Here is a 141822-nt window from a genome sequence, read left to right as displayed (position 1 = left end):
CCCTCGTATTAATTAATTAATTAAATTATTGACATGAAATTGACCATTAAACTCAGTTAAAGTGTCAGTTCTAAGTGATCCAGGCCACTGAACGTCTTTTTAGTTCCAGAAAAAATTTCTGTCATCCAAAAGGATTTACAGCATCTGATGGGGAAAACAAAGACTAAAGGCCTTTACAAACTGAACATGTAAAATCCATGCAAACATTTTGTGCATTAAAACATTTTTCGAAATCACTCATTCTTAATGTAGATGTTCACGGCGACCTTTTGTTGGACAAATTTGCAGCTTTTATTTTATTTTAAATCAAGCTCAATATCTTGGGCGTAAATACAAAGATGTAACAAACAGTTGTTTTTTGAATACAAATGTTCTGCAAAAAACACATTCCTTTTTTATAATGCGCTCCCTATATAATGGCCTTAAGAGTGAAACAAAGTTTGAAACAAAGAGTGGGTCAAGGTGTTATTCCTGTAAGAGTCACTAGCCCACCAGCTATCATGTGAGCTAAGGCAGCGGTCCCCAACCTTTCTTGCGCCACGGACCAGTTAATGTGTGACAATATTTTCACGGACCGGCCTTTAAGGTGTCGCGGATGAAAAGAACAAAGTAAACAAAGTAGTCCAACATCCCAAGATTAGCTGGATTTAAGCAGACTTCAAAGAATTATAATAAGAATAAGTGATCAGCTGTTGTATTTCCAGCTCTCTATGTCCACCATGGAGCACAGTAAAAGGCTTTAATGTTTAAGTAATCATTTTATTTCTCTTCCGCCACCAGAAAGAAAATTACTATTGGATATTAATGTATGGCTAATTGTACTACCAGTCAAAGACTAATGCAGTAGTAACAAAAAGCAATTAAAAAAAGAGCTCAAAATACACAATTCTTAACTTAGAATGACAGCTTGTGTCTGAGATCAAAGTTGTCCAGAAGTGGATCAAGAATATTATCAGAAATTGTTTTCTTCCCTGCAAAAAACCTCCACGAGATGGTAGAATGAAAAAATTGGTTGTTGGATTTCCCCATACAATGTGCTAATTGGAATAAGTCATTCATCATTTAAATATGTTTTCCAAAATGTTCTCTTCCACAGTTAGGGTTTGACATCAACTGTGGCACTGACAACAAATGTGTTGATAACCTTAAAGTGGATTTTACGTTCACCAGGTGAGGCTCATGTATAGAGCTTTGTTTTGCTTGTGCTTGTATTCCTTTTCCTTTATTCTCATCCTCCTTAATACTCTGACAGATCCTCAGAGGTTAAAGTGGGCATTGATGAGCTTTTGGATGTCACAGTCACAGTGGAGAACAGAGGAGAAAACTCCTACAACAGTCGTGTTATTCTCACGTACCCAGCTGGACTCTCCTACAGGAAGTTCACCATTCAGCAGGTAAGGCATCAGGATCAAGTCTGTATAAGTTCATCACTGATCTGCTGCTCTTCCAATACATCCAGCAGTAATTTTATTTTTATAACAAAGGGAAGAATTGGGTGCAACTCTTTGGACAGTGAAGATGGTTTATCACGAGGAAGGACAGACTGCACTATCCACAAACCAATTTTCAAGAACAAAACTAAGGTGTTTTTGCTTAGAATATCTTTCTCTCACTTCTTTATAGTTTTGTTTACAGCAAAAAGAGATGACGCAATTTGATATGTCTCCTCCATTCAATTAAGGCTTCCTTCATTGTCTCCTATGGGATTGACACCAACAGTCAGCTTGAGAGGAAGCTCTTTGTCACTGCAAATGCCACCAGGTACTGTTCCTTTGGTATATTTTTGTATAGTCCCACAGATAAAATATGAATCATTTCACTTCTTCATTTCAGTGGAAATCAGGAGCATGCCACTACAAATGAACTCTATAAAAATAAATCGATTGATGTGAGATATAGCATTTTTATGACATTTGAAAGGTATGGGTTCTTCCACTTGAAATAAAAAGCATCGTTTAGAAATTAACAAATGTTGTATTACATGGTATTTATTTAATTTTTTAAATATGTCTGTTTAGCTCTCTCAGCTACAACAATTTCACATTTGGGAGGAGTGATTTGCAGAAACCAGTCCAGCAATCAATTAAGGTCAAAATATAAGTTCTGTATAAATCTATATATGTGTATTTATATGTTCTGTATAATCTAAATCTAATTGTATTGCTTGGTTGTCCTTTTCTTTATCAGATTACAAATGATATCAGAGCACTTAATTTCACTGTGGTGATCAGGGTTCCAGTGAAGCTTGGTAAAAAAGACATTTGGGTGAATTTGATCAGTCTACAGGTATTGTGCAAAAGTCTTGAGTCACCCATCATTTCTAAATGGATGAATGGATGTGGTATAATTGGGACAAAACCAAGCATACCTGAATTAAATGTATTTCAGATTGCAGACTGTCAGAGAGGAATTGACGAAGAACCACCTGTCAAAACTTTTGTTTCTCAGATCAGAAAAAATAAGGTGGTTGTAAGTATACCTCTGCACTTGAGCTTTTGAAATTCAACCTCTTTTAGATTTTAACATTCACCTCACCTATCTCAAATTCAGCTATCACAGTTTTTGTTGGATTCAGTCTTGTTTAAATCATTCTCAGAACTGCTCTGTAGCCAAGTGCAGAGTGTTCAAGTGCAACACTTTCATGGGAATACGGGAGAGTAGGATGTATGAAATCTCTGCCAACCTCAGTTCAGGATGGATAGAGCAGGTAATGGATGGGTAGTTTATGTTAAATTAATGTGTTTTGGATTGTTTGCTAAATGTTTAGATACATAACTATTTACCTGTTAAATCAAACAGTATCTAATTTAGGGTCAACTCGCGATGTATTTTTTTCCCTTAGATTGGGCTTCAGTCTGCCAAATTCCTCTTGACCAGCACTGCCAGTCTGGAGTATGACAAAAACCAGTACATCTACTTTTCAGCAGGGTCTGACAACAATCCTCCTGTTCACAAGGTGATTATACAATATTTTCTTTTGTTTGGCATATTAAGAGCTTTAATTTTATTCACATTCTGTCACTTCATCTGTCAGATTGAGGCAGAAGTAGAAGTGTATCCTAAGCTGAATTTCACCAAAGCGATCATTGGAGGATCCCTGGGAGGGTTGGCTTTTCTAGCTTTACTCACCGCTAGCCTGTATAAGGTGAAAGACTCTTTTTATACTTTTTTCAATTAAAAGTTTACAAGTTTTTTTTTCTCATTTTTTGTCAGCTTGGTTACATTTTTATTGGAACTCTAATATATGATTGCTGTATTTTATGTGCTTTTTCATTCACTTCTAGGCTGGATTTTTCAAGAGTAAATACAAACAGATGATAATTGAAATGACAGAAGATGATCCAGGGACGGCTGCAGGTGCACCCTCAGCAGAGTAACAAAGATGACATTTGTAGCTGTACATCTAATCTGAATGACAGATGTAGACCATCCTGATAATTTCAGGGGTGAACATGGTGTGTAGAAATGTCCATGCTACCACATTTGATTAATTAAATAGACAACAGCTTGCTGTGTCTCAAATCACTCCCTTGCCTAGTCATTTGCTATGATCTGTAACAAAGGTTCCTACCTGGTCGTCAGGATCCTCAAGACTCGGGACCATAAAACTGGAGCACCTATTGTAAATAAGAAACCACCACTAGATATTTGTCTTAAGAGGATATATTTATGTAGATTTTCAAGCCTGTAAGTCCAGCAAGAAAGATTGGGCCTTTAAAATCAAATCTAACCTTTATTTTAATGGTCTGTGTATTTTATTTATATCTTTGTTATTAGTTAATTAATGAGCTGACAATGAAATGTCTTTCCACATCTAAATGAATCCAGTGTACTGGATAAGATGTCATCTCAGACATAAAGCAGTATTCATTTTATATCATGCAAAACAAAGAGGAGCAGATTCTTTAGCAGCCTGAACTTCAAGATGTGGAAAAAGACAATCTCCTTTTTCCAGCTTTACCCTACTTAAAGCACCACCTGTCCTCGCCGGTGTCTACTTTCACAGTATTAGTTAACTCTTTGAAATCTTCTATGTATCTCCATGATTTTGACTGTAAACATAATTTAACTTTATGTAATTTCTAAAGACTGGTAAGTCAAACAGAACTATGACACTCTGGCATGTATTTTTAGCACTATTTCAATATTTAGTGAGAGGGCAAAAGCAGATAAAACTTTAGAGGTAAAAATGAAAGACAGGTTTTTCCAGTCAGTGTGATGTAAGAGTGTTCCCTGCTTTGATTTGTAGGGAAACTTATTAATTAATCAGAAATTTAAAGAAATACAAATGTTTAAAAGTAACATGACCGTGTGACCTTTGAATACGAGAGTGACTATTTAAAACAATGACTTTTTAATCTGACCTCAAACTTGTTTATTGTATGTATGTATCTGTCTGTATCGGATGAGGATTTTGTCATCATTTCAAATCCAAGACTATATTTTTTAGCTCTTTCATCAGAAATGTTGGTAGCATTTTAAGGATGAAAGACTCCACTTTCTCTACAACAAGACAGTTCATAATGTTTTAATGGTGCGTTCACACCGAACGCAATAGACGCGACCAAAAAGCGCCAGAGGCCCCTAGCTGGTCGCGTGCACATTCGCACCTCGAAGCGGGTCCAAAGCGAACTAGTGGCGCTTTAAAATGTGCAATTTTCACGCCTGTGAAGCGGAAATGTGGGAGGAAGTAGTGCCAGACGGTATGTTTGCAAGATGGCAGCTGTCGATCTAGCATTTGAAGAGAGCGTCTCTAGAGCAGCAGTGTAAACTTAAGGACGCTTTACACATAAGTCATTACAAAAATTTATTTGAAATAAAATTAAGATACTCAAACAGAAAAACATTAAACATAAATATAAAAGGACCCAGCTTAAATTGGAAAAGCTTCAGGGAGAATGAGGAGAAAAATAAGAACATTGTTTCTGCCCTGAAGAGCCTGCCTCATCAGAAAACTACTGATTGATAGAATGAATGGCTTCGGCTGGACCTGCCTCTTTGAAATAGGTCAGAGCATCACATCACCAGGCTCCTGATTGGATGTTGCAGGCTGGAGTTCAGATTTTTCCAACTCCAGCGGTAGACGCGATAAGCGCAAATGCACAAAATGCACCACATAAACTGCAGCACGTATTTTACTTCAAGCTTCAAACTTGTCAGTCGCACTACTTGGTTGCGCGAATCAGGCAGAAAAGCGTTTTCGCGATGCAAATGTGCTTCTGAAGTTTCGCGCGACCCCCAGTCGTGCTTCATTGCGCTCCTCCATTGACTTCACATGTAAACCTGAAGCTCTGGTAGCGTCTATCGTCTCTCCATGTCCTGATAGTCCTATATCATCCACTATAATCCAGAGCCATACACTATCACTGCATTCTACACTACAGCTCAAAAGTTTGAAGTGAATTAGAAACATCTTATTTTCTAAAAATGCTGAAATTTATTTCATATTTTTAAAATTAATCAGAAATATGAATGTTTAAAAGTAACATTTATCATAAATGATGAATGAGTTTCAAAGGAATATCTGCAGAGACCCATTTTCAGCAATAATATTTGCTGTGTTTCAGTGGTACATTGTGTTAAGTAACTGTCAGTTTGTAAACTTAAATCCCAACTAGTCATGCAAGTCATGCACACATTTTTACATTTTTCCACATTATCGTATTATCACAAATAAATGTTCAGTGATAGACTCACAAATGAACCATTTTATATGATTAATTTACATTGGCATTTTGGTCTTTTTCCCAGTTATTACAGAGAGCCAGGTCTTAGCTGTCTTATATGTATATTATATGTATTTTTCATCTATTGTATTTACCAACATCAAGTAATCACAGGCAAAGAAAGACCGCACCATGGCATGTTTAAATAAGGAAAGTTTATTGATCAAATTTATTTTTAAACAAATACATATGATAATTTTTTCACCGCCCAAAAATACATGTTCAAAGCAACACAACGGTGGCCCACAAAATTGTGAACTCTGCAGAGTGGGCAAGCATAATGAAGCGGTTCATTTTATTTGTGGATTCAAGCTGCACTTCATATTTTTGGCCACCAGATGTCACCATGTACCTGCTTCCATTGTGGACCACTACTACTTCCATTGCAAAGACACACCTTTAATCACAGAAAATGAACGTAAATCTATGAAATTCAGTATATATGCTTAAAAGCATTTAACTTGTGGAAAAAGCTGTAATTTGTTAAAACTGTCACTGATAGTTAGTGATGTGTGATACCACTGATTTCCTTTCCGATCCGATACCAAGTAAAATTCAGGGTGGTATCGACGATACTGATCCGATACTTTGTGCAAAAACTTATTTTATTTATTGTATCTCAAATTATAGCATCATAATGATTACAGGACAACAGATTACTTGTTCTTATCACTTAATAATGCAGAGTTCATCATATAGAAATAAAAAAACTGAAGTTGTGCGCTATTTGAACACCTTGCCTGCCTGCAGCACTAAAGGACTCAGTGAGAGGCGTCTGTCTCGCCCTAGCAGCACCTGTCCCTCAACATACGCTCATCATATTCTGTGATATGATTTACTCTGAGGTGTTTGACAATGTTAGTGGTGTGGCTACAACACCTCCCTTTTTTGCCACATGTATCGCAAACCATCTCAGCTGTTTGTGGAGGTAAAATACGTGCGCACATGACTCCAATTACGCTCAGCCATTGTTGTGAGTGCGCACGCCAAGGGGCTGCGAGACATTTATGCAGCCGTATTTCGCACATGACTATGAAAGGCGGAAGAGGAAGTAGTTCCTTCGAATGTAGACAATCTGAATGATATAGTTACTTTCCACTGTGTTCATGTTAATGGTAAACTACAAATTTACCCTAAATTACTAAAATATCGATATTTTAATGTGAGAATCGATTCTAGAACATAAATGACTGGTATCGGAGGAATCGATCCGCACATCACTACTGATAATGTGAATGGCTTTGCTCACAAATAAACAAAATATGCAATATTTAGCCCTGAGTTATCTAAAACAACAACAACAAAAAAATAACATTATTTTATCATTTTTTGGCAGCACGGTGGCACGGTGGTTAGCACTGTTGCCGCACAACAGTGTTTGCGTGGGTTCCCTCCGGGTACTCCGGCTTCCTCCCACCGTCTGAAGACATGCATCTTGTGGGGATAGGTTAATTGGATAATCCAAATTGTCACTAGGTGTGAATGTGCAAATGAAAGTGAGTGCGAATGGTTGTCTGTCCCTGTGTGTTGGCCCTGCGACAGACTGGCGACCTGTTTAGGGTGTACCCCACCTCTCGCCCTATGACAGCTGGGATAGGCTCCAGCGCCCCCCGCCACCCTGAAAAGGATAAGCGGAAGCGAATGGATGGATGGATTATCAATGTTTATTATAATAAGTATGTAATTAGAATTACATTTCAATTTTGCTCTTACACGATTTATACAATTTTTAAGTAGACAACAGCTTCAGAATGCACAAATTATACATATTCCTGTATAATTTGTTTAGAGAAACATACCATCACACTCCAATATATATAAAAAAAAAGATTTTTAAACTTCATTAGAAATATTCACATGAATAATTTTCTTCATATCGACCTGAGCATCATAACTACATTAAGTAAATATGAATGGGTGTTAATAAAGATTTTTGGCATCTGTTGGTAATTTGTAATAATGAACTACACCAACCACCCACAAGAGCAAATCATGACAACAGGAACAAGGAGATAATGAGGACAGCAAAAAAAATCAATAAGGAAACTGAGAAATCAGGTGAACTTCCTGTTAAAAGTGTTGCAACAGATGGTGTTTCATCAATAATCTCCTTTAAGAATGACCCAAATCTTGAGATTTTGGTAAAGACATCAACATCTCCATGGCTCAGTCTACTTTCACAGACTGTTACAACAGCAACCTGGAACCATGATGACTCTGACTTGCACAGCAATGGGCTGCCCTGACCTCCCTGTGGATATAAAACAGGATTCATGATCAGTGATCAACAAACACCAAGCCTGAAAGTATCAGTCCAAGCACATTTAGGATACAATTATAAATATTGTTTTTACCTCTTGAAGGTCCATGGTGTGAGTACAAATTTGATCTGAATCAAAAAGATTGCCACAACTTGCAACTTGAGTTTTCATGTTTTGAAGAACAGCACCTGTAGGTCATATTTGCAAATGCAACCAAAGATATTCAGACACTGCAATTATTTAAAACAGCAAACCCTTACCTCTGCTGTTGTTCTTGTTTTCCCAGCCTGTCACCAAACACTGACTACCAATGGGGAAAGACTTTGAATCACTAATGTCCAAACACACAGGCTGGATATAATTGTTGAAACTGACTGATTCAAACAGCTCCAATAGTGCAATATTGGAGCCAGTCATTTTGCTCACTGTAATGTTCAAAACACCCAAAGATGTCTCAAACTCTTCAGAACCATTTATGAGTCTAAGACCAAGAAACACATTCCATTCACTGGCATTTGGACTGGTGCTGTCAGGAGGATTGAAGACACAATTAAAAGACAAATCTCAAACAGCTCATATTTTAAAATTAAAAATTATAAATGCTGTTTGTGTACTTACGTAGAGAAGCATTGTGCAGTTGTGAGTATAACGTTGTCAGATATTAAGCTTCCTCCACATTTGTGTACTCCATTTTGGTGAAGACTTACCATCCAGGGCCAAGTTCCTTCGGGTACAGTGCTCTTGTCTCCTCCTGTGTGACTGTTCACGAGGGTGTTGCCACAAACTGACACTGAAAGAAGAAACAAAAAATGAAAAAAGCAAATGCTTTAGGTTCAAGGCTGGACTACTGTAATTCATTGTGATCAGGATGTCCAAAAAATCTCGGAAAAGCCTTCAGTTAATCCAAAATGCTGCAACAAGAGTACTGACAGGGATTAGAGACAGAGCATATTTCTCCTATATTTGCTTCCCTTCATTGGCTCCACCGTTAAATCCAGAATTGAATTCAAAATCCTTCTCCTCACATGTAAGGTGTTGAATAATCAGGCGCTATCTTGTCTTAATGACCTTATGGTACTGTATCACAGCATTAGAGTGCTTCGTGCAGGCTTACTTGTCGTTCCTAGCCTATTTTAAAGTAGAATGAGAAGCACAGCTCTCAGCTGTGAGGCCCCTCTTCTGTTGAACCAGCTTCCAATTTGGATTTGGGAGACAGACACTATCTCTACTTTTAAGATTAGGCTTAAAACTTTTCTTTTGATAAAGCAAACACTTAGGGCTGGATCAGATGACCCTCCTCCCCTCACCCCAACCGGTCGTGTTCCTCCCTGAGTCTGTTTCTGCTCCAGGTTTCTTCCTGTTAAAAGGGAGTTTTTCCTTCCCACTGACCACAGGTCTTGCTCATAGGGGGTCATATGATTGTTGGGGTTTTCTCTATTTTCTATTATTGTAAGGTCTTCACCTTACAATATAGAGCACCTTGAAGCACCTGTTGTTGTGATTTGGTGCTGTATAATAACACTGAATTGAATTACACATACAGAAAATTTGAAAACATTATATACTTATCCATATTCATTTATTGGTACTGAAAAACTGGAACCTGAGACTTACTTGAGGGTCTTGTTAGAAGACCAGGACAGGTGTAGCTGCTGTCAGGGTCCAGCCCGCTGGAGATGAACTGCACAAATCCTGGCCTATTAGAGCGAATGCGGGACTTGATCCAGGACTGGTAACGGGACACTCTGGAGTAGACTCCTGGCAGATTGGGCTGAGCACAACCAAAACCAAAACTTACAATTCCAGACTGGACCCAAACAGAGCCCTGTTTACTCACCATTGGACCTCCGGAGTCTCCCTGTAGAGATAAAGAGGACACATCTGAGAATCTTTGAAACACCTGATTATGTAACCAAATGAGCTGATGAAGCCTACCTGACATGAGTCTTTGCCTCCTGCCAGAACACCAGCACAGATCATGTTGTCTGTGACTGTGCCCACTCCATTCAGGCAGTTACACTGTCTGTTTCCCACAACTGGCACCTCCACTTCTTGCAGCGTTTGAGGGAAGGGTAAGGCCACTGATGGGAAGAAAGATGAGGAGCTGTTTACACACAAACCAATGAACCACAGAACACATGAACACTGAAACACCAACAACAGCCTCACCTCCCTCCTTGACTGCACCCCAGCCAGTCACCCAGCTATCAGTGCCATTGTTGAACACACTGCCACTCGCTGCCAGGCACACAGGTCTGATGTAGTCAGTGAATCTGACTGGTGAGGAGAGTCTGAGCAGAGCGATGTCGTTGTTGTTGGTCATACTGTCATAGTTTGGGTGCAAAATGATTTTGACAACATTTCTGGACACCTTATTTGGATTTGCACCCCGCAGGCTCTGAAGACCAAGAGAAACCGTCCACCCAGAAGGACTTGAACTAAAGTTATAGAAATGAAAAGAAAATATAGAAGTTTTGATGAAAAAACAAAACAAAACATTGAACTGTAAACATTTGTATTTATGCATGAGCCAGTATTTTAACATTTATGTTGATGAAATGTTTCAGGAATGTTGGCAGTTTCGGTATTCCCATTCTGACATTTGCCTTCCTTGACAAATATTAGTCAAAGCCCAGTGTTCTGCGATACTGCAGATTTGGTATCAATCTGATATCAAATAAATACAGGGCCAATACCGATGTCAGTACGTTTAACCTATATAGGCAGCTTTCTTAGATTCAAGTTTCTTGGTGTGCACATCTCAGAAGATCTCTCCTGCTCAAAGAACACAGCATCACTGGTCAGTAAAGCCTAACAACAACAACTCTACTTCCCCACATACTGAGGAGTGCAAGAGCTTCAACCCCCATTATGAGCGCCTTCAACAAAGGCACTGTTAAGAGTATCCTCACCAGTTGCATTACTGTATCTAATGGCTCCTGATTGGGTCCTGCCAGAAAAAGCTATATTGAGTAGTGAGAGTAATAGAGAGGATTGTGAGTGATTCGTTTCCCTCCCTCCAGGACATCTATTGCACTCACCTCACCCAAAAACTCCTCTGCATTACAGATAACTGGTAAATGGCCTGCATTTGTATAGCGCTTTTCTAGTCCATAGGACCCCAAAGCGCTTTACACTACATTCAGTCATCCACCCATTCACACACAGGCGATAGCAAGCTACATTGTAGCCACAGCTGCCCTGGGGCGCACTGACAGAGGCGAGGCTGCCGGACACAGGCGCCACCGGGCCCTCTGACCACCACCAGTAGGCAAACACGGGGTTAGTATCTTGCACAAGGATATTTGGCATGCAGCCAGGATGCAGCCTGGGATCGAACCACCGACCGTCTGATTAGTGGCTGACCTGCTCTGCCACCTGAGCTACAGCCACCCCACCCCATAACTCCACTCATCTGTCAAACAGCTTTTCCAGTTTTCTGCTATCGGGAAGGGGACTAATGAGCCTCTGCCCTGGAACCAGCAGGCTGAAAGACATCACCTTTGCTATTCACTGATTCCCCCACCCCACCTGCACTTGAACTTGTGCCCACAAACACAAAGTATCGATCGCATCGCGTTAGTATCGATTTGATATCAATGTCAGAGTTGATATCAGTACTATTGATATTTGGATCGATCTGCACACCTCTACCCTGTTCTAGCTGGATCAGTTTAGGCATAAAGATTAAACAGACGTTTGTGTTACACACCGAAAGAAGCAGTGAGCAGCAGACATCACCCACTCTTTGTTGATGAGGGAACCGCCACAAAAATGTTTACCAAATATCTGCATGCTGACCTGCCACGGCCAGTATCCAGGTGGAGCATCTTCACCTCCTACTATCCTGCTGCTGTGTGGAGCAGTGCCACATACTGAAACAAAGATCAGCAGGATCAAACTTCAGAAGCAACATAAATCATTGTGAAATATGGAAAACATTTTTTTCCTTGTTTGTAGTTGTATCGCTGATGAAATGAATTGTAATGTCAAAAACATAGATAATTAAATGAAAAATATAACTTTTATGAATTTTGTTTTTTTTTTTTTTACTCAGAGAAACTCTTATTTTTACCTACCATCAAGCTGAGCATTTGATTCTGGAAAGAAACACAACAGGATCAGTGATGTTCAAGAGAGGAAATCCTGACTTTATATTTGCATACAGTTATGTTACATGCAAATGTTGGTCTGACTTACCTGCAGACAGGAGGCTCACCAAAGCCAATAAATGAATCCACTTCCTTAACACCATTGTGTAACTGCACAGTTCTCGCGTGTCCCTCTTTTTATACTTGTGAGCCAGCTGTCAGTGAGTGGCAAATATATAAACCGTGTGTCACGTTTATATTTGCTCCTCCCACGTGCACACCCCACAGCCAGAACACTGAAACATTTCCTTCTTCCTTTAATTTCTGGCACAAAGACTACAGAACTCCAGTGATTTTTTTAATGTCCAGAGCTTAAAGACCAGAGTGCACTTTAAAAAAAAATTATGTGATTTTTTTTATGTCATTTTCCATGACAGACTTCTGCCCTTTTCACAGTTCAGTCATTCTTGCTACATTAATATTAATTTCAAAGTCAATGAAAAACCTACCCGTGGACTTCTCACTTTTAAGATTGGGATGAAAGGCAGCATGGTGGCACGGTGGTTAGCACTGTTGCCGTACAGCAAGAAGGTCCTGAGTTCAATTCCAACACCAGGCCGGGGTCTTTCTGTGTGGAGTTTGCATGTTCTCCCCGTGTTTGCGTGGGTTCCCTCCGGGTACTCCGGCTTCCTCCCACTGTCCAAAGACATGCAGCTTGTGGGGATAGGTTAATTGGAAAATCCAAATTGTCACTAGGTGTGAATGTGCGAATGAATGTGAGTGCGAATGGTTGTCTGTCCCTGTGTGTTGGCCCTGCGACAGACTGGCGACCTGTCCAGGGTGTACCCTGCCTCTCGCCCTATGACAGCTGGGATAGGCTCCAGCGCCCCCCGCGACCCTGAAAAGGATAAGCGGAAGCGAATGGATGGATGGATGAAATTCTGTACACGTGCCAGTTGTCATTGATGTGTCAGTTGTGTGTTTCGGCACCATGATTTACTATTTAGACATAAAATTATATTTTAATTACAAAATAGTTACTGGTGCTGTCAAGTGTCTTAATGACTAGCTAGTATCATGTTGCCATGATTTGACAACTATTCGCACTGTATTCGGAAACCATTATGACTCATTCCCTTTACACCCTAAAACTAAAATTGTTTATTGTCAATTTTTTTTCCTTGTCATGAATCATTCCATACTTCATGGGTAAAAAACAGGAACATGTAATCTTTAAATGTTTGTAAAGTATTCAGACTATTTAAAAAATCACCTTAAATTAAGTCACTGATATACTAAAACTACCTGAAATCAAAGATTTATACAGATGAAGTCATGTTAATTTATTTTGTAAGATAACCAAGCCACATGGAGGTGAAGAACAAATTACAAACCATGAGACCAAAGCTGCTGTCTGCAGAGCTCTGTAGACAGCAATAATAAAACAAACTTTTCTGATGAGGAATGCAATTAAATAACTGCACAGTTTACTTAAAATTTAATTTAGAACTTGTAAATAGCAAAACTTCACAGAATTATTAATTATGTATTTAATGTCATTTAAAGAAACTATACTATTATCATTATTGCATATTTTATAAAACAAAAATCTAGACATTTCTGTGATACAACTTGAAACTTTTATCCTGAGTAAACTGATTTACAATGTCAGTAAAACACTTGCAAAAACATCCCTCTGGGTTCTGTATGGAGGCCTGTCTGTAGGTTGCAGGTTAAGCAATTCAACTGAATATCTATAAGAAATTTTAGAACGATGTGTTAGATGAGAGAATATCTTTTGGAATACATGTCATCACTGCAGTAGAGCTTTAGAGAATTGGAAAATTAGTACTTTTAGTAAACTCTCTAATTAAACATGTTGACATATGTCATTGATAGAAATAAATAAGGATTAATATTAATATCTTTAGAGTACAACTCATCACTAATATGTTATCTGACAAAGATGGCATGCACAATAAACAAAACTACACATTCATCCAAGAGTTCATGTTGCACCTATTACTTTTATTATTGAATAAAACGAATAATATCTTCTGTCTGCATGTCCAGATATGCTTTTTGACTTTTTCATGACATTTTAGAACAACTGAGCATACTGTTTACTTTGTTAATATTTTTCTAGCTGGTTCTTGTTTAACTTCTGTTAACATTCCTGCTTGGAGAATAAGTAAAGTAGTTTGGTATTCATTCAGGTCAAAGCTGACTGACTCCACGGTCAATCGAGCTATCTAGTCAGCTGTTATAAACTGCCATCTTTTGAAACCTGGCCTAGGATGACACGGCAACATTATTTTAAATGACAATTTAAAGAGACAGTGATTTAAATTCTATAAAATTTAACACACTGAAAAGATATGCAGACAGTAAATGTTTAATATGAAGCTTTGGCTTACAGTAAGTTGGAGAAGAAAGATCTGTGTTCTCATATCTGACAGCATAATAATGTGTTTTATCAGTTCTCAGCTAAATCAAGAAACAGAAACAATTAAATGTCAGAAACTGAGGTGTTTGTTTCATAATTATTCCATTCAATAACAGTAAAATTATCGGTAGATTTTCACAGTTTACCATATTAATTTCCTTTGATTGTGTGCAAGTGATGTGTTGTATGAGGGAGGTGAGGGGAGGGAGGGCTGGTACATGTAAGAGTGGAAAGTAGAGGACTGCTCCCTGAAGCAGAGAACAAGCAAACAACTGGCTCTTTAGGCACTCCCATTCAGTAGTAGTGTTCATCTGCACACTTTTCACACCTTGGCTCATGTGATTAGGTAGAGGATCACCAGCGGGTCCTTTTGTCCCTCTTTGGGGGGAAACTCCCACTGGGTTTAAATCTGGGACTCTCCACCATTTGACCCTTAGAACTGAAGAAGCTTCTCGGATGAGAGGCGATTCACAGAAGTATATCACAGATCACAGAACTACATCAGGGTGTCTCATGCAGCACTTTCAGTGGGGTTGCATAGTTTATTTGACTCCTGATACCTGGCATCTTTTAGCTTTCACCAGCTCATCAATATCAGGCTTCACATCCTGAGCGGCAGCTAACTTCAGGATGTGATTCAAGTGCCTGTGCGTGAGCCTTGAGCGCAGTTTTGTTTTATTTATGCTCATTACAGAGAAAACTTGCTCACAAAGATACGTGGTTCCGAATATGCACAACAGTTTTGCAGCGAGGGCTGTCAAGTTGGGGTAACCTGGCAAGAGATTCTGATAGAATGTGTTCAAGCCAGCTGCGGCAAATTTGCCCTTCAAATCCGAGTCACACTGCAAGTCTATTATTTCAAGTTGGATACTGACGGGGATTCACGGTGAATGGTGAGCAAAAAACTTTGAAGTCTTTCTCCAGTTCACCAAAAATCTGAAATCGTTGCTCAAACTCTACTAACAGTCCCATTACTTTATCTTTAAACCGCTTCATATCTGCCACACTTTGGATCGTGCACACATTTTTCAGACAGGGGAAGTGGGCTGCATCACCACCAGTGAGCTGCATCTCCCACAATAACAGCTTCAACTTGAAAGAACGTATGCTGTCATAATACTGCGTGACAACTTTGTTGCCTCCTTGCAGCTGTTTGTTCAAGTTATTCAGGTGCTCTGTAACATCCACCATAAATGCAAGGTCCTGCATCCATTCTGCGGAATGAAATTCTAACAGTGGTTTGCCCTTTTCTTCCATAAACTGTTCAATTTCTTCTCGTAAATCAAAGAAACGCCTCAGCACAGCACCTCGGCTCAACCATCTTACCTCAGTGTGGTATGGCAGGCCATAGATGTGGTCTTTCTCTCTGAGAAGACTGTCAAACTGACGGTGATTGAGGCTTCTGGATCGGATGAAATTAACAGTTTGGATGACCACCTTCATGACGTTATCCATTTTCAGTGACTTGCAACACAAAGCCTCCTGGTGCAAAATACAGTGAAAAGTCCAAAAATCACGTCCTCCATTTGCAGATTGCACTTTATCTCTGAACTTTTTTACAACGCCTGCTTTCTTCCCGATCATTGAGGGCGCACCATCTGTAGCCAGGCTGACAGCGCGGGATCAGTCCACTCCGACCCTGTCCAGCGCGCCGATGAGTGCGGTGAAAATATCAGCTGTATCTGTACCAACTCCACGAACTCCTCGGTGACAGTCAATGTGTCATCAACTCTGCGGATGAAAATTGCCAGTTGTGCAACATCTGTAATGTCCGTGCCTTCATCAATTGCAACTGAAAACACAATAAATGACTTCAACTGGCTGTCCAAATCCGCTGAAAGATCAGAAATCCTGTCGGCAACTGTGTTTCTTGTCAGGCTGATATTTGCAAAGGCCTGGCGCTTTTCAGGGCACACAATCTCTAATGCCTTCATCATACATGTTTATATACAGGAGAAGTGTATCCTGAACCAAATTTCACCAAGGAAATCATTGGTGGAGAGTTTGCTTTTCTGGTTTTACTCACAACATGCCTACATAAGGTGAAATAGTCTGCATATATACAGTTGTGAAAAAGTGTTCACCCCTTTCTTGATTTCCTGTTTTTGTATGTTTGCCACACTTAAATGTTTCAGATCATCAAACAAATTTAAATATTAGACAAAGATAACACATATAAACACAAATTGCAGTTTATAAATGAAGGCGTTTATTATTAAAGGGAAAAAATCCAAACCTATATTGCCCTGTGTGTTAAACTGACCTGAAAGACTTGCTGTGGTAAATGAACTAAGTTTCTTGAAAAAGAATGTCTGGTTATCTGTTTTGGACCTCAAGCTGAAGCAGATTTGAGTTCTGCAGCAGGACAATGATTCAAAACACGCCAACAAGTTGACGTCTTAATGGCTTAAGAGAAACAAAAAGGACTTTGGAGTGGCCTAGTCAAAGTCCACCAAAGGGAATTGGATTTAATCTGAGGAAATTTTCTGAAGAAGTTTTTCAATCTGAGTTAAGATTGGCTAAGGTTGGCCAATAATCTAGGTCCTGAGCTGTGGTGCATGTGAGCCATGGCCAAGCATTGCAAGAGCAAGGGAACCTTTTAGCTGTTGTAACATAAAGGAACTTAAATGAAATTAAGGTTGTTCGTGAATCACAAATGTGTTTATAATTCCAGGGACATGTTAACTGTCTACTTTTGGCATATTAAACACAATGAAGCTCTGGTGGCTTGTTGAGTTTTGTGGGTTTTGTTGTAGCGGTGTATTACTTCCAAGTACAGTCATTTCTTTCTGGTTTAATGATTCAATATGTAAATCTTTAACTGGTTTAATGATCTTTAACTGGTTTAATGATTCAATATGTAAATCTGTCTGGCTTTTTGTAGCTAACTGAGTTTAGTTCTTGAGTGTATCTTGCATTTGGTTTATTTATTCAGTCTTTGTCTCCATGTTCAGTGTTTTTCTGTTGCTTCCTGTTTTACTTCATGTTTAACAGTGCTCAACAGAATAATTTATATTGGACCTTTTTAAAAAAAATAAATCTTGATGAAACCATAAAGAGCTGCATTTGATTAAATTTCCTTCTCTTAGATATGCCATTTAACACACACACACACACGCACACACATGCACACACACAGAAAGACTTACAAAAAACTGATGTGAAACTGGATGTGGTTATTATTATTGGGTGTTATGCTGGGTTGACAAGTTCATTTTTATCAGTGGTGCACACATGCAAAAGAAGTGACTTCCTGAAAAGCAGTTTGAACTAATAAGCAGAGGTGGGACCAAGTCATTGTTTTGCAAGTCTCAAGTAAGTCTCAAGTCTTTATCCTCAAGTCTCAAGTCAAGTCTCAAGTAATGTCAGGCAAGTCAGAGTCGAGTCTCAAGTCACTGGTGTAAAAGTCCGAGTCAAGTCACAAGTCTGAAACTTTGAATTTCAAGTCCTTTCGAGTCTTTAAAAAAGAAAAAAAAGAAAAAATAATATTGCAGTTATATGCTAAATGTAAATATTAGACCATGTAATTTTAAAATCTGTGTTTTTCTCAACACATGACAAAATAGTGAACTTAGAAAATATACACAAATTGTGAAATTGCACCTCTTTAAAATGCAGCTCAATTAAACCTAGCTCCAAGAATAATTTTCACCGACAGTTCTGAGATAAGCTGCATGTTATTCTTGGATGCGGTTGTAGGACCAGCTTTAAAATCGCATGACAAAAATATCATACACATTAAAAAAAACTGTATCACCAACGTAGCCTGTACAACATTTGCTAGTTAGATGAAGTCAGCTATCTCATCGTAGCATATTTATATGCATATTTATAATCATACGGTTCTTGGAGTGAGTGCATACACTCATGAAGTTTAGTAACTTCAGGTCACTGCAACAAGCCCAGGTACAGTTTACCGACGGATGGGTGCAGGACCTTGAAATGCACCGTGTAGAACGAAAGACCATCGTACGTATCATAAGTTTACCAGTCTCACAAATTGTCGTCATAAATACACATTCCTTAACCGTTTATTAATAGGACCTTTGAGCTCAACGGTAATTAATTAGTAGTGGAAATAATTTCTGGTACCCATCACAGAAATGGAGCAGTGACAATAATACTGTATGCTGTAATCGTACTGGGCAATTGGTGATACAAAAAACCTGTTTTATCCTGTGAATAAAAGTATATGTTTTTGTCAATGTACCATAATAACAGAAGCGAAACGCAATATTGTGTCAGGACAATTCACTATTTATGCACAATAAATAAAGGAGCATAGCGCGACAATTTCTGTTCAGCGCCAGACTTGCTTGTAACCTACATCAACAATTATGTTATGATAAAATACGTAATAACTACAACAGCAGACTGACCTTCGTGTAAATGCTTGGAGCAGACTAACCTGTGAGCTGGAGTGTTCTGGGACGTTATATTTGATCTTTGAATGGCTGCAATCCAGGCCATCCGTCGCGTCTTTGTTACTTCGGAAACATGGCTCGAACAATTTCTCTTCAACGACGTAATCCGATAACAACCGATCTCTTTACCCGTCGGCTTCCCGTGGCTGTCATGCGACCGGCTATTGCAGTTAATAATACAACGGCTTCTTGACATTTTTGTGTTTCTTTTTATCGCTGTGTAACTGATTTCAATTGAAAGCCTGCGTGCGCTAGTACCGCTTGCCACGAGTTCCCAGAATCCTTTGCGGTTCTACCCGTGAATGACGTCACATTTTCAATCTCTATATAATATGCATGTTAAATTTTATATTTGGGGTAAAATATCAAGTCTTTTCAAATAAACCGGTTCAAGTCCAATTCAAGTCCCAAGTCAATGGTGTAAAAGTCCAAGTCAAGTCACAAGTCTTAGAACATTTTTTCAAGTCAAGTCTAATGTCATAAAATTAATGACTCGAGTCTGACTCGAGTCCAAGTCATGTGACTCGAGTCCACACCTCTGCTAATAAGCATGCAGAGATGTAATAAGGCTTCAAAAGAACTAGAGCTGGCTGGTTAGTTATCCACCAGCCAGGCAGCATTCAGAGATAAACTGAAGATGTTTTTCTTAATAAAGGAAAGAATTTGCAATCATCCACTTAGAGCAGGGTAGAATGGAAATTTATTGTTTCTGTACATGTACAACAAATTGTTGTACTCTGGTCTTTTAGGCTTGTTGGTGTTGCTGAGCATTGATATGCACACTGATGCCTGATAGAAATGACAAAGTACACACATCACTTGAGCAAAACAACAGATACTTGTGTTTTAAAAAGTCACGTAAAAGGTTTTTATTGAAACAAAAGTGAAAAAAAGCAAGTAGCTCTGAAATGTCATAAAGTAAAAATTAAAAAGTAACTGTATGGATGTTGCTTGGACATTTACCATTTTTTGTGCAAAGTTAACTGAATGTCTTTATTAATATTATAATAAAATAATATCTCCTACTACAGACTTTTTCATCATAAATTATAATGAGCGTAAACGGGCAGAGAAAAACAATGGCAATAAAAAAATCGATCTATTTGCTGTTGCCTACATTGCAGATGTTACTGCTCTAGCCAAATCTGACGTGTGTCGTCTGGTAGGGTGTGAATAAGTTTCATGTAGCAGTGTGACTTGTGAACCAGTGTTAGAAATGCATGTAATCAGAGCAAAGAGAAAGCCACACAATTTCTCTATGGTTGTTCTTACCAGAGGTCACTTTGTGTATGAATTGTGTTTTTATCATTCAATTGTGGACTCATCTTTTGTAGCTTTAAAAATCTGGATGACAACATGTTAAAAGTATTGAAGAATCACACTTTTTTCACCATAACAAGTTTGAAATTACTTCACTTCCCTCCTGTGAAATGTTAGATGGTTTGATATACACTACAGTCAGTAGTCAGTAGCATCCACATTTACACAGGAAAATCAGGCTACATTCACACTGCAGGTCTTAATGCTCAATTCTGATTTTTTGATCAAATCCAATTTTTTTGTCTGGTTGTTCACACTGCAAATAAAATGAGACAGCAAACGCGCTCTAGTGTGAGCGGTTTATGACCCTCAAAGCGGCCCGCATGCGCAAAAGAAGACGTCACACACAACACGCTCTGTTTACGGAAGTAAAAATGGCTAGAGCTAGTAGGTGTTGTTGCAGCAGTCTATCAATTTCTGCACACTCATAACCGACAGAATTTTGACAAATTAATTAGAGAAAGAAGGACACTGTGAAAAAAAGAGACCCTGTGCTTTAACAATGGCTTTGTTTGGAGCAGTGGCTGCTACCTCCGCGCAGCTTGAATAGAATTGTCTCCCCATATGCTAATCAAGTCCAAAACCTCAGTTTCTGTCCATACCCATATGGAAAAGATATATATAAATCTTATAAAGTTTTATCTGTCTTGTATGAAACGTGTATGAAAAGCATACACGATTGAAAACAGATATAAGATCCCTTGAAAAATCATATAAATGAAACTTGGATGTTTTGGATACTTACTAAAACAATATATGAAAGTAATGAGAAAGTGGCCACTTTCATGAGTAAATCATATAAGCCTTATATGATTCACTACATGAAGTAGGCCACATCTTATGCAAGTCTTTTATAAGTTTTTACTATTTCTTTTCCATATGGGTTGACTCGCTCCGTCTCCAGTTTCCGCCACCATGATTTCTCGTTTGTCTACTCCAGCACTGATAATTGGCTTCCGTCTTGTGTCAGTGATGTAAAAGAAGGATTTAATGCGACATGACCATTCAAACAGCAGTCGCTTTTTAAAACATCAGATATGTATCGGATTCAGTACCACATACAAAAGTGACCTAGGTCGGATTTGAAAATATCGGACTTGTGCTGTTCAAACTGTCATACCATGATCGGATATGGGTCGCATGCAGTGTGAACGCAGCCTTAGTTAAACTCACCAGGTGTGTGTGAACAGTATGGTTGTAATTATGTATAGCATGTATGAGCACTTGCACTCACACATTAAGTATAATCACAGCAATCTAAACAATTTTTAAATTTTTTTTAATTTATTTATTTTTATTTAATTTTAATTTGTTTGTTTTTTTCATGGAAAGCCAAACTGAGCCGAATTGAATTGTCAAAGTTGCCTGCCCGCCCAAATCATATGGTCTGCTGCTGTGGCCTCTTCTTCCTCTCAGCCTTAATTCATCTTTCTCTATCTTTGACTGAAGTTATCTCAAATTTATTTCTCTTCCAGTTAAACGCAGCAGCTGCAGCTTTAACTAGCTGAGGAGTGTGACTGCGGCAAACTGCACAGAAAATTTGTGTAATTTCTGATGTTCATTGGGCTGTTTTCAAAGTTACATCTAAAATTACCTGCCACTTAAAAAGTTAAGCTAAGCTAATATGAACACTGCTGAATTTCCTTCTTCACTGGTATTAGTTTAAGTCTGTTGAGCATTTGACGTGTCGAGGAGTTAAGTGCTAATGGAACTAGCTAGCTATATACTTGCTAGATATAAAAGTACCACAACCACAACTTCCTGACACTTTTACCCTGTAGAACAGTGTTAATAGTGTTGTAAATAATGCATAAATGTTTTTGGCTTCTTTTATCTCTTTGTGTGCCATAATAACTAATGATGAATACATCATTATTGTATTCATCATGCATCATCAGTGCTTCTTCCCTAAAAGTCTGTTTGATTTTTGAAACCGAATTTTATGTCAGTTTGGAGCAACAATAACTGCACATAAGAATCTTAAACCAAAAGCAACACGCTTGAAAAAGTAAGGAGTAGAAACTACATTTGTTTTCAAATCTGGCGAGTAAAAGTAACTGAAACTACAGATACCTGAAAATTCCGCTTGAGTACTGTAATGAAGGACTTGTACTTTGTTACTTCAACTGCTTAATGCTACAGTCTACCTGAGCTCATTCTTTTGTCATGAAAATGTACCTGTCTTCTGATGGCTGCTTCCAGCAGGATAACGCACCATATCACAAAGTCCAAAACATTTTAAAATGTCTCCTGGAACATGAAAACGAGTTCACTGACAGAGGCGAGGCTGCCGGACACTGGCGCCACTTGGCCCTCTGACCACCACCAGTAGGCAAGTGTGAAGTGTTTTGCCCAAGGACACAATGACCGAGACTGTCGGTCTTGTCGGAGACTGTCTTTGAAGGGAATAAATGCCCTTTTACATGCCAACCCAGCGTTTTCCTTCATCACCACTAAGGAAAACAGTCTGTGGTCGTCCGAGTTTGGTGATTTTTGGTTCACAGGACTACGTGTTTAATACAGGGACTTCCACAGCCTTTTCAACAGCGCTGCGGACGCGGGGGGGGGGGGGGCAGTGTTTTGGAAATGACAGTCTTCATTACAAAGCTTTCTTCGTTATGAATTAGCATACATGTTTTTATTGAACATTTGCAGAACTAGCAAAAAAAACCCACAAACTCTTGTAGTTCACATAAAGTCAGAGATAGAAACGACAAGGAGAAGGTGCATCTAGTACAGGTAGAATTGCTGCAAAAACCCACAGAGCTCAGCAGCCAGCAACAAATTCTGGATCCTTTGCTTTTAGTTAGCAATTAGCATTAGCAGCACATCCTGCCGATGTGAAAGGACTTTTATGCTGCGCACTGTGACTCACAGCAATGGTCCCGGGTCAGCCCTGACGTTGTGTTAAACTAATCCTAAAGTAATAATGGTATTCCTAACCACTGACATACCACAACTTTATCCTTTCAACAGCTGCTGAAAGTAAGGGGACCTAACTGCTATCGGATATTTATATAGAGATTACCCTTCAAGGACCTGCAGTTCAAAAAATTCCCCCTCCGACAGCCAAACCCATCTGTTCTCTGATTGGATTGTTTAATTTGTGATTGACATGACATTGACCAATCAGCTTAAAGTAAGAAAAATAGGGTCAAAATTTGTAGTTGTAACTTGCAGGGTTTTTTTGGGCTAAGTCCACGCACAAATCTTTTTTACACATACAAATCTTTTTTACGCACGCACAAATTTTTTTTACACATACAAATCTTTTTTACACATACAAATCTTTTTTACAAGTACAAAACCGATTTACAAGTACAAAATATTTATGACCACATTTTGAGCCCATAGATGAGTGCCATTCAAAATTTCCTCAGAAGTCAATGTGGCATATGATTGCATTAGCAATAAATTTAATAACGCTCTATATCAACAGCTACACACTATATAGAACAACTTTATAGGATTATATTTGTTCGCAGATGTTGGCAGCTATCAGCGAATAGTTATCAGCTATTTTGAAACAAAAAAAAGACACTTTTTATCCATAACAAGAACTCCATAACAGCAAATGAACTGTACAACAGAAAATGCAAATGCTATTTATGGTCTCCTCACAACAATGATAAGAAAAATAAACTGGGCCAATATGGCATGTTTGTTAATACAGAGACACAAGTCTACGAGTGTCCAGCATTCAGACGGCTACCTGAGGACACTCATGTGAGAGAAAATCTGCTCACACAGACATGTAGAGCCAAGTACTGTCAATAATGCTTCTGCAATGTTCTGAAGACAGTTAAACTTGTCAGGTAGTGATGTCCAGCAGGTGAAAATGCAAGCTCCATGAACACGCACAGCTATGGATTCCAACTTCGTTTGTAGTTCTGCAAACTTTGACCCCCACAGAGTCGAGCTTTTTGGTTCAATCAGGTGCACTTCGATGTCCTCTGTGTCCAGCCAGTTAATGCAAGACAAATCCAGCTGCTCATTAAAGCTTTCTGGTTTGATCAGAAAAAAATACATTGGTCCATACACCTGAAAGTCCCAAAAACAAATTGTGAATTCTGTCTCGAGTCTTCGGATGTATCCATGTATATACGTGGTGCTGATGCTGATGAGTGGACAGCTCCTGAAGCATTTGAAGTGTTGGAATGTGGAAATGTCAACGTCGCTTGGTGTGGCAGCAAGAGGTGGGGATGGAATAAATACTCAATTTAAAAGACAATGCCACCCTGTGAATTTCACCCAGAGAATACTGGATCTAAATAATGCTAATTACCAGGAAGACACTAAGATCCATTATACTCAATATACTGTTTTATCAGTGATAAAACAGACAATTTATTAATAATGATTTAAAACAGCATATAAAAACACGAGCCGAGGCTTGCCAGTGGAGGGGCAGGGATGCCACGCACAAAAACAGCTCAAAAAGAAAAGAAAACTCACCAATACACAAGTGCAGCACACTATCACACGCTCACACTAATAAACTAAAAATGCAGGTGTGTAACACTCAAAGGATCCCACAACCAAGGCACCCCGGTCTCCTCCACGTCAGGCCCTCCACATCTGAATAAAAGAAACAAAGAAAATTTTAATATATTCCAAAAAAAATAGTTTGCACACACTGGGGTTAGCCCAACTGCAGGAACACACTGGTGATCCGCAACTCGATAAAGGGCCTCCTACCGGTGGTGTAACAAAAAAAATAAACTACAAATCAAAACAACCGAACATACAAACTAAATAAAACCTTAAATCTAGAGCAGACGGAGTTACCGTATTACTCCAATTTGCTGTCCGCCCGACTACTTTAATTTAACAATTCAGTCTATCAACATGCACGCCAGCTGACTCCCGTAGCCGGCATGTATGTAGCCGCTGTCCACGCTGACATCCACTCTTAAGAGGCTGGCAGCAGCAGGGAAAAATAACCCTCGCAAACGGAAACAGACGGTAAAAGGCAAAGCAGCAGCACTTCTGTTAGCGTAGCATAGAAAACCGTAGTGACCTTGCTGTAAAGCTACTGGCTGCCCTCTAAGGCCCACACTTCCTGCAATACATAATAAGCGTTTACTATAAAACAACAATAAAAGGCAGAGATCACAACGAAGCTGAGTTACGTACCAATTAAACGGCGTCACTCAATTCATGAACAGAGTGGCCCATAGGAGGCTTCTACAGCTATGACCTATAAACAACACTGGTTTACCACAGCTAAATAATGTACGCACAGCACCAAATACACACATACCAGCCACGATGGAGGCTTCAGGAAGGAAATCCACGGGTGATCTCTGTAACACGAACACCACAATCAACACAAGTACTGCCAATTCAGGCTGAGGCAACAACGACATGTACGCAGCTCCTACCTGCAACACCGGGCGAAGTCAGGTGACCGAAAGGAGATAACAGGTACGCGATTCAGGGGTGCTCAGATGGCTGCTCCTATTTATACTAGCGCCCCCTAATGCGCCTGACTGAAAGTGGGATGAACCAAGACATAATATTCATCCTGCCACATTGGAAAAACTGCCAGCTAGCAACGTCCCTCTCACCAGTAGGCTAAGTGATTTTTAGCCAATTACAAGTTGAATCTGGTAATTGGGGGTTGTTAGCTAAGATACCGTCATTAAGAAGCAGCACAACTAATGGGTCTATGGGAGCTAATTTGCGATGTGCACCGCTGGCACGGCCATTTATTTTTTAATTCGCCTTCTCAGATTAATTCACCGCGTGTCTTACCCAGGGCTGGACTGGGACAAAAAAACTGCCCAGGCATTTTGACTAGAGACCGGCCCACCAGGTGTTATAGGAAAACACTCTTGTTGGTATATCTATGATTTCTATACATTTTACGTCAGATAAAAACTTTGGTTGTAAGATTCAGATAATTATTTATTAAAAGCTAGACATTTTAAAAATGAGAGTAAGAAAGAAAAGTATTTCTTTGTGCCCCCCTTTCCCTGTTAATGTCCTACCTGGCCCCTTGGCAAAACTTTGCTAGACCCGCCCCTGCACAGTTACCATCTGTCAGCTACTTAGAAAAGGATCCTGGTGTTATTTGTCTCTCAGAAACAGTTCATAACTTCCCTTCAACTCATTCAAGGTAAACCTGTTTCTCATCACCTGTTCAGCTCTGATGATTCAGTAAGGACATCTCCTGGTTTCATCTTCATGTTTCCCTCTCACCACATATCCAAACCGCTATCATGACCAGCAGCTTTTACAGCTGTGGCTCCAGCAAACATCAGCTGATACTAGAAATTAATATTAAATAAATTATAACAACAGCTGATCAAGCTTAAACGTGCTGCCATTGTTTAGTGCGACATCCGCTGGTTTCCTCTTTCTGGTGCAAAGTGGGCGATAAATAAGCAAGAGAGAAAAGCTGATCAGTTTCATCATTGATCAGTTTCGTGATTGAAGTAGCAAAAGGAGAGGGAGGGGGGAGAATGAGAGAAGAAGAAACAGCTGTGCAGTGAAAAGACGCAGAATTACTTCAGCTTTGTGTCTTTTTCCATTCTAGCTGAAGTACAGGACAAACTGTGTTCCTTTTCAGCTCAATACGTTTTCTCTGAATGCGGGACGATTCCGTCTTTTACAGAATGGTTGGCAACTCTACTAACTAACCTTATGAATAAAATAAAGTTCACTATCAGTAACATCATAGCACCCGCCCAGCTGTATAGAAACTCCATCATGCTAGCTAGTACGCAGTACGAGTTATTGTAACTGACTGTAAAAAGTCAGCATAACAAAAATAAACTCTACCTAAACTTGGTTCCTATCTGACCCAGATAGACTGCAGGTCATAACTTCTTACGTGAAGTTCAGGCCCATAAAAACAAAAAATCACCATCGGCAAATGCCCGGTTTGCCTGATGGCCAGTCCAGCTATGGTCGTGCCATCAGTTAACCCAACCCAGGGTTGCCGACTCCTGTGCTAAAGTATATAGTTTAGGCTGGATCAGGTGACCCTGAATCCTCCCTTAGTTATGCTGCAATAGGCATAGGATGCTGGGGGATTCCCATGATGCATTGAATTTTTCCTTTTCAGTCACCTTTTTCACTCATTATGTGTTAATAGACCTTTCTGCATTGAATCATATCTGTTATTAATCTCTTGTCTCTCTTCCACAGCATGTCTTCTATCCTGCGTTCCTTCTCTAACCCCAACCGGTCGCAGCAGATGGCCGCCCCTCCCTGAGCCTGGTTCTGCTGGAGGTTTCTTCCTGTTAAAAGGGAGTTTTTCCTTCTCACTGTCGCCAAAGTGCTTGCTCAAAGATTGTTGGGTTTTTTCATTTTCATTTGATTGTTGGGTTTTTCTCTCTATCTATTATTGTAGGGTCTACCTTACAATATAAAGCACCTTGAGGAGCCTGTTGTTGTGATTTGGCACTATATAAATAAAATTGAATTGAATTGAATATACTGGCCACACATTTGTATATAAGCTGACCATGTAAACTTGAAATTAAGTTTCTTAAATAAATTAAAGAGCTGAAATATTGATGGAAACATGAGATATGTGTGTAAAACAAATCTAGCTACTAGAGGAAAATATATTAAAACTATTTTACAGCATGAGATAAATGCTATCCTGGATTTGGGTTTTATTCAGGGTTAGAGAGTTTAATGTCTGTGTGTAAATTTTATTAAAAATCAAGTTTAATGACATTTTAATAAAGTCAGCAAAACATTATGCATAGTATGAGGACTCAAACAAATTTGTCAACAATCATAGGTGGGGGATGTATTTACTGACCGTTATGCCAGAAGAGAACTGCACACCATTGCATCGTCTCCCTCAGTCAAACACGTCTTTCAAGTGAAGAACTTTGACACACTTGAAGTAATAAGACACATTCTGCAGGACAAAATTTTCTCCATCGAAGGTACAAACATTTTTTTATTGTTACAATTTTCTTAAAGTAAATGTAAATGTTCGAAAAATGAAAATAATTACATTGTATTGAATGCTACTTTGAGCTGATCACTTATTTACAAGGATTTTATTTCACATTTATTACATGGATTTGCGTCCTTCTTGAATTGAAGCAGTAAACGTTCATTTAATGTGTAAACTGCTACACTAAGAAGAAACTAAATCACCACATTCTATTAACTTTATTGTATTTTATTCATTAAAGTCACATTTTAAATTAAACGTAACTGTACATTTGTAAAATGAACAATAAATGCTCACTTTTATAATAAACTGTAAAAACATCATTTAAGATAATTAATTGAAGCATAATGAAAGAATGAACCTGTAAAATTTTATTTGTTGTATTGTGTCTCTCTTTTACCTTTTTGTTTATTTTTCTGTTACAGGATCTCAAAGCAGTGGAGAGTCACTGGAAATGGAAATATCTCAAGAGGGATTCAGTGCAGTTCATGTGCCTGAGGTAATTAAAACTACCTGAAAATCACCAGACAGTTTAGTCATAGAAAGAAAGATTCACATGTGCCTTTGTGGCAGTTTTTATGGCCTAAAGGCAAATAAACAGTTAAACACAGTCCGGATTTTAAGTGAAAATAAATTGTATTTTAAATGTATTTTCTGTCTACACTGTAGGGAATTCAGATGTCTATTGTTGGTGCAAACCAGTGGAAGGGAGGCTACGTGCAATACACAACAGGAGGCCAGAAGGTGAAAACATATGAGGATGTGTCTTTGGAGCCTGACAGTTATCTTGGTAAGAATATTACAGCTTTGACAATCTAATTCATACAAATGTGTTCATGTATATAAACAGCTCTGCTGTAATTCTGTCATGTAAAACACACCAATGAGTTTGAAAAATGGGCACAATTTAAAAGAGGAGACTTAATCATTTTTCTCATTTTAAATACCTAAATTCTAGGTTACTCAGTGGCAATTGCTAAAACTCAAAGCAGCTCTCTGACAGTTGTTGGTGCTCCAAGATATAAACACAGAGGAGTTAACAGTCGCTGTTAACAGAGAAAACTTTGAAAATCAAATAATTGAGCCCTTGGCATCACAGGTATGAATTTGCAGCATGACAGATCTGAATGACCTTGTAAATAATATATAAATTATTTTTCTCAAATAAAAGAATAATAATGTGTTCCTTACACAGTATCAGACTGGGGAATATTTCGGGGCAGAGGTGTGTACCATGGGCACAAATGATGATGACATCACTGATCTAATCTTCATATCTGCTCCAATGTACATGGAGCCTGATAGAGAGGGAAGAGTTTATGTTTGCAGATTAACTGGTTTGGTAAATCACAGTTTCATCTAATCCAATTAAATTAATCGTTTTATTTGTCAAATTTTTATTAACTATAAAATATTCACTCTCCTGCTTTTAGTTTGTGGAGTGTAATTTTGATGATCCATTAGTACTAAGAGGACATGCAGCTGTCAAAGGAAGGTTCGGCTCTTCTCTTGCTGTGCTGCCTGATCTAAACTCAGATGGATTCAGGGATTTGGCAGTTGGAGCACCTTTGGAGAATAATGGTGAAGGCAGCGTCTACATATTTAATGGTGAAGGAGGAGGAAGAATCAGTCCTACTTACTCACAGGTACACAACATCAAAGAACTCACAATGATACAATACAATACAATACAATACAACTTCATTTGTATAGCACATTTAAAAACCAGTGGTTCACCGAAGTGCTTCACAGTCATACAATAAATTAGAGATAGGAACAATAACAGGGTATAAATACACCAACGCAGTGTAAAAAATAAAAGAAAATACAAAACACAACTTGACTAAGAGGTTATTCAGCAATAAAGTAAAATGATTAAAACTACATAAGGGAACATCTGCAGGATACCGACACTAACCAGGGAAAGCTAGATTGAATAAATGGGTTTTCAATCAGGATTTAAAAGGCTGAATCGATTCGGATGCACAAATAGCAGTAGGATGATAACTAAAATCATCTACCACATAAATCCAATATCTATACAATCTACAGTTGGAATACTGAGGTAAGTCCAAGATAGTGTAATCATACATTACTGTTGTCTATGATAATTCTACAGTATTTGTTGATATACACATTTACAGAATGCATTAATGATCAAATATTTAGGTACATTTTAAAGTTTATTATTATAAGAATTGCAAACAGATTTTTAAAATATCATAATTATATTGTATTTCATAAAAACATAAATAATTTATTTTAAATTATTACATAAATCATTAACTATCTATCTTCTGGGGTATATTCTCAGCAGCATATTAAACATTTCAGGTCCCCATAAGGAGAATCATGTGCTAACCGCTGTCTAAATGACTCGGGTAAAGTTTGTAGCATGCGTGCTTGTTGTTTTTGTCTGCTTCCACTTGTCTTTGCACTAGGATCATGTCGTAAATGTGCAGTCATATTCGTTGTGTTCCCACTAGTGCTGTCAGCGTTAGTCTCGTTAAAATGACATTAGCGCCATAACGCGGCAAATCTCCGTTAACAAGTTACCGCGTATCGCCCCGTGCATGGGGCTGGACGGCGTCAACACGTTAACGAGCTAACTGCGCTAACGCACTAATTCCCACCAATTGAGCATTGCGTGGCACATCCGACATAATGTTTTACTTTTGTCCATGACGCGCTTACCTTCAGGGTCATGCTTCACATGAAAACCAAAATCGTTCCAAAGGCCAGATATGAATGAGGGTGGGGGAGGTTCAATTTCGGGTAGCGTTGAGGCAGTGGCCATGTAGCAACGAGCTTCTGTCTCGCTAGCTTGCGCTGCGCTCAGTGAATCTGCGCTTGACAGTGCAGCCTAGGCGGAGTAGTCGAGCGTAGATCCAATGAGCTCTCAACACAGACAGCATCATCAGAAGAGAAGTTGATAAAATAAATTAAAAATTTTGTATTGTTCGATACATCTGCGTACCGAACCGAAAGCACTGTATCGAACGGTTCAATACCGTATAATATATATATATATATATATATATTTAAAAAAAATTCCCTGCTCGCCCCTGTGGGTGGTTAATCCTTCAAGCTCGGGTCCTCTACCAGAGGCCTGGGAGCTTGAGGGTCCTGTGCAGTATCTTAGCTGTTCCTAGGACTGCGCTCTTCTGGACAGAGATCTGCGATGTTGTTCCCTGCATCTGCTGGAGCCACTCGCCTAGCTTGGGAGTCACTGCAACTAGTGCTCCGATTACCATTGGGACCACTGTCACCTTCACCCTCCACATCTTCTCGAGCTCTTCTCTGAGCCCTTGGTATTTCTCGAACTTCTCGTGTTCCTTCTTCCTGATGTTGCTGTCATTTGGAACAGCTACATCGATCAACAAAAAATGTTTCTCAAGTTGTCTTGATCCATGCTCAATCATCCAGCGTTCAGCAATCCTCCCAGTGTAATGTCAATGTAATGTCACCATGTTAGCACGTTACTCTGCAGTTGATAAATCTACAGATATTTCTGCAGTTACCTGTGCTGTCAAAGGCATACAGGCTGATTCATATCCTGAAAAACTGTTGACTGAAACCTGGCCTAGGATGATGCAGCAACATTATTTTAAATGACAATTTAAAGAGACAGTAATTTAAATTCTTCAAAATTTAACACACTAAAAAGAAATGCAGAGTGCAAAGGTTTAATATGAAGCTCTGTTTTACAGTAAGTTAAACAAAGAAGATCTGTGCTCACATATCTGCTCACATCGCACTGTGTTTTTATCAATTCTTAGCTAATCAAGAAACAGAAACAATTAAATGTAAGAAACTGAGGGGTTTGTTTCACTATTATTTCATTAAATAACAGTAACATTATTCATAGATTTTCACAGCTTACCATATTAATTTCCTTCAATTGTGTGCAAGTGATGTGTTGTATGAGAGAGTGGGGGAGGTAGGGCTGGAACATGTAAGACTGGAAGGTAGAAAACTGCTTCCTGAAGTAGAGAACAAGCAAACAACTGGCTCTTTAGGCACCCCCATTCAGTAGTTAGGAAAATGTAAGCTTGGAACCCTCAATGACAATGTTCTGTGGTGATGGACTGAGCAGTGAAGGAAAGTCCCCCCAAAAAAGTTTTTTTATTTAACTTTTTAAGACCTCCCATATGGAAAAGAAATAATAAAAACATATATGATTTACTCATGAAAGTGGCCACTTTCATGAGTAAATCATATATAAATCATATAAGGCTTACATGATTTACTCATGAAAGTGGCCACTTTCTCATTACTTTCATATATATTTTTTTAGTAAGTATACAAAACATACAAGTTTCATTATATAATTTTTCAAGGGATCTTATATGTGTTTTCACTCTTGTATGCTTTTCATACAAGTTTCATAAAAGACAGATAAAAACTTTATAAGATTTATATATATCTTTTCCATATGGGCTACCATAGAACCAAGTCCACCAGAGCTTATATTATATTTTTACATGCTGTAGTGCCATTTTTGGGAGCATTTCAAGTTGCTATACATCAATACAACCATTATAGCCCAAATTTTAATAATATGTCTGCATTAAGTGCATAGCAATTACATAAATTGCAAAAAAGTGCAATAAACTACAAAAAAATTGAAAATCGTTTTTGTTTTTTTAACATATATTTCTAGTTAGAGAAATTTAAGAGGCTTATCTCTCAAAACTGTAAATACAAAAAAGTTGCACAAAATAGTTTCCCACCACCGGAAATTTATTTTGAGTGTCTTCATAGTTTTATTTTTGAAATACACCAATTTTTATATACTGCAGGAAAAACGAAAATAAATATTATAATGCAAATTTGCAAAAAAGCAGCATATGCATCAAAATAAACTATTTCCAGCAGTGCAATATGAGTCCTAAGCATCCCAGAAACGACACAGAAAGTCATAAAGTCAAAGATAACTTTTAATAACACCAGTATAGGCTCATGAGGCCCTGGTTGGGTTGTGGACAGTGGTTGTGCTTTTGTAATGTTGAGGTATTGACAGCTACACACTGAGGCTTTGAGCCTCAGTCCTGCCAACATTTTATTCTGTAAAAACTAAATTTTCACTGCTTTTATGGCCTTTTTAGTGGGAAGAACATTTAAAACATTTAATGATTTAACAAATCTTTTAAATCCTTTGTCCTCCACAATGCTAAATGGCTGGGAGTCCTTAATCACCATGCTAACCAGGTCTTCATCTATTTGAGATTGTTCTCCTGAGGAAAGACAGCACTATATAAATATAAATATCACACACGTAACTTATAACAGTTGTATAATATTGTTATATCATTTAGTAACATTACGGCATGCTATATTATCATGGCATTTGATGGCTCACCTGGTCTTGCTCCACAATCGGTGTTCCCCTTATTCTCATGCAAAGCTCTGTAGTGCCTAAGCATGGATGAGGTGTTGTTATATCCCAGGGGCCCGTTCTTCGTACGTCGCTTACTACATCCAAGATCAAATGACACATCCAAGACCAAATCATCGCGCTAACCATGAGCTCGCTAATCCGGTTCTCCGAACACACCTGCTGTTGACGATCAGTACAGCTGGATGAAGTAATGTGAGATCACTGGGTGTCGTAAAAGGGGCTACGCATCGATAGTAGAAACATTGATCGGCAACCCTCTGATTGGTCGGCGAAAATGTCGAAGGAGCGCGCTCGGTATTTTTCGGCAGCAGAGCAAGAACTCTTGAGTGAGGGATTTCAGGAGTTTCAGAGTTTAATCAGAACGCAAGGGAACACTGCAAAGGCTGCAAAAGCAAGGAGAGAGGGCTGGCAGAAAGTTGCTGACAAATTAAACTCGGAAGTAATTTAATAATAACAATAATAATGGAGTGGATTTATATAGCGCTTTTCAAGGCACCCAAAGCGCATGACAATGCCACTATTCAGTCACTCTCACATTCACACACTGGTGGAGGCAGCTACGGTTGTAGCCACAGCTGCCCTGGGGCAGACTGACAGAAGCCAGGCTGCCATATCGCGCCATCGGCCCCTCTGGCCAACACCAGTAGGTGGTAGGGTAGATTTATCATATCACACTATATTATCCAATATTATATTACATTATATTATATTATAATATGTTATATTATATCCCCTTTCACATTAGAGCCACAACAGGACCCACTAGAACATGGGAACAAGTAAAAGTGAAATATAAGAATATTCTACAGAATGGTAATATTTATCACTTATATTGCTTTTCGTCTCTTGGAAAGAGACCCTGGAATAATCTGTTTGTTTGTTTATAACAGCAACCAAGAAAAGGGCAGAGCAAAAAAAGACAGGTGGTGGTCCTGCACCCCCTCGTCAACAAGTTGGTTAAGTAAATAATACCCTCACGGGAAAATCGATATCTCTCAATGAGCACACTGTCGCGCTGAGCTAAAGGATCCTGTCTGCCCCGCAATATACGCTGAATTCTGAAAACTCTCCTTATCAATCTTGCACCTTCCGCAATGGGTGGCTCGCGTAAACGGACAGGACATGGCTGCGACAGGCTTCCCAAATCCACCTTCGCTTTTATAGCCGTGGTCTCTCATCTTGATTACACGAAGTAATTTACAATTACTACTCTGAAATATGAATTACATCTGTAATAATCACATACATGTAATAGAATGTTAATAGTACATTTCCCTTTTTTAGGAAATGACCTGTATGTATCTGTGTGAAATCAATAAAAGGATCAAGTGCTGCATTATCTTCAGTTACATTGATGTTATTTATTTATCGTGAAACAGTGGTGGAATATCGCTGTTGCTTTCGTATAAATGAAGCGGACATACCTGCGTAAAGTAAACCTGCTCCCGAGCAGGTTTACGCTTATGGCTCTGTTGCTATGACAGCAAGTCCCGGATGAGCTTCGGGGAACCGAATGATCCAAGATCACGCGAAATCGTCAACAATCAAATCCAGCTAACTTACTTAGCGAGGTACGAAGAACGGGCCCCAGCTCCCTGGCACATAGCAAACACTTCACCTTGTACAAAAGTAAAGCCGCTTAACATAAATTGTATTGCACCATCAGTATTGTGAAAATACATCTTCTGTAGAAATTTGCATACCTTGTTGGGAGGAATAAAATCCCAATGTTCCCACACAGGGGAGGACATCCTCCTCTTCTTAGCTGGCTCCATTCTCTCCTGGCTTTCTCTCCTCACTGTCATAAACCTCCAAACTCTCTCCAAACTGTCTCGTCTGTCTTCACGTGGTACAGCCGGGCAGCGAGGCTTTGGACGTCATCATTTTCAGCTCCTCCCATAAATGAAGCAAACCTCGATACGCGCATCGCGGAAATGCCCCCTCAATTACTCGACACAAGCTTTGAAGCCTCGATACAGGACGTCACATCACTAGTAAGTACAACTCCTCCGGTTTCATATGCAAAAAAAATTATTGCGCTGGCTTATGTGGTTGCAGTGCTACCGCGATTTAAAAATAGTTACGCAAAACAGAGCGTGCCCGCTCCGACCGGTTTTAAAGGGTTAACACCAAAACTAAGTTGGTTAAATTGGATAGAAAAATCTCAATCTTGGGCCGATAAAAGAGGTCAAAATCATAGAACTCTACTCAAAAGCTAGCAAAAAACAGTACTACTAACACAAACAAACTGGCCTACCTAATCGAGACAAAGGGGTAACTTAAAAAATGGCTGATCAGCCCACAAGCATGCATAAAAGAGTTAACCCCCCCCTCCAATGATCCGGAGTTGTGGTATGTCCTGTTGCGAAATCAGTTTTACCCTGGTTCTTTTCATTCCTCGAGCGTTCAGAGATGGCACCGGACTCAGTAGTCATTTTCACAAAATCTTTATTCATCTTCATTTAAGCATGCACTTCTAGAAGGGAAGACGAGGCCGGTGTCCCTCTCCAAATCTTCACCCCTTTGTTAGTTACAGCCAGCTTTATAGAGGCTGTCCCCATCATAAAACCCCCACGGTGTGCTGGAAACTCTGTGTCTGTGTCTATGTGAGTGCTTGTGAGTGAGTGTAGATTAGATTCGATTAGATTAGATAGAACTTTATTAATCCCTCGGGTGGGTTCCTCTGGGAAATTCGATTTCCAAAAAAGCACAGCACCGACAGAAGTTACACAGCAAATCCAGCATGTCCAAATTAACACTGTCGGATTTGATTTCAACACTATTAAAGTGTCTATATGGGTCCACACCAGAGAGTGTTAATTTAACTCTTTTTGGAGAGTTGGTACGTTAACTCTGATTTAGTGTTAAACACCAAATCTGTCTGGAGTTGATAATTTAACACTTGGTGTTAAGAGTTTATATATTAACTCTCAAAGAGTATTTTAGTTTAACTACGTAAGAGTTATCTTCTAATTCATTCTAAAAAGCGGGAATTTCACCGTTCTGAACTTCTAGAAATTTCTTTTGGAAATAAACATTTACTAAAAAGATGCAATGGTTTTTGAAAAACATTTATTCTGAACTGTGCACCACAATTTCAAAACATTTTCTGAAAGATGTAACAGTATACATGTTCTCACTTTCATTAGAGTTTTGTTTATCAAAAGGTCTGACATAGGTGAGCTGGTAAATACAAATAACAGCATTCTCATCACTTATTTCTTCAATACAATATGCATGTCCTTCATTCATCCCTTTGTGGAACTTCAACGCACTTCTGCTCTCCCCCATATTCCATCTTCACAAGCATATCCTGTGTGGAGATTGAATAAAAATTAGTTGACACTAATTAATGGCACTAATAATCCAGTAAACAATTGCAGCACAGTAAAAAAAAAAAAAAAAAAAAAAAAAAGGAATCCTCTTTGAGCCATTACTTGTGTAAAGTATTTTCCCAAAAGACAAAGACACAGGCAACAGGTAATACTGAACTAAATGTAAAACCTCAACCTTTTTCATTTTTACCTAAACCGTGTGCACAAAACTCTGGAGGGATCTATGCTAACGTAGAATCCAGTCAGGACGTCTGCTACTGCTGTTTGCTCGTTTTTTTTTATTTTTATGGGCGATCGTTTTCAGGCTTCAAGTAGCACCATTATACCAACATTTCACATTCTAGACATTGTTTTAGGTGTATTTGACCAAAAGTTTGACTGAAAATTCACATGCAAGCTTTTTTTCAAGGCTGTGGTATTTGCCCGCAGACAATACCTTTCAGCTAGCTAAAACAGAATATTATGCTATCACCGAGCAACATGGCTAATGCCTTTCACACAGCTTTGTCTCAACTCCAAAGAGCCACAGAAGTAAAAGCTCATAATAATAATTGAAACAATCTTTGAAAAAATGACTTACCAAGCATGGCAAACAACTCAAATATGTAGAGCAAAAAGTTCTGAAACGGCTTCACTTCAGCTTCGATTGGAGCCGTGCTGGGGGCGGAGTCTGTGAATTTACTCTGTTGGTGTCATAGCCCTTCTAGGAGTTCAGAGTTAAGAGGTCAAGAGTTAATGTTTCCATTGTAACACCTCCAGATTTGACAGAGAAACACTCATTTTTAACACTCGATTTTAACTACTATCATTTTACACCTCAGAGTTACATTAAAAGAATGTGACTCTGCTTAGAGTAAAATTAACTCTACTTTTGCAAGAAGACTATTAACACCAAAACATTTAACACTTTTGAATTTGCTGTGTATAGAGTTACAGAATATTATATATATATATATATATACACACACACACACACACACACATATATATATATAAATACAGAGACAATATAAATAAAATATACGAAGGGGATAAATAGAATAAATAGGAATAAAAAATAAAAATACAAGTGAATTGCACATTTCAAGTATTGAGGTCTATTGCACTGTTGACTATTTACAAAAGTATTGCACAAAAGGTATTGCACAGTGAGGTGAAGAGGCACTACAGCTTAGTTGTTCCCCCCTCCTTTGTCCTCCTGTTTCCCCTCCCTCTCCCCTCCAGAGAGGAGTTAAACAGTCTGATGGCGTGTGGGACAAAGGAGTTTTTAAGTCTGTTAGTTCTTGTCTTTGGGAGAAGCAACCTGTCACTGAACAGACTCTTCTGGTTGTTAATGGCCGTGTGCAGAGGATGCCTGGCATTGTCCATAATGTCCATCAGTTTCTTTAATGTCCTTTTCTCTGCCACTGTCAGCAGAGTGTCCAGCTTCATGCCGACCACAGAGCTAGCCCTCCTGATCAGTTTCTCCAGCCTGGATGAGTCCTTCTTTGTTGTGCTGCTCCCCCAGCACACCACAGCATAGAAAAGTACTCCAGCAACCACCGACTGGTAAAACATCCTCAGGAGCTTCCTGCAGATGTTAAAAGACCTCAGCCTCCTGAGGAAGTACAGTCGGCTTTGGGCTTTTTTATACAGGTGCTCTGTGTTGCATGACCAGTCCAGTTTATTGTCCACCCACAGCCCGAGGTACTTGTACTTGTTGACCACCTCCACCTCCTCCCCCTCTATCTGAACCGGCAGTGGACCTGCTCTAGACCTCCCGAAGTCCACAACCAGTTCCTTAGTCTTTGAGGTGTTGAGTTGCAGGTGGTTTGTGTGACTCCATGCGACAAAGTTCCTCACCAGACTTCTGTACTCCTCTTCCTGATCATCCCAGATACACCCCATGATGGCTGTGTCGTCTGCAAACTTCTGAATGTGGCATAATTCAGAGTTGTAGCAGAAGTCAGAGGTGTACAGGGTGAAGAGAAGAGGGGGCAGCACAGTTCCCTGTGGTGCTCCTGTGCTGCTGACCACTGTGTCAGACGTGATGTCCTTCAGCCTGACGTACTGTGGTCTGTCGGTGAGGTAGTCGGAGATCCAAGCGACCAGGCAGGGGTCCACCTGCATCCTGTTCAGTTTTTCCTGAAGCATACAGGGCCGGATGGTATTAAAGGCACTGGAAAAGTCAAGAAACAGGATCCTGACCGTGCCTTTTCCCCCATCCAGGTGTGAGTGGGCTCTGTGTAGGAGGTACAGGATGGCATCCTCCACTCCGACACCCGCCTTGTATGCAAACTGTAGTGGGTCCTGGGCATGTTGTACCTGTGGTCGGAGGAGGTTGAGGAAGAGCCGCTCTAGAGTCTTCATAAGATGTGACGTCAGTGCCACTGGTCGGAAGTCATTCAGCTCATTGGGCCGGTTCTTTTTGGGGACCGGGACGATGCAGGATGTCTTCCATAGGGCGGGCACTCTCCCCAGTCGCAGACTGAGGTTGAAGACTCGTTGTAGCGGCTCCCCAAGTTCAGCAGCACACGCCTTTAGCATCCTAGGACACACCTTGTCTGGGCCTGCTGCCTTTCTGGGGCGAAGCTTCCTCAGTTGTCTCCTGACCTGATCCACTGTGACACAGGGAGATGTTTGGGAGGAGGGGAGGGGGGGAGATGTCTTGCTGCTGAGAGAGGGATTGGAGGAGGGGGGTGTCATGGTGTCAGGAAGGGGGGGAAGCGAGGGAGGTAGGAGAGTGGGGATTGGACTCTGTAGTGAAGGTGAGGGTGAGGGTGGGGGGGTTGTGGGCTGGTCAAACCTGTTGAAGAAGTTGTTGAGTTCGTTTGCCTTCTCCACAGTCCCCCCCACTGTGCTTTTCTTGGTGTTGTGGCCTGTGATGGTTTTCACACCATTCCAGATCTCCCTCATATTGTTCCTCTCCAACTTCTGCTCCACCTTCCTCCTGTAGGTGTCCTTTGCTTCCCTCAGGCAGCGTTTCACCTCCCGCTGTGCTGCTTTCATCTCCTCCTTCACTTTGCTCCTGAAAGCCTTCTTCTTCATGTTGAGGACAGCTTTGACTTCCTGTGTTACCCACGGTTTGTTATTAGGATAACACCGTACCGTCTTAGCAGGGGCGACCGTGTCCACACAAAAGTTGAGGTAGTCTGTAAGACAGTGTGTCGCCCCCTCTATGTCCTCACCATGTGGGCTCAGGAGCACATCCCAGTCTGTGGTGTCATAACAGTCCCTCAGAGCATCCTCCTTTTCTGGGGTCCATCTCCGGATGGAGCGCGTTGTGACAGGCTGCCTTTGGACGAGGGGTGTGTATTGTGGCTGTAGGTAAACCAGGTTGTGGTCTGACTTCCCTAGTGGGGGGAGGGGGGTGGCTCTGTATGCATCTCTCACATTAGCATACAGTAGGTCAATTGTCCTGTTGCTCCTTGTGGGTGTGTGCGCATACCTGTGTGTATGTGTGTGCACATGAGTGAGTGTGCGTGTGGATGTGTGTGCATGACCGTTAAAACACTGTGGGTGTAGGTGACTCCCTAGAGGTCATAAAACCCCTCTCACTTCCAGACCATAGTTACAAATGTTGAGACCCCCACCCTAAAACTTCCTCTGGGGAATTTCCACTCAGTGGGGGAGGTCTACAATCTACTCCTACAATCAGCCTTTATTATAGTGAGGGCAGTGTCAGTGTCTCTACAACAGTTCTACATTATATTTTAACACATTTCTAAACTCTAAATCAGCTAAATATTCTACAGTCCCAACTTGCAGATCCCCATATAGGCTTGCTCGGAGTTAATTACAACTGACACACACAGAAAGGGGACAAGACAAAGTGGTCTGGGTCTGAGACAAGCTGCACCCATAAAAGGTTGCTCCCTTACCTGGACACCCAACCCAACTTTCACAAGTCTTAAAAACATGCGAATGATTGTGCAGATGGCTCCCCTTGTCATAAAATACTGTTATTTGTCTATCAATAGTCAATGTATGCACTTGTTTAAAAAGAGCTATCTTTATCCTCAGTATAACACGGAAGCTCAAAAATTGAAATGACTCCATATTAACAGATGAGGAAAACTATTATCATATATGAATCCTAACTTCCCCATCATGTTTCCACAGTGGACAACAATTTTCTTTGAAATATCAGCACTTTTATTGAGCGCTACTCAAAATATGACACCATAAATACTGTTGTGACTTTGTGCGCAGTTAACAGTATGAGGGTAAGTTTCTGTTCGCAGTTCCTTATTGAGATCAACCACAAGGAAGCTATAAATATCACAACTTTCTGAGACAGTGCTAAGACACAAGAAGGAGATCCACTCTGCTGTGAAAGCAATCAGCGGAGGAACCTAAACAGTGATTTTACTTAAAACCTTAAAAAAACTGGAAATTCTTAAAATAAAACAACAAAAATATTATTTATTCAAAGTAGCAGTTCACAACTTTACCTGTGATCATAAACAAAAACGTCTCATATTTTATTTGCCCATAATAAAGGCACACAAGCGGCCACAAGCATGAACAGATAAATAGCAGCTGATATGCAGCAATTACCTCCAATAAACATGTAAGAGAGGCAAATGCTCTTGATTGACGTACCTTTGACAAGCAGCACAGCATGACCGGAAGTAACAGGTGTTACAAAGGTCTTTGTAGTTGTACAAGGCCATTTACTTAGTCACTTGCCAATATGAAAAGGGAACAGAGGTTACGAGAGGAGGATGTAACTAAGAATTAAAAGTCAACAACTTTGAATTAAAGTTATCATAGTGCAGGTCAGAGAAATTCTTTGCCAAACTTAAGTGTGGTTTTTGTCAACATACCAGCAGAGGTGCTGAAAATAGCAGCTACAAGGTTATCCTGGGAAAACAAAGGAATTGAACAAGTTCAAAGTATGTGTGCCAGTTAGGAGTCCTGAAGACGATGAAGCTTTTATCCCTTATCTCAGACCACTTGTTGCTCTGTGTCTTCCTGAGTCTACTTTGGGTAAGTTTTTTTTACCTTTCACTTTGATGGTGATCAGATAGTGAAGCTCAGTGTAGGTTACCCTCGACAAAAGGAAACAGTGCAGTCAAAACCACAGTGAAGCCTAAATGCATGACATGCTTCATTATGTATTTTAAACACTATAGTTATGTTTTGTAAAATACTGGTTTGTACAGAAATACAGGAGCAACAAAATCTTGTTAAACGGCATGAAAATTCTGGCCTTTTTTTTGAAACACGAATTTATTCCTTCTTTGCAACACCTATCTATTCCTCTGAGAAAAAAAAAGAGCACGAAGGAGAAGATAATGTTAATAATAAATTCAACAATATCTTAAACACTTACATGTAAGTGTTTAAGATCATTAAGTCTTAATGATTAAATCATTAATGATTAAATCATTAATGATTTAATGAGATGTGGAATTTTAAAGAGTATGTCTGAGGAGAAATGTGTTAGATATTTTATAGAACAATGATTAAGTAACTGTAATATACAATATGATTTGTGTTTTTAGCAAAAGTGAACATTTCATTAATTAAAGTTTTTTGCCAGCTCTGTGATTCATACATTATAGATGTTACTATAGTTGTCAGGAGCTGACACATAAAATTCTAAAATAATAATTTGACACTGACTTATTTGTTTCCTGCAGAGGCGGAGCCAGACATTTGAAACATCCGGGGCTTATCCCTAAAGGGTAGTATGCATGTGGGATTTTTTTTTTTTTTTTTTTTTTTGGGGGGGGGGGGTAGAAATGACTGAAAGATTAATTGGCTCTGAACTGATCCGGAATTAAAACAGGACTATAACAGTTCAATATCAGGACTACTGAGGACTTAACCAAGACAGAACCAGAATCAGAACTAGATGATAGTAACACTAAAAATCATCATAGACCTGCACTACACTTATTTTTTAATTCTACCAAAGTACAATATTTAGATTGAGAAACGTTAATATAATTATTTAGCCTTGTTGTGCAAACAAGCCTGCATAACTTAATAAATGTAGAATTTGAAAAATAGCAAACCTAAAAGGAAACACTAGGTACGAGATACATGAGGACCTATGATACGGTGATACTTTTGGTAAACAACCATTTAACTAACATGTGTGTCTCACCTGCTCTTGTTCCATCTCTGTTCTGTCCTCATTCTCCATCTCCCTCTCTGTTCCTCTCTCTCTCCCTCTCTGTTCCTCTCTCTCTCCCTCTCTGTTCCTCTCTCTCACCCTCTCTGTTCCTCTCTCTCTCCCTCTCTGTTCCTCTCTCTCTCCCTCTCTGTTCCTCTCTCTCTCTCTCTCTCTGTTCCTCTCTCTCTCCCTCTCTGTTCCTCTCTCTCCCTCTTTGTGCTGACAATCATCAAATATACAGTTGAAACCAGATATTTACACACTCTTCAGATAAAAACACAAACACCTTTTTAATTGTAACATCAAATCAGACTAAATGTTTAGTTTTTTAGATTGATAAATATATATTTGTTAACTTTAAGAGTAAAGAGAGAAACTATCTGTATTTCTAAATTGTAAATGGCACCAAATTGTATTCAAAATTGAGCCACACTTATGGAGCTCCACAGTTCTTTTTCTGGTGTTTTGGTTGACATCTCTTGATTTTCCCATGTCAAAGAAACAGGCTCTGTGTTTTGCCTTATATGCATCCACAGGTGTGCCACCAGTTTACTCACATGGACTCTACTAACCTATCAGAAGCTTCTTCAGCTCAGAATGGAATCGTCTGGAGTTTTCTTATTAATTAACAATAAACTTAGTTTACATGTACTCCTAAATTTGATGAAAGTGATAAAAATAGACAGCTCCCTCTCTTTATTCTGACATTTAACTAATTCAAAAGATATTTCAATATTTATTTATCCAAAACAAAACAAGTTTACTCTAAATTGATGTTGTACAGTAAAAAAATGTTCTTGTGTTTTCCATAAAGTGTATGTAAATAACTGGTTTCAACTGTGAATATACTGCTGTGTATTGAAGTTCCTATTGTTTTGCATAGAAATATACTGAACAACATACAAAGCATAATATATAAAATACTACCAGAGGTTTTTCTTTGAAAGAAGCTCCTTATGTCCATTCTTGTATATCAGTGCATTACTGAAACCGATTTATTTAGCTGTGGAGGGTAACAACTGAAAATATGAAATAAACACACATGTAAGCTAAGACTCTCTAAAGAAACAGCATTGTTGTTGTTCAGCTTTTCATTTCGCCATTTGTTGATTCACTTGAAGAGCGAGTAACGTAATATGGGTCAAGTGATCAGTTTGATATCAATCTTTCGTGATGCACCGTCATATTTACATTATTTGTACAGTACGAATGATTTGCTTTGGTACCTGGTCGAACTTCAGTTCTCCTCTGTCTGCCTGGCTCCGTTTCTCCAACAGCGCACTCACAGGCAGCAGCTGCCCCGCCCGCTTAGTGCCTGAGCTCGGATCATACCAATATTAGCGGGGATTTACGCACAGTCGTAAATTCCCACAGTGTGCACTATGTGCTTCGAATATTGTGTGTATTTTTTTGCTTTATACAGTTGTCAGCCAGGCATCTAACTATGAAAAAATTACACTCCAAAAGACCCCGGGCTTCTGAAAAAACAACCCGGGCTTAAGCCCAGTAAGCCACACCCCACTCCGCCACTGGTTTCCTGCACATCATTTTTTATTTTTAGTGAAAGTTTTTGCTCTTACGCAGCAGAATGCTCAGAGAATATCTCTAAGTATTACTCCTTTGAGCAGCCAGTCACACTTCTGTTCACATATTGTTTATGATATAATGTAGATGTGAAATTAAAAGCAGCAAACACCGCTTTGTTAGACTGCCAAGCCTCGTGTTAATTGAGTATTCAATTGCATTTTTTTTACATTGTGAAAGTGATTTTTTTAGAATTTGTTGTAGATGTGGTAGTTTTCGCCATGTTCACTCTTTTTCTGCTTTTAGGATACAACTGGCTCCTCTACAACAATCACAGCGACAGTGACGACGACAGTGAGAGCAGGACATGGAAGTGCAGCCAAAACAGAAACAGCCACAAGACTAAGAACCAACGTGCTGACAGCTACAACACCAAAAACCACTCCACTGGATCTTAAAGTAGAAAACAACATTTTGCTGGCTCAAAGAAATCCCACTCCGCTGACTTCTACATCTACGACAACAAAAGCCCGTAAGAATGAAACACTATCCTTTGACTTTTGTTGATGATCAGTGAAAGTGAAGTGAATGTCATTCTGGGTTTTTATTGTGGTAAAAGGTGAATGCTACTCTCAACTCATCACAGCTCCTGATGATGTAACAAAAGGCACAGTGGTACAAAGGAATGAAAGCAGTATAGTCAGTGCTTCAGTTCAGTTCTTTTTTTTAACTATAACCACTGTGTGTCCTCTTTTCTTTTCCAGCTCCAGATAATGTTGACAGAGTGGATGTGACCACACAAAATGAGAATAGTATAACTCTGACCTGGAACAAGGTTAACAACATCCCAACATACATCCTGCAATATGGTAATATAACAGAAGATATTAATAAAACTGAAGAAGGACCCATAGTACATGTGGTCACTTCTCTGACTGCTGGGACAAACTACACATTCACTCTCTTCACCACGTCTGATGGACTCAACAGCAGTGGATACAGATTCAGTGCTGTGACAGGTTAGTGAGCACTGAACAAAATGTTCAGTCTAATTAAAACATAAACAAAATACAAGATGTTGTTGGGAACATTGTTTTAGTTTCTTTTGTGTGTGTTTTTCCTATTGTAGCTCCTCGTAATGCTGAAGAATTCAAGGCTGTTAGTCAAAATGAGACCAGCATAAAGCTGCAATGGAACACAGTCTCCAACAGTGACAGTTATATTCTTTTGTTTAATGAAAGACAGATCAGCATTAAGACTTTTACAGAAGAATACACAGTCTCAAATTTGACTGATGGAACCAGATACAATTTCACTCTCTTCACTGTGTTTAGAAATGTCAGAAGCAGTGGAGTAAACTGCATCGCAGTCACTGGTAAGATATATTTTCTCTAACATAGACAGATAAACCAGGATGGACCGGCTCATTAGTACTTGAAACTTTGGCTGATGGAGAGTTGTTGTTTTTTTTTATTTGTTTATCAAAGCCACTTTCCTCTGTTATCTTTAGCTCCACAAAGTGTTAATAATGTGACTGTGGTGCATCAAAATGAGATGAGTATACCACTGGAGTGGAACAAGGTTAAAAACATCCCAGAATACATCCTACAGAATAATAACATAAACATTTGTCAAATTTTCCAATTTGAATATGTCAAATACTAACCCGACCTATAATCCTAGACTGCTTACTGCTAACCTGGTGGAGGTTAACAGTTTAAAAACATCTAAAACAGTCATAGTCCTTTAAAATGTTCCACAGTTGATGCTCCTCTACAACTTGAACAAGGGCAGAGCTCTATAATGATGTTTAAGGTTTCTCAGAAACAGAAGAGTGTAGCTCACCTAATATTTTTCAAAAGGACAGATAAAAATACTGAAACTGAAGCCTCGCTCCATGTTTCTGTTTCTGACAGAAAATGTTGTTACAGTTTCTTGTTTGTACGTTTTTCTATTCTAGCTCCTCGTAATGCTGACGAATTTAAGAAAAATGGACAAGATGAGACCAGCATAACTCTGGGGTGGAAAATAGTCCCCAACATCGACAATTATATTCTTGTGTTTAATGAAAGAGAGATCAACATTAGTAATTCTGAAAAAGAATACAGAGTGTCAGATTTGACCAGTGGAACCAGATACAATTTCACTCTCTTCACTGTGTTTGGAAATGTCAGAAGCAGTGGAGTAAACTGCATCGCAGTCACTGATGGTGGTAAGACATATTTTCTGTATTATAGATAAATTAGCCCAGATGGACGCCTCATTAGTACTTGAAACTTTAGCTGATGGAGAGATTTTTTTTGTCAAAGCCACTTTCCGCTGTTATCTTACCACAAAGTGTTAATAATGTGACTGTGGTGCATCAAAATGAGATGAGCATAACACTGCAGTGGGAAAAGGTTAAAAACATCCCAGAATACATCCTTACTAAAACTTAGGAAACCAAAATGGTTACTTAAGGATGTCATTTGTGAATCAGAATTTGTAAAATTGTCTTTATTTCATCTTTAGCTCCTTATAATTCACAGCAACTGCATTTGAATCTGACTAAATGAGACCAGAGCTTCATTTATTTATTAACATAGGGGAGACCGGGGATAGTTGTAACATTTTTGACATTTCTGTCTGTAAATTGAAGCTCTTTTAAGGTAGTGGATTCAAAATGTAATGCAAAGTATTTACATGTCTCTGCTATTAAATAGTGCAGCTATTTTCTCTGCAGCACAATTACCCATTGCATGGTATGGTCTCAAACACGAAGAGTGAAATGTTACAATTAACCCCATAGTCTGGGTTAGTTGTAACATATCCTGGGGTAAAATGTAACACAATGAAATAAGGGTACTAACAAAACATTAACATGTAATCTTTGTTTATTCAACACATGAATGCACTTAGAGCCATTTATGTAGCTATGTGTGTGTGTGACAGAATGCAAAAATCTAGCTTTTGAACATATTCCAACCCTGAACATATTAGCCCTGATTGGAGAAATTGGAAGTGTTACAACTGACCCACGTTACAACTATCCCCGGTCTCCCCTATGTGTGTTGCTTTGTCACTATGAGTGCCTTGAAAGGAAAAAGTAACATCTATTTATGCTTCCGAAATCATTCTTTGTCCTCTTTCAGCTCCAAAAAATGTCCAGAATGTGACTGTGACACAAAATGAGAACAGTATAACTCTGATGTGGGAGAAGGTTAACGACATGCTAACATACATCCTAGAATATGACAGCGGTAGTATTGTTATTGGCAAGAATGACATGGACGGATGCACGACATCAGGTGCATCAGTTACATGTGTGGTCTCTTCTCTGACTGCTGGGACAAACTACAATTTTACCCTCTTTACTGTGTTTGAGAACGTCAGCAGCTCTGGATACAACTTTAGTGCACCGACAGGTATGTAATCAAGTGGGGTTTTTTAAACTGTTTGTTTTCCTTGTGATACAATATATTTAAATGGACAATATAAGTCCAAGTCAAATTTCTATATTTTCCTTCTGGCCTGCAGTGCCATTTATCCATCCAGGTTCCACTATCTCAGAGCAGAAGGAAGTGTGCATCTAACCCTTATGATAGGCTTGTGCTTGTAATAGAGCAACAAACATGAATGGTGTCCTCTTAGCAAGCAGCATGCTTAATTATAATATTTTATATAATAACTATATAATTATCATATTATTAGTATATGTTGTTATTTTTTATTTATTGAATTTTGACTGATCTGATCACCTGATTGGAAACATACATTGATGCTGAGCCATTTAGCTCACACACCTACTCAGACTTAAGTTTGTAAAAGCTTGTGATAACTGAACTAGCTCTATACTCCTGTATGTTACACAGTCACATGTAGCTATTTCACTCTAAAAGAAAAAGATGAACAAATTCCACTTCTGAGTTTTGTTTTTTCAGTTCCACCAGTGGTGCCTTGGGTCAGTGTGACTGAACGATTTGCTAACAGCATAACTCTAGAGTGGGAGAACATGAATAAAGCCTGGCAATACGAGCTTCAAATCAATGGTGATGTGCCAAGTAGTGTGTCAGACAGGTCCTCAGATACAATCAGAAAAGTAGTGACATCTCTTCAGCCTGGAACACAGTATGATTTCAGCTTAACCACAGTGTTTGCTGGACTTAGGAGCACTCCTTATACGAATTTAACAGTGACAGGTAAAAAAAAAAAAAACTTTTATAACTTTTTCAGTATCAGAATGAAATTTTGTCCCATGAGAAAAATTACAAAGAGCCTGCAGTTTGAAGCACTTCAGGTGGTCTTCTTTTCAATGAGTTGTATAAACAACCATAAAAAAAATAAAAAAAAGAATCAGGTTCCTGCATATAACTGTTTTCTCATCCATTTCAGCCATCGACTGTGCCAGTGCAGACTGGAAAGTTACCAACTCATCAATCAAAGCAAAGATTGAAGGCTTGTTTTCGACCGCAAGCGCCTATAATGGATCTAACGTTCATGTCAGTAATGGACGTGAAAATGTGTCGTTTACTGGACTTTACCCTGGTGCCACCTATAACATCTCTCTTGTCTATGAAAAGTCTTCCAGAGTTTTCCTGCAGTGTGAACACAAATTAACAATTCGTGAGTACAACAGAAACCATTTGAAGGACTAGCATATTTTTAATCTATAAAGTAGTTTTTGAGATCTTAAAGCATTCAGTCATATTGGTTACAGAAAGATTATCTGTGAATTGATTTAATTTAGTTTTTAATTTTTAGTTTTTTCCCTTGCATTCAATTGTTTTAGTCTTGAAAAAGGTTATTGCAACAAAACACCTTTTATTCACCATCTACATGCCGCAGGTTAACACAGTTATATTCATTGACTCAGTATTAATATATGAGCTTCATCCAGGTATCATTTTATTATTAACTGACCAATTCGTTCTGATAAATTAGCTCAAGAAATTAAAAAGCTTTAAGCAGAAAATTAGTATTTCTTTCAATATCTAATGTGTCAATGTTGAGGTCTTTATTTCTAGTTTTTATATGAAAATCCCCAAAATTATAAAATGTTTAAAATAAGAGGACTGCTTTGAATTCAACATAAGGCAAATAATCTTTCTAGTTGAAAACTAATTTTAAAATTACAGGCAGTTTTTATACACTCTTTTTTATAGTATAAAAAGTTTCATTATATTTGCTATAAGTCAGCCCGCCGCCTCTCACCAGGGGCAACTCCAGACTGAGACAGAGTCCAGCCCCTCTCCAGCCCCTCTCCAGGAGACTGATTCCAGAGCCCAAGCCATGCTAATATCCCCTCGGCTTGCTGCCGGTATGTTGGGGTTTTTCCCGGTGGACGAGAGGGTTTGTTCCCTGCGCCTTAGGGTCGGGGAACGGGTCCTGACTGTCATCTGCGCTTATGCGCCGAGTGGCAGGTCAGAGTACCCAGCCTTCTTAGAGTCCCTGGGGGGGGGGGGGGGGGGGGGGGGGGGGTGCTGGAAGGTGCTCCACCTGGAGACTCTGTTGTCCTGCTGGGAGACTTCAATGCTCACGTGGGTAACGACAGCGAGACCTGGAGGGGCGTGATTGGGAGGAACGGCCTCCCTGATCTGAACCTGAGCGGTGCTTTGTTATTGGACTTCTGTGCTAATCACAGTTTGTCCATAACGAACACCCTGTTCGAACATAAGAGTGTCCATAAGTGCACGTGGCACCAGGACGCTCTAGGCCGTAGGTCGATGATCGATTTTGTAATCGTATCACCAGACCTGCGACCATATGTTCTGGACACTCGGGTAAAGAGAGGGGCTGAGCTGTCAACTGATCACCACCTGGTGGTGAGTTGGATCAGGTGGCGGGGGAGGACACTGGACAGACCTGGTACACCTAAACGCGTAGTGAGGGTGTGCTGGGAACGTCTAGCAGAGGCCCCAGTCCGCGAGATCTTCAACGCACACCTCCGGCAGAGCTTCAACAGCATTCCGAGGGAGACTGGGGACATTGAGTCCGAATGGACCATGTTCAGCGTCTCCATTGCCGAAGCTGCTGCATTGAGCTGCGGCCGCAAGGTGGTTGGTGCCTGCCGTGGTGGTAATCCCCAAACCAAATGGTGGACACCAGAGGTGAAGGGAGCCACCAGGCTGAAGAAGGAGTCCTATCTGGCTTGGTTAGCCTGTGGGACTCCGGAGGCAGCTGACAGGTATCGACAGGCCAAGCGGAATGCGGTAGTGTTTCCTTAAATGAAATATCTACTTTGCAAGTATTGCAAGTTGCCCTGTTGTCTTCCGTTCTCGTAAAGTATAATCAAACTTTTTAGCCGTGTTTCCTGCCAGGTAAGCGACGCTCCGCAACGTGGTGACGTCATTCGGGGCGACTGGAATCGATAAGGGAATCGTTTGCAAAAATGGCAAACAATTCCAAGGAATTGAAACAGTGGGAACCGGTTCTCAACAAGAACCGGTTTTCGATACCCATCCCTAATCACTATCATATAATTTTTATTATTTCATTAGATTAGATAAAACTTTATTAATCCCTCGGGTGGGTTCCTCCGGTAAATTCGGTGAAACATTAGGTCAAAACAAAGGTAAGATTAATTCTACTTTTTTTATGTTTTATTTATTTATGTATTTTTTTTATTTATTTTTAGATCTATTCCCTCTGCAAAGTTTCCGGACCACTTCCATCCACTGAGTTTGGACGAGAACAGAGGCTTCAGCGAGGAATATGAGGTGCATAAAAAGATCAAGATTTTTTTTCCTCTTCTGCTTCTGTGTGTTCCTGTTTTTGTGTCTTTACTGTTTTATTTCTTACCATTTTATTCGTTTTACGATGGCCAGTATCTCAGTTTCATGCTTTGTTATCTGCTACGTTCATGCAGTGCCTCGCTCCTGTTGGAACAGACCAGACACGAAAGACTGCTATTCTACCTGAAAACAAATGATGGATTGGATTTATATAGCGCTTTTCAAGGCACCCAAAGCGCTTTACAATACCACTATTCATTCACTCTCACATTCACACACTGGTGGAAGTGAAGAATCGTTTCAATAACGTCTTGCCATGTGAGTCTCTCCTCTGACTGTTGAACCGTGCTGTTGTGAGCTCAGTCTAGCAGTCTATGTCAGGACTACTGGAGGTGCACTGGAGTTAAATCACCTGTTTTCTCATATTAGATGACTGGTGTCGTGTGAAGCTAACTACATCAGATCCTGATGGAATTTCAGACTATATCAATGCCAATTACATGCCGGTAAGTGTTACATTAAGATAAAGTTCAGTGAAGATCTCTTTATAACTACACCATACAGAAAGCATATAAACAAGCACCTTTGTGCGATTTCATGAGCTTTCTTTTTTCATTTCTATAACGAGCAGAAGATATACAAGCTAAATTAGTCTACATATTAACTTTGTCCCCTGCGACCCTGAAAAGGATAAGCGGAAGCGAATGGATGGATGGATTAACTTTGTCCACTGCTTTTCAGGGCTACAGCAGTAACAGAGAGTACATTGCCACTCAGGGCCCTCTGCCCTCTACTGTTAATGATTTCTGGAGAATGATTTGGAAACAAAGAGTTAAGAGGATCGTTATGGTAACCAACTGCATTGAAGGAGGGCGGGTAAGTCTTCAGGAAAATCTTAAAATGTTTTATTGATGGTCTTTTAAGGAAGTTGTTGTCAGGAGGAAACATGTTACTTCACAAAGAACAGATCAAGATCTATGATTAAAATACATTTTGTATGTGTATTTTGTTGCTTTTTGTTCATTTTTCTAGACCAGGTGTGAACAATACTGGCCTGCAGACAGCAAGTCATGCCTTTATGGAGAGCTGTTGGTCACCATGAGATCTGAGCAACAGGAGACCAACTGGACGCTGAGAGAATTCAACCTGAAAGATGTATAAAAACTTACTTATATCTTCTGAGTGTGTGTGTAGATGGTACTAAGTAAGGCTAGAAAACATAAATAGAAAACACTGAAGGCTTTAACTGTTAATGTTGCTTTTAAAAGAATAATGGTTGATTGATACCTAAAATATTATGCTGTATATCAAGACATAGGCCTAAAGTAACTGTATATGAATGTTCCTCACAGAGAAAAACCTCAGAAGAACAGACAGTTAAACATTTCCACTTTACTGCCTGGCCTGATCATGGAGTCCCAGAGTGCACAGAGATCCTGATCCAGTTCAGAGGACTGGTGAGACAGCACATAGAGAGAGAAGGGGGCAAAGCACCAACTGTGGTTCACTCCAGGTATGAAATAAGTGTTTCCTTTTACATGGGTGCAGGGTTGCTTTTATACAATATCCACCCAGCTAAAGTCACACACTCTAATACTGGACCACCTTTACTTTAGGCAAGGCAAGGCAAGTTTATTTGTATAGCACAATTCAACAACAAGGTGATTCAAAGTGCTTTACAGAGACATTAGAAACAAAAACAAATAAAAAGCATGATTTAAAATTGATTAAAACAAGCAAACAAACAAACTAATTAACAAACAAACAAAACAGTATATAAAATCAAAACAGATAAAATCAGAACAGTAGATAAAATCAGTAGTTAAATGTAAGTTTTGAAATTTAAGCTTAAAAGTGTGGATTTGGTGCTTTATTCAAATGCAGCTGAGAATAGGTGAGTCTTCAACCTGGATTTAAATAAACTGAGTGTTTCAGCTGATCTGAGGCTTTCTGGGAGTTTGTTCCAGATATAAGGAGCATAAAAGCTGAATGCAGCTTCTCCGTGTCTGGTTCTGACTCTGGAAACTGATAAAAGACCGGATCCAGATGACCTGAGGGATCTGGAAGGTTCATACTGGGTCAGGAAGTCACTGATGTATTTTGGTCCTAAACCATTCAGAGCTTTATAGACCAGCATCAGAACTTTAAAGTCTATCCTCTGACGGACAGGCAGCCAGTGTAAAGACCTCAGAGCTGGACTGATGTGGTCCACTTTTTTGGTCTTAGTGAGGACTCGAGCAGCAGAGTTCTGAATGAGCTGTAGTTGTCTGACTGATTTTTTAGGTAGACCTGTAAAGATGCTGTTACAGTAATCAAGCCTACTAAAGATGAATGCATGGACTAGTTTTTCCAGGTCCTGTTGAGACATCAGATCTTTTATCCTTGATATATTCTTGAGGTGATAGTAAGCTGACTTTGTTATTGTCTTAATGTGTTTCTCTAAGTTTAGGTCTGCATCCATCACTACACCCAAATTTCTCGCCTGGTTTGTGGTTTTTAGGTGTATAGATTGAAGTTCTCTGGTGACCTGTAATCGTTTTTCTTTGGCGCCAAAGACTATTACCTCAGTTTTGTTTTTGTTTAGCTGGAGAAAATTGTGGCACAACCAGTCATTAATTTCCTCGATGCATTTACCAAGAGCCTGTACAGGGCCTCGGTCTCCTGGTGACATTGTGATATATATTTGTGTGTCATCTGCATAGCTGTGGTAGTTTATTTTGTTGTTCTTTATAATCTGTGCCAGTGGGAGCCTGTAAATGTTAAACAGAAGGGGTCCCAAGATGGAACCTTGGGGAACTCCACATGTGATACTTGTCTGCTCAGATGTGAAGTTACCTATTGATACAAAGTATTTCCTGTTTTCTAAGTATGTTTTGAACCAGTTTAGTACAGTTCCTGAAAGACCTGCCCAGTTCTCCAGTCGTTTGAGTAATAAGTTGTGGTCAACTGTATCAAATGCTGCACTGAGATCCAGTAAAACTAAGACTGACATTTTTCCACTGTCTGTATTCAGACATATGTCATTAAACATTTAGATGATCTTGTCAACAAACTTAGGTAAACTCACATCACTTACAACCCAAATTCCAACAATAAATATCAGCTCATTTTAAATTTGATGGCAGCAACACAAGTCAATAAAGTTGGGACATCGCCCCTCTTCTTTTAAGAGCCTATAAACATCTAAGAGAACTGAGTAGCTAAACTATAAAAGTGAATGGTCCTTGTTGAGTCTGCGCTTCAGCAGGCCCGCTAGTTCAGACTTATCACCCATGAAGAATGCAAGGCAGAACAGCTCAACCGGTTTTCACATGCTATAGCAAACGACTCCAAAGAACCAGCACCCACAGTTTCACAAACACCCATTGTAAAACCACCCTGTGGTGCGTCATAAAACTAAGGCACTGTGTGTGTGTGCGCATGTGTGTGTGTGCATATACAAGCCTGTGTATATGTGTGTGTGTGTGTGTGTGTGTGTGTGTGTGTGTGTGTGTGTGTGTGTGTGTGTGTGTGTGTGTGTGTGTGTGTGTGTTTATGTGACGTCCTGCTGATCACAAAGGGTCATCTCCCCTCACCCCTTTATCTGGCTTAGCTTCTTCCAACGGTTTACCATATACAGGTGAGGACATAAATGGCAGGAAGTAAAACATACTCACTAAATAAGGACAGAGAATTTTCACATAGGATGTCTCTACAGTTAAACACTACAGCTAATTACCTCCCTCACCATTCAACAGGCTGGGGATGGTAACAGAAACAGAAGAATGTCTTTGATCATACAATTTAAGGCAAGGCGTACAAATTTAAGTAACACAATGACAACATTTAACAATTTCAACCTAACAGTCCTAAGTTCCAAGAGATCCTCCAAATGGCCTATTAAAAGTAATAAAAGTAAAGTAAAAGAAGGTAAAAGGGCCACTTGCAGGACCTCTGGGATATTTATCTGAAAGTGTTGCTCTAAAACATATTTATAGTTTTCAACATTGATGGTGCCTATCCTATTGAATTATCACTAATGACCCCACAGACACACACACACACACACACACACACACACACACACACACACACACACACACACACACACACACACACACACACACACGGCTGCTGTTTTTTGAACTGAGTGGTGAAAGCAAGTCAAATAGTTTTGTATTTTGTTTTGTTTTTTATGATTTGGTTTCACCAAACTGAGCTCAAATTAAATTTAACTGAGCTCAAATCACAATCATTCAAGAATATTTTGCAACCATATTTACTCTCAAAAGATGATGGCTCATTACTTTCTCTCCAGATTTTAATATTAATTTTTAGATTTTATTATATTATAATTTTTTTTTTAATGCTTTAGAAATGTCTTAACCCATTTTAGGAGTTTCAGCAATTATATTTCTTTGCTTGATGGAGGCCAGTAATTTGACCTTTCTGAAATGGACTAACATATTTTTCATTACTACAGGATATGTCTTCCTAAATAACCGCTTAATAAATAAGATGCTACTTCAGGGTTAGGGTTAAATAAGCTATTGGTTGCCAAAATTATTAAACATTATTACTGATTACTGCAGTAAGTATGAATGGGAAAGCTATAGACTATTTGCTTGGTTAAATCCAGGTGTTTTGGGCTTTTTGTTTTGTCAGGCACGCTTTCTTTAGTCTCATTCACATTAGATTAAGAAGAAGTGACATAAAAGCTGGAGACCATAAATTTGGTCAGCATAAAGAATTTACTAATATTAAATCATAATTTATTAAAGGTCATTTTTTGTGTAAGTGCTGAGTTTAAAGATCTTCAGTTAGGAGCAACTAGTTCATCCTAATATTTACTTCTTTCCTTCTGTGGCCTTCAATCCTGTAAGATTATGAAAACTCACTGAAACAAATTGGGATCATTCTCATAAATATAAATACCACCAACGACACAATTGTGCTCCAGTGACTTTGTAGAATACAACATGCTGTGTTACAGTTATAGTCAGACCTCTTCTGGGATCTGCAGAGGAGGCATTCAATTAACCACAACATTATAAATTACTACGTACTCACATATAAACTCTACTATATGTGAGACTTTATAGAGACACAGCATGGACAGTGTCTGACTGATACTGTAAAAATATAATGTGATGTTTCGAGGCAGCGTATTAGGAGCAGGTGAAGGGTTGGTATCACATTCCCAAACACTCCTGTCTGTGATTAAAAGTCTTTTGTGACTAACAGTGTCATTCAGGTTTTGTGTTTTCTAATCCATTTTTCTTTCTGTCTTGATGTCTTGTTTTCAGCTCACTTTAGTTTCATTTTGCATTTACTAGTTTCACTTTGGTTTTTACTGTTTTGAAATGTTCCGTTTTATTTAAGCTTTCATTAGTTTGTGTGTTGTTGTTTTTTTAATAATTATAACATTTAGGGTATTTGTCAGGGGTATATTTTTAAAAGCATTGAGCAGATATTACATTACAAATTGCAAACACGTGCACTAAAGCCTTACTGAGCAGGCTGTGATGACAAATTTGACCAAAGGGACAAAGACTATAATTAAAGACATTTCCTCTATAATTTTATTGAAGCTTGTTGTTGTTGTGTACAGTATTGTTTTCCACATTGTTTTCACATCTAGTTATAGGTTCTAGTTTAGTTTTTGTTAACTATAATAACTTTGGCACAACACAGTGATGAGAGCTTTCTATGTGACCTTAAAAACCTTTTGCTATCTTATTATGACGTTTGTGTCTCTCTTAGTGCTGGAGTCGGGAGAACTGGCACTATCATTTCCCTGGATGTGCTGCTTCAGCAGCTGGAGAAAGAACAAGCAGTCGGCATCAATGCCTTCGTACACAAGATGAGACTGAGCCGACCGTACATGGTGCAGACGGAGGTAACTGTGTTAAACTGCTTCTGATTGAGCCACCACTTCCTTAATTAGCTAATGTATTTCTTTATAGTCACAGCTGGTGACACAACACACAGACAGCACTTTATTCATCATAAGATATGCAGTTGTTTTTTTGTTTGTTTGTTTGTTTTAAATTGAGGTCCTTATTGTCCATCCTTTCATCTTAAAATATGAGTTTGAAAGATTCTTTTCTATTGTTCAATTTCTGTTTTCAAATTTTGTACACATTAACCAGCAGATGACTCCTTAAAATATTTTTAAAAAATCTTTAATGCCCAGTTTGTTCATTGTACATGTTACAGTAAAATAGGGCGATTTGATTCCAATTCACATGGTCCCGAATTGATTCGATCCACGGTTCGATTCGATTTGAATCTGAGAAATTTTGCCTCAGTCAGAAATATTATAATTCTGATCACATATCAGTACATATTTTTATATCTATAAAAAGAAAGCTGACACTTGCGAGAATTTATCAAAAGTGTAAGCATCACAGCAGATGCCTTTGTGTTAAAGTAACTGAGGAAAAAACAGAAAAACATGAAGGCGACTTTCCTTGCCTGGGATTTTATAGCTTTCTTTCAACATTGCAGCACAGTTTCAAAAATAAAGCATTCCAATTCTTTTAATAAACAAAAAGGTCCAACAAGCTTTGTTTTATGAAAAAAATTTTTTAGCTCTCTTACTTAAAAAGATGTAGACATAGACACAAAGACAAATACTGTCCAGAATGTCACAAACAGGACTATAATAAAATTTCAATCAAGTGTTTTGCTGTAGAGGTGGGCTTGGATAACGTAAAATCAATTCATTAAAACCCTAAATCGATTTTTAATACTAATTATATTTTTCCCGAAATGCCAGAATCTCAGGTTAAACCTCACAAAATTTCAACAATCACCAAACAGTTAAAACAGTAAATGAAAGCAGGTACACGGATTCTGCACAAAGACACAAACACAAAGCGCGGACCCGTCGACAGATCAGAAGCAGTGAGATCTCTCACCCGACGGCATGGGCAGGGTCGGGGCTGAAAGCTGACAGCTCACTGATTCCCCTCCGTCGGCGGATCCGCGATTTGTATTTACGCCCTTTTTGCGCTAGATTCAGAAGCTGCAGGTTTTTATCTCTCTCCAAACAATATTGACTGAACCAGCAGCAAATGAAGATCCAAACTACGCTTCACATTTCGCTTCATGTAAACATCGTCATGAATTAGTTTTGCTGTTTTGCTCCCACCACGATAAAATCACACTTCATGCAGAGTTCGCTGTCTCTCTCCAAGAACAGTTTCCCATCTAAAAATCTTTTTTTCTGCATTATTCGCTTGCTTATTATGCACAAGGCTACCGTTGTTTACAGCGCTGTTGGCCGCTGCTTTTTTTTTCCCTTTCACTTGCTTCCGAAAAGAAAGACTCATTTCTGCTGTTCAATAGGCTACTGAACAAATTTAAACTTTTTAAAATCATCCAAAATTGCAAAATGCTTAGCTGTGTCTCTAATAAAACCCCTGTAACTTTGCTCTGTCTCACTTCAGCAGCATCAGGTAATGTTCAGATGTTGATTAATGACTTAATGTTTCGTTTTTGATCTACTGCAGAATATTTTATGGTTAGGGTTAGGGGTTAGGGCAGAACTACTGCCTGTAAAGATCATAATATATTATGATATATTATGATCTTTACAGGCAGTAGTTCTGCATTTCAAATAACCAAAAACGTCTGGTATTTCCTTTTCAGTCCCAGTACATTTTCCTGCACCAGTGCATTATGGACAGTCTGCAACCAAAAGACACGAATGAAGAGAACATTTATGAGGATATATGTGAGAACACATACGAGACGCCAGACAGCATATACGTCAATGCCACTGCACTCCAAGAGCTCCATCGGCACAATGTAAATGCCTAGTATTAACCCTGCACTTAATCTTTTATGCACCCAATGAAAAACTATTTGTCTATGAGCAATATTTTGGTTTTAAACTACTATGCAAACTATTACATCTTAACTACACTTCAGATCTTATTTAGTTTGCATCTCTTCTAAATGTGTGATATTATAATTGTTGTTTTTGTGTGAGAAAATAGCCCTCTGATGACTTGGGAATGTTAAAAATGTCATGGTTCTGGGTCCGTTTCACCCATCATGTTGAGTTTCTTCTATTCTAGTGATATTTTGTATTATGGTTTATGTTCAGGTTCATTTATAGTCTTAGTTGTTCTGTTTTGAATTTCTTTATACTCCCTGTTTAGTTCTTGGGTTGTTAGGTTTCCCCTTGTGTCTTTGCCTCTCTCTCTGTGTCTGTGTTTATGTGTTTGTATGAGCCGTTGCGTCTTGTCTCCCTCCTTCTTTTCCATTCTATGTTTCCTGAGCCCATCATGTCTCCTCTCTCTCCCTCATGTTCCCTTGCTCCCTTTCGTCTGCCTTTCCTCCACTCCTCTGTCAAACTCATGTGTCAGTCATTCATTCATTTCCTGTTCTATTGTGAAGGTCTTGTGTTCCATGCTCAGTGTGTTTAGTTTTGGTTCCCTGGTGTCGTCATGTCTAATTTGTCTCAGCTCTGTTCCGCATGTATTTTCTGTTTCCTCGTCATTGTACTGTGTATTTAAGCTTCTGTTTCCCTCAGTCCATTTGCGTTCTCACGTAATTTGTGAATGTTGTATATGGGCTGATGTAGAGGGTGATTATTAGACGGGTAATTAAAAGCATTAAAAGCACAATTACCACAGTGACTCTAAAACATGACTGCACTGCAGGAGTATCTGTAGTGTATCGTGAGATGTTAAATGCAGTTTAGTATATACATTGCAACTGAGAAAAAATGAGTCTGTAGCCAGACTGTGACATACACTGACCATGCACTTCACAGGTACACCACTTCAGCTGCTTGTTAATGCAAATATCTAATCAGCCAATCACATGGCAGAAACTCGGTGCATTTAGGGATGTGGATAGTTTTTTAGTGTCTGTCTGAGCAGAAAAATGCAATTGTTAATTATCTGCTTAGATCACACAGGTACCTGAAGGCGAAATATAACAAGCAGACACATTTTTCTTTAAGGAGTCACAATAGAAGTCATCAGGAATTGATATCTGATGTATAATTCTTATAATTTGGATCCTTAAATAAAATAGACTGAAGGTTTAATGTAACTACTCGAGAAGATGGAGTGATGAAGAGATTGTGATTGTGATGTATTATAGAATGAAATTTAAAATAGCTTATCAAGAATATGCTCATGACTGCACATCTAAATTTAAAATTTTCTGTTTATATTTTCACGGACATTGTATGTTTTAATATACCTTTGTGTGAAATTAAATATATATGCTCAAACTGATTTAGCTTGTGAAAAAAGCACCCGTGATTTGTTAAAATTGTCACTTATGATGCAAATTGTTCACAAATAAATAATATATATAATATTTACTTTTGAATGATGTCAAAAACAAAATCATTTTTCTGCTTAATGAATGTTTATTATATTCTATATGTAATTAGAATTGCATTTAAATTTAGTTCTTAAATTTACTTTTAAATTTACATAATCATACCATTTATATTTAGACAACAGCATGAGAATGCACAGAACAGACATATTTATGTATAATTAGTTCACAGAAACATACCAAAATATTACAAAATAATCAGGTTATATGAATTAGTTTCTTCATTTTGATCTGAGCATCATTAGTACATTAAATAAATATAAATGGGTGCTAATGAAGATTGTTAGCATCTGTTGGTCATTTGTAATAACAAACTAATTCAACCTCCAACAACAACAAACCATAACAACAGGAACATGGAGATAACGAGGACAGCAAAAGACAGCAATAAGGAAACTCAGTAATCTGGTGAAATCTTGTCAAAAGTGCTGCAGGAGATGATGTTTCACTAACAATCTCCTGAAAGAATGACCCAAATCTTCAGGTTTTGGTAAAGATGTCAACATCTGCATGGCTCAGTTTACGTCCAGTGATTGTTACGACAGCAACTTGGAACCATGAAGACTCTGCTGTTATGTCCCTGTGGATGTAAAACAGGATTCATAATCAGTGAGATCCAAGCACAGTCTGAAAGCTATATATATATTTATTTTTTCCATTCATATTCAGACTCACTTAAGAGTCTTGTTAGAGACCAGGACAGGTGTAGCTGCTGTCAGGATCCAGCCCGCTGGAGATGAACTGCACAAATCCTGGCCTATTAGAGCGAATGCGGGACTTGATCCAGGACTGGTAACGGGACACTCTGGAGTAGACTCCTGGCAGATTGGGCCGAGCACAACCAGATCCAAAACTTACAATTCCAGACTGGACCCAAACAGAGCCCTGTTTACTCACCATTGGACCTCCGGAGTCTCCCTGTAGAGATAAAGAGGACACATCTGAGAATCTTTGAAACACCTGATTATGTAACCAAATGAGCTGATGAAGCCTACCTGACATGAGTCTTTGCCTCCTGCCAGAACACCAGCACAGATCATGTTGTCTGTGACTGTGCCCACTCCATTCAGGCAGTTACACTGTCTGTTTCCCACAACTGGCACCTCCACTTCTTGCAGCGTTTGAGGGAAGGGTAAGGCCACTGATGGGAAGAAAGATGAGGAGCTGTTTACACACAAACCAATGAACCACAGAACACATGAACACTGAAACACCAACAACAGCCTCACCTCCCTCCTTGACTGCACCCCAGCCAGTCACCCAGCTATCAGTGCCATTGTTGAACACACTGCCACTCGCTGCCAGGCACACAGGTCTGATGTAGTCAGTGAATCTGACTGGTGAGGAGAGTCTGAGCAGAGTGATGTCGTTGTCGTAGGTCTTACTGTCATAGTTTGGGTGCAAAATGATTTTGACAACATTTCTGGACACCTTATTTGGATTTGCACCCTGCAGGCTCTGAAGACCAAGAGAAACCGTCCACCCAGAAGGACTTGAACTAAAGTTATAGAAATGAAAAGAAAATATAGACGTTTTGACAAAAAAATGTACTGTAAACATTTGTCATTATGCTGCATTTGAGCTGGAAGAGTAAGAAAGCTTGGGTCAGTTTTTCAACATTTATGTTCATGAAATGTTTCAGGAATTACATAATTTTTAGAATTTCCAATCTGGTATTTGCCTTTTAGACAAATGTTAGTCAAAGTCCTGTTCTAGCTGGATCAGTTTAGGTATAAAGATTAAACAGATGTTTGTGTTACTCACCCAGAGAAGCAGTGAGCAGCAGACATCACCCACTCTTTGTTGATGAGGGAACCGCCACAAAAATGTTTACCACGTAGCTGCACGCTGACCTGCCACGGCCAGTATCCAGGTGGAGCATCTTCACCTCCGACTATCCTGCCGTTGAGTGGAGCAGTGCCACATACTGAAACAAAGATCAGCAGGATCAAACTTCAGAAGCAACATAAATCATTGTAGGAACACGGAAAACATTTTTTCTGTTTTTATCTGGATCCCGGTTAATTTTTTTATTTTAAAATACATAATTAATATTAAAAAATAATAAATTTGAATTAATGATTTGTTTTTTTAATCAGAGAAACTGTTGTTTTACCTACCATCAGGCTGAGCATTTGATTCTGGAAAGAAACACAACAGGATCAGTGTTGTTCATGAGAGGAGACAATTTTAAAAGGTTTTAAGTGAAAATATATATTTGCATTTATATTTTAAGTCAAAAACATTTATGTTGCATGCACATGTTGGCATAAGCCTGACTTACCTGCTGCCAGGAGGCTCACCAAAGCAAATAAATGAGTCCACTGCCTCAACGCCATTGTGTAAATTCACAGTTCTTGTGTGTCCCTCTTTTGTACTTGTCACCCAGCTAGCAGTGAGTGGCAAATATATAAGCAGAGTGTCACCTGCCACTATGTTTGCCCTGCCCATGTGCACATCCCACCGCCAGAAAACTGAAGCATTTCCTTCTACCTTTAATTTCTGGGACAAAGATTTAAAGACCACAGTGCAATTTAAAAAATATATATAATTTTCTTTATATGTCATATTTGTAATAAACACGAATATTGGCAGTAGTTTTTGTTACAGACTTCTGCCCTTTTTACAGTTCTGTACTTCTTTCCACATTAATGTTCTCAAAGTCATCGAAAAACCTCCCTGTGGATTGTGAACCAAATAAGGAGATTAAATATGTAAAATATCCAAAGACTGAGTCAGCGTCATCTGCTGAGATTGTGGTGAAATTCTGTACAAGTCAGTCAGTTTACTATATCGACATAAAATGATATTTCAGTGACAAAATATTTACTGGTTTTGTCATGTGTTTTAATGACTATCCAGTATCATGTTGTCATGATGTGACAACTATTTACATCACATTCAGAAAACATTATGACTAATTCCCTTTACACCCTAACACTAAAATTGTTCCTGTTAATTTTTTTGCCTCGTCATGAATCATTCCATACTTCATGGTTACAAAACAGAAACATAATATCTATAGATGTTTATAAAATACTTTTTTAAAAAGTCACCTCTGATATTCTAAACTGCCTGAAATCAAAGATTTATACAGCTATAACCATGTTAAAATATTTTGTAAGATAACCAAGCCAAATGCACCGTGAGACTGAAGCAACTTTCTGCAGAGCTCTGAGACATTCACAATATCAACCAACAGATCTGCTAAGGCTATAAAGAATGGCCACAATGGCCAACGAAAGTAGTCTGATAGGCTTCTCGAAGTAACAAAGAACCTGGTGATCATTCCAACTAAGCTTCAGAAATCCTGTAAACAATCTCAGTGCAACACTCCAGCATATCTTAGATTTATGGCAGTGGTCAGATGTTTGGTCTCAGTTCTACCATGATGAGTGTGGCATCAATAATCAGCTGCTCAATACAAGTCAGCATAACAGTGAAAGCATTGTGTTATAGGAATGTTCTTCAACTAATTAAAACCTGTTAAGAATGATCAGAAACTGAATGTAGAAACGCAAAGAGACATTATTAAGGTAAATCTGGAGCTCTAAATGTACCACAGGCCCAGAATGAAGGTCTTAAACTAAAGAAATCTACCATAAAAAAGAAAAAAAAAATTTCTCAATTGCTGGTTTGTTGTCAGCACTCAGTTTAATGGAACTGGTGACTTTCACATCTGGAAAAAACACAATTAATGCTGAAAAGTATATACACATATGCTCCCATCCAGATGGCATATTTTTTTAAAAAAAGGCCTTGCATATTTTAGCAAGACAATGTTTAACCACAAACTGCACTGATTACAAAGGCATACCTTTGCAGAAGACGAGTCGAGGTGCTGAACTGCCCTGCCTGCAGGCCAGACCATTCACCAACCCAAAACTGAAAATTTGGCCTATCAACCATTCCTTTAACGTTAGCTAGTAATGACTTCATGTACTTCTTCACAAATAAAATTTTAAGAGAATTTTAATTTTAAGAGTAATTTTTAGAGAAAAAAATTACTCATTATCATCTCACACATGTAGTGTTATCTACAGCTCCTTTCAGTACCATTTATTTAGAGTCTTTTTCTCCAATTGTTCTGTCTGAGTTAATTGCAGTAATTACTTCCTCCAAACCATCAACATGTCTTTTAGAGCCCATTGCTACAAGACTGCTCTAAGAAGTCCCACAATTAATTACTCCAACCAGTCTCTAATAATTAGATATGTACCACAGGCCTTCAAGCTGGCAGTAGTTCAACTGGAACTTATAAGGCCATCTTATGAGGCCATCTCTTGGCCCAGCAGTCTTAGCTAATTATAGGCCAATCTCCAACCTTGCTTTTCTCAGAAATTCTTGAGAAAGTAGTTATAAAACAGCTAACAGATCATCTGCAGAGGGCTGACCTATTTGAAGAGTTTAAGTCAGGTTTCAGAGCCCATCACAGCACAGAAACAGCTTTAGTGAAGGTTACAAATGTTACAAATCTTCTTCAGTGTTCGATACCATTAGATCCTGTCGACCATAATATTCCATTAGAGTGATTAGAGCATTACAGCAATAGAGTATTACAAGTACTGCACTGCAGTGGTTTGTATCATATCTATCTAATAGACTCTAATTTATACATGTAAATGGAGAGTCCTCTTCACACACTAAGGTTAATTATGGAGTTCCACAGGGTTCCGTGCTAGGACCAATTCTGTTTATATTATACATGCTTCCCCTGGGCAGCATCATCATCACTCTGAATGGCATTACCTTGGCCTCCAGTAACACTGTGAGGAACCTTGGAGTTATTTTTGACCAGGATATGCACCTTCAATTAAACAAATATGTAGAACTGCTTTCTTCCATTTGTACAATCTCACTAAAATTAGAAATATCCTGTCTCAGAATCACGCTGAAAAACTAATTCATGCAATTATTACTTCTAGGCTGGACTACTGTAATTCATTATGATCAGGATGTCATAAAAACTCCCTTAAAAGCCTTCAATTAATCCAAAATAGTGAATACCGTATCACCTAGAGCACTTTGCTCTCGCACTGCAGGTTTGTTGTTCGTAGAGTATTTAAAAGTAGAGGCAGAGCCTTTAGTTTTCAGGCCCCCCTTCTGTGGAACCAGCATCCAGTTTGGATTTGGGAGACAGACACTATCTGTACTTTTAAGATTAGGCTTAAAACTTTCCTTTTTAAAAAGCATATAGTTAGGGCTGGATCAGGTGACCCTGAATCCTCCCTTAGTTATGCTGCAATAGGTCTAGGGTGCTGGGGCATTCCCATGATGCACTGAGTATTTCTTCTTCAGTCACCTTTCTCACTCACTATGTGTTAATAGACCTCTCTGCATTGAAACATACTTGTTATTAATCTCTTCCACAGCATGTCTTTTGTTCTGTCTTCCTTCTCTCACCCCAGCCGCTTGCGGCAGATGGCCGCCTCTCCCTGAGGCTGGTTCTGCTGGAGGTTTCTTCCTGTTAATTCAATTCAATTCAATTTTATTTATATAGCGCCAAATAACAACAAAAGTCGCCTCAAGGCGCTTCATAAAAAGGGAGATGTTCCTCCCCACTGTCACCAAGGTGCTTCCTCATAGTGGGTCATATGATTGTTGATGTTTTTTTTGTCTGTATGTATTATTCTAGGGTCTACCTTACAATATAAAGTGCCTTGAGGTGACTGTTGTTGTGAATTGGTGCTGTATAAATAAATTGAATTGAAAATGGAAAATTTAATTTGTCCCTGGGGCATTCTAAGTGTAGAATGTAAAAAAGAATTTACACAATTGTATGATGAGCTTCCCATGACAAAATGTGACAAAATGTTAGGGGGAAAACACTTTCTGAGAGTACTGTATGACTTATCTAAAAGAAAAGTCTAAAAAAAAACCCCAAAACAAAACAAAAAACACTACAGTCTGGCATCAGCTAGTTGAGTTATTCATCTTGTTCCTGCAAAAGACAGCTCATGATATAAATCACTGGATTTGGTCATTATAATTAAAAATAGCAGTCACCAGATGATGGTTAGGGAGGGTGGATTGTTATCATGTCCTCATACATGCAGACAGGCGATAAATGTGGGGATTAGGTGTCTTTGTAATGTTGTAGGGGTTTAATTCTGATTCTATGTATTTATATGTATGTATGTATTAGTTTGCATACAATTTTATGTGTTTCATTCGACATTTGTCCACACTAGACTCTGTTCAGGGAGGTTGCTGTGGTCTGCTAGTAGATCCACTAGCCACCAAGCATTACTGTCCTGTCCTGCTTCCTTCTCCCTTATGCTCTTCCAGTATTGCTCAGTCTGGTCGAGTCTGAGATGCTGTTCTCATATTGTTCCCCTGCCACTCAGAATACAGCTTCGATGGTTCTGTGGAGAACAGCCGATTTATTCTCCTGCCTTCTATTTGACTGCATGTTGGCTGTTCACAGCAAAATCTTCCAAATACAAGCACCACACCTCCAATCAACTCAACTTTTTTTTTCCTTTTTCAGGCACAGTTTCTGTAGATATTTTTCTGTGCTATTTTATCATCTATCTGAAGAAGCTTTGTGCTGCACTTTAAGTCTACACCTTTTAGACCTTACAACTTTTTGCGAGTTCATCTCATTATTCTTGCTTTTCTGCTTGCTTTTTTTAGCAGTTCTTTATATTTCTGTTATATTTCTACATAAGTCACCATCAAGTGTGGGATCTACCAAGGAGATGCACTGTCCCCACTACTGTTCTGCAAAGGCCTGAGCCCCCTCAGTGATATCATCAAAAAGACTGTCTACTTTGGAATGGAGCAGTCATCAGCCATGTTCTCTACATGGATGACATCAAGCTGTATGCCAAGAGTGAATGAGACAATCGATTTATTGAGCCACACCACCAGGATATACAGCAGTGACATCGGAATGACTATTCAGATTGGAGAAGTGTAGTTGGATGATACCAAAGAGAGGGAAAAACTGAGGGGGCTTGAACTACCAAAAGGCAACATTGCAGACATTGAGGACAGCTACAAGTACCTGGGAATCCCACAGGCAAATGGGAACGACGAGGAGCCCGCTAGGAAAGCTGCAACCACCAAGTACCTGAAGAGGGTCAGGTAAGTCTTGAGGAGTCAGCTGAACGGTAAGAATAAGGGCTATCAACACCTACACCCTGCCCATGGCCAGGTACCCTGCTGGCATAATAAGCTGGTCAAAGGAGGAGATAGAAGCCACTGAAATCAAGACAAAGAAGCTCCTGGCCATACATGAAGGGTTTCACCCCAAGTCCAGCATCCTGAGGCTGTATGGTAAGCACAAGGAAGGAAGCCGGGGACTAGTGAGTGTCAGCACCACAGTCCAGGATGAGACAACAAACATCCATGTATACATCAGTAAGATGGCCCCAACAGACCCTGTGATCAGCGAATACCTCAGGCAGCAGAAACCCAAGAAAAAGGAAGAGGAGGGGGAACCATCATGGAAGAACAGAGGAAGTAACTGACATACATAAATCCTACCAGTGGCTGGACAAAGCTGGACTGAAATAAAGCACAGAGGCGCTAATCATGGCAGCACAGGAACAAGCTCTGAACACAAGATCCATAGAGGCTGGGGTCTATCACACCAGGCAAGACCCCAGGTGCAGGCTGTGTAAAGATGCCCCTGAGACAATCCAGCACATAACAGCAGGGTGCAAGATGCTAGCAGGCAAGGCATACATGGAACGCCATAACCAAGTGGCCAGAATAGTATACAGAAACATCTGTGCCGAGTATGGCTTCGAAGTCCTGAGGTCAAAATGGGAGAAACTCCCTAGGGTGGCTGAGAATGACCGAGCTAAGATCCTGTGGGACTTCCAGATACAGATGGACAAAATGGTGATGGCTATCCAGCTGGACATAGTAGTGTTGGACAAGCAGAGGAAGATGGCTGTAGTGATTGACATAGCGATACTGAATGACAGCAACATCAGGAAGAAGTAACACAAGAAGCTGCAGAATTACCAAGGGCTCAGAGAAGAGCTTGAGAAGATGTGGAGGGTGAAGGTGACGGTGGTCCCAGTGGTAATCAGAGCACTAGGTGCAGTGACTCCCAAGCTAGGCGAGTGGCTCCAGCAGATCCCATGAAGAACATCCGAGATCTCTGTCCAGGAGAGCGCAGTCCTTGGAACAGCTAAGATACTACGCAGGACTCTCAAGCTCCCAGGCCTCTGGTAGAGGACCTGAGCTTGAAGGATAAAGACTGCCCGCAGGGGCGAGGGAGCATTTTTATATATATACATTTGTGTGTGTGTGTGTTATTTTACTTCTTCATTGTGAAACACAATTTTCAACTCGGTAAAAGGCTGAGTTATAATCACTTCATAAATATATTGTAACTGAATATGGGCTGTTGACCATTGACAGACAAAATCCTTCTAACTTGTTCACTGGACGTCTGCTGTGCACAGCAAATGCAAAGAAAGCCCAGTTCAACCAGAATAGGAAAATAACTAAATATAGCCAGGATTAGCTAACATTTTTGGTGCTATTTGGAGAAAAAATGTACATAATCAGCACTTTTTTACATCACGGCAATGACCTTGTGTTAATCAGAGCGATTTGCACTTTTGTGTGATTGTGTGTTTTGAGTCTTCACACCAGAACTGTGTCAAGAATTTACTTTTTCATCTTCTTTCTCCTGTTTTACTTGTGTAAGCTCAATGTGTAAGCACATTTGTGACATCAAGACATCAACACTGGAACTGTTTTCACTGTAACCTGTACTGTTTCCAACAAGGTAGTCGGGAAAACAGAATTAGAAGACAACGTTACTTTTTGTAGTTCATGCAACTAATCAGTCATTAAAATCTGAAAGAGGTTTATAGGAGAGTTATTGTGCACATGCCACAAGGACAAGCCGTGTATACTCTTTCACCTGCAGTAAAATGCAAAGCATTAACCTTCATATTTTTACCCCACTCCACTGTTTGAGCCAAAACAAAACATGCTAAAGTCAAACTTAGTTATCTCTGGTCAAAATTTGTTACAAAAGAGAAGTATAGGGAAGTGAAGAGTTCAAGATATGTCACTAGTGTTAAATTGGAAAAGTATCAGGAAGAAAACTGTGGTGATTAAGAAAAAGAGGAAATAATGAAATGAGAAATTTTCATGAGAAAATATTGCGTAATTTCGTTTGAGCTGTCCAGTCATTCATGAACTGCCATCTTTTTGGAAGCTACATAAAAACAAAAAGTTTTCAGCAGTGGAAAATATTACTTATTTGTTACTAAAAATAACACAACATATAAACTGATATATTTTTATAATAAGGTTAGTGTAATGTTGGTCAGTGTATATCTACAGAAATCACTTAAATTTGATATAATCTCACCATGTTTACAAGTTAGTCTGCTGGTGATGAATCCCAGGCTACCTTCTCAGGAAATTCTGACTAATTTTGGGTGAAATAAAATGACAACAGTCATGTTATGGAAAGCTTTGATTACAGTCAAAGTTAGTTAAGTCATAGAGAATGACTTGACCAGCTGATTTGATGTGACTGAAAGCCGGTCTAGGATGACACACCAACATGATTCAAATGACAGTTTAGAGGGCCAGTGATTTGAATTCTACAAACGTTATCACACTGAACAGATTTTCATACACTCGAAGTTATTAAAAAGTGAAGCCAGGAAGCATAAAGTGATTGTATTTTTTAGATTTGTATTTTCTTTTACTTTTGATTGATTATGCTACAGAAAGTTCAAGAAGTCTGTGCTCTCGTGTCTGCCTGGATTCCAGAGTGTTTACACTTTACATGTGCTATACTTATCTAAATTTAATTCTGTTATCATCACTCTGATTCCATTATCTTCTTGCCCACCTTCAGCAAGCCAATTAGTCTCTCTTTCTTATTATTTATTTATTTATTATGAGAACTTAGTGCAAGTCTGTCATTCTGCCCTTCTGGCTACAGGCCAAAGCTGGCCTGTAAATGAGTCCAATCCAGAGGATGGTTTTGAAAAATGTGAAATCTGCAAAGGAGAGCATTAATGTGTTTTCAGTATGCATGGGAAGCGCCAGGATTCTATTTTCTTATGAACCAGAATCATTTGTAATTACTGAATTAATGTTTTTGATACTACCTCTTCTATTTATTACACTCACATGTGTAAAAGAAAACAATACCACATCTTTCATTACTATTTTTGCTGTGAATTTTAAAGACCAATATACACCATTTAATCACTTAAAGACTGGAATTAAAAGTGTAATTAGATAGATATTGTATAGATATATAAATAATGTGTAAATATCTTATTCAGCGATTACTCTCATATAGACATGGCGAGAAAAACGGAGACTGGTGGGTGAGCTCAGTAAAATATGTCAATAGTCAATATAATTTTGTTGAAGCACACTGTTTATTACGGTTACTGCCTGCTGTCTTTAACAGTCTCAATGTTTTTCTTGCCTTGGTTGGATTTGGATTTCTCCAAAAGATGTGCTCATCACCATTACTGACAGTCTGTTATAATAAGTCGTTTTGTTGGAATTGCGGGGCTTGTCTGCCTCATTTGTTTCACAGAGCAGCATTAAAAAGATGTGGCGATAGTCACATTGGCCAGCAGATGTCACTGTGGAGATTGTTTCAGATTGTTTCGAAGGCTCGGTACATTTTCCTGCGCAAACGGTTCAAACTTGTCATCTTACTTATTATTTTCATCAGTTCTCAGGTAAGTAAGAAATAGACAAAGCATTAAATGTAAGAAATTGAGGTGTTTGCACCATGAAATAACAATACACATTTTACCATATTAACTGTTTTTGTCGTTGTCCTTTTGAACCACAGTTGAAATAAATTTAATTTTAATAATCAGATTTTTACTTTGAAGGCGAGCTAATGAGCTGCCACTGCTTGTTCTTTTTTATGACATGTGGTCTAATAAATTAGTTAAAAACTGTACATATTTAATGATGCACACTTTATTAGATATATTTGTTTATTTTTTATCATCCTTTTTTTTGTTTTTTGTAGGTCCGGTGACTTTCTTGGGGAGGACGGGTAACTTGAAAAGTCGTTCCAATAAAGTTTGTTTGAACTGCTATTAAATAGACATTTATCTCCATCTGCTGGTAGGACTGAGTAAATGTAATGTGGAGACCTGTATAGCCACTTTTAACACATTTGACCATATAACAGCCCAGAATTCAATCACAACAACAGTCAGAATTCAAAAATGTGTTTTAATCATTACAAGTTAATAACAATATACAAAAGTAGCTGCTGCACAACAAAGTTTCTGTATTGAGAACCAACTTATAGATATTCTGATATTAGAGTTAAATCTCCAGTTGTTTTTCTGTGAAAATACTGAATGTAAACTCATATAAACACTGGCAAAATACTGTGAGATGAATCCAGCGGGGTTTCAGGAAGGCAGGGAGGGAACATTTGTTACATTTCACAGGCAACACTTTCTATCTGGCTTTTTCCTTAATTTCCTGAACTGCTCTCCTCCGTTTCAGGTTGGTGTAGAGCAATGCAAAGTTGACAATATACGTGGAGACACAGACCATGCAGAAGTCTCCCAGAACAAATGCGAGAATAGATGCAAGATAGAGTGAACCGGCCACAGAGACCCAGGAGGAGAAGACCAAAAAAGCTGCTGCTTTTTTAGACACAGACAGTCCTGTAAATAAAAAAGTCAAATAGAGAGGATATCAGGACCTCAGTCAAACATAGTACATCATTGGGAAATTCCACACAGTCTCACGTCCAGAGTGGAGTAAATGTATTGCTCCATATACATATTATGCAATCTTCAAATACCTGAAATACTTGTGCTTGCCATGGATCACAAACACATTGACTTGCAAATGATATTCTGAATAAAAAGCTGTCAGCAATGCACTGTAATTTAAAGAAGACAATCACAGACTAACCAAGGCCCATCTGCAGAGTGTAAAATATGATGCCAAGAACACTGTTGGGCTGGTTTAGAGGACTATCTTTGGCCACAAAGTACTGGACCAAACCAAAACCACGTCCCCATCTGCCAGAAAGAAAGAAGTAACAGTCAGGGCAGCAATTTCTTCAAAATAAAATGAACAATATTTTTTTTTCTTTCTTTATTCCAGTGAAATATAATCAGCCTTACAGAGATATGAAATGTGATATGACCATTTAAATGTACACAAAAGGTATCTATGGCCAAAATGCTTACTTTCAGTAACTTAATACATGTAAATGTTCTATGTAATTTTGTTACATAAGTACAATGTTAAATGTTAAATTTAAGCAAATGAAATTTACTTGAATGGTATACACAGTTTATAATCAACATATTTTAATTAATGATTATTTATTTTAATAAATAAACCTTCGATTTTATACATTACAGCTAAATTTTACTTAAAATTATTGCTTCATGTTTATGAGGGCAAAGAATTATTTCTTGAGTGTACAACATTAAGCGTGTAATAAAGATTTATTCTCTTAAAAATGACAAGAAATGTCAAAATAAATGTATATACCTTGTATGCTCACAATGTGAAACGGGAAGCTACTTGCTTTAAAGTTTTTTCAGATAAATTAAGAACACGTGGCAATTCAATGGGGGTAGAAAGGCTAGAAAAAATATGCTAAAGTATCAGCTGGAAGACAAGGTTAGGATCAGATATGGATCAGTGGTCACTTGAAAACAGATCGAGGTAAGCTGATTCTGCACAAAAAGCGCAGGCATGAGGGAAAACAAAAAGCAGGAGTCAAATCATACCTTGAGGTAAAAACTCTGGAGCAGCTTACAGACTCCCCCAGGTCGCACAGCGCTCTGTAATCTGGGTTTCTCTCCCTGGATACCTCGACGTGAAGGGCATAAACAGACAAAACCAAACCGAAAAGGCACAAAAACATGCGTACCTTTCGCTCCCATTTGGGGAACCCCTGAATGGCACCCATTAGGACACTAAAAGATGAATTTATTGCACTAATGTTTTGAAACTGCACGGTCCAGTCTGGTTTCCTTTCAAGCGTCACCGTCCTAGTCAAGACGACGTGTTCGTGCTCAGATTGTCGCTTCTGATTGGTCTGTGCTAGTTTTGCGACTGCTTTTCATTGGACGGTGGAGTCCAGATGTTGGCAGATGGGTGTTTGCACTGTATTTTTCTGTGGACTTCAGTCTGTTTGAGATTTGAGGAATGTTAATAACCACCCTCGCTGTTCATCTCACGCCACTGGAATATTCCACTGCTAAACTATTATACCTGAAAGAGTTTGTTTGTTTGTTTGTTTGTTTGTTTGTTTGTTTGTTTGTTTGTTTGTTTGTTTGTTTGTTTGTTTGTTTTTACTTAACCAAAAGTGTCTGATTTTTTTAAACATATCCACTCGCAAATGCGTCATTAAAATTGAGCTTAACTAGAGGTAACAACTGCTTAATTCTTTAAATAAAGTAACACAACGTGCTTAGTAAGCTGTGAATTATACTATCAGTTTGGGAGATTTCAGTAATATAATTTTCTATGGTTAGTAGTTAGTATATTCTCCAGCTTTGCCATTTGTCATCTGTTTGAGCAGCCTTCGGGCTGAGTTGGATATATGTTATTATATATTATATATAAAGTTAATATAAAGCACCAGCACGGACAGGTATCTTTGCACAAATCTGACTCCTCCTAAAGCAATTGAACTGTGGGGAAAACAGAAAGAACAGAAACAGAAAAAAAATCACAAAGATACATAATTATATTTACATAAATAAAGCGGAGACTGACCAGTAATGTGCCGTCTCCCAACTCGTCCTCTGTTCCTATTGGACGAACTACTTTATGTCAGCGCATGTGGTTGGTCCGCAACATGGCACTCAACCCCTACGCGGAACTATATGAGGAAGCGGCAGACAAAAACAAAAGATGGTCGTGCTACTACGGGGTTAAAACGTCAATGCGGGTGTTGTGGGTGACTCACAAGGTGAGCGCACATTCCTTTAACAGAAAACACGTGTCAGCGTTTGTCCGTTTTGTTATATAATATACAGAAATGCGGTTTAACGATTTCTGTGTCTAGAGTGCTCCAGCTTCAGGTAACGTTATTAGCCTACGCCCCTGCGACTAGTGGCGATCATGGTTACGTCTTTGTCGTGCGGTTAGTTTATAACTATGTAGTACAGAAATTAGTGCGTTCTTATAGACAGCCTCTGCTGGGTTTGGCCTTCAGCTTCTCGCATGAAGACTCCAGCTTCATTGTGGAGACGTTAGTAGAGAGCTACAGGTTTGGTTTTGGCCACTTTCACTGCCAGGCCTAACGGGTGTGGAGTTACTGATCACACCTAGTTTGAGCCTACCAGGTCACTCTCACACAGTTTATCAGCGTTTAAAAGTGTGTTTTTATTTACCAGAAGCAGCAGTTTCTTTTTATTTAAGATTTTCTCCTAAATCTCAATTGAGAAAAACTTTGGCATGTGGTGGTGCTGTCTCTATTGTTCCTCAGTACCCACATTAACAGAGGCACTCCTGGGATGGCTTCCATGCGCACAAGTGTTCAAAGAAAATGCTTTTATATGGGCTTAATTTTAGTTTTCAGTAAAACTGATTTTAATGATGACAGAAACACTGCATAGTGTTGCTGCTACAGACTCCAGCATAACACATGTGGGTCAAGCATAAGGTCCGGGGGCTAAAATCGGCCTAGCAGAGACTTTAATCGAAAATGTAAAGGAGAACATACATTTTGTATGTTTACATTTATTTTAATAAATATTACAGCTTTGTCTTGTTGACTCTCCCATGATCACTCATACTACCCCCCAAATAATTAAGTAAATAAATAAACTGGCATAAAAGTTTGTTCTTTAAATATCACTATAGAAAGCTCTGTTTTTACAACAGTGACATTTTCTGTGAATAGAAACTTTTTTGTTTACAAATATAGGGCAGTCCAGACCAGGGGTCTCAAACTCGTGGCCCAGGGGCCATTAAGGATTTTGAATATTGGAAGACGGAGTTTGAGCTTAATAATTTAGACTATTTTAGATACATCCAGATGAGGAACTACCTCCAGCTAAACATCCTTACCAAAACAGAGATGATCCAGTTTTAATAATTTTTCGGAAAGCTTACCTTACTTAAGGATATGATTGGTAAATTATAAAATGGGCTATTGCCCAGGAGGCCCCATTCCACTATTTATATTAAAGAAAGGTGGGAAAAAGAAGGTGACATTTCAATATCAAAAGAGGAATGGCTGATGGCATGTAAATCGATATGGGAATGTCCGAATTCTAATGTGTGGCGGGATTTCAGTTGGAAATGTCTGATGCGTTTTTTTATAACACCAAACCAGATGACTTATTGGCACACGGGTACCCTCGGTTGTTGGAGAAAGTGTGGGGCACAGGAGGCAGGGCACTGGCACATATTCTGGGATTGCTCGAAGATTAAGCCCTTTTGGCACGAGTTCCACAAAGCCTTAATCACCATATTTAAGGCAAATAATATACCTTTACAATTCTCTACTATATTCCTAACTAATCTTGATCATCTGCAGGACATGAGAAATAAATATCTTTTTATGATTCTTGTGACAGCTGCCAAAAAAGCAGTTACAAGATGCCGGCTCCTTCCCGCGCCCCCCACTATGTCAGATTGGAGGGACATTGTGAATGAGATTTATGCAATGGAAATAATTACATTCTCAATATGTCTTAAGAAGAATGTTTTTGCCAAGTTATGGTGTGAGTGGGTCAATTTTATTAAGCCTCTTCAACCGGACTTTGTTGAAATCTCATCTGTTTAGAGACTTGAGTGCTGTGTTCTATTTCCTGTTGAGTTCTATGTATGACATTGTTGCCTTCTCTCCCTATGCGTTTTTTTTTTTGTTTTGTTTTTTTTGTTCCCAAAATGTAAAAAGTTTAAAGTGGGGTATATCTGGATATTTTGTTTTTGATGTACTATGTGTTATACTCCATTTGTTTGTTTGAAAATTAAAAAAAAATAAACAAATAACTTTTTAAACTTTTCTGTTTTTCATTCTTTACAGAAAAATGTCACTTAAGGAGGGCGGAGAGAGTAAAAATGGTCAACTTGTGGCGTCACCTGAAAGAATGGCCACAGACAAAACCAGAGAAAACCAGAACCCACGGGGAGTTGAGGTACCGGGCAGCAACGCAGACACCAGCACGGCAGCTAAAAACCTGGCTTTGCTTAAAGCACATTCTCTAGATGTGAAGTTTGATGTCGGAGAGGAGTATGACATCATAGAAACCATTGGCACCGGGGCCTATGGTGTTGTTTCCTCTGCCAGGAGGAGGGACAATGGTAGGGCTAATTTAGTTTAAAATATATATATAATTAATTCTGTCTTTAGTACAATGCCGAATAAATGATCAAATGTGGCTCTCCCTTAATTCTGTTCTGCATTTACACTTTGCAGGCCAGCAGGTGGCAATAAAGAAAATCTCCAACGCTTTTGAAGTGGTGACAAATGCCAAACGCACACTGAGAGAACTGAAGATTCTTAAACACTTTAAACATGACAACATTATCGCCATCAAAGACATCCTGCAGCCAAACCTCCCTCATTCTGCCTTCAAGTCTGTGTATGTACTTTTCTTTTTTCTAACTTTGGCTAATAACACGTCCACAGATAGATCTGTAGATTATTAATAAATGCAAGAGCTGGAAACATAGTCATCAAATTGGATGTTGTTCTGTTATGTCCAGGCTTCTTCCTGCAGGGAGGAATTTTGGCAGTTTTTTCAAAGAGATTTTAATCAGAGCTGAGGAATGCATGACATGCAACCCCTTTACTGTACAAGGGCATGCTTACTGTCCTGCCCCTGCCCCCTACAAAAGGGCCACCTGATCTAGAAACAAACAAATAAAATAAAAAAAAACATGCACAATGTTTTTTGTACATTTAAATAAAACTAAAACGGTTTATAAAATGTGAAAAACAAAGCCAGTTATGTGTAAATCAAAATTGTTGACCTGACATCTTTGTGCACACAAGATCTTAATGACTCTTGTTTAGAACAGTAATAAGTTTTAGTAAATTTATTTTGAAGTCTATTTCATTGGGTAAGAATGACGTGCCACTGGTCCCCTGTCTGCCCTGGGCAACAGTTTATAAATAAAAAGTATTTAAATATATATTGCCAAGTGCGCATGTTGTTCACCTTACTTTTGCTTTTCCTGTGTGTGCAGGTATGTGGTGTTGGACCTCATGGAGAGTGACCTGCACCAGATTATCCATTCTGCCCAGACGCTGACACCAGAGCACACACGCTACTTTCTGTACCAGCTCCTTCGTGGCCTTAAGTATGTGCACTCTGCCAACGTCATCCACCGTGACCTCAAACCTTCCAACTTGCTGGTGAACGAAAACTGTGAACTAAAAATCGGTGACTTCGGCATGGCAAGGGGTCTCAGTTCACACCCTGAGGAGTCTCATTCCTTCATGACTGAATATGTGGCGACTCGATGGTACCGTGCTCCTGAACTCCTGCTGTCTCTGAATCACTATAGCTTGGCCATTGACTTGTGGTCTGTGGGCTGCATCTTTGCTGAGATGTTGGGCCGTAAGCAGCTGTTTCCTGGAAAGCACTATGTACACCAGCTCCAGCTTATTTTGAATGTGTTAGGCACTCCTCCCGAGGGTCTAATTGGTGCTAGTAGGGCTGACAGGGTCCGCGCATATGTTCAGAGTCTTCCATCACGATCGCCCATACCTTTGGCCAAACTATATCCACAAGCTGAACCAGAAGCATTAGACCTGCTGGCGGCCATGCTGCGCTTTGACCCTCGCCAGCGAATAAGCGTGACAGAAGCTCTGGAGCATCCTTACCTGGCTAAATACCATGACCCAGATGACGAGCCAATTTGTGTGCCAGCTTTTGACTTTGAGTTTGACAAGCTTCAGTTGAACAAGGAACAAATTAAAGAGGCAATTCTGATGGAGATCCAGGACTTTCACAGAAACAAACAAAGCTCTCGTCAGAGGCTGCAGTTCAGGCCTTTGGTGAGGGTGAAAGGTGGAGCTGCAGCACAAAGCAGTAACCACTGCAGTGCTCAGCCTGCAACTGTCAACCTGAACGAATCTTCAGTGGTTCCCTTGGCGCAGCACCCACAAGCAGCACAGCAAATGAGAGAGGTGAAATCTCAGCGGCAACAAGACCACACACCAGCAGAAGGGAGCCACGCATTTACAAATCACATGACGACCTTCAGTAAGCCTGCATCCGCTTTAGAAGTCGCCCCACCCCATGTGAATCACAATTTACCTCTCCTCTCTAAAAGTGAAAGTGGCCCGGTTGACGTGGACATGCCAAGTGCCAACTCGGAGAACGGTCAGCCAGAGACTATAGATTTAACAACACCGGTGTCTAGTCAGGACGCTCCACCAGAGACGATGAGAGACAGCGAGACACAAGGGCAGCTAGCAAGCAGTCAGGGTCCTCTAGCTCAAAACACCCAGAGCCAGAGCATGGCCCAGCCTGCAAACTCCATTCCTACAAAGCCAGCACAGGCAGTGACAACACTCCCCACCACTGTGCCTTCCCTCTCTCTCTCTGCAGCACAGGCCCAGTCACTTTCTCAATCCCTTTCACAGTCCCTGTCCAAGAACGCCAGACCTGCTTCATGTGCAGTAGAGGGAACCAGAAAAGAAGGTGCTATTTCAGAAGACACTAAAGCTGCACTTAAAGCAGCGTTATTGAAATCAGCTCTCAGAAATAGAGCCAGGGGTGGTAAGTTGGTTCTTTCCCATAATCTGCTTTTAATCGCTTAAAATTTTAGACCGCCTTCATCTGAATGTAATATTTTCTTTGCAGATGGAAGCACCTCGGCTCTGGGCACCGACACAGGCGCAGGAGGAGTTGCGCCGTCCTCCCTGTCTTCTGTTCCGGAGTCGCGTCGGCCTGTCACAGCCCAGGAGCGTCAACGAGAAAGAGAGGAGAAAAGAAGGAAGAGGCAGGAGCGCGCGAGAGAGAGGGAGAGGAAAATGAGAGAAAAAGAAAAAAGAGAGGGAAAACAAGGGGATTCGCTGGGCGGGGTTCTGCTGACTGACAACGATAAAAGTCTTCTGCAGCGCTGGACAAAGATGATGGACAGTCGCAATGAGAAATCTCAGCCTTCTAATAACGACGGTGCAAAGAATAAGGACTGCAATGTACAGAGAGGTGTAGTTATGGGTGACAACATTCAAGGAGCACTGAACAACAAAACAGATAAGGAAGCGAGGAAGGTTCAGTCTCATGAACAGTTAATGTCTCAAGTTAAACCTAACCAGCCGGGCTTGTTTCAGGCTCCCAGCACCCGGCAACCATCGTTAGTTTTCTCCATGAGCCAGACGAAGCCTCCAGCAGATATAGTTGTCGCTGTAAGTGGAGGCATAGATATAATGACTGTCACTAGTGGCTTTGTTAAAAACGACACACTCAAACCTCACAGTGAGAGCAATGGGCAGAGTGGATTCAACTGTTTGGGGAATTGGAATGGGCAGCAATTAGAGACGAGGGCGCAGCCAGACAGGACATCACAGCCGCTGCCGTCGAGCTTTCTCCAGCCACAGCTCCAGCCTCAGAATCAAACCCAGCTCGACCCTCAACCTCAGTCACAGCTGCTTGCCCTGGAGGGTTTTTTGTCGAAAGCTCCGCCACTGAGCACCAGAGATACAAACAGGAATGTGGATATCAGGGGGCAGAATAATCACAACTCCCACCACAACTCGCTGACTGCAAGTGCTGGACAAATGGAGAAGATCTGTCCCTCTGTAGGAGAGAAAACTGCACCACAGACCACAAATCCTCTCTGTGGGTCTTTAGGAGTCCCCTCTCAGCCAAAGTCCAGCTTGGGGTTCACAGATACTGGACAGCAAGGACCTTCCATTGCCCCTGACATTCATATGGTGACACTGCAGCTCTCAAAGTCCCAGGTGTGCATTTTTATTTTACTGTAGCTTTTCCCCGCACAGAGTGCATTTTGCTACAAAGAAGTTACACCGATGTTTTTTTCCCCTTAAAAATGTTGTCTTCTTTAGACAAATACCAGGGTTAAACGTCACAGTTTCCTGCTTGTCTTAAAGTGATTTAAAGGGTCCAAAGTTCAGTTGAGCCAATCTTTTCTTCTTTTCTGGTGTCAGGTAGAGGATCTTTTACCCCCTGCATTCTCAGTCACCCCTAAGGGCAGCGGGGCTGGCTACGGCTTGGGCTTTGACCTGGATGACCTTCTCAACCAGTCTCTTACAGACTTGCAACACAGTGACAGAGAAAGGTGAGGTCTGACGCAGCTCTTATAGAAAGAAAAAATAAACACTTCCTGCTCATTCATATGAAAACATTATGTGCATCTGCTTTGTTGTACTATTTAAATTATTAAATAGTCTCAGAAAGGAGACTAAAGGAAACCCAATGAACTGAATATAAAGAACTGACATCCGGTTCTGAAAAGTGAAGATATTTAATAGTAAGTCCCTCAGACATGCATTCTTTCTAGTAGCCTGCAGGGTCGACTTCTCTGGTCTCAAAAAAAGAAGTCAGGTCATATTTGAGAACATGACCCTATTTTTCCACTGGATTTGTGGCATAAGTACACACTGACCTGAATAGTTTATGGTTACTAGTAGAGATGGACCGATCCGATATTACGGATCGGTATCGGTCCGATACTGACCTAAATTACTGGATCGGATATCGGAAAAAAAATAAAAAATGTAATCCGATCCATTAAATATCACGAAAGCACCTCACAAAACTTGCAACACGCCGTAACTCACCTCAGAACGTTAGCACGTCGGAGCAGTATGCATCACGTGATAGAGCGGCTGTGGCATGCAGGACCTGTCGGTGGTCTGGATAGCATTTGGAGCTTCGCTAGCAACCCGGCATTTCATCTCCGACAAAGTTATCCCGAGAGAAGTAAAGCAAGTGTGTAAGTCCATCTCTGAATGTTTGTAAAGCATTCTTGCGTTAAGCTTAACAAACGATATATGGAGCGACTGCCTCTTCTTGCTGCTACTTCAATCATGAAACTGCTTAATGATCAGCTGATCGGCTTTTCTGTCGCGAGTCCGTCTCTCTTGTTTGCTTTTGGCCCACTTTGCAGCAGAAAGAGGAAACCAGCGGCTGAACAACAGCAGCAGGTTTAAGCTTGATAAGCTGTTGTTAGAATTTATTTAATATTACTTTCTACTCGAGGATCTTTTTCTACGTAGCTGACGGCTGGTAGCTGTGCAGGGGCGGATCTAGCAAAGTTTAGCCAGGGGGGCCGATAGGGCATTAACAGGGAAAAGGGGGCACAAAGACATACTTTTCTTTCTTATTCTCATTTAAAATGTCTAGATTTTAATAAATAATTATCTGACACCCAAAGCTTTAATTTGATGTAAAATGAATAGAAGTCAATTACTGTATATAGTAACTATTAAGTCTAATATACCCTAGTAAGCTATAGTACTTTTTCCTTTGGGAAGGTACCATCTGTGCAGTCTGCAATTTTGTTGAAGAAAGATGTTGAATCTATTTAATATTTCTTGAAAAATAATTGATTTCTGTGCATTTTTTTTTTTCACACTGCATCAAATTAAGGTTGATTACGTCGATTAAGCATCATGAGGTGGCGCGTGAGGGGTGGTTCCATATTTTTTATTTATTTATTTTTGTTGTTGCTGGGAGTTGGAACCCTATTAGTTAGGTTGCTTAATATTTATGCTAAGTACTCTTTAAAATACCAGAATAGGGAGGATGGAGTAAGTTTAAGTTTATTAGATTGATCAGTGTTGCTGAACTATGAAATTTTTTTTTTTGCATACAGGTATAACAGAATAGCTTTAGTGTAGTTGTTGTTTTAAACTTGAGTATGAACTTATACAAAATGCAGCAAGATATTTAAAAAACAGTTTTGTTGATTAAAAAAAACACTATATCGGATTCATATCGGTATCGGCAGATATCCAAATTTATGATATCGGTATCGGTATTGGACATAAAAAAGTGGTATCGTGCCATCTCTAGTTACTAGTAGTGTAAGTATGTCAGCTAATCAACTATATCTTAATAAGGGTCATAACAATCCTCTATAAAGCTACTTGTAAACAGCTAAAGGAGCAGAGTGAAGTTGGATGAGTCTTGCGTACAAACAACCTAACTAGCCATCATTTTGAAAGTATAATGTAATCAAATGTGTCAGCTTCCTTGGTTTGGTTTTTGAGTTGTTTAGTTTTAGTTAATGATCTAGCTAATGTGTGTTTAGTGTCACTTTTACAATAAGCACCAGTGTAAATGATTACTTAAAAGAGTAAGAGCTGCATATTTTAAAGGAACTTTGACCAAGTGCTGAAAAACAACTTTGTCACACTTGTTTTTTTATTAAAATACTGCTGAAAGAGCTGCATGCAAAGGCTGTGGCCTTATCTTATTCAGTTTCATATCAGTTTTCATATTTTTCCTGCATTTTGCATTTTCCTTTTTGTGTTCAGTTACGACTCAGCCCCCCTCTCGGCTTCATTGTTATCTGACTGGAGCGAAGTCCACCGCATGACTCCAGCTGACCTGGAATCTTTGCAGCAGGAGTTACAGCTCGGCTCTCCCATGATTCTCTCTGATACCATCCCTCCTGACGCCTGACGCACCACACCTCGATTTGTGTTTGTTTGTTTTTTTAACAATGAAAACCCATTAAATTAATTTAAAAGCTAGCTTTTCAAACAGGCACTACCACAAAGTAATTTTTTTTTACCATTATGGCATGCTGTGCTTTCTTAATAATAAAGAAAACTGTATCATCACCTCCATCTCAGCTCTGTGTGATCTACTATAAATATTTACAAGGCCATTTGAAAATTATTTTAATATCCTTTACAAAAATAATCTAATTAACGTGCCAACAATTTTTTTTCTTGATCAAGTTTAAAGTACTTACCAAAGAACAGTTGTGTATTGGAATTCGATATGGGGCCCTTGAGGTGTTAAAGAACTTTGGAAAGAACACAATTGAAGATTTAATCCATACACGCATCACCGGGCACATTGTTATGTTAAACCACTTGTTCATGTAGATATTTAATCAGCAAATTGCATGGCAGCAACTCAAATGCATTTAGGCATGTATGCGTGATAAAGACAACCTGCAGAAGTTTAAACCGAGAACCAGACTCGGGAAGAAAGGGGATTTAGGTGACTTTGAATGTGGCATGGCCGTCAAAAACTACTGTTCTACTGGGATTTTTCTTCAGTTTAGAGAAAATGGTCGGCAGAAGAGAAAATCCAGTGAGCAGCAGTTCTAAGGGTAGACAATGGCAAAGGAGAATGGCCTGATTGCTTCGAGTGAACAGAAAAGCAACAGGGCCCTATTTCAGGAAGCCGGTTTAGAAAACTCAGAGTAAAAAAACAATACTCAGGGTTGAGTAACCCCGAACTGTCCAACTCGGAATATTCGGTTTCAGAAAGGCTGATAACAATTAGTTCAATCAACACGGAGTTGCTTTAACCCCAAATTAACACACTTGGTGCACTTTAGTACTGAACTGCTGGTTGCTGTTGTTCCCTTCATGACCACAACATACCGTCTTCTGGTGGTTGCTTCCAGCAGAACAATCTGCCAAGTCACAAAGCTCAAATCCTACTGGTTTGTTGACCATGAGTTCACTGTACTCAAATTGCCTCAACAGTCATCAGATCATAATCCAAAAGAGCACCATTGTGCTGGAACAGAAGTTTCTCATTGCTGTGCAGCCGACAAATCTGAAGCAACTGTGATGCCATTCTGTCAACATGGACCAAACTGAAGAATGTTTCCAAGACCTTGTTGAATTGTGACCTGAAAAATGAAGGCAGTGCTGATGGAAAGATGAGGTCCAACCTTGTAACTTGTAACTAATAAACTGGCCAGTGATGAGGTTGGGCGATTGGACAAATATATCGACTATCGTCGATTGTTTTTACAAGACCAATTTATTTATTTATTTGCCCATGAGTAAGTTTGTTAATAATGTTGGTTGAAGCTAATAGAAGCAGTCAACAGAAAAAATAAAAATAAATAAATAATAGCGCTGTTTTAACAACACCCTCTTTTAGCTGCGAGCAAATGCACCCTCCTCAGAGTGCGCCCAAATGCAGCAGCGATTCATTTACTCAGACTCATAACAGAAAGAAAGAACGGCAGTAGTCTATGTTCAGAAAAAAAAAAACATTTAAATATAAAAAACAAAACAAAGGTGGGGAGGGAAACAAAGCGAAACTACCTTCTTTTTTGCACTACAACTGTGTTTACAGACTGTTCCAGTGTTTATCTGTCTTACACATTCGACCAAACAACAAATACAAAATTAAAAAGTTAAAAATCAAAATGTTTCTTCCAGCGAACATAAAAAGAAAATCTCTGTTGTTAAGTCCTTTGTGCGATCTGGCAAATTTCAAATAAATAATCCAAAAAGTAGCTATATTAACACTGAAACAAACAAGAAAAGAAGCTCAAACATTCCCTTCAAACAAAACTTAGAAATTCTTTGACAGGAAAACCATCATGTTTACCTTATCAGGTTTTAGCAGTGTGCACAGATGGTTTACAATATTACCAGCGGTGCTGAAGACACGTTCTGAAGGTGTACTTGTGGCTGGTATACACAGATATTTCCATGCCATGTGTGACATCAATGGATGAAATGTTTTTCATGCATTTTCTACCAAGTCAGTAGATCGTTTTCTCCATCTACAACGTCCTCGCTGAGGTAACAGTCCATTTCTATCTGTGCCTTCTCCTCCAGTCTGCAATTTGGCAAGTAGTTCATCCGTAATTCTGTGTTCTAAATGCGCATATCAGTCCATGATTACATTGCTCCACCCATCAAAAAGTATGGACATATACCACATCAGTCGTTGGTTATTGGACTGACGATTGTCAGTTGGAATATTTTTACATGTCGCCCAACCTTAGCCAGTGACTGTATAAACTGATGCAAACACAAAGATGAAGAGAGCACCAAGTTGGCTTCAGGTATCAAATCCACAATTTATTTCAAGTACAAAAGATAATGTTTACTCACTTGATTTAAAATACAACCTCAGCATATAGAAGAAATCAGTTTGTCATCATTTGCATGTCAGATACAAAGTAAAATATTGTGATTGTGAATAATCTGAACCACCTATACTCGTTACAATCAGTTTTGCGAATTCCGATTGCTTTACATCTTTCAGAGTCTTATTTCTGAAGTACCATCACTAGAGCGATCACACAGCTGAACAACACAACAAGAGCCCCTGCACACTTGTTTTGATTAGCATGGCCATAGAGTTGAATCTCTGGTATTGTGCTTCTAATGAAATCTGAGTAGCTGGTCAGCTTGGTATACACACCTGGCCTGTTTGCGTTAGCACAGCCAGTTCCAAAACTCACCACCCCAGCCTGAACCCAGGACCCGTTTACCATCTGACAAACAAGAGGTCCTCCTGAATCACCCTGAGAAGAGAGAGAGAGAGAGGGGGGGGGGGGGGGGGGAATCCAAAAGATTAATTCAGTAGTGCTTAAACAGAAGATTGCTCAAATCAGAGATTAGCTGACTACAGGAAAAAAAAGAAAAAGGGGGTAATCCAAAATATTTTTAATGCCACTTGTTGTTTTGTTAATGTAAACACAGCACAAACAGCTGATCCAACAGTACCTGGCAGGAGTCCTTGCCGCCCTCCTGGTATCCTGCACAGATCATGTCATACAAGATGTCCACCTGCTCCTTCGGGTCTGTTTGGTACATCTCCTGACATGAACTCTGGGAGATGATTGGCACCTGCACTTTCTGCAGAGTCCCGACTCCTGGCAGAGGGACTGAGGGGAATACGAGGACAGAGGATGAAGAACAAAAAGGATGGCGAGTGTTTGTGTCCAGTATAAATATAAAGCCTCGATCACAAAAATGAGCAAGTGTATGCACGATGCACTAAGGCCATAGGGATGAAATGTTATACATTTCTAAAATAATAGGTATCTGGTGATAAAAATGCTGTCCAAAAGTCATATGTATGCATGCAATGAATAAAGTCATGAATTTAGAAAGCCTTACTATTATCCCTGATGTTCCCCCAGCCAGTGACAGTGCACATCATGCCACTTGGGAACAGGGTGTCAGAGGTGGGTAAGCATACAGGACTGACATAATCTGACCAAGTAACAGGGCTGGCCAGTTCCACCAGCGCCACATCCTTTCCATTGTAAGGGTCAGTATAACCATATGGCACCACGATCTGTTTCACTTTATGTGAGGACTCGTATGGATTGAAGCTATTCTGCTGGTAGCGACCAACATAGAGAGTGTAAGAACTAACATCAGATGGACTGGGGGGAAAAAAGACAAAGAGACAATGAATTAAAGGCTAAACATTTACTTTACAAGCAGGTGTTCCCTGAAATGAGGACTGGTGAAAACAGAAACTTTAAAAAGTAGCAGTTCTGGGTTTAGGTTTCACAATTTTTGTCTATAAGATGGTTTTTGTATGCAAGAATGCTACATGTGGGTGAAAAACAACAACAACAACAAATCAAGCATAATCTGTTTTTAACTCATTCACTGCCATTGACGTCTATAGCCGTCAATTGCAGTGAATGAGTCAATGGGTTTAACTCATTCACTGCCAATGGCTGGCAGTGAATGAGTTAATGTCATTCTTTTTCAACAAATGAGAGGACACAAGAAAGACTTCCAAAAAGAAGAAGAAGAAGAAGAAGAAGAAGAAGAAAAAACAGAAACAGGCCCATTTCTAAGAGGAAAGTGTTCTTACTTGGGGAAACAATGTGCTGCAGATAGAACCCAGTTTTCCGTGATCAGAGAGCCTCCACAGATATGACCATCAGGGTGTTTCTGTAACCAATGAGGATTTAGTGAGTAGAGTAATTCAAATCTACACTTTACAATTTAATACATGAAAATCTACTAAAAATCTAAGTTCCCAAGGCTTCACCTGTACATCCACCTGCCACGGCCACTCGCCTACTAACGAATCCAGCCCGCCCACAATCCTGTCCTGCATTAATGGTGGTCGTCCACATTCTTGGGCGTTAGAAGCCAAAATACCTAGAGGAGGGAAAGTATAGGTACACCACGGTAGCTGGACTTTTTTTTTTTTACTTATTATTATTTTTTAAATTAATGTTACTTAAAAAAAAAAAAATAAGAAGAAGAAAGAAAGAAAATGAAAGACTTCCTCAGCCAAGAACAGACAGCAGATATTTTTCAGGTGGGGAAGAAAAAAAAAATGGCGAGGGAAGCTAACGGGAACCTACTCACCTGTTACGAACCAGAAAACAGCAGAAAATCTCGGTATCACTAACATGATTCGATGTTTTCTATCACAAATGTAGTTCAACTACTACCGAGGCGGTTATCTCTCAATTATAAAACACTGTAAATATGTCCCAGCGTCCTCTATCATTAATCAAAGTCTCCAGCTGTGCAGTTAAGTCTTAAAAAAAATTACATTTCTAATCGTCTAAGTCGCCCTCCCTGCTTAACGGCGTCAAAAAAAACAATCATAGGTTTCGGGTTTTACCAGTATCGTTGAGATTCCGAGTATTCGCTTTGCGCCTAATCGTCTGTCTACCTGTGTGCTCACCTACAGCCAACCGAAAGTCTTGCTCCCCCCCGAATCCGCCGGAACCAATAACGTTTACCGAATGGAAAACCCAACCAATCAGATTGTCCTCCCCTTATTTAGTTACAGGTATCAGGTTTTTTTTTTTCTTCCGCTTATTAAAGGTGTTCTTTGCATACCAAGAAATTTTAGTTGTTTACATTTTGCCTGTTGATGAAAGCCTGTTTTTGATTTGAATGCACTTTTGTTTCACTTCTGTATTTACTGGTAAAGAGGAGCAAGACTACTCCACTACTTGGTAACTGTTTTATTTGAGTTAATGTCATGTGAGCTGTGCTTTAATGTTCTTGCTATATATCCAGCTGCATTAGTATGAGTTGATTGTGTACTGTTTAGTGAAAATAACCGGTTTAATCTCATTATAACGTTATAATATAATATTCTTTTTATTCATATAAATTTACAGTTTCATATTAATACCTCAAAACTTTTCAAGAACTCCGAACATCACCATTGAGGCACATTCTAAAACGTTATTAGACCACCTCTCAATAAAACATAAAAACACAAATATTGAAGAAATCTGTCAAAATCTAGTTTAAAACTATAAATTATATTGTTATTTATTAGGCATCTGTCTATAGGCTACTCATTCAAATTTGTAAATTTGAAAATTCATGGCTAAAAACAATAATCATAGTTTAGCACTAAAAATATAATTTTATTTAAAGAGCCTGTCGACACTGGTGCTCTTTTTCCATTAGAAAAAAATAGAAAAAATATTTTGGTAATGACCAGTACTATTAATTTAGGGCAGCAGTGGTATAAAAGTTGTGTTGGGCAGTGGTCTAATCTGCCTCTGCATTAACATTGCGCGTAGTAATTAATAAGCCTTTCATTTGAACCCAGTATTGTTATGCCTATAAACACTCCATGCGACTGTTAGCAAAGTTAACCATAAAATATTTTATTGACTAATTTTATAAAACTGACAATACTGCACACATTCTAAAAAGCCCCTGTGTGATTCAGCTGCACCTATATTGCCCTCATGCTTATATTATGTGTTTATAGATCAAAAGGATCATAGTCCATATCTGCTTAACAGGTGTGCAAGGGACACACAACCAGGGTCAAGCATGCACTAAATTGGACAAATAGTCTTTCTGTTGTTTCCCCCATAACATTATTAGAGGATTACATCTTATTGTCAAACTTGTAAACATCACCTCAGCTGATTTTGTTTTTACATGTTGGCCACACATGTGGTCTGTGGTAATCCTATTTTTCTTTACATGACACCAAATGTTTATTCCTTCTGTCTGTCTATAAAGCTGTCTGTCTTTCTCTCTTTTTTGCCTTTCTCTTTTTCCTCTCTTCCCTGCCTGTGTCTCTCCCTCCCTCCCTCCCTGCCCCAGGCAGTGTGTCTAGTTTCACAGAGCAATTGAAGGTGACAGGGACAGAGAGAGAGGGAGAGGGAGGGAGGGACAGAGGGAGGACACATCACAGTATCGCCCGAGGCTACACAACAGTAGAGGAAGAGCGAGAGATGGAGGGACAAAGAGAAAAGAGAGGGGAGACTCACGAAAGTACTCATAGGGAATTCCATACGCAGGTAATGGGAAAATGAAGTTACACACACACAAAAAGAAAAGAGTTGAAATGAGTGCGTGTGAGTGTGTGCCTCACTTGTGTTTGCCTCCAGGACACCCAATATCCCCTTTTTACCACTAACAGGCTCTTTTTTCTGTCTTTCCTTTTTTTTTGAGCACGAGCGATTCCTCTCTGCTCCTCTCACTCATAATATATGAACACATTATTGGATCCAGTCAGTAAGAGCAATTATAATGCACTCCCGTTTGTTTTTATTTTAACAACTTGATGAATATTTGTCGTGGCATTGTAACCATGGTGACTGCCTCCACCTCCACTGCCCCCACCCCTTCCCTCCCCTCCCGGCCCAGTCCACCTCCCCTTCCCCATCCCCCCTTCAGCGCTGAAAAAGCAAGGGATGGCGAGAGAGAGAGGGAGAGAGAGAGCGGGAGAGAGAGGTGACAGGAATGAACTAACAAGATGCACTAAAAAAATGCATGTCCCGGAGCTACATGAATCTTTGCAGTGAAGCACGCGCCGTCACACACACGCACAGAGACTCAAACACACACACACACACACACACACACACACACACACACACACACATTACTCCAGTCGGCACATAGGGATCACATAGGTTAAGCCACATTCCAACAACTGGAACACAATAAGATGCAACAATGATTTCAGAATACAGGAAAAAAACAAAAGGTTAACAAGCTAAAAAAAAGACAAGAGGGTGGGGCAAATGTGTGTGTGTGTGTGTAATGTGTTAATGCTATATTTTTGGGTCCAGTTTTAAATCAGCTGAGCAGTTTTTGTTACTCAACACTCTTTCACTTATTCCCTGATTTCTGTATTCACTATTAGTATTTTTTGTTACTACATTTTTAGGAACTTCTTTTTCGATTTTGTTTTTTTTGCACAAGCTCTACAGTTTGGTTCCCCTTGTTCTCCTATTACAGTAAAATGACTTCCTCTGAAAATTATTATTTTACATGAAACGTGATAAACATACTTGTTCTGTATAAGATTGCCCGAAAGCTTAACCATGCACTGATTTAACTTCTTAAAAGCACATAAAGTAGCTTAAACCAACTAAAGATTCAAAGTACTTATTGTCATGTGTGCAAAGAAAAGCATTTCTCTGTACAATGAAATTATTTCTCTGCTGTCCACACACAGATGCCGGTTAATATGTACTAATAGATGTATAAATAAATAAATGGAGACAAAAAATGAAGTATTAAATAGATTTATGAAATAGCATGAAATAGATAAAGTCTCATTTGAATCAACTGTAAAAAGCTTTTTTTAAAACAATGTAATCACACAATATGCATTATGTATGAGTAGTTGTGAAATTTATCTATTCTGTATTATAAAAACTAATATCCGTGCTTAAAGTACGTCATGCTGTTATTCCTGTCAGGGTGAGGGTTTCTTTTAAGAAGTATTCAATATTTTTTTCTTAATTAAAGTGTCTAAACGTTTCTTCCACCACTGTTCTTCCTTGTTTTTTTACCTTTGAACTTGTCAAGTCTTTTTCTTTTCTCCGAGGCACGTCTTGGAGGAAAGTAACAGAGAAAGAGGGAGGTGCAGGGAGGGGGGCTTGGATGAAGCAATGGGGGCAGCGGCGAAAGAATAGCAGAGTATGAAAGAGAGAGGGAGCGACAGAGAGAAAGGGAGCGCAAAGTCTTGTCAACCGGAAATAAAACAAGCTGGCACCCTCCCCATCCCCAAGCCCCTACACCCACCCCAAAGTCACATACTTCTTCTTCACTCTCTCCATCTCTCTCCTCTGCCTCTCTGCTCCCATCTTTCATCGCTCTCTTCTCCTTTCTTCCGTTGCAAAGAGATATATTTAAACCCTGATTCTTCTCTGTTCTCGGGCTTCGACTCTACCGTGTACCGTCATACCTGCGTCATTACTTACACCTAAACTCAGACCTTGTGTGTCTATCGCCAAGGGTTTCAGTATGGTGCTCCTTTAACCCACTGTGGGGCCACACGCTGCCTTTGTTCATTGTCCCATAGCTGTAAGCTCTGCGTGTTATAGCAGAGGAACAATACCTCTGTGGTCAGGGAACAATACCTGGGTGTTCTCCCAAAAGCTGGAATTCAAACCACCTGGCCATCTGCAGCATCTAAACAGGCCCGAAACACCAGTGTAAAGATTTAAAAACTTTGGTTGTCTGATATCAAATAGCTGCTTTTGAAAGCTTTTGACTGTATAGCTGGACTCAGTTAGTTATTTAGATCACAGGCAGGTAAAACAAACCAGAAATTATTTGATACCTGAGTCATCATTTAAGATGAGAAATGAGAATATTTAAACCTGATACACGAAGGGATCCTGAATTGTAAAATCTATTTCTTCTGAAATTATAACTAAAAATGAAAACTAAAGAAAGTTATTTAAACATGTTTCCTAATTATTTTCTTTCTTTGAAAATCCTACAAATGATAATGCAGGCGAGTCGCCGCTGTAGGCCAAAGTAAAAGATAATTAACTGAATAAATTAGTGAATGGTTTTGTTAAACAGCATTTTAACTTGCTTTATAGCGTGACATGTTTATGTTCTAAAAATACATTATCATAAAACTATGACATTTTTGTCTTAAAAGGGAAATTTCATAGTTTTATAAAATGATAAAATGACGAATGAATATACAGATCATTTAAAACAGACTATCTGTTGTTTTAATTCAGATTTCCAGAAAAACAAATGTACATTTATCCCAAAGGTTTAAATATCAGTGAATAAATAAATAATAATGAGCTTAATAATAATAGCTAAAATAGCGTATTTATAGGTTGCAAATGAACTTTTTTCCTTAATTATATCTGGTCATAAAGAATATTTTTGTATCTAATGAGATTTGTAGTAAAATGATTGCTCATCCTTCCTCAATCCAGCTTCTTAGACAAGCTGGAAGAAAATAAAATGTAATGTTAACCTTAATATTACACAATAGACAGAAACATTTTGCTTGCTTACTTGTTATATTTATGTTTTTTTTTTAATTAAGTAACATGCTTGACATATTTTCAGCAGTTCAAATTGATGACTCTGTATTAAAATATGTATTATTAAGCCTATGGCCCTAACACCTGTCCCTAAGTAATTTCATTGCATACATTAATTCACATCATTTTCACGATGATGTAAAGTCTTATTTCCCAACAATCATCATGATTCCCAATTATCTTGTAGTCACTGAATCTTCTCATGCCTACAAGACTCTGCAGTAGCAGCAGGACAGCAGGTACATATAGATATGTCAAAGCTTTATCAAAGTTTTGTCAATCACATCATTTAAACATCTATAAACAAGAATCAGTACAAATTAGGCCCCGCTAGTTAGGACAGCAAGTTTAATTATGTTACGTGTCTGATTGCTAGACACTTGACAGCTGGTTGTACTTAATATTTATGTGTAATTTATGGCTAAAATTGAATTCCATCATCTATTCATCAGCCACTATCGTTCCATTATCTGTGCTTTATGCTCTAGTCTCTCGGCCTCCCCTCCTCCTCTTGCTGGCATTAAGTTCAAACTTGACACTGATGTTGACTCACTTTGTCACCCCTCGGTGGCTCTCTCTCTCTCTCTCTCTCTCTCTCTCGCTCGCTTTCTCTCTCTCTCTCTCTCTCTCCCCATCGCTCGGAGGACAAGAGTGCCCGCAGACGCATTTCTCTCCAGAGCCCCCCCTTTCACTCTTTCACTTGCTCTCACCCTGTCTAACTCTCTCCATCTCTCTCCTACTCTCCTCTTTCCACACACACACGCACATCTACACACACACGGTATTGTCAACAAAGCTGGAGAACAAGGGACGTTGGGGGACCAGGGGAATAGAGGTCCACGGAGGAGGCGAGTAACACACACAGGACCCCCTCATCATTTCATCTGGACGCTTGGTAAGTTTGAAGAAATTGTGCTGTGTGTTTCGTTTGGTTGCTTCTTTAATTGCCGGTTTATCGCGGGCTATGGGGTCAGCATCGTCACCACTGATATTTATTTAAAAGATTTCTGGACTTTATATTTAAATTGTCATCCCTGTGCACCCTGATCTAACGGAATCACATTTGACCTTTGACATTTTATTACGGCTGTAGTTTGTAAGATGTGGCTCCGTAATGACATACCTTTACCCTTCTTGTATAACTCTCCAATGAGGAAATCTTCCCACCTCAAACATAAACCAACAGGAAAAGAGAGCAGGGTTTTTTTTTTTGTGTTTCTTTTGTTTTAACTCTGAGCTGGGTAAATATTTATTTAAGCTGATAACACTGATAAATGAAATACGTTTGCACTTTATCTTTCACAGTGACCATTAACCATGAGTTTGTTTTGGATGCTTTATGGCTGATCTTGCTCGCAAAGCCGCTGTACAGTATGTGATTGCCTGTTTTTTGGCTGCACAGACTTGCGAACATGTTTTGGTTTACTGGGGGGGGGAAAGGAGCTGAAAGCAAGTAACACCACAAATGTACTGCCTTTCAGAGTGGTTTCTAATGTACTTCATCTCCCTCTGGTATACTAGCCTAGCAATGTATAACACACACTCGTTACGACAGCGAGCATGTAACTAACTCCATTTCTGCCTGTCATCATGAGGCTAATTCACTACAATGCCAACCATGTGTGAATTCATGCGATATGAACCCCTCCGCCTTCTTCTTCTTCCTCTTCTTCTCCTCTTTTCCCCTACCCCTAAACCTTGCCTCCCCACCCCACCTTAGGAGGTACGATTTGGAGGATTGAAGAAGGGAGAGAGGAGCCAAGGTGCCAGTAAACAGGGTCAAACACGCACGCAGGACGGGACTCTTTTATTTCTCTTCATGGTGGTTTGGACACTCGTATTATGTATGAGAAGTTAACCATGCTGAACCTACAGAGCAGCTCTAACTGGAGTGGGCCTAACAACTGGTACCATGATCCCACCGCCATCCAGACGCAACATAGCACAGGTGAGAGGACATTTTCTGTCTCACTAGATCATAACACAGCCCTCACAGATCACAAGGAATATGTCTTTGATTTTAAACCACTTTCAAAGTCGTTTCGTGGCTACATCACCAGCCTTTACGATCTTAAAATATGAGACACACACCCATGTAACACACATCTCTTTTGTCACCTTCATTGCTGCCAGTGTCTGAGGGATGTCTGCTGGACACGGAGGGCAGCATGGGAGCCGAGGCAGGGGGGGGTGGAGCGGGCAGGGTAGGAGGAGGAGTCCCCGTGGAGCGGGATGAGGGCGAGGAGTCTCAGCTGAGGCTGCAGCTCAAGAGGAAGCTGCAGAGGAACAGGACCAGCTTTACGCAGGAGCAGATCGAGGCTCTGGAGAAAGGTCAGGCCATGCAAGCACGCACAGCACTCTCCTTGCAGCCAATCGCTGCTCTCCACTGGTGCGAGCCAGACCAGAGCGTGTCATGACACAGCTTGTCTTGCTGCTTTCCCCCCCCCTGACAACACCTTTTCTATTGGATTATATTTGTTACACCTTGTTTGCAGGAGTTTCTTAAATGGCTGTGGGGAGGGGGGGGATGCAAATGAGAAAAATCAAAAATCATCCCGTGTATATTTTGGAAGGACATCATCTTTATCAGAGCCTGCAGATGAGAATAAACATTACCAGATGCAAATTATCCACAATCCTCACTCCACAAATATTCCCGATCTGGTCCAGAATAGCCTCCAGGGACATGTAAAGCAGAGGTTTGATAATGCGTGTTTGCCGCGTTTGTATTATGCAGCGAGATCTGGCCCTCGTAGCCCCGATACCCTCTGAGAGGGATCAGAAAGCCACCCTTGACTGGATATGGCTGCAAAGGGCCCTTGAGCTAAATAAGGACGCAATGTCCACTGTGCAGCCGAGTGGAAATGTATCACTGTGGTCACTCTGTGCAAATGACATTAATGAGGTACACTGACCTCACTGCACAGCCAAGGCACAATAACAATCATGTGTTGACACGGACGCCAATTATAACCAAGCCAATTATAACAATTTGCAAGACTCAATTTGCAAATGTATCATTATTTTTGCTAAATAAGTATTCATTAAGTATTTCAGATCATTTACTGACTTTTCGGGTTTCGGTTTCTCTCTTGACATTTTACTAAAACATTTGAACGGAAACAGTTCAGACTATAAAGACAACTAGATCTGAAACTTCAGAGTTCATCAGGATGAATCAGACTGCCGCTTACAGGGTGAGGCACATTCGCGTTTCGACTTGTCAACAACAAAAATGTCAGCAGTTTGTCACCTAGAAATGAACTCCTTTGATGCTCTGAAAGTGAAACTCTCACTAATACGAAGTGTCTGGTTTCAAGCCACACCATTTGTTAGACACCTTGTAGTAAGTCACTTTATATGCAAATAAGTGACAAACAATGCAATTTTCCAATACTAATTAAGAAAAACAATAACCTGCAAGGATTTTTCTTCAGTTTACTTTTACTCAGCCTTCTGTGAAATAAAGTGCTTAGACAGCTTCTCAACTTGAATCCTTTCATATGAACTTTCTGCGTGTTCCATAATCATAAATATTTTATACAAAGTGCAACAGATAAATATTTCAAAAATGGTTGTAAGGATACAGCTCAGCATCCTGGATTTATATGTTCCAAAGAAGGATAATTAGTAATGCTGATATTAAGCAGTAATTACCCAATATGTAGTTGGTTGATTTCTGCTAAAATGACTCTATAAAAGTCAATTTTTGCTTAATTCTAATTCAGACTAAATTATATGATGGTTCCAAAATAGGTGAAGAGCATGCCAGGCTTAGGACTCACTTTGTGTGTTTGATGATGCTTTATATCTTCGGCAGAGTTTGAAAGGACGCATTACCCAGATGTTTTTGCAAGGGAGAGATTAGCGAACAAGATCGATTTACCTGAGGCCAGGATACAGGTGAGAAAGCTCTCAGTCCTCCTCTACAGTCCCATTTATTTGTTAGGCCTAACCTGTAACAGAATCCAATATAGACCAATGTAGCTGTTAACAACAAGACAAACGGGTGCAACGGGACTCTTTGATTGGCAGGTGTGGTTTTCAAACCGAAGAGCCAAGTGGAGGAGAGAGGAGAAGCTGCGCAATCAGCGGAGGTCAGGCGGTGTGACTTCTTGCTCGCAGAGCCAAGCCCCCCTGAGCACTTCCTTCAACACGTCTGTCTATCATCAGCAGCACAGCAGCAGTTCAGGTGTGTTTGTTGACTTAACTCATACAGCACACGAGGAGCCTGAAAGCAAGACTTTACCTATTCTCTCAATAATTTATGTATTTGGTGACAGGAATATTTTAGTAGTTTATAATTACCAGCCTCAGAGCTCCCTCTGCTTGACATTTGCAGGCTGGCAAACCATTAGAGGTTCTCCATTAGAGCGCATCTATATTAAAACATTTCCACTGCGAGATGCTTGTGCGTAAATTTGTGCGCACATGCTCACTGTGCGTGCACCCTGTGTGTCTCGCTCTCTTCCTCTCTCTCTCTCCAGGGTCCATGTTGAGTCAGGCTGAGTCGTCCCTGCCCAGCTACAGCTCCCTGTCAGTTTTCTCATCTGGAGTCCAGGTTGGAAATTCATCATTCGTTATTCATCATTTATCATCAGCACCTTCCAAACTACATCACATTCATCATAACAGATCAGAACCTGTTTATTATCACTTCTAGGCTCTGAAATTCATATTAATCAAAGTTAATAAATGATTCTGCAGCTGATAATAAAACGTGGTCACAGCAGTATTCTTTAATATTAGAGACATATGGTTTGAAAGACCTTTAAATTGATTGATTTTTTTAAACTGATGAACGATTGTGACATCGTGTGAATGAATATGAATTACATTAGGGTTGTTTTTTGCTTCTCTCAAATTTTGACTGACATAATGCCATAATTTGGACATTTTTACAGTCAAATAGATCCAGTCAGTTCTTAATAAGGTTCTTATAGATGTGGCTTCAAGCAAAGCACCCAATACACGAAACTGGAGATGTACACTTGTTTTTCTGACAACTTATAGCTCCTTCTTATCAGCCAAACTTTATTAATCATATTTTTCAACCACTGAATTCCAAATTCATTTTGCATTGAACATTTCTCCTGTGGAAAATGCAAAGGGTGTGTCAGGTTGAAGGCCTTGGCAGACTTTGGCATTGTTCTGAAAGCTGGAAGGTTTGCAATATTGTATAAAAGCCTTTGAACAAAAGGTTTGTTATAGAATATGAAATGGTTTTTTAACGAAAATGCAGTTTGCTTTCACATTCTTTGTCAGGAGCCTGCAGCTAATCCCCACTTTGAGGGATGTAGGATGCGCAGCTCTGTGGGTTTCCAGTGGATTGTAATTCATGTGTGCCAGAGCCTCAACAATAATGCATTAGAAATGTCTTCCCGGTCTGATTTCTGAAAATATTATCATCGCAACGTTTAAATCTTTAAAAAGATTTGAAAGAAAACCTTGACTCTTTTTGCATCTGCAGTATTAAACAAAAGCGTGACGCTGCTGTTGCCGCCGCGCTGAACCACAATCCGACCATACCACAAGCCTCTAGCACCTCCGTGTGGTTAAACCCAAACCATGTTGCTGTAACTGTTTTAGTGCTACATGGTCTAGTACAGCGGTCCCCAATCGCCGGGCCTCGGACCGGTACCGGTCCGTGAGTCTTTTGGTACCGGGCCGCGAGAGTTGAGGTTCAGGTGTCAAATGTATAGTTTTCAGGGTTTTTATCGGTTTTCAGCATTATTTTGTTATCGTTTTTATCGTTTACTCTGTTTTCCTGGGTCTTTTCACGTGTGTTATGAATAAATCTTCTTTTTTTCGGTACCGGTACTAGTTTTATTTTGTTGTATTTATCCGCGACACCTTAAAGGCCGGTCCATGAAAATATTGTCGGGCATAAACCGGTCCGTGGCGCAAAAAAGGTTGGAGACCGCTGGTCTAGTAGACAGCAATGATTCTGCTCTTAAAAGTAGACTTGTATGTAATGCGTACCAACATCTTTCTCTCCTCCACTCCTGTGTCCGCTCTCAGTCAATTCCTCCCCAGTCGGCCTCCTCCTACTCCTGCATGTTACCTCCATCTCCTTCTGCACCACGCAGCTTTGACTCATCAGCATACTCCTCCCCTCATCTGCAGTCTCCACCCTCGGCCAACTCCAACACGGGTGAGCGTTTATTAGCATCACTTTGTTATTTGCTTTATTTCTATCTGTGATTTCTGTCTGACTCTTTACGCTTCTGACTGTTTTTCTCCTCTATTCAGGGCTCATATCGCCTGGGGTGTCAGTGCCAGTCCAGGTCCCAGGAACTGAGCCGCAGAGCATGAGTCAGAGCCTGGGTCAGTACTGGGCCAGATTACAGTGAACAACAGACAATCGTTGCCAATCAGCACGACGAGAGAAGAAGAAGGAAAAAAAGGGCATGTAAAATAAAACGAGTGCGAAGAAAAGAATATAAGCAAGCACAGGGCTGAGCTATAGAGGGGCCTCGAAGGGGTTGCAGACCCCAAAAATGCATTAAATGTTTACAAATTCAGCCAAGAGCAGCTTTGGTTGCACTTAACAGTACTCCGGCTGTACTGGTGTTATCTTAGTATTATCAGGTTGCACTTTTGGATAGTATGTGTACATAGCGCTGAAGTCAGGGTTAGGTATAGGATCAGTCTGAGGTGTGTTTAGGATTAGAGTCAGGATTAAATCAGGGTTTAATGTAGCATTTGATATTTAAGACTTAGCTTTGAAACCTTCCAAAATTCCATTACACAGTCTGGTTTTTTCTTTTATAAGTATATATGATCCAAGCCAAAGCACTAAAAAGAACAAAGAGGAAAATACTGGTCTTCCTAAAGCTCAATACACATTTCCGAAAAAAAAAAGTGTTTACATTTTAGAATTATGTTGCAAAAATGTTGTTTATTCTGTTCAGTTTAATTAAATAGTGCCAGTTGACAGCAGAAGCCATCTCAAGGGGTTTTATGTTGTAAGGTGATGACCCTACAATATTCGCAAGAGGACTATCGATTTAACAGCAAAACTTGCTTTTAACCTCCAGCGAAACCATCCTCCCAGAGGTCAACCATCCACCACAAGCACTCGGATCGTTTATCAAAAAAGGGTGCAGGAGATTGCTTTGAGTTTTAAATTATACCTGACTTTACTTCTACCCTTCAGCTTTAAGATCAATCCTTAAGGCCAGCGTATGTCAGGTGTATTGTGAAGTGTAACCACAGTTTCTTGTTACTTGAGCAGCTCAAAGATATTGTGATAGCTAGCTTGTTCGCTAAGCATAAGCTGTGTGAGGCTACTGTGAAGATTTTAGACTTGCTTACAGCAATCACTTGTACTGAAACTAAAAACAAAAAAACAAAAAAACAAAACATACCATAACAAGTGTAAATCCTGCCTCTCCTGCCAGCAACATTACACTGAGACCACATATTTTTGTACAGACATCTGTGTATGATGAAGATAAGTGTGAAATATTGTCGGATGTTATTGGAGGGAAGAATGTAGCATGCTGTAGGCTCATTCACTCTCAAAGCACAAGTTTGATTAGTAATGCTGATGTCAGTACTGGCTGATCATAAAATCAGTCTACACAATAATAAAAATGGCATTAGCAGATTTTTGGGGGGCAAACTGTAAATCAGCTACATTTTGTCTCTATTCTATATGCTGTGGATGTAATCTTTTTATTCAATCAATCAAGAAATCAGAAGCAATTCCATAACAAAGTTTGCAGTGATATATACACGATACACCACATCATAAATATTTATTAGCCTATGACAATCAGTACAAAAACATAGTGCAAACACTCAAAAGACAATCAAAGCTGGAAGTAGAGGTAAATAACTGTGAAGTTAATGCAACACTGTCAATACAACAGCAATGGCTTTAACAAATGTGCATGACCAAAACAAGCTGCTACAGACAATCAGCTCCTATCAGAAATGAAATCAAGTATTGTACAAAAAGCTGTTGCTGTAATCTGCAGAGTTTGAACCTCTGCTCACTTTCCTCTGACTATTGGTTTTATTGATGCATCTCATACGAAATGTCTTTCGGCCCTTATTTATTTGTGTTTTCACTCGTTCACACAAGTCCTTTGTGTTGTTTTTGTTGTTGTGTGTTGTGTTAGTACTGTATAGCTACCAAGAGTCAACCCTTTTGTGAAGGCCTTGGATCCCTTTAATGAAAATTAAACTGTGTGTAATGAATCATTAAAGGTCTGCGTTTGTGACATTGTTTTGCACTTGCATGGTTTCACAAGTTTTAAAAGAAAAGGATAATAGTGATGTGTATGTAGATTGGTAACAGGCTAGTAACTGGTCAGCTATTTACGTAGCAACATTATTCATTCCAAAATACAGTCAAATTGGACCATTGGCTAGTAAATCAAAGGTTATTTGCAGTTAACCTCGGCATGCTTGGTGTGCAGTGTGTGCTTAAAAAATTTGAGGATACGGGACAAGTGCTGGACAAAAGAAGTAGTAGGCCTAAAAAATGACTATGTAGAGAAGATGAACAGCTAAAAGTCATGTGCATGAAATGTGAAAAATAAATTCAGCAAAGACCTGACACAGGACCTGGGAGATAGGTCAGATCCTAAATACGCATCTGACCCTTCAGCTGATCTCTGAAGCCCCGTCTGAGGAGCTAAAACCCAGACATCAACATTACTGAAGCAGGAATAACAACAACAGAAAGGCAGCCAACATTCAAAGATTAGGGTTGAAAGTCCTACAAGAAGCCTAGAGAACTTTTACTGGAGACTAATTAAAGAAATGAGAAGAAGGCTTTGCTAAAAGAGTTCAGGCTGTGTAGAAGAATAAAGGGGGTCATACTCCCTAGATTTGTACATACGTTGTTTCTGGCTTTTATCATGCATTTCCATGTGTGTATGTGTTGATACATTTTTGCATTTATTTCCCATTTATCTATCAAAATATAAAGAAATGATGGGTGACTCAAGACTTTTGCATGGTGCCGTAGAGTACAGGCCAACAGTATTAGGCTGTTTCTTGAACAAACAGGAAAACTGGAAAACATCATCTGTCCATTCCAGCAAGATTGTTTAAACTCAATTTCCCAGAGTTCACCATTCAGAATCTTTTGTTCAACAGCATGAATGGAACATATGCTGTCAACCACTACTACTAAATATTGAGCAGCTAAAAGACTGATCATTTCCCACAGGGCAGCGACATGAAGTGGGCATGATGGAAACTGGCCTGCCATTAGCGGGGCTGCATTTATGCGCTAATGGCTCCACTCACTTGGGCCCTGGAGGATGAACAGAAATTAAATACGGGAGGAGAGGAAGACGGGGGGGAGGGGGCAGGGAAAGATAACACCAGTTATGCTTTGCAGAGCGAATGGAAATGTAGACCCACAAACATAATGTGCTATGAGATGCCAGAGCACTCAAGCCAAATGCAGCATCATCCGTTCTCCAGAAATGTAGACGTAGACTGATGAGTAAAGGTAGACAGAACTTCCAGAAATTCCATGAGCAGTTTCCATGTGCTGTTAAAAAAGGCTAAAATGTCTTTAAAAGTTTCAATTTAATTTCTATCACCCTGTTTGCAAATAACTTTGTATTTGCAAAGTTTGTATATTTTTTTGTATATTTTGTCATACTCATTTTTTTGGCATTTGTCATCCTCTGAGGTTTCTCCTAGCTGCTCTAATGTGTTTCCTTTCCTGACAAATAATAAGTTTCACTTCCCTTTGGCAGTTCACTCAGCCCTCTGGACAAAGAGACTGAATAAGTGAAGTTGTGTTTTGTTAAGTGTTAAAATTACTGTACATTTCCGACATTCTACTAAATTGAAGAAACAATTGGATTTTTCAAAATAGATACAATCAATACAGATGAACCATTGTTGCTATGGAACATGGAAGCTGCAGTGCCTCTCATTTTTGAAAAGAATTTACATGTTGTCTGTAAATCAAACCCTACAAATGTGGCATCACTGCAAAAGCACAACATGTCTCTTGATAGGACATTAGGACTCATATATATTGCATAAACTATGCTTGAGGTCTCAGACTCATATCCTACACAGAGAACAAGAATGAATTCCTGGATCTTAGAAGGATATACAATCACACAAAGTATGTTTACTACACATTAGGATGATGTTTGTGGTTGCTCTAACCCAATAATTTGATGTGACCCAGATAATAATTAAAGAAAAATTAAAGAAATGACTCCCTAAGTCTCTTCTATTTTATTACCTGTACCAGAACAAAGACAGGTCAAAGCATCAGGTAAAAAATGGTGATACTGACTCGGACCTGAAAAATCTTGTCTAGTGTGAGAGCCCACAAAGCCACAGGTTCTTTCTATTTCTACTGAATTGTACATGAGTCCTCTGTCTCATTTGGTCTGTATTTTCAGGTTTGAAAATGTTTAAATTAATAAACAAATGAATAAGTAAATAAACAGGTTTGTGAACCTAAATGTAAACAGCCTGTGCTGCTTGGCTTGAATGCGTGATAAGAAGGCAACTGGACTTGTTTAGGTATGTGAAGATGTTTTGACCCACTAATCATGTGAGGCTTCACATAAGCCACAGAGTGCATAGACTAGTGTACAGTGAATAGTCCTCTGACTTTTACGTAGGAAAAAACAGAAAACCATTGCAAAACACATGGCAAAGCATAGGAGAGCCACGGCAACAGGACAAGACTCAGCTGTGCGTTTGTACTCTTTCAGAAATGCCAGTGGTCACATTGTGGACCAAAATGATGGAAGACAGAGATAAGTAAAGGAGGCCATGCACCTCTACTCCGCCATTGCTGAACAGATGTGGTGGCTAACAACACCAGGTACCAGCCACATGCAATGCAGGCTTGAGAGTCCTTCCAAGAGATTTCAACCCCTACTCACGCCTTAACAGCTCATGTGGTGGTGGGGTGGGGCAATGTCTTATAGTGTGTTCCAGTTCAAGTCAGAATTTCTAACTGGAAACTCAGATTTCCAACTTGGAAAATCTGACCAGCTCCACCAACCCCAACTTCACAATCCAAAATGTCAGCAGTATATGTAAATATAAGTAAAACCGTAAGCCCCTATATGTGTTTTTTGTGGGCAGGCCAATTGTGGGTATTCCTGGTGTTCATGTAAGCTGACCCATCCAGGGCCCATAGCAGATTTGTCCCTTTGGACCTTGAATTCATACCATGTAATTGTGTAGCAATCCAAAATAGGCTTTTCAGCTGAAAACCATTCCCCCCCCCCCCCCGACTTGGGGGTTACCATATGGTTCTCTGTGGGTAATAGAAAACCCATTTAGGGACCCTAAAACTACTGTTGGGCCTGATTGGGCACACCTAACAGGGGCCCATGTGGGGTCCATCATCCCCACACAGCTCCAGAGTGCTTAAGTTTTACCACTGTTTTGAACACTTAGCCATCTTCGACTGTGAGGCAGCTTCATGAGGCGTTTGAGGTTCCAACTGGAACTCTGAAACTTCTAACTTCAAATTGAACACGTCAAATTAAACGTGTAATGTGTACTGCGACTGATTTATACTTATGACTCGTTAAATAGCCATAAGCAGATCATTGTCCAGGCTCTATTCCTGGATATACTGCAGCTGGTTTTTAGTTTAAAAAAGAACTATTGGTAGTGATGTAAAAAACAAAGCAACAAAAAACAAGAAATATTTCCAGTGATCCAAAAACACGTATTTGTAGTATTGCATGAATCTCTCTACCTTGCCAGAGAAAATCAAATCCTGTTTTTTCTTGCTAATGCGACTTCACTATTGAAAGCCCTCAACTCTCATTTCCGAGGTAACTGGAACGCCTCAACAGTTCCCCGATCGATCCACCAAGCCTAGTCCCAAGAGAGACTGAAGCAGCTGAAGAAGAACAAGCGGTGAGCATCGTCTCTGTTCCCCTGAATATGTGCTGATTTAGAGAAAGCTGCGGAATTATAAACAAGAATCCTCCAAATATTAAACATCCTGTTAATGATGTGGAGCACTTTTCCTCCTCTTTTCTTGCAGTGACTGGGATGGAGTTTTGCCTTCTGCTGTTAATGATATGGACCTTTACGGGAAGCACATTAGCAGGGCCTGACCAATACAGCAGAGCCGTGGTGAGTACAAAATATTCACGACACACAAAAATTCCTCTATGAGTTGTAAACGTTTATCGGCAGCTGTGTGGATTCCTTTGATGTATCTGAAAGTGGGGAGGAAAGTGTAGGGTATGTGTTACTTTTGCATCAGTTTGTTTTTGTATCCTTTTGAATCCTATATATCATATACATATGATTTTAATCTGACATTTAATGTGTACTTTATCGGAAATTGTATTTCCACGTGTTTTTCATTTCAGATGGTAAAACACGTGTGTGTGTGTGTGTGTGTGTGTGTTGGGGGGGGGGGGGGGGGGGAGAGATAGAGGTATTTAATATGAGATTCTTGAGGTTTATAAGAATATATCAAACATATGAAACGCTTTGGGGACTTTCTTTTGACCATTCTGAGAGATTAGTCCTTCATCAGAAAAACCACTAGTTGTATAAGTAGAATAGACATTACGTTACACACTTCACATGAAATGTGACGTGCAAGCACGATAAGCTTCCCACTTCCAGTTCCTCAAATATGAATTAATATCGCTATATTTCGTGGTATGTGTATATCATGTGTGGCTTGGTTATGAGAAAGAAAAATGTTTTACTTCTTTGATTGAAAAAAGAGCATAAATCCCGGATGACACTGCTGCAAATCTCACTGGGGGTAAATTATTTTATATATATGTATATATGTATAGATAGATAGATATAGATATATGTGTGTATATGTGTGCATGTGTGTGTGTGTGTGTGTGTGTGTGTAAGGGAGTAAGGGAGTTTGAAGGCAGAGATCAAAGAGGACGGTTGATGGAATAAGCCACCACCTTTTTCCTGTCAAAGTGCAGCTTGCAGGGTGGAGGACATGTAAGAGTACCGCAGGTTTCAAAATCACGTTCAAGAAAGAGATTTCATTGTTTCAGTGTATGTGTGTAAAGTGTGTATTTTGTGTGCTTGTGTGTTTTGTGGTACACACTGCTCTACAGCATTTATGCTATCAATCAACTTGCTTAACATAGAGAGGATCATGCAATGTTAATGAAAAAAAAGGGCTGCGCTTGTTCAGATTGATCCGTTGTCATAAGTGGAGCAGGATACAGTGCGTATCAAATACTCCTATGACATCAAAGTAGACCCTTGCTAGATATGACTGACTCACTGTGGTGAGGATGCATTTACATTTTCTAGCCTCATTAGTAATCAAGTTTGGGAAATCAACCAATTTCTTCTTGTTTTGTGTCCAGGACTGGCTCGGTAGGTATGGGTACCTTCCTCGTCCTGACCCACATACAAGTCAGCTGCTGACGAAAGAAGGGATTGAAGAAGCTGTTCGTACCATGCAGAGATTCGGAGGGCTCCGGGAAACTGGGAAGCTTGGTAAGTTATTCTTAACTCACATCTGTTAGGAGAATGTATTACTGTATTTATACACAATTCTTTGTGCAAAGCTCTCGAGTTACCCCTCATTTCTTTGCAATTTGCTTCTAAGGAGCCAGAGTGTTTTACAACTTTTTAAATCAATCAATAATTTTTTAAGTGGTCTTGAGCAATAGTTCTCCAAACTTTCTAGGGATAGTTCAGTGTTTTTCTTGGCTTTTCACTCATGTTTGTTAAGCCACTTATCTACATCTGCAATGATTCATTGAGTATCTCGAATAGGGATGGGTACCGGTGTCCGGTGCCATGATGGTTCTGACATAAACGGTAGTAACCAGACCGAAAAGCAGCGCACATTTCGGTGCTTTATTTCGGTGCTTTTTTTCCCTGAGCTGTGACACACTTCTAGCCAATCATTTTACGTTTCCGAGGATAGTAGGCGGGCCCAGGTACGTACGTTCTTTTATGCAGAGCTACAGATTAAAAATGCCCAAGGCTAAGCGGTCAAAAGTCTGGCTGTACTTCACAGCAAAATATGCAAACTCAGCAGCCTGCAACAAGTGCTTTAAGCTGATACTGTGATACTGTCAAAGGAGGTAACACCTCGAATCCGATGAAACACCTGGCGAGGCATAGCGTTTTTTTTTAAAAGCCGAGAAATGCGCCGTATTTGATGGCAGCAGCAGCCGTTCTTCTCTGCGTGAGTAGCTTAATGTTGTTCGTGTGTAATTTACGTTGAGTAGGCTAACCACGTTATTACATTAATGCATGTAAGGTGAACTAGCAAACATCATCATAGCTACATGCGGCTGTCTTCTTGTTTGATGGCAGATACTCCCTTCACCCTGGCCAAAAAGGCTAAAATGACCAAAGAAAAAGAGGGAAACAGCTAAACATGAGAGGTTTTTGGACAAAGTTTGTATTTTTTCCATTGTGTAAGCACTGCTTCCAGCTAAGAGTGATACCATATATGCCCCATAGCTGCAGAAAAGGCTAACATTGTTATCTTTTTACAAAAAACCAGCTGACCATGAGAGGTTTTTGGACCAATTTTGTGTTCTCCATTCTTTAAGCACCGGTTTGAGCACCGTTTGAGCACCGGCACCGTTTCAAAAGTACCGATTTGGCACCGGTATCGGATAAAACCTAAACGATACCCATCCCTAATCTCGAATAACTTGATTATAAAATATCATAAATGCAAATTTTTTTGCTTCGATACTTTTTTTAATTCATGCTCAGTTGTTGCCATATAAGACATAGAGGTCCAGGTGTAGATGAGATAGATGGAGAATTCATGTGGATTGCAAAATACCTGAATTTACCATGTCAATTTTTAACTGACATTAAAAACTTTTACTGGGAAAAAGCTGCCAGGAGTCCTTCATCCAACCACCTGTTCATAAAACGGTTCATTCAGAGACTGAGGGACTTATTCTCCGACAATGTAGTTATGCCATTTGACCAAATGGTTGAGAAATATTCTCTCCCCAAACATGACTTTTTCCGTTACTTACAGATAAGGCATTATATTTTACAAAGTACTAACTTTAGTGAGAGTCATGAAGTCTCCCCTGTTGAAAAATTATTATTTTTAACAGACAAAGAGGTACCTGTGAATATATTTTACAATGCTTTATATTCTGTACTTTCAGTGATGTCACAGAGGCTTAAAGGCACATGGGAAAAGGAGTTAGGTATAGCAATTGATGATGAAGAATATAAAGATGTCTGGAGTTATGCCAAATCAATCTCAGTTTGTAATCGTACCAAAGCAATACAGTTAAAAATCATACACAGAATGCATATATCCATATCTCGCAGACATCATCAATATAATCCTACCCTTTCACCCATGTGCCTCAAATGTAAGACAGAAATTGGTACCCTAACTCACAGCTTCTGGTCATGTTTGAAATTGCAAGAATATTGGTCTAATGTGTTATCTGAAATGGAGACGATTTTCGGTTGTGAATTGGACCCTCTGTCTCTCATACTGGGCCTCCCCAGCCGGCGATTAATATCCAAGAATAATAGGAGATTGTACTGTGTTCTCACCTATGCGGCAAGGAAGAATATACTACTCCAATGGATTTATGAAAAAGCACCAACTATTAAAGGTTGGCAAAGAGTAGTGTTGGATCTAGTGCCATTGGAATATCTTACATGTATACTGCACTCAAAAACAGATCAATTCTTTAAGGTGTGGGAACCATACTTGAATTATGTGGAACCTGATGTTTCTAATATTATGTTACAAGGATTCTCTTGAGTGTTCAAACTGCAAAGTACTACTGGGACCACAGGTATTGTATTGTATTGTATTTTCTCTTTATTTATTTATTTATTTTTTAGATGGAACTGAGCTGGTGTTCTGTGCTTAGTTATCAGTCTATTTGTTTTTGTTTATTTATTTATTTATTTTTGGTTCTGAATTGTACACTTAATTATGTTATGTAATTATGTACTATTTGTGAAAACAGAAAAACTAATAAAAAAATATAAATAATAAAATAACTAAATAAATAAATAAAGCTGTTCATAAATGTTAAGGAAAGCAAACATTGTAGCTGCTCCCATCCATCAAGCAGAAAAAAAGGCACCAAATCCAACAAATGAATCAGTTTGAACCCTTTTTATACACTTTATTACCTGCAGGTCATTGCAAAAACACATTGTCATTGACATTCACAGGCATTAGGTAGTTTTTTGCACCAAGGTTATTCCCAAAAAGGTATTAGCTGAAAGCTTGACATATCAAGAAATAACAACTGCAAATGACAAGAAAACGTCCCTAAAAAAAGAGTTCGGGCTATGTTGATGACATTGTATTTCCATATACACTACCAGTCAAAACTTTGGACATGCCTTCTCATTTAATGGCTTTTCTTTATTTTTACTACTTTCTACATCGTAGATACATACTGAAGACATCAAATATACAAAGCAAGATATGTGGAACTATGTAGCAAGGAAAAAATTGATAAAGTATGTCTCATGTTTTAGATTCCAGAAAGTAGCCACACTTTGCTTTGTTAACAGCGCTGCAAACCCTTGGCCTTCCCTCAGTGAGCTTCATGATGTAGTCACCTGAAATGGTTTTCACTTCACAGGTGTGACTTGTCATTTGTGGAAATTCTTGCCTTCTTAATGGGGTTGGGGCCATCAGTGGTGTTGTGCAGAAGTCAGGTTGGTACACAGCTAACAGCCCTATTTTTACAACTGTTAATTCATATTCTGGCAAGAACCAATCAGCTAAGTAAAGAGAAATCCATTTCAGCTGACAACCTCATGAAGCTCATCAAGAGAATAGCAAGAGTGTGCAAAGCAGTAATTAAATCAAAGGGTGGCTATTTTGAAGAATGTAAACTATAAAGCATGTTTTTAATTATTTCACATTTTTTGGTTTACTACATAATTCCAAATGTGTTCATTCATAGTTTTGATGCCTTCAGTGAGAATATACAATGTAAATAGTCATCAATATAAAGAAAAAACATTAAACGAGAAAATGTTTCCAAAACATTTTACTGGTAGTGTATATTTGCACATTTCAGCAATTTCCTTCTTCCCATTTTCACAGGAAAAATGCAATATAATTAGTGATGGCTCAAGACTTTTGCACAACACTGTACATTTTTTTTCTAGACAGGGGTCACATGAGGCCTTGCAGTTCTTGCAACACCTTCTTTCATTTCAACACATGATATTTAATCATCTTCTCTTCCAGACCCGGAAACGCTCAAACTAATGTCTAAACCACGATGCTCTCTTCCTGATATTGTCGGAAGAGACGACATACTGAGGAGGCGAAGGAGGAGGAAAAGATATGCACTATCAGGCCTAAAGTGGGATAAGACAGATCTCACATGGAGGTTGGTTTCGTGTGATGATTGTGACATTGTGGTTTTATCATATGTGTATGAATCATGGGAATATCCCAGGAACACTTGACATGTTTTTTACCCCATAAGTTGTCATGGCCAACAAGCTAGTCATGTTACATCAAATATAGGAACTAAGTCAGGATTAAAGAGGCATTTTATTGAGGAAGCTATCTGATAGTGTGTGGTGCTAACAGAATGATGTGTGAGTGGATGTGGCTCAAGTGGTAGAGCAAGTCTTCCACCAGTGCTCAGTTTGAATATAAGTACAACTATATAGCACCTTTCTATTATAGAAAATTTACCCACATGCTGAAAAAGAGGAGAACCTGTTACCATTTGAAGGTTAAAGGTTGAAGTAAGTGCTAGCATGCAGGATTTAAAAATTCTAAAGCTTTCCATTATGATAACTTGTGTTCTTGTGTTGTTGCACAAATATGAGAACAACAAGCCTATATTACAGCCTATAAATGCAGTGTTGCTTGGTTTCTCAATTATACAGAAGAAAATAGAAGATTAGGGCCACCAGAAAAAAAGAGAGCACATCTTTTTTTCTTCTTTTCCAGAATTCTGAGAAAAGAGTGGCCATAATCCTCTTCTGTACAATCAGATCCACCTATGACTTGAAATGTCGTATCTTAATAAGTCTACCTCAGCCAAATTTGAGGACTTTGCAAACCAGCATGTGGCATCAAAGTGACACCTTGGAATTTGATGTTTAAATTGTTTTTTGTTTTGTTAAATTTGACCTGTAACTTGTAATGAAGGAGAAAAAAATTGAGAAAAAGGGAAGGCTCCACTTTTAGATAACATAAGCCTTCTGCAAGGCTGAATTTTAATGACATTTTAATATGCTGTATGTATACAGCTGTGTATGTATAGGGCTGTGGATTCGGGGCCAATCGGTCCAGGGTCCATAATGCCGTTGGTGGAGGTGGCTGAATGGACCGAGGAGTGAGACAACGAGATCTTTGAGTAGTGGCATTTTTTGAAAACATTTATTAAACATGTAGTTTTAATTATATTATTACACATACTGCAAATGTGCGCATAAAAGAGTTGGCATTCTGTTTTTGAGGGTTACAAGCTTCATCTGACTGTCTAGATGACATATTGTGAAAGGTGACACAGTGCAGAAAGGTCAAAGCAAGCACGCTTACAGACACAGACATTACGTAGATTTATTTTTTAGGGTAGAGGTGAGACTTGCTTGTAACTGCAATTTGTACCTGCATAAGCAACAGATTTTGCAGAATGTGTGATGTTCCAGAGATAAGCGAGAAGGAGAACATCCACAGGAAACATCTGGCTCGGAGACGGTGAAAATGTCTCTTTAGGTGTGTTAAAGGTGACTTTCATTAACTGTAATTTATGCATGACATGTATCTGCCTGACACAAGAGGAGGCGTGAACCCTGATATATAAAAACCATTTGAAGTGTGCTTTCTAGCGGAGATTTATGCTGAGAATTGTGATGGTGTATTTCTTTCCACGCGTGTGTTTAATAAAATCATTGTTTTGACACATCTGGACCAGTGGTTGTTTGTCTCACACCTCAATCAAAAGAATTCGGGACAGTATTAAAACATCATGTGTGATTAAAAAAAGAGGAATGTGAAAAATACACAAGTCACAGCATTTAAGTTTTCTGTCTCCAGTATCCACAGCTACCCAAATCCCTCCACCTCCCCCGGCTTGGCTAACAATGACGTGGAAAGCCTCCTGACTCATGCCTTCAAAGCCTGGAGTGACGTGGCCCCTTTGAATTTCCGTCAGCTGAGGAGAGACAACAATGGGGCCACAGCTAACGGGGACATCAGAGTGTCTTTTGACCACATGTTTCACGACGATGGGTACCCTTTTGATGGGCAAGGTGGCACTCTGGCCCATGCCTTTTTCCCAGGAACACTTGACATATCTGGTGATACACACTTTGATGACGATGAGATCTGGAGCTCCGCAGGTATATAAAAGGATATGAAGAATACAAAAAACCTCATCATTCACTTACCCAGAATGTCCACTATCTAATTTTAAGTGGGTTTTCTTTGCTTTCTTGTGAAACGGTAACACTTTTCCTTCACACTTCCACAGGTGATAGCAGAGGTACTGACTTGTTCACAGTTGCAGTGCATGAGTTTGGCCATGCACTGGGCCTTTCTCATTCCTCCTCTGATCCATCCATCATGAGGCCGTACTATCAGGGTCCCGTGGAAGACATTGCCCACTTTAAACTGGCCATGGATGACAGGCTCGCCATCCAGCAGCTTTACGGTCAGTCTGACTAGTCGTACACTCGTCAAATCAGTATCTGGCACTTGATGATGTAAAAATAGTGGTGGAGTATTACACTCATATTGCCATATCATACCACTATTGTAGCAATAAATCTTTCTTCATATCCATTTGCCCTTTCAAACTGATTGTGAATTTGTGAATTATATTACTTGATTTTTTTTATGTAAGTTATATCAACCATCCATTTAACATGACCACAAGAGTTCAGCAATATAGCCTCAAAAATGTATCACATATTCCATGATATTTCAACATAGTTTTTGATAAGAATATTAATGATGATATTGAAAAAAATAATAAATATTTTTATATTGATGCTTACATTTAGCAACCTACATTATGTAGGTTAATGAACATCGTCTTCAATCCCTCTTTTTTAATGAGCAACAGTCACTGATTACCTACTAGCAAGCGCAGCTAGCCAGTGCTCTGAGCAGCACACCATGTAGACATTTAAGGTCATTGTTTCCACTTTCAGCGGAAACAGTTTTCTTGCATATTTTGCAGGGTTCTCGCGCTCCCTTAAAGGCATGGCATATCAATATCGGTCATGGCTGATGGCTGTCCCTCACTGAGCCTTGTTCCTGTTAAAAAATAGTTTTCCCTTCCTACTGTTGCCAAGTGCTTTCTCATCAGCGGTCATCTGATTGTTGGGGTTTTCTCTCTATTGTTATAGCCTTCTTGCCTTACAGTAAAGCACCTTGAGATGAGTGCTTTATGGTTTGGTGCTAAATAAATAAAACTGAAATGAACTAAATATGATATTTTTATATCACATAAAAAATGATACTGGGCTTATCATAGATGATATATGGCACAGTCCTAATGACCACTCTTGATTTGGGCAAATGTACATGGAGGACATGTGGTCCTGCAAATATAAGCTGTCTCTGCTATTTGTTTCTAGTTTATAAAATTGCACTTTACACTTAGGTTTTATAAAACTCTTACACAGTTGTTCTCAGATATTCATTACTGATATATTTCTGTTATAGCTTAATACGCTATAAAACGTAAAACGTCTACAAAAGATAAAAATAATACAGTAATGCAATAACACTGTTTTAATCTGGTTTTGTGTGCAATACTGCATTCATGCAGTGATGTAACTGAATATCTTCCTCATGTCTTAAAAAAGAAAAAGCCTTGCATCCTGTGTGACAAACACCTCTGCACACTGAGAAGAATGTGGGTTGCCTGCTGAGTTTTTCTTATACTGTCGTCAGCTTTCGTTTCCTCTTCCACAGTGTCTTCTGTCACTCTTCTGTTGCAGGTGTGAAAGATGCTGACCGACCAGGTGGTGATGATCCCCACTTCCCACGCCTGCCCAGTCCACCTCCACCGAGGCCAACACAGCAGTGAGCTGAACCATGGGAGGGATTGGGGGTGGGGGGATTATCTGGATTGCACTTTAATCCAGATAATCATCACATAATATTTGACTTTACAAGCTATGAATATACTATTAATGCATTCAGACAGAGTCACATAAAAAAAAAAAGAAGAATGACTAATTAGGGAAGGCTGTGGCCCCTATCAGTCAAAAGGCTGATAGTTTGATACCCTGCTGCTGCAGTTTGCATGTCAACGTAAAGGGAAAGATACTAAAACCTCACGGCTCCATTGGTGTCTGAGCGTGTGTTAACAAATGTTAGACATTGTACTTAAGTATAGAAAAAACGTACTTGTATGAATGTGTGTGTTCCTGGATGAATGAAGCTTGGGGTAAAAATCTCTGTGAATATAATCGTAAGGTAGTAGTCTATTTAATTTAAGTGGTAGCTTAAAGACTCTCACTGTGGCATTCTTGGCCCCACAGCACCCTCTAGTGTATTTATCAAACAAATGCAGTAAAAGCAAAGTTTAACTTGATTTTGATTCAATTTTCTCTCCTAGTTCTGATCCATCATTCCAAGAGCGGTGTCAGGGAGGCTTTGATGCTATAGGAAACATTAGGGGAGAGGTCTTCTTCTTTAAAGGTATGAAAAAGTGGATCTGTGCTGAACAGAATAAAAAATACATCTCAATTAATTTTCCACATTCGTCAAAAAAATGTATTTTTATTTTATTTATCCGTGTTGTTTCTTTTGTGTCTTCTCTTCAAAAAGGTGCACAGTTCTGGAGAACCCAGCAAGATGGATCTTTGGTGTCCTTAAATCCGGCTCAGATCAAAAACTTCTGGATGGGCCTTCCAGAAGGAATAAACAAGATCGATGCTGTGTATGAGAGGAAGAGTGACAGCCGCATCATCTTCTTCATCGGTGAGAAGCTAAATCTTGTGGTTATGTATGGCCTCAGGTGATCTAATTTTGGCCGTTCAGAGACGTGAGAAGTGGGTGACTTCTCACGTCTGTTATATTTTAAACATGGTGGTTTTTTTGAGTGGGGGGTGAAATGTTAAATCATATATAAATATTTTCATATACGTCATTTAGGTCAAGAAGTGTTTAGACAGTGATGCATTTTTTTTATTATTTTGGCTCAACACGCTGCCACAATAGATGTGAAGACGAAACAATTGAGATGCAACTGGAGTGCAGATTGTAAGTTTTTAATTAAGAGGCAGAACAAAAAAGGGTGTTAAAACAATGAGGATTTATTTTTAATATGTACAAATTAATATAATAATAATAATAAATAAAATACTTATTTTTAAACTTTTAAAGTCAGCCAATATGGTCCAGTTTGTCCTGGTGTTTTCTTTCTGTTCCAGGCTTTTAATGCTGCTGTTTTCTGCTGTTTTTGTATTTGGTCTTTCCTGCCTTCAGTTTTGTCCTCGCTAAGTGAAATGCAGCTGAAGACAATGTCCTGAACAGATCTGCCCCAGACAAATATTTTCACTTCTTTACATTCAAACCTTCTGCTGTATCTTTTGGGTCATTGCCTGTATCACTGGGTCTGTATTATCGGTACTTTCCAGTTTGGTTTTCTGCTGATAAACCGAAGAATTCACCAGGATATGGTTCCGACTCACATTAAGTGATTTTCTGTTGAAATATTCTGTTTTGCTTTCGCCATGTCCAGGAGCTCAGTACTGGGTCTTCAAGGACACAGTGGCTATGGCCGGTTACCCTCGGCCTCTCTCTGACTGGGGCATGAAGAAGAAGTCGGGTGAGACAGTGAACAGGGTGGACGCTGCTTTCAACTGGGCTCATAATGGCAAAACATACCTGTTCAGCGGAGGGGAGTTTTGGAGGTTTAACGAAAACATTGAGAATGGACAGAGGACCATCCAACCAGAGCAAGGATATCCACGGGAAAACACCCTATGGGAAGGAATGCCTGCCCATATCGATGGCATCATTAGCTGGCGAGAAGGTAACATTGTGTTAAAATGGAGACATATGTGATGATCTTCTATTACAAACTTGAGATCAGAGTTGAGCAATTCATTTCCCCAAGGGGCCACATGAGAAACTGGGCACCAATAAGGATTAAGCTTATTGGTACAGTTTCTCACTTGGCCCTTTGGGAAAATGAATTGTCCACCTTTGCTCTAGATAAATACACAACAATGATAGAGAAGTTATTTTGGGAGATAGCTTTTGTCAGCTGTCACACCCAAGACGCTCAAGGGAATGACGCACAGAAAGGAGTGGAAGAGCGCTGATTAAGATAAGAAGTTCTAAATAACATCTTACACTGAGATGCAACATGATTCAAGTAGATAAATGAATAAAGGAAAGATTCCTGCACAAAAAAATGCCATGTCATAGCCTATTTCATTACTTCATGTAGTATGAAAAGTAGTAGTATCACATCAAAGCATACTTTATATTAGAATGACAATCCAAATATGACTAATTTAACAGGTGGGTGATTTGTTGAAAATCAGTGGATGCCTCCCAGCTGACCCAGAAAGGGCTAATTTTTAATTTTTGTATTTATTTAGTACAGTAATTTTAGTATTTTTAATAAAGCTGTTGAAAACTTTGGCTTCAGGGTAAGAGAGCTTTTGAAATGACAGGATTTAGAAGTACACTTTCTGAGCCCTCATAAGTGCAGGAGCTAACCACATAACTACTTTGTAGTTACAAAAACTACAATGTGCTGCTGTCTTCCACTCCTTTTAATCAGCATCCAGTTTGTGTGGGTTGGTTTATTCATAATTTGATGAAACAAAATAACAGCTGCATTGCTTTTCGTGTTCTTTTTTTCTTTTTGTTGTTAAGGAAATACCTATTTCTTCAAGGATAATTCCTACTGGATGCTCACAAATGGAGACCTGAACCAAGATGATGTCACACCAAAATCCATCGCTGTAGACTGGCTTAGATGTCCAGCTCCTCCTTCAACTTCCACTCCAACAAATCCTCGATTCCCAAAAGAATGCACCTGCATCTTCTTGGGATCGCATTCATCGCTGAGAAGCAGCTCTCTCCTCTTGATTTTTATTTTGCTGCTAACCAATGAGATTATAAGAAACATGAGTTTGTAATTTTCTTGAGTCAGTGTTTACTTCTCCCTTTTTTCCACTGGCGGGTTATTAATAGAATGACTTTATGTCATCTTACTTGCATAAAGTTACACAATAGTTTCAAATTGAGTCCCAGTGGCAAAAAAAGCCTCTCTTAAACCCCCTGGGTTTTTATAAATACAGTTTCTCATCTGAAACATATTGCGACATTTTTGTATTGAATTACAATGAGCTTTACAGAAGAAAGAAACGTCATTTAACACCACACGCAAGCACACAGGTTACTTCTTCATAACAAGGTCTTATGTAACCGCCTTGTGCTTGGGGTGATAAAAAGGTAAATCAAACATACTTAACAGCAAAAGTCATTTTCATCTTTAAATATATCTATTTATAATTAGATTTTGGTGCTTTTGCTAAAATATCAAAATATATAGTGCACAAGCAGATCTGGATTATGGTAAATTGAAGATTTTGTTTTTTTATATTTGTGTAGTTTTTACAAATGTACAATGTTTTGGTTGTTTTACATTGACATTAATAGCTGTCATTGTAGAATATTCTTAAGGCTGGGCTGTGTTAAGCTGAGATGCTTAACTTTGCAGATGAAACATACCAAATCCTTCAGTGGTTTTCACAGCTCGAGTCAGATAGACTTACTGTAAAGTGACAATATACATTTTGTAAAATCTCTGTGAAAGAAATCTTAAACAAAACCATTTATAAGTTATCAGAAACTATTAAAATGTCCTAATGTTGAATTTTATACTTTTGGTTTTGGTTTGTAGCTTTGTCTTTTGCTTTTAACACATATTTCTTTGGCGTCACTGCCCTTGCCACAAGTGTGAAGGCATGTTACCTCATGTTGTCTTATCTGGTTCAGATTCAAGATGTTTCATTTTCAATGATTAAATACTTGTCATTCTCCAGTGACAGTTCTGTTTGTGTGTTCAGTTACAGATTGATGATAGCATTATTAGGAACACCTCTCCCTGTTTGCAGGGACCTATTTATCTCAAGGACATCAAATACCGCCATTACAAAAAGAAGAGCAATGTGATAAGAATGCTCGTCTTGTGGCCTGAAAAATATGTTATAAAAATATGTTTCACTTAGTTAAAATCAAATTAACTGCAACCCCAACCTTTCATTGATAATACGGCTAGTTAACCATTACACACACACAGCCAAATCCTTCAAAGCGGTTTGAGTTTAAACAGGTCTGTTTGCCCTGCTTTGTTAGTAAATGGCATGGGTCATGCAAGGTTAAAACCAGTGTGGACAAATAATTGGCAGCTTCACAGGTTGGGAATAAAACTAGGGATCTTTGTTCTAAAATACATTGTTGAAGCACATTTTGTAAACTAGAATAGACACCTCTCAAAAGCTCAGACAGCTTGGCCTAGTTAGGTGTAACAAATGCACCTATGAAGCACTCCAGCCAGCTATGTATCATTTCAAAATTTCCAGAAACTTCCAAGAATTTATAAAAAGAGAGTAAAGCGGCACAAACATTCACAAAAATTTTTTAAATGCCATTTAAGAAGATCAGGAAAGTCAGTTTTCTTCATGTTGAAGCAATACAGTACAGTGTTAAGGACATAAGCAATGTGCATCACTGATAAACAATTTTTTTCATCTGAGAAAGTAACACACAAAACCTTCAAAACACGAACTTCATAAAGGAATCGGCATGTTTTCTTTTTTCATTTTGTGGTTTTAGCACAGTGCACCTCAAATGCAGCAGTAGCTGCACTAATGGAGGCAAGAAAGGTTACAATAGTTTAAAATAAATACAAATAACAAAGAAATAAAATCACCATATCCTTCAATCATCAGCTGGTAAACTAAACTAGTTGCATGTGCCAACATCAAGGTATATCATGCATCCCTTTCTCACCCACGCCTAGCTCTGGCAGCTCAACAGAGATGTGGAACATGCCTTAATTGTTCACACCATGTTGGCCTCGCAAAATGAAAACTTGTGCATGTCATTGCATAAAGTAAACTTTGCATGCATGAGGTGCGTGCATGCATTCAGACTCAAATCTGATAACAGGTAAGTGCTTTGTCACAGGTAGCCATAATCAAGAGATATTGTTGAGAGATAACATTGGTGCAGAGGTAGCCTTCACCTTTAAAAATTGTTCTTCACACTTTTCGTGATTATGTCAAACACAGAGAGCTACACTAAAAATCAGCAAAGGTCAGTTTTAGTTAAATGGGGGAAAGAGCGAATGTTCTGAAGTGACGATGACGTTCTCTTTCTATTTTAGCTCCAAATCCAGCCCAGTGCAAGACTGAGAAGTAGCAGGCCAAGGGAGAAGCAGGTTGAGGAGGCAGAGGCCCTGACGCTCTGAGTTGACACTGGCTGTGCAGGCTGCAGGCTTCTGTAGACATTTGTCATGAGTTGTGACGTGCTGTTTTCGACACGCACTGTGGTGCTGAAGAGGTCAATCTGGTGATGATATTCCAATTAGCTTCATGAACCACTTATAGACCATCTGTGCTCGCAGCAATGACAATTAAGAGACAGAAGAAAGAAATGAAATAACACCTACCAGATCTTTGCTGACTTTAATTGGTTCCTTAAAAACGGTCCAGACCACCGCCTCATTACAAGTGGGGGTCGTCAAAGATCCAAGGTAGCGGTAATACTTAGTGCGATTCACACCAACGAGCAGGTCGTCCAGGGAAAACCCAGCTGCAATTGAAACTTTCTGGCCTGAAGACAGAAACAAGACCTATATGAAGGAACTATGGGTGACACAATTTAGAGTCAGAAAGAGGAGAGGAGGTTTTCCACAAAAAAAATATCACCTTTTTGTGTGATGTTGGCCAAGTAAGAGGTCAAATTGCGCCAGCTTTCTGGCTGGCCAGTTGAATTGCCTGACATTACCTGGAAAAAAAAGTATATATATATTTTATTGTTTTCCACAGCTCAGAAGAGGAAATGACCAACAAGCGACAACACCTCACCAAAATGCAGTGAGGTTGGAATACTGAATAACACAACAGGCATTACATCATCTCGTGCGCTGCTTCTCTTACCTCGATGAAGAAACCAAGAGCTGCGAGTCCGGTGGAGTCTTTGACGGCTAGACTTGTATTCCCATTGTAGGATGACTTGCTGTTCACAATATGCAGCTGGGAAAATACATAAATTCATAAAGATCATACAGATGTTTGCTTGCTTATTTTATTTTATTTACAATTTTAATATGAATTTATCGAAGAAACACAGCAGCATCAAAATAAATCTGTACCTCCATAGGATAGCGCTTTCCATCCACTGTGTGCTCGGAGCCGGGCACAGAGGAGCCGTTGCCCCAGTGCAAGTGAAACTGTAGGCTGTCGTATTGCTCGGACAGGTCCCCTCCTGAAATCTTAACTCCGCTCTTAAGGGTCACTTTGACTGGAAGAAGGTGGAAAAACAAAAACAGAATAAGGTTACATCTAACCGGTGAGGAGTAAGAGGGAATGTTGAGGTGCAAAGGGGGTGCGTTTAGTTGTAGAAAAGAGAAGGGCGCTAAAAATTCCAGTAAGACAAGTTATCTTTATGATGATGATGATGATGATTATTATTTTTGTTAAACTAGGTCGAAATATATGTTTTGAAACACAAAGATAAAAAATAAAAAAAAACACCAACCCACAACAACAAACTTTTGTAAGCACTAAGCCATAAACTCGGGCTCACTTGTGTCGCCAGTATTTGTCATTGACGTCATTGCGGAGGTGTCGTCATACTTTACAAAAGTGAATTCAGTCAGATTGGCGTTTTGTGTGGCAGATGCTGAGACGATGTTAATGGGTGACTGTCGGGTGCCGTTGCAATATTCCGGGGAAATTGTTGACCAGGTTGTGTCATCTATGAGCAGAAAGAACACGTAACGTCACCGAGGAGGGGTCACTCAGTGGGCAACATATAATAGATAATGGAGATATTGGGTACTCACTGCAGGATGGGAGGTGATAACACCAGGCTGGATGAAAAAAGGGGTGAAAAAACAGGACATTCAGATTCCCATAAGTACAAATTCAGTGTAACAGTGAATTCAAAATATTTCATGAAAAAAAAGGCCTTTAGCTAATACACACCTATCGATCCGGATGCGCAGTGAGCGGCGGGTACGAGGACGCACACAGCAAGCGCAGCGACTACAAACAACTTCATCTGAAACGAGCATAAAAGCCACATTGTTTATAATCGCATATATATATATATATATATATATATATATATATATATATATATATATATATATATATATATATATATATATATATATATACTTTACAAATATACTTTATATATATATATATATATATATATATATATATATATAAAGTATATTTGTAAAGTATATATATATATATATATATATATATATATATATATATATATATATATATATATATATATATATATATATATTAAAATCATCAAAACGAAAATGTAGCTCTTGCAACACAAACATGAATCAATCAATCACAGGCTACTATATGGAATGACAAATTTACCTATATATAAACTTTGAAAGTTAAATTGCTAAAATTTAAAATGCTACAGTCTGATGTTAGTAGAGAAAAGAATGCAATACATGCATTTTTCAGACTGTAGCCTAATTCTTCCTTCTGTCCAGCTCACCTAAGCTGCAGTGTCTTACCTTTGATGCACCTGTGCGTCCTTTCAGCCTGTTGTCAGATGCAGCTAGCCTCAGCCTCCCTCTTTTTATTCCCTCAGTGCATCCTGCAGCTGGCCGGACACCGCCTCCATGTGACATGTGAGTTGGTCGTTATCCAAAAATTTCCGGAAGTACGATGGAGTATTAGGGCCACATTAAGAAAAAAAAATATAGTGTCGATCATTTTGAGAATAAAGTCGATATTTCGAGATTAATAATTCAATTTTGCAGAAAAAAATGTCGAAAAATTCATTCAAATTCATGATTAATAAGAGGACGTAAAGAGACTGATTGCTAACACAACTTATCAGTGTTTCCCTGGAAACCCAGTAGCCAATTCCCGACAGTATGCATTTTAACATTCATGAGTATTTACGCTTGCCTATTTTGGTCTGCAAGAAATTATTATTTTTTTCTTGTGTTTTTTTTGTTGAAAGGTGTGAATGCAGCTTTGAATTTTGGAACTCGATCTATCAATAGTGTAGTTCGTTTTCGATGGCCGTATTTTAATTTTAATTAAATGACATACATTGCAACTAACAAGAATGCTATGCGGGTAATTACACTAACCAGTAATCTGAGATGCGTGTTCTACAGTTTCATCTTCTTGAATGATCCTGCGAGGCTGGTTGAACAATCAAAGCTTTGATTGTTATAGACATACTGGACACAGTAGCCTGCAGGTAATAGCTTCATTCTTCTGTCAAGCCTAATTATTAAAGCCATTCAGTTCATACGTTCATAATTTCATAATTGCTCAGAACTTCTCCGTAAAAAATACTCTTCTTCTTAAACTGGATGAGTTTAAGAGGTTTTTTGTGTTTTATTTGGACACAGCTAATGATGCTGAAGAGAACAGGATCTCCTCTGTTAATTTAGGTGAAATTAAAAATGAAAGGTCTATGAAGCATCTGACGTAGTATATTTAACGGTGGGACATGCCCTGAACACCTCACCCAGGAGCAGTGGCGGTCCTAGCCTGTTTGGCACCTCGGGCTAACACTCCCTCTGGCGCGCCCCCACCCCACCCCCACACACACACATAAAACATATTAACGATTGTACATTAACATAAAACTGCTGTCGAAATTCACCAGAGAAACACACACACACACACACACATGAAGAGAGAGAGAGAGAGTATGCACCGTATGCAAACAGCTACCAAACAGCCATCATAATTCGTCATACAATGAGAACAGGACAAATCAACAATTGACAATGACTAATTAATATTAAAATCTGTAACATAATATATTGTTTGGAGTTTAGTCTGTTACTGTTACTATTTTTACCATTTCTTTTTGGAGCAACTGTAACCCACATAATTTCCTTAGGGATTAATAAAGTATTCTGATTCTGATTGTTTCAGGATACATGACCTGCCATTATCCAATGACATATTTGCTTACCTCTATCTTTTGCTCGTTTCTCCTCTTCTTTTCTCTTTTTTCTAAACTGAGCACCTGATGGCTTTGAACTTTTCTTGTCCATCTTCCATTGGTTTTAATTTTGAACTCCATTATGAACACCCATTCCCCAACCCGAGGATCACCACAACATAACCTAATAGACCTACACCTTAGTTCACATATTCACTTTGTCTAGGGTTTATTTCTAGGATTTCACACAACCCAGGATTCAAATCATGAATACATAATTTACAACATTATGAATGAAATGTGCTCTATTTGGAAGCAGCAGCCCCCCTCCCCTTTCGACGGGTTGTGTATGAGACTTTAAATCATCAAACTGTAAATTATAAATTTTAAATTGTTATTGATCCCTTTACCCCGAGTCCTAAAGCGTATATTTATTTTCTTACTGTTCTTATATTTATTGTTTGTTTACTTGCACTGCTGTAACTGGAGCCTCGTCGTCTCGTCTCTCTATATACTGGACTGTATGTAGCGGAGATGACAATAAAGTTTACTTTGACTTCAGCAGCAAGCAGGCGCACCGAAGGCTCTCGCGCACACTTTCGCGTATAATAATTTCAAAAAAACATCGGTGCAAATTATAAGTCTGTATCATAATGTCTGGTGTTTTCGTGTTTGTTGTTTTGTTTTTATTTTGTTTTATTTTGCGAGTTGGTTATTAGATGCTGCTCCAGCCAGCCAGAGAATCCCCCGCCGCCCCGCCCTCTCCTCCCTGTGCCGCAAGCAGCAGGTGCAGCTCGCAAACGGAGGGCGCCCCAGCAAACGTATGATAGAAAACTGATCGGTGCCTGTACCATTCCCAATATGCGCTGGTTGATGTCGGGGCAGCATGAGTACGAGCAATTTTTATTCTTTTTTTGTTTTGCTGATGCCCGTGATGCCGCCCCCCACCACGATGCCACCCCGGGCAACCGCCCGTGTCTCCCGTATCAAAAACCGCTACTGCCCAGGAGGCATCCTTGTCAGATGCCGCCTCAACTGGCTCCTTTCGACGTGGAGGAGCAGCGGCTCTACTCTGAGCCCCTCCCGAATGGCCGAACTTCTCACCCTATCTCTAAGGGAAAGGCCAGCCACCCTTCGGAGGAAGCCCATTTCCGCCGCTTGTGTCCGCGATCTCGTTCTTTCAGGCACTACCCACATCTTTTGATCATAGGGGAGGGTAGGGACGTAGATCGACCGGTAATTTGAGAGCTTCGCTTTTACACTCAGCTCTCTCTTCACCACAACAGACCGGTACAAAGTCCGCATCACTGCGGCTGCCACACCAATCCGTCTATCAATCTCCCGCTCCCTTCTCCTGTCACTCATGAACAAGACCCCGAGATACTTAAACCCCTCCACTTGGGGCAGGAACTCATCCCTGACCTCGAGTGGGCCAGGGATGTCAAAGCATCAAACAAAACATCACATTGCCTTCAGCAGTTTGTCTTCTTCCTCTTGTGCATCTTGCTGACATATGTTCCTAGGAGTGTATTGACCCACCCGACCTTAGGCATGATACAAAGGAAAACCTGATTCATCAGATCAAGCCACCTTCTTCCATTGTTCAGTTCTCCAGTGCAGACACTCCCATCAGCAATGTAGGTTCTTTTGGTGGTCTTACATATTTTTGTGTATCCAACCAGCTTTTCATGGTGGTATGAAGTCAGCATATATTGAGTCCAAATTGTTACTGCACAAATCAAGTAATGTAAATGGGTTAGCAACTCTGATATCAACTATGATAGGTATTCTAATAAATCCTGAAGCTTATTGGGTTTTTTTTCAGGTGGTGGGGGTGTATCCAGTTTCTGGGCGAGTTGTGAGATTATGACATTTTGAATGCTCACTGCCCATTTTAATGACATACAGTATGATGATGTGGCTTCTTTTAGCTTTTGTTGGACTAAACATGCTTCAACCTGTGCTGGAAATTCTGGTTTGTTCTATTCATGTCACAGCGAGTGAGATGAGCCGTGTGGTAAAATAAAGGAGGATCCAATTGCAGGCACGTGTAAGGGTGAGAAGGTGGTTTATTAAGCACAAAACTAAAAATGGACAAATTGCAAACGGAGGAAGGACTAAACTATACTGGGAACAAACTAAATACAGAACACAAACCTGAACAAGAATGAGAACGAGCAGAGGAGAATGATGATGGACAGCAGGGAGAACACACGGGTGAGACATGGTGGATACACAGGTGGACCAGCAACTACAATGACAGAAGACACGACTTAAATGCACACAGAGAAACACAGCGAGACAAAAAACAAGGAGCACAAGAGTCCAAATCAGTCCAAAAACGTAAGAAAACAGTCCAACACAAAACAAGACCATTCATGAGTCCAAGAACACAGGAAAACAGAATCAAAACCAAAAACCAAACCAGAGCTCAACAAAAGTCCGTGAAAAGTTCAGGGGGTCGACCCGGGGGTCGACAACACAAGGACCAAGACAGTTCTGGATACCGGCCGTGCGGACAGCAACTGTGACGACGGGCAAACAGTTCTGGGGGCCAACCGTGCACAAGGCAACGGCGGCGGTGCAGACAAAACCAATCAGGAGGCCGGCCACTTGGAAGGCAGTGGCGGCCACTGAGCAGGTCCGGAGGCCGGCCGCGAAGCCAGTGGTGGCGACAAACTCTCTCCGGAGGCCGGCCTTGATGGCCATAACGCCCAACTAGAGGCCTGGAACAGGACGAGCCGGGTCCAATGACGGTGTGGCAACCGCGGGACCAGACGAGGCGGGACCAGGTGTGTTCACTTACATCTTCAACGAGTCCCTGGCGAAGTCTGTGGTCCCCACATGCTTCAAAAGATCCACCATCATCCCTGTGCCCAAGAACAGCAAACCCTCATCCCTGAACGATTACCGGCCAGTTGCACTGACCTCGGTAGTAATGGAGGTGTTTGAGAGGCTGCTGAAGAACATCATCTCCTCCTCCATCCCAGACACCACAGATCCGCTGCAGTTCGCCTACAGATCCAACAGATCCACAGAGGATGCCATCGCCCACGTCCTACACACCACTCTCAGCCATGTGGACAAGAAACAGGGTAACTATGTGCGAATGCTGTTTGTTGATTACAGTTCAGCGTTTAACACAATAGTGCCCTGCAGACTGTTCACAAAGCTGAGGGATCTGGGACTTAACAGCCGTCTGTGTGCATGGGTGTTGGACTTCCTCACTGGCAGAACTCAGGTGGTGAGGGTGGGCAGGTGCTTCTCCAACAGCATCACCATCAGCACAGGAGCACCTCAGGGATGTGTCCTCTCGCCACTGCTCTACTCCCTCTACACTTCAGACTGTGTGGCCACCAATGGCTCCAACACCATTGTGAAGTTTGCTGACGACACAGTGGTGTTGGGTGCCATCTCCAACAACGATGAGGCGGCCTACATGGATGAAGTGAAGAATCTGGCATCGTGGTGCCAGGACAACCACCTCCAGCTGAACGTCAGCAAGACCAAGGAGCTGGTGGTGGACTTCAGAAGGAGTCAGCACAGGGACTACAAGCCCATTATCATCAATGGAGCTCCAGTGGAGAGGGTGCAGTCCTTCAAGTATCTTGGTGTCCACATCTCCTCAGACCTGACATGGGCTGCCCACATTCAGGTCCAGACCAAAAAGGCTAGGCAGCGCCTGTATCACCTACGACAACTGAGGAAGTTCAGGGTCTCTCCAAAGATCCTCAGGATTTTTTATACAGGCGCTGTGGAGAGCATCCTCACACAGAACATGACATCGTGGTTTGGGAACAGCTGTGTGAAGGACCAAAAAGCTCTCCAGAGAGTGATCCGCACAGCAGAACGCTGCTGCAGGATTGCTCTCCCCCCGCTTCAGGACACCTACACCAGGAGATGCCGGACTAGAGCAGCGCAGATACTGAAGGACCCGTCCCATCCTGGCAACAAACTGTTCCAACTTCTGCAATCTGGTAGAAGGTTCCGCATCTTCCGGGCAAGGACAGAGAGACTCAAGAGGAGCTTCTATCCCCAAGCCATCCGTGCCCTAAACACACACACACACCCGCTCACATCATCTATAATTGACTGAGACAGGACTCTTCCAGACACTAAACCAAGGCACAATGTACATTTCAATTCCTTTAATTTTAAATATGTTTATATTGTCTATTCTGCAAAATAGTCAGATGTCTATTCATATTAATGTACAGAATTCACCTGCTTGCTGCTACTACTGCACATTCACCCAATGTATATACTACATATATATATATATATATATATATATATATATATATATATATATATATATATATATATATATATATATATATATATATATATATATATATATATGGTGGTGGCTAACCAACCGGACATAGTGGTGGTAGACAAACAGAAGAAGACGGCCGTAGTGATCGATGTAGCGGTTCCCAATGACAGCAATATCAGGAAGAAGGAACACGAGAAGCTGGAGAAATACCAAGGGCTCAGAGAAGAGCTCGAGAGGATGTGGAGGGTGAAGGTAACGGTGGTCCCCGTGGTAATCGGAGCACTAGGTGCGGTGACTCCCAAGCTAGGCGAGTGGCTCCAGCAGATCCCGGGAACAACATCGGAGATCTCTGTCCAGAAGAGCGCAGTCCTGGGAACAGCTAAGATACTGCGCAGGACCCTCAAGCTCCCAGGCCTCTGGTAGAGGACCCGAGCTTGAAGGATAAACCGCCCGCAGGGGCGTGCTGGGTGTTTGTTATATATATATATATAATGTTCTTCCTCTACAGCCCCCCCCCAATTTTTTTGCACATGTCGAGGAGCGTGTCAGGCTACATTTCACTGTGTGTTATACTTGTACAACTATGCATGTGACAAATAAAGAACCTTGAACCTTGAACCTTGAACCAGACGAGGCTGGAGCAGACGAGGCTGGAGCAGATGAGGCTGAAGCAGACAAGGCAAAAGCAGACGAGGCAGGACCAGACGAGGCAGGACCAGACGAGGCTGAAGCAGACGCTGAAGCTGGACCAGGCAAAGGCGAGGCTGAAGCTGGGCCAGGCAAAGGCGAGGCTGAAGCTGGACCAGGCGAAGATGAAGTCACGGAGGCTGGACCAGACGTGGATGAAGACACGGAGACTGGATCAGGTGTGGATGAAGACATGGAGGCTGGACCAGGCGTGGATGAAGACACGGAGGCTGGACCAGGCTTGGATGAAGACACAGAGGCAGGACCAGGCGTGGATGAGGCTGACACTGCAGGCGTGGATGAGGCTGACACTGCAGGCGTGGATGAGGCTGACGCTGCAGGCATGGATGAGGCTGACGCTGCAGGCGTGGATGAAGACACTGTGGAACCTGACGGCAGGGTGGCGGCTGCGGAACCTGACAGTGGCGATGCTGCAGGCGATGATGCTGCAGGCGATGATGCTGCAGGCGATGATGCAGCAGGCGGTGATGTGGATGCAGCAGGCGGTGATGTGGATGCAGCAGGCGGTGATGTGGATGCAGCAGGCGGTGAGGCTGCAGGCAGTGATGTGAATGCTGCAGGTGACGGTGTAGAAGTCGCAGGGGATGGTTCAGCAGGTGACGGCTGAACAGACTTCCCCAGACCATCAGCTGACATGAGGATGTGCTGGCTGGGTCGTCCAGGACCCCCACAAGACGAGGCGTGGTGCTGGGTGGGCTCCTCGGACCCACCAGCTAACTTGGCTTGAAGCTGGATGAGCGACTCGGGCCCTCCAGCAGACAAGGCATGATGCTGGCTGGGTTCACCTGAACCCCCAGCTGACGAGACCAGGGGCTGGCTGGGTTCTCCCAAACCCCCAGCTGACGTGGCTTGAGGCTGGACGGGCTCCTCGGGCCCTCCAGCTAACTTGGCCTGAGGCTGGACGGGTGGCTTGGGCCCTCCAGCTGACAAAACTTGAGGCTGGCTGGGTTCTCCCAAACCCCCAGCTGACGTGGCTTGAGGCTGGACGGGCTCCTCCGGCCCTCCAGCTGAGATATAGACGGCTGAACGGGTCCTTCTGACCTTCCAGCAGAGGACGGAGGCAGAAGGGCGAACTCACTGGAGCTCTCAGCAGGGGATGACAGCTGAGACTGCTCAGTAAAGTTCCCCAGTGAAGCTGCTTGTGTTGGTGTCTTGACCTCTAGAGGTCCAGAGTTGGCTGGTGACTGACACCCAGCCTCTGGGGAGGCCCTAGAGGAAGCAACTGTCTCTGAGATGGCCAGCTTAAATGAACCAGCAGATGTAATGATGAAGTGTGTCCCCTGCTTGTAATTATGATGGTGACTGAATGAATGAGTGGGTAGGCTGCTGAGCTCGGGGCAGCTGAGCTATAGGCAGCGGAGACTGTTGTAGTGGAGGCGTGATAGGTGGTGGAGTGGCTGACTGAACTGCGGGCAACTTTACAGACTTGATGTGTGACTGGGGTGAAAGTGAGGACGGGACAATATGGTCAGAAAACCCTGTTTCAGAAAGGTTTATTGCTTTCCCTGAAGGAGCTGACGGAGACAAAAAAGCTTCCCTAACACTTAAATTCCCTATGTTCATAGTGCAAGGCTCAGCTACTCCGGGCATGGAAACAACAGCGTGATCACAGTCATTAACACGACACGTTGGCTCAGCAAAGGCAGTCTTAGGAGCAATGACCATGGGTGAGACAGAGAAATCCTTGTTATTTTCCGAGGAGACACAAAAAATAGCTCCTGAAAAAATAAACCTAGCACCTGAGTCAGAAGGAACAGAAAGAGTGTCCATTTCACTCACCACAGTCGGTGACCCAGAACCGTGACAATTCATTGAAGGAAACAATGTAAGTTTGTAGTTTTGATACATCAAAATATCTGATGTAAACTTCCGTATTTTGTTTCCAGAGAGTTTTGAGATTAAATGTGTGTTGCTTACTAGTGAATGTTTGAATGCATCCTTTTAAAGCTGCAACACTCAGCTACCTCAGTCACTTCCCGTGTGTTTTTTGTGTGTATATCACTCATATATGGAAGTGTTGTGGTGTACATATGCCATTCAGATTTGAAGAGAGGTTATTTTTACATGTTGTTTTGTTTTTGATCTGTTGGACTAAAAAAATCCACAGGATGTTGATGTGTCTTTAAGTGGTAAACCTTTTCCATTTAGTTTCCTAACAAGAAATTAGGAGGAAGCAAGCAACAGGGGAATGCTAGAAATTTAGACTCTTTGGTGAAAGAAAGTTTGCAAGTAAAAGTTGCAATACTAAGATGATCAGGTTTACATTTTGATGAGATACAAAAATCTTATGAAAATTCAATACTGCTATAATTTGATCCTGAGATTTACCATAAAGGAAGTCCTGTGTTTAAAAAACAACAACAAAAAACAAAACAAAACAAATGGGCTTTTTTTAAAAAAAGAATTAAAAAAGACTATCGTTATTAATCCCCCAAATAAAGAAACAATGCAAAAGAGATACAGTCAGAACATTCCTTCCTTGTACTGTTGAGTATATTCTGTATTAAAAGATTATAAGGACATTCTCTCACGTCATCTTGGTGGCTGTTTATGTTCCTCCCTCTGCTAACCCCACAGCTGCATGTGACACTATCCACTCTGCCATAGCCTGGTTACAGACTCAGCACCCGAGTGCCTTTATTGTAATCTCGGGTGACTTCAACCATGTATCACTGGACAATACACTACCAACATTCAGACAATATGTGGACTGTCCGACCAGGGGAGAAAAAATTCTAGACCTACTGTATGCTAATGTCAAGGATGCATACAGCTCCTTCTCCCTCCCCCCACTTGGTAGGTCAGATCATAACCTGATTCACCTCACCCCCCGCTATGTGCCAATTGTGAGGAGGGAACCTGATCAATCGTGTCTACACCCATCTGGACCAGCACTGTGAGGGTCATGTCTTTCGACTTTTCCAGTGCTTTCAATACCATCAGGCCGACCCTCCTGGGTGATAAGTTAGCAGCGATGCAGGTGGATGCTTCTCTGGTGTCCTGGATTGTTGATCACCTGACAGGAAGACCACAATATGTACGTCTCGCAAAGTGTGTGTCTGACAAGGTAATCAGCAACACAGGGGCACCACAGGGGACTGTCCTCTCCCCCTTCCTCTTCACCCTCTACACCACAGACTTCAGCCACTGCACAGAGACCTGCCATCTTCAGAAGTTTTCTGATGACTGCGCGGTGGTTGGATGCATCAGCAGGGATGATGAGACAGAGTACTGGGCTGTGGTCGACTCCTTTGTCACGTGGTGTGAGCAGAATCATCTGCAGCTCAACGTGGCAAAGACCAAGGCACTGATCGTAGACTTCAGGAAGACCAGGAAACACTTGACCCCTGTTTCAATCCAGGGGGTCAGTGTTGACATTGTAGAGGACTATAAATACCTTGGAGTAAACATTGACAATAAACTGGACTGGGCTAAAAACACCACAGCACTTTACAGAAAGGGCCAGAGTCGTCTCTATTTTTTGAGGCGACTGAGGTCCTTCAACATTTGACAGAAAGTGCTCAGGATTTTCTATGAGTCTGTTGTGGCCAGTGCGATCCTCTATGCTGTTGCATGCTGGGGGAGCAGGCTGAGGGTAGCAGATGCCAACAGACTCGATAAACTGATCCCTTAGGCCAGTAATGTTGTGGGGATGGAGCTGGGCTCCCTCAAGGTGGTGTCGGAGAGGCGGATGTTGTCCAAGATAAAGACAATGTTGGATAACACCTCCCACCCACTCCATGATATGCTGGTCAGTCAAAGGAGCACGTTCAATGAGAGACTGAGATTACCGAAAAGCACCACTGAACGACACAGGAAATCTTTCCTGCCTGTGGCCATCTCCCTGTACAACGCATCCACTTAACACACTGTTTACTGCTATAGCTACACATGTTTCTTTTTCAGCTATTTATTAATAAGTGACTTTATGTACATATATATATATATATATATATATATATATATATATATATATATATATATATATATATATATATATATATACACACAGTGGGGCAAAAAAGTATTTAGTCAGCCACCGATTGTGCAAGTTCCCCCACTTAAAATGATGACAGAGGTCAGTAACTTGAACCAGAGGTACACTTCAACTGTGAGAGACAGAATGTGAAAAAAAAAACCATGAATCCACATGGTAGAATTTGTAAAGAATTTATTCGTAAATTAGGGTGGAAAATAAGTATTTGGTCACCTCAAACAAGGAAAATCTCTGGCTCTCACAGACCTGTAACGTCTTCTGTAAGAAGCTTTTCTGTCCCCCACTCGTACCTGTATGAATGGCACCTGTTTGAACTCATCATCTGTATAAAAGACACCTGTCCACAGCCTCAAACAGTCAGACTCCAAACTCCGCCATGGTCAAGACCAAAGAGCTTTCGAAGGACACCAGGAAAAGTATTGTAGACCTGCACCAGACTGGGAAGAGTGAATCTACAATAGGCAAGCAGCTTGGTGTGAAAAAATCAACTGTGGGAGCAATCACCAGAAAATGGAAGACATACAAGACCACTGATAATCTCCCTCGATCTGGGGCTCCACGCAAGATCTCATCCCGTGGGGTCAAAATGATCATGAGAACGGTGAGCAAAGATCCCAGAACCACACGGGGGGACCTGGTGAATGACCTGCAGAGAGCTGGGACCAAAGTAACAAAGGTCACCATCAGTAACACACTACAACGGCAGGGAATCAAATCCCGCAGTGCCAGACGTGTTCCGCTGCTGAAGCCAGTGCATGTCCAGGCCCGTCTGAAGTTTGCCAGAGAGCACATGGATGATACAGCAGAGGATTGGGAGAATGTCATGTGGTCAGATGAAACCAAAGTAGAACTTTTTGGTATAAACTCAACTCGTCGTGTTTGGAGGAAGAAGAATACTGAGTTGCATCCCAAGAACACCATACCTACTGTGAAGCATGGGGGTGGAAACATCATGCTATGGGGCTGTTTTTCTGCCAAGGGGACAGGACGACTGATCCGTGTTAAGGACAGAATGAATGGGGCCATGTATCGTGAGATTTTGAGCCAAAACCTCCTTCCATCAGTGAGAACTTTGAAGATGAAACGAGGCTGGGTCTTCCAACATGACAATGATCCAAAACACACCGTCCGGGCAACAAAGGAGTGGCTCCGTAAGAAGCATTTGAAAGTCCTGGAGTGGCCTAGCCAGTCTCCAGACCTCAACCCCATAGAAAATCTGTGGCGGGAGTTGAAAGTCCATGTTGCTCGGCGACAGCCCCAAAACATCACTGCTCTCGAGAAGATCTGCATGGAGGAATGGGCCAAAATACCAGCTACTGTGTGTGCAAACCTGGTAAAGACCTATAGTAAACGTTTGAACTCTGTTATTGCCAACAAAGGTTATGTTACAAAGTATTGAGTTGTATTTTTGTTATTGACCAAATACTTATTTTCCACCTTGATTTACGAATAAATTCTTTACAAATCCTACCATGTGGATTCATGGATTTTTTTTTCACATTCTGTCTCTCACAGTTGAAGTGTACCTCTGGTGCAAATTACTGACCTCTGTCATCATTTTAGGTGGGGGAACTTGCACAATCGGTGGCTGACTAAATACTTTTTTGCTCCACTGTATAATTATATGTATATATTGTACTATTCTTAGTTAGAGTATTGTCTGTCTTGTTAATGTTTGTTTATAATGGAGCACTGTAACAAAAAATAATTTCCCCCAGGGATCAATAAAGTATTCTGCTTCTGATGACACTATGACACCTTCCATTTGGCCAAGTAAGCTTGGCACAGACAAGAGCCAAGTCTGAACATTTTCCAGTCCTGCCTTTCGATTATTCATAGATTACGCAAGTACATCACATCTACAAATATTGCACAAACAACAAGATGGAATAGGCACTGACAGTGTATAGCAACTGTTATGAGAAACAAAACAGACACACAACATACATTTTAAACTGAAGCATCTGATTCTTCGTCATCCTCTAGATAATAAATTGGAATCCAGTCAGGTGAGAAGTACAAGTCAGATACCTTTTCCACCCATTATGTGTTTATACACCTCTCTGCATAATGGTTATTATCCTATCTTCATCCACTCATCCCAATCAGTTGCGTCAGATGGCTGCCCCTCCCTGAGCCTGATTCTGCTGGATGTTTCTTCCTATTAAAATGGACTTTTTTCCTTTCCACTGTCGAAAAAAAGCACTTGCTCATAGGGGTCATTTGACTTTTGGGGTTTCTCTGTTTTATCTGTATTATTGTAGGGTCTTCACCTTACAATATAAAGCACCTTGATGCAAACTGTTGTTGTGATTTGGCACTATGTAAATAAAATTTAATTGACATGAACTGTCACTCAGATTTAGGTGTACACTGATCCAGCCATACCAATATTTGTCTAAGAGACAGTACTACACAACAGAAAAAAACATAATAAACACTGGACATAATGAGACTGGTGACATATACAGGGTGGGCCATTTATATGGATACACCATAATAAAATGGGAATGGTTGGTTATAGTAAAGTCCTTTTTGTGGTACATTAGTATATGTGAGGGGGCAAACTCCACCAGATGGGTGGTGACCATGGTGGCCATTTAGAAGTCGGCCATCTTGGATACAACTTTTGTTTTTTCAGTAGGAAGAGGGCCATGTGACACATCAAACTTATTGGTAATGTCACAAGAAAAACAATGGTGTGCTTGGTTTCAACGTAATTTTATTCTTTCATGAGTTATTTACACGTTTCTGACCACTTATAAAATGTGTTCAATGTGCTGCCCATTGTGTTGGATTGTCAATGCAACCCTCTTCTCCCACTCTTCACACACTGATAGCAACACCGCAGGAGAAATGCCAGCACAGGCATCCAGTATCCGTAGTTTCAGGTGCTGCACATCTCGTATCTTCACACCATAGACAATTACCTTCAGATGACCCCAAAGATAAAAGTCTAAGGGGGTCAGATCGGGAGACCTTGGGGCCCATTCAACTGGCCAACGACGACCAATCCACTTTCCAGGAAACTGTTCATCTAGGAATGCTCGGACCTGGCACCCATAATGTGGTGGTGCGCCATCTTGCTGGAAAAACTCAGGGAACGTGCCAGCTTCAGTGCATAAAGAGGGAAACACATCATCATGTAGTAATTTCAAATATCCAGTGGCCTTGAGGTTTCCATTGATGAAGAATGGACCCACTATCGTTGTACCCCATATACCACACCAAACCATCACTTTTGTTGTGCCAACAGTCTTGGAGGGATCCATCCAATGTGGGGTTAGTGTCAAACCAATAGCGGTGGTTTTGTTTGTTAACGTCACCATTCACATAAAGGTTTGCCTCATCACTGAACAAAATCTTCTGCGTGAACTGAGGGTCCTGCAAATTCTGTGCGCCGATCTGGGTCATCCTCATTGAGATGCTGCAGCAGCTGGAGTTTGTAAGGGTGCCATTTGTGAGTAGCTAATATCTGCCAAAGGGATGTTCGACTAATGCCACTCTCCAGTGACATGCGGCGAGTGCTACGCTGTGGGCTCTTGCTGAATGAAGCTAGGACAGCCAATGATGTTTCTTCATTAGTGACAGTTTTCTTGCGTCCACATTTTGGCAAATCCAACACTGAACCAGTTTCACAAAACTTAGCAAACAGTTTGCTAACTGTAGCATGGGAGATGGGTGGTCTCGTAGAGTGTCTTGCATTGAAATCTGCTGCAATGACCCAGTTACTGCGTTCCCCAGATATCAACACAATTTTGATCCGCTCCTCACGTGCTAACCTCTTTGACATGTCAACGGCTGTGAACAAAGAGAAACTTGTAAATAACTCATGAAAGAATAACGTTACCAAGTTTGATGTGTCACATGACCCTCTTCCTATTGGAAAAACAAAAGTTGTATCCAAGATGTCCGACTTCTAAATGGCCACCATGGTCACCACCCATCTTGTGGAGTTTGCCCCCACACATATACTAATGTGCCACAAACAGGACTTTAATATCACCAACCATTCCCATTTTATTATGGTGTATCCATATAAATGGCCTACCCTGTATAGTTCATAATGGAAGTGCTGGATAAGAATTCTTTTCTCTAATTTGTTTTTCAGTCCTGGTGGAGTTATGCATTTGCCACATTTTGCATTTTCTCTGGACAGATAAGACATATCAGAGCACTTCCTAGCACTTATTTCTTCTATGGTGCAAAAGGGAAACTTAGATAGATAGCACTTTACTGTTTTATTTCCCTGAACTGACCGATGGCTAGAGCAAGTAGAGCTCAATCAGCATTCCTCCCTCACCACTGAATTACCAAAGTTAAGGTGAGAGTCTTATGCCTAACCCGATGCTTTGGTGGAGCAGAGTGCTTTACTTCTTCCAATTGGTCTTGTTGGTTGTCAGATTAAAGCGATGTTCAGTCGCGTCCTTCACCTGTCCAAGAATTGAGATTTGGGATAGTACAAAATTCCCGAACAGTATTTCAAAATGTAATATTTGCGCATGCAAGCCAAATTCTGGTATGCTAAAGTGATCTGCTCTGACACACTGATGCTCTAAGGAAGGATACAAACAAACAACAATTTCTCTGAGAAGATTAATCTGTCTTGTCCTTGTCCTTTTTTCCTTTTTCTCTTGAGCATTTTTCCTAGTTTTTCTTCTTCTGTCCCTTCCACACATTTAATGCTTTCAGGGGATTTTTCATTTCAGCAAAATCTTCTCTTTTTAAAATTATTTTCTTTACTTTTATCTCTTTTATTATCTAGTTTTTTCTTCTGGCTCCATTTGAGGTCTCAGACTGAAATTTCCTCCTTGTGGGAACCCAAAATGTGTCACTTAAACAAGTTGTAATTTGACCAACCAATCATGCCTCTTAAAAGAATGTGTCACATGTTATTATTCCAGCTCAGACTTCTGAGAGCTCTGGGAACTTTCCACAGCCACTTTCTTTCCTTTTTCAAATACAAAAAAATGTGTATCTGTGAAAACTAACCAATTTAAATGAACTCCACTAACTCTACCCAGAATAGTGGTCAAATATCCAGCCAGAATTATGCCAGAAGCTTTTTGGTGAACGAAAAGTCTCATTTTACCTAATATTAGTGGGGCTGTTATGTACATATATCACCCTGTATACTTTCAACCTTGTCTGAAAAGAGAAAAATGAATTAAAACTTGTGCATCCAATTCTTGTTTTTTAAAGTCATTAAAGATGTATGCTGTACAATCATTCCACCGTGGAAAAATAACAGCTCAAAGGAATCAATAAAAACCCCAAATGACCATGATACTCATGCCCATGATGAGTGCAAGTAAACTTTTTACTACAACAGTACATGCCACTACTGCATGACATTAAATGTTGTCTTCGCTCTCCCATAGTTTGTTTTCTTGTCTTTGACTTTCTAGTCTGTCTTTCCATTCAGCCCAAGTAGTCATGGTATATTGCTGCCCCTCCCTGTGTCTGGCTCTACTGGTGTATTTTTCCATTTAAAGGTGAGTTTTTTTTCCCTTCCCAGGGAAGGAACGAGTACTTTGATTTATTGCCTTTTAAGAAGTGATTACATAAGCACACATTGCACACATGCACAGTGTGTGATTCTGTTTGTTTTCATTTTGGCACAGGCAGCTTTTCTATTTTTTGGTTATTTTTTGTTTTTGTTTTGTTTCATCAACCAGTCAAACCTCTTGGAAGAATGTATTGTACCATAGGTTACTACTTTCACCTTTCCCCTCTGTCAGTGCACCCCAGGGCAGCTGTGGCTACAATGTAGCTTGCCATCACCAGTGTGTGAATGTGTGCGTGAATGACTGAATGTAGTGTAAAGCACTTTGGGGTCCTTAGAGACTAAGTAAAGCGCTATACAAATGCAGGCCATTTCAGTCCATTGCTTGCTTAGAGTTGCTCTTGTAATTTTCCCCTGGAAGTCCCTGCTAATGTTTTCTCATTTCTTCCCATTTTTTCTCATGCCCAGAACATCCTTTTTCTAGGTTTGTGAATATAGTTGAAAATGCTAACTCAGACTACTTTCTAAGAAGATTTTTGAGCAGAATACTCATCCTGGTTTTTAGAAACAAATCCTGTGTAATTATGAAGTTAAAACAGAAGTCGAGAAAATGTTTATTTTGGGGAAAAAGAGGATTTGTTCTTCTAGTTGCGTTTTGTGCTTGTATGCATGTATCTGATGTGATATGTTGCTGTTGTTCCTGCATCACCATAATAATGCTGGTCCAGGATTATCATTTCAACTGACCAACCACGGGGGAAAGAAAAAAATCATTTTGCTTGCATAAAACCCCAGAACAAAGAGTTAGGTTTGCTGTTACCCAAGTTCAAGTTGCTCGTGCTGGTTTGCTATTGATTGTATTTAAAAGCATTCGCTGTCTTCTTGGGTAATGCTAACTGAATGCTCAGACTTTGTCATTTGTCAGTTGCAATGTTTATCCTGGTTCAGCAGTTATGATGACATAAAACACAACACCAACACAAAGATATCAGATCATAATACATACCAGTCATTACATATGGAAGCAATCAATGCACTTTTAGCACATACAGAGATTGTGATGAATGATGTTTAAATAGAAGAAGTGTGTAAAACTATATTTCTGGAAATGGTAATGTTGGAACGGCCCATACAAGCAATGTAAAAATATTAAATATTAAATCAAAAATCATTAATCATCATTGCTATATTGCTCCCCCAATACTCAAATGTATGACCTACTCTGAGAGGGCTTGGGGAAACATAAAACTAATACTAATCCAATTTATATTTAAAAGAAAGCTATAATAAATGGATCAGATCGTCATGAACAAAGCAGCTGAATATTCATGAAATTGCATGCCTTAAAGTTTTACGATTTTGTTTAACTCAGCACTACACTGATATTGTACAAAGGACAAAATGATCTCCTTCCAAACTATATCCAGAGATTGTTTGAAATTAGAGGAGAAAAATATATCATATGTAAATATGTGATTATTGCTCAAATGAAAAATCAGTGGGGTGAACTTCTAGAGTGATTGTGATGAGGAATTAAGATTGCATTGTTCATCATGTAAATTTTTAAAAATGTTTCAAAATCAGGTGGTAAAGAAATCTAAAAACGAGATGCAATATGAATTCCATTGTATATGAAACTTTTGTTTTTCTCCCAGTTCAATATCAGTTGTTCAGTGAAATATTTGTTTGGTGAAATCTAGTTAACCATTGAAATTATGTTGTAAGTATGTAGGTATATGAGGCTTCAGTTGGTAATTCACACACACACACACACACACACACACACACACACACACACACACACACACACACACACACACACACACACACACACACACACCTCAAGTCCAGAGGGGTCAGCTGAATGGGAAGGAGAAGATCTGGTCAGTTATCACCTACGCCCTGCCGGTGATCATATATCCCCTGCTGGGATAATAACCTAGCCAAAGGAGAATATAGAAACCACTGAAATCAAGACAAGGAAGCTCCTTATGGAGGCTTTCACACTAAATCAAGCACCCCGAGCGCTGTCTAAGATGGGACAATGAACATCGCCCTTATGAAGTCAGTCACTGTACAAAAAAGGTTATGCTCAATGTTAAAAGTAATGCAATTGAATAGAGGTTTGACAGATTATCTATTATCTATGTCTATGTAACATACTCCACCTAGACTGGTTCCTGATCAACTGTAATTTTTGCTGACAGTAAAATCAAACTGACAAAAGATACCACTCCCACATTGCTCTCTTTTGGCTGACATACTAATCCTGCTGTCACTATCTAGTATCTACAGAGGTCATTTTAGTCATGCAAGTAGATGCTTCCTATTAACAGAATGAGCATTAGTCATAATCATTGTTAACAGGTACCTCTATTAGAGCACCTTCCATCAAAGCACTTCTTACTCTGTTGACTTATCTTGAAAAAGTAACTTAAGGTCAGTCAGATTTACAGTATGCTTAGCATGCTCCAGGAAGTACTGTGCCTTCTACCATAGCTGGTGAACAATGTACTGCTGTAATGACCTAATGCAAGAAAACAACAAAGCAGCTTAATTGGAGTAAGTTACCTGTACCTCAATGTCATAGCTTAATTGTTTAACTTACATTTGATATACTGTGCATGTGTTTTTATCCAGAGTGACATAAAACCGTGTATTGTAATGATTAAAAAAATAGATAAATGTATCAGATTCACATTAACATAGCAATATGGATCCATCCTGCCTTGTTTTAATTGTTCAGGCTGATGTTGGTGGTGTAATATTGCAAGGAGATTACAGGATGATGGTATCATGAAAAACTAAGGCCTGTAGCTTTACACAAGAATCACACATTACAATTTCAGACAAGTGTTGTTTTAATTTAAACTGGCTACAAGAAAACATTTTCCACTGCTAAAGCACAAGATCATTTAATTAAAAAATATATTTTTCTTTGCTTTTTGTATAGCAAACACACAAGATGACCACCTATACTCAAAACATACTCATGTTTTTAATTAGTGATTGACTTTTTTATTTTTCTTATAAGATATGTTTTGCTGAAGCAAAGCAAACAGCTATTTTATAGCAAGCGCAGAATTATTTTTGTTTGGCAACCTAGTTTCAAGGTTTAATATCATGCCAGCTTGACATTAATCCCCTCAAAGTTTAATAAGCAGCATTTCTGGTCAACCATTATAATGATATACATATAGTACATATAAAGTACATATTCAGATCTCATCAATGAAAAACCACTTTCCAAGCTAACATATAAAGAAATTAATAAGTGCAGTACAATATATATTTTTCACAGCAGTTCATCACAGGTCCAAATTATATAAAATAGACACAGAGGCATGCCAGCAGCAGAAGACATAAGAGAGGTCGAGAAGCACTGGATGCAGATTCACTGGTCCCGTGGCCACTGGCAGGGGCTGTGTGGGCCGATACACATTGAAATATCCTGTTTGCTTGGGGAACATCTTGATCTAGTGGATAAGAATGAAAGAAATCCTTTAGGACACATTTAAATATTCACTTGAAAAAAGTCATATCATTATTTGATGTATATGTTCCTGCACTGGAATGCACGCTCTGGTTTATTGTTGCAGAAGTGTAGCCTGTAATCTGCTAGCTGTTGAAGCCTGTCATGGATGTCTCATAAGAGTTGATGAAGAGGTGAAATCACGTGATACATGTACAGATTGCCAAAGATTATGTTGAACTGTTGAAGACAGTCACATGTTTTTCCTCTTCCTGCCCAACACTGATTAGTGATATACTGAGAGCAGCTGATTTCACAGATAACTGAAAGTGTCATTCACACCAGAGGAAACTGAGCAGGTGAATTGCTTACATTTGAGTGTACTCTGTCATAGATTATTGTGCTGTGATGTAGTTTTACCATTACTCTAGCATTAATAAAAATTATTGCATCTTTTTTTACAATAGTGCAATGACAAAAGTGTTATTTTTACATTTTTCATGCTGGTATTGAGAGGTGCTTTGCTTTTAACTGTGTGTCGTTAAGGTTGACTATCACAATAATACTTGATCTTGGTCATTGAATTTGTCTTTTGTGGAGACTTGATATGCATTTACTTGATAACTGTGCATTACAGTTATCATCACTCTCTCAGTGATGCTACAGTGATGTTTGCTTCAGTGAGTTTGGGTACCAAGGAAGAGTTTGGACCCGGATTACTAATGACAACAGACTTAAGTGCCTGACCAGAATATCAAATGAAATGCACATTGCTGACTCTCTGTGATCAGTATTATTACTCATTATTTCAAGTTTATTCATTATTTCAAGCTGTTGGCTCAAATGTTTAAAATGTCTGTGTCACAATTCATGTTCTGAGCCTTCAATACCAAGGGAATACAGTCATTTTAATCACTGTACATAGGTATGTCAGCCATGTATATTATCATTCCCATT

General features: G+C 39.8%; 10 protein-coding genes and 3 pseudogenes across 12 annotated transcripts in view; 6 read left to right on the top strand and 7 right to left on the bottom strand.

Moving 5' to 3' along the window:
- The window catches only part of LOC146663499 (integrin alpha-M-like), a 26899-nt gene extending 22542 nt beyond the window's left edge, over window positions 1-4357 (top strand). For both annotated transcript variants that reach the window (XM_085416242.1, XM_085416243.1), the window contains 12 exons: window positions 1097-1170; window positions 1253-1394; window positions 1485-1583; window positions 1682-1761; window positions 1834-1920; window positions 2019-2088; window positions 2188-2286; window positions 2389-2469; window positions 2597-2707; window positions 2843-2956; window positions 3035-3145; window positions 3285-4357. In XM_085416242.1, coding sequence (XP_085272368.1) covers window positions 1097-1170; window positions 1253-1394; window positions 1485-1583; window positions 1682-1761; window positions 1834-1920; window positions 2019-2088; window positions 2188-2286; window positions 2389-2469; window positions 2597-2707; window positions 2843-2956; window positions 3035-3145; window positions 3285-3377 — 1161 coding nt within the window. In that variant the 3' untranslated portion in view covers window positions 3378-4357. The remainder of the gene's footprint in view (window positions 1-1096; window positions 1171-1252; window positions 1395-1484; window positions 1584-1681; window positions 1762-1833; window positions 1921-2018; window positions 2089-2187; window positions 2287-2388; window positions 2470-2596; window positions 2708-2842; window positions 2957-3034; window positions 3146-3284) is intronic.
- Window positions 4358-7389: 3032 nt separating this feature from the next.
- LOC146663498 (polyserase-2-like) lies at window positions 7390-13007 on the bottom strand. Its single transcript, XM_085416298.1, has 11 exons — window positions 12588-13007; window positions 12188-12293; window positions 12067-12087; window positions 11700-11862; window positions 10157-10425; window positions 9923-10068; window positions 9602-9845; window positions 8606-8777; window positions 8248-8513; window positions 8081-8175; window positions 7390-7977 (listed from the first exon to the last, which is right to left on the bottom strand). Exons 1-11 carry the CDS (start codon window positions 12786-12788, stop codon window positions 7717-7719), a joined length of 1944 nt encoding a protein of 647 aa, XP_085272424.1. The 5' UTR covers window positions 12789-13007; the 3' UTR covers window positions 7390-7716.
- Window positions 13008-15382: 2375 nt separating this feature from the next.
- LOC146663497 (general transcription factor II-I repeat domain-containing protein 2 pseudogene) lies at window positions 15383-16458 on the bottom strand (annotated as a pseudogene).
- Window positions 16459-28296: 11838 nt separating this feature from the next.
- Window positions 28297-60548, top strand: LOC146663496 (receptor-type tyrosine-protein phosphatase H-like). The gene is made up of 19 exons (XM_085417372.1): window positions 28297-28982; window positions 29151-29534; window positions 29626-35587; window positions 44865-45090; window positions 45323-45577; window positions 45688-45933; window positions 46519-46770; window positions 47690-47962; window positions 48479-48736; window positions 48930-49191; window positions 49700-49753; window positions 51172-51253; window positions 51523-51586; window positions 51698-51774; window positions 52010-52144; window positions 52301-52423; window positions 52621-52781; window positions 57011-57146; window positions 58904-60548. The coding sequence occupies exons 3-19, from the start codon at window positions 35321-35323 to the stop codon at window positions 59072-59074; spliced, it is 3042 nt and encodes a 1013-aa protein (XP_085273498.1). The 5' UTR covers window positions 28297-28982; window positions 29151-29534; window positions 29626-35320; the 3' UTR covers window positions 59075-60548.
- Window positions 60549-60677: 129 nt separating this feature from the next.
- Window positions 60678-63278, bottom strand: LOC146663495 (testisin-like). Its single transcript, XM_085416300.1, has 7 exons — window positions 62901-63278; window positions 62737-62757; window positions 62381-62543; window positions 61846-62114; window positions 61612-61757; window positions 61292-61534; window positions 60678-61196 (listed from the first exon to the last, which is right to left on the bottom strand). Exons 1-6 carry the CDS (start codon window positions 62953-62955, stop codon window positions 61304-61306), a joined length of 885 nt encoding a protein of 294 aa, XP_085272426.1. The 5' UTR covers window positions 62956-63278; the 3' UTR covers window positions 60678-61196; window positions 61292-61303.
- A 4216-nt stretch (window positions 63279-67494) lies between these two features.
- On the top strand, window positions 67495-68806 carry LOC146663494 (uncharacterized; annotated as a pseudogene).
- Window positions 68807-71960: 3154 nt separating this feature from the next.
- vkorc1 (vitamin K epoxide reductase complex, subunit 1) lies at window positions 71961-73643 on the bottom strand. Its single transcript, XM_085416293.1, has 3 exons — window positions 73351-73643; window positions 72518-72627; window positions 71961-72264 (listed from the first exon to the last, which is right to left on the bottom strand). The coding sequence occupies exons 1-3, from the start codon at window positions 73530-73532 to the stop codon at window positions 72053-72055; spliced, it is 504 nt and encodes a 167-aa protein (XP_085272419.1). The 5' UTR covers window positions 73533-73643; the 3' UTR covers window positions 71961-72052.
- A 778-nt stretch (window positions 73644-74421) lies between these two features.
- mapk7 (mitogen-activated protein kinase 7) lies at window positions 74422-83363 on the top strand. Of its 2 annotated transcripts, none has more exons than XM_085416249.1 (7): window positions 74422-74540; window positions 76608-76885; window positions 77001-77166; window positions 77774-79314; window positions 79399-80501; window positions 80709-80839; window positions 83043-83363. In XM_085416249.1, the coding sequence occupies exons 2-7, from the start codon at window positions 76612-76614 to the stop codon at window positions 83188-83190; spliced, it is 3363 nt and encodes a 1120-aa protein (XP_085272375.1). In that variant the 5' UTR covers window positions 74422-74540; window positions 76608-76611; the 3' UTR covers window positions 83191-83363. The 2 variants fall into 2 exon arrangements, with proteins under 2 accessions (XP_085272375.1, XP_085272376.1); XM_085416250.1 differs by lacking the exon at window positions 74422-74540 and adding an exon at window positions 74630-74652.
- Window positions 83364-85553: 2190 nt separating this feature from the next.
- Window positions 85554-88181, bottom strand: LOC146663491 (serine protease 27-like). The gene is made up of 6 exons (XM_085416287.1): window positions 87843-88181; window positions 87517-87629; window positions 87337-87416; window positions 86622-86893; window positions 86226-86386; window positions 85554-86023 (listed from the first exon to the last, which is right to left on the bottom strand). The coding sequence occupies exons 1-6, from the start codon at window positions 87886-87888 to the stop codon at window positions 85766-85768; spliced, it is 930 nt and encodes a 309-aa protein (XP_085272413.1). The 5' UTR covers window positions 87889-88181; the 3' UTR covers window positions 85554-85765.
- Window positions 88182-89577: 1396 nt separating this feature from the next.
- pax10 (paired box 10) lies at window positions 89578-100966 on the top strand. Its single transcript, XM_085416288.1, has 8 exons — window positions 89578-93668; window positions 94494-94721; window positions 94907-95104; window positions 96594-96676; window positions 96809-96965; window positions 97261-97334; window positions 98795-98927; window positions 99026-100966. Exons 2-8 carry the CDS (start codon window positions 94616-94618, stop codon window positions 99124-99126), a joined length of 852 nt encoding a protein of 283 aa, XP_085272414.1. The 5' UTR covers window positions 89578-93668; window positions 94494-94615; the 3' UTR covers window positions 99127-100966.
- A 3640-nt stretch (window positions 100967-104606) lies between these two features.
- On the top strand, window positions 104607-117762 carry mmp25b (matrix metallopeptidase 25b). Its single transcript, XM_085416270.1, has 11 exons — window positions 104607-104653; window positions 104784-104875; window positions 106102-106234; window positions 109965-110109; window positions 111777-112081; window positions 112213-112392; window positions 113690-113774; window positions 114313-114395; window positions 114525-114677; window positions 115441-115734; window positions 116589-117762. Exons 2-11 carry the CDS (start codon window positions 104792-104794, stop codon window positions 116852-116854), a joined length of 1728 nt encoding a protein of 575 aa, XP_085272396.1. The 5' UTR covers window positions 104607-104653; window positions 104784-104791; the 3' UTR covers window positions 116855-117762.
- A 645-nt stretch (window positions 117763-118407) lies between these two features.
- On the bottom strand, window positions 118408-125612 carry LOC146663488 (carbonic anhydrase 4-like). The gene is made up of 7 exons (XM_085417371.1): window positions 125411-125612; window positions 120534-120704; window positions 120100-120248; window positions 119885-119980; window positions 119654-119732; window positions 119395-119558; window positions 118408-119291 (listed from the first exon to the last, which is right to left on the bottom strand). The coding sequence occupies exons 1-7, from the start codon at window positions 125610-125612 to the stop codon at window positions 119106-119108; spliced, it is 1047 nt and encodes a 348-aa protein (XP_085273497.1). The 3' UTR covers window positions 118408-119105.
- A 14799-nt stretch (window positions 125613-140411) lies between these two features.
- Window positions 140412-141822, bottom strand: part of LOC146663487 (putative carbonic anhydrase 5) — a 7551-nt pseudogene continuing 6140 nt past the window's right edge.

Source organism: Rhamphochromis longiceps, linkage group LG8, assembly GCF_057381845.1.
Source record: "Rhamphochromis longiceps isolate RC_006_pf linkage group LG8, R_longiceps_female_GT1.1, whole genome shotgun sequence".
Classification (NCBI taxonomy): domain Eukaryota; kingdom Metazoa; phylum Chordata; class Actinopteri; order Cichliformes; family Cichlidae; genus Rhamphochromis; species Rhamphochromis longiceps.
The sequence above is the reverse complement of the archived record's forward strand: the minus strand, read 5'-3'. Positions and strand labels throughout refer to the sequence as shown.

What these genes read in the sequence shown, in the direction of transcription:
- LOC146663498 (XM_085416298.1), bottom strand. Translation starts at nt 12,788, where the DNA reads ATGTCTTTGGACAGTGGGAGGAAGCCGGAGTACCCGGAGGGAACCCAC. An exon ending in GCTGCTCACTGCTTCTTTCG is followed by an intron (nt 10,426 to 11,699) that starts GTGTGTAACACA and finishes CTATAACTTTAG; the next exon opens with TTCAAGTCCTTCTGGGTGGA. An exon ending in ACACCATGGACCTTCAAGAG is followed by an intron (nt 7,978 to 8,080) that starts GTAAAAACAATA and finishes TTATATCCACAG; the next exon opens with GGAGGTCAGGGCAGCCCATT.
- LOC146663496 (XM_085417372.1), top strand. Translation starts at nt 35,321, where the DNA reads ATGTTCCCACACAGGGGAGGACATCCTCCTCTTCTTAGCTGGCTCCAT. An exon ending in ATCTACGACAACAAAAGCCC is followed by an intron (nt 45,091 to 45,322) that starts GTAAGAATGAAA and finishes TTTCTTTTCCAG; the next exon opens with CTCCAGATAATGTTGACAGA. An exon ending in CGTACATGGTGCAGACGGAG is followed by an intron (nt 57,147 to 58,903) that starts GTAACTGTGTTA and finishes TTTCCTTTTCAG; the next exon opens with TCCCAGTACATTTTCCTGCA.
- LOC146663495 (XM_085416300.1), bottom strand. Translation starts at nt 62,955, where the DNA reads ATGGCGTTGAGGCAGTGGACTCATTTATTTGCTTTGGTGAGCCTCCTG. An exon ending in ATCAAATGCTCAGCCTGATG is followed by an intron (nt 62,544 to 62,736) that starts GTAGGTAAAACA and finishes TCTTTGTTTCAG; the next exon opens with TATGTGGCACTGCTCCACTC. An exon ending in GGGTGCAGTCAAGGAGGGAG is followed by an intron (nt 61,758 to 61,845) that starts GTGAGGCTGTTG and finishes TCTTCCCATCAG; the next exon opens with TGGCCTTACCCTTCCCTCAA.
- vkorc1 (XM_085416293.1), bottom strand. Translation starts at nt 73,532, where the DNA reads ATGGGTGCCATTCAGGGGTTCCCCAAATGGGAGCGAAAGGTACGCATG. An exon ending in TCCAGAGTTTTTACCTCAAG is followed by an intron (nt 72,628 to 73,350) that starts GTATGATTTGAC and finishes TCTTTCTGGCAG; the next exon opens with ATGGGGACGTGGTTTTGGTT. An exon ending in CACTCTGCAGATGGGCCTTG is followed by an intron (nt 72,265 to 72,517) that starts GTTAGTCTGTGA and finishes TTTTATTTACAG; the next exon opens with GACTGTCTGTGTCTAAAAAA.
- mapk7 (XM_085416249.1), top strand. Translation starts at nt 76,612, where the DNA reads ATGTCACTTAAGGAGGGCGGAGAGAGTAAAAATGGTCAACTTGTGGCG. An exon ending in CATTCTGCCTTCAAGTCTGT is followed by an intron (nt 77,167 to 77,773) that starts GTATGTACTTTT and finishes CTGTGTGTGCAG; the next exon opens with GTATGTGGTGTTGGACCTCA. An exon ending in CAACACAGTGACAGAGAAAG is followed by an intron (nt 80,840 to 83,042) that starts GTGAGGTCTGAC and finishes TTTTGTGTTCAG; the next exon opens with TTACGACTCAGCCCCCCTCT.
- LOC146663491 (XM_085416287.1), bottom strand. Translation starts at nt 87,888, where the DNA reads ATGTTAGTGATACCGAGATTTTCTGCTGTTTTCTGGTTCGTAACAG. An exon ending in TGTTTTCTGGTTCGTAACAG is followed by an intron (nt 87,630 to 87,842) that starts GTGAGTAGGTTC and finishes TCCCTCCTCTAG; the next exon opens with GTATTTTGGCTTCTAACGCC. An exon ending in GCAGCACATTGTTTCCCCAA is followed by an intron (nt 86,894 to 87,336) that starts GTAAGAACACTT and finishes TTTTCCCCCCAG; the next exon opens with TCCATCTGATGTTAGTTCTT.
- pax10 (XM_085416288.1), top strand. Translation starts at nt 94,616, where the DNA reads ATGTATGAGAAGTTAACCATGCTGAACCTACAGAGCAGCTCTAACTGG. An exon ending in CCAGACGCAACATAGCACAG is followed by an intron (nt 94,722 to 94,906) that starts GTGAGAGGACAT and finishes CATTGCTGCCAG; the next exon opens with TGTCTGAGGGATGTCTGCTG. An exon ending in CTCGGCCAACTCCAACACGG is followed by an intron (nt 98,928 to 99,025) that starts GTGAGCGTTTAT and finishes TCCTCTATTCAG; the next exon opens with GGCTCATATCGCCTGGGGTG.
- mmp25b (XM_085416270.1), top strand. Translation starts at nt 104,792, where the DNA reads ATGGAGTTTTGCCTTCTGCTGTTAATGATATGGACCTTTACGGGAAGC. An exon ending in TGAGATCTGGAGCTCCGCAG is followed by an intron (nt 112,082 to 112,212) that starts GTATATAAAAGG and finishes ACACTTCCACAG; the next exon opens with GTGATAGCAGAGGTACTGAC. An exon ending in CCACCGAGGCCAACACAGCA is followed by an intron (nt 113,775 to 114,312) that starts GTGAGCTGAACC and finishes TTTCTCTCCTAG; the next exon opens with TTCTGATCCATCATTCCAAG.
- LOC146663488 (XM_085417371.1), bottom strand. Translation starts at nt 125,612, where the DNA reads ATGGCCATCAAGGCCGGCCTCCGGAGAGAGTTTGTCGCCACCACTGGC. An exon ending in GACAAATACTGGCGACACAA is followed by an intron (nt 120,249 to 120,533) that starts GTGAGCCCGAGT and finishes ACCTTCTTCCAG; the next exon opens with TCAAAGTGACCCTTAAGAGC. An exon ending in GAAAGCGCTATCCTATGGAG is followed by an intron (nt 119,981 to 120,099) that starts GTACAGATTTAT and finishes GTATTTTCCCAG; the next exon opens with CTGCATATTGTGAACAGCAA.